This window comes from Hemitrygon akajei, unplaced genomic scaffold, assembly GCF_048418815.1.
Source record: "Hemitrygon akajei unplaced genomic scaffold, sHemAka1.3 Scf000119, whole genome shotgun sequence".
Classification (NCBI taxonomy): domain Eukaryota; kingdom Metazoa; phylum Chordata; class Chondrichthyes; order Myliobatiformes; family Dasyatidae; genus Hemitrygon; species Hemitrygon akajei.
In genome coordinates, this window is record NW_027332005.1 from 1409888 (window position 1) to 1554066 (window position 144179).

At 48.9% G+C, this 144179-nt stretch overlaps 1 protein-coding gene across 7 annotated transcripts; it reads left to right on the plus strand.

Annotated features, from left to right (window-relative positions):
• Positions 1-57393: 57393 nt before the first annotated feature.
• Positions 57394-112754, plus strand: LOC140723576 (NACHT, LRR and PYD domains-containing protein 3-like). Of its 7 annotated transcripts, XM_073038149.1 has the most exons (19): positions 57394-57524; positions 65274-65439; positions 68153-68337; positions 68865-68989; positions 72996-73088; positions 76741-77272; positions 93834-93926; positions 96161-96327; positions 97237-97408; positions 97508-97558; positions 102155-102247; positions 103114-103280; positions 104078-104249; positions 104349-104414; positions 108667-110404; positions 111273-111359; positions 111515-111685; positions 111808-111975; positions 112140-112754. In XM_073038149.1, exons 6-19 carry the CDS (start codon positions 77122-77124, stop codon positions 112225-112227), a joined length of 3384 nt encoding a protein of 1127 aa, XP_072894250.1. In that variant the 5' UTR covers positions 57394-57524; positions 65274-65439; positions 68153-68337; positions 68865-68989; positions 72996-73088; positions 76741-77121; the 3' UTR covers positions 112228-112754. The 7 variants fall into 7 exon arrangements, with proteins under 7 accessions (XP_072894250.1, XP_072894246.1, XP_072894248.1 ...); XM_073038145.1 differs by lacking the exon at positions 68153-68337 and having other exon boundaries at positions 111771-111975; XM_073038147.1 differs by lacking the exon at positions 68153-68337 and having other exon boundaries at positions 68869-68989; positions 111771-111975.
• The last annotated feature ends 31425 nt before the right edge of the window (positions 112755-144179 follow it).

Here is a 144179-nt window from a genome sequence, read left to right on the forward strand (position 1 = left end):
AGGAGACCCCGTTCGGCCGGGTTGAAACGGGACCAAGGACGGAGAGATGTGGTGACTGATGGAGACCCCGTTCGGCCGGGTTGAAACGGGACCAAGGAGGGAGAGATGTGGTGACTAAAGGAGACCCTGTCCGGCCGGGTTGAAACGGGACCAAGGGAGGGAGAGATGTGGTGACTGAAGGAGACCCCGATCGCCTGGGTTGAAACGGGACCAAGGAGGGAGAGATGTGGTGACTAAAGGAGACCCCGTTCGGCCGGATTGAAACGGGACCAAGGAGGGAGAGATGTGGTGACTGAAGGAGTCCCCGTTCGGCCGGGTTGAAACGGGACCAAGGACGGAGAGATGTGGTGACTGAAGGAGACCCCGTTCGGCCGGGTTGAAACGGGACCAAGGACGGAGAGATGTGGTGACTGACGGAGAGCCCGTTCGGCCGGGTTGAAACGGGACCAAGGACGGAGAGATGTGGTGACTGAAGGAGACCCCGTTCGGCCGGGTTGAAACGGGACCAAGGACGGAGAGATGTGGTGACTGAAGGAGACCCCGTTCGGCCGGGTTGAAACGGGACCAAGGACGGAGAGATGTGGTGACTGATGGAGACCCCGTTCGGCCGGGTTGAAACGGGACCAAGGAGGGAGAGATGTGGTGACTGAAGGAGACCCCGTTCGGCCGGGTTGAAACGGGACCAAGGAGGGAGAGATGTGGTGACTGACGGAGAGCCCGTTCGGCCGGGTTGAAACGGGACCAAGGACGGAGAGATGTGGTGACTGAAGGAGACCCCGTTCGGCCGGGTTGAAACGGGACCAAGGACGGAGAGATGTGGTGACTGAAGGAGACCCCGTTCGGCCGGGTTGAAACGGGACCAAGGACGGAGAGATGTGGTGACTGATGGAGACCCCGTTCGGCCGGGTTGAAACGGGACCAAGGAGGGAGAGATGTGGTGACTAAAGGAGACCCTGTCCGGCCGGGTTGAAACGGGACCAAGGGAGGGAGAGATGTGGTGACTGAAGGAGACCCCGATCGCCTGGGTTGAAACGGGACCAAGGAGGGAGAGATGTGGTGACTAAAGGAGACCCCGTTCGGCCGGATTGAAACGGGACCAAGGAGGGAGAGATGTGGTGACTGAAGGAGTCCCCGTTCGGCCGGGTTGAAACGGGACCAAGGACGGAGAGATGTGGTGACTGAAGGAGACCCCGTTCGGCCGGGTTGAAACGGGACCAAGGACGGAGAGATGTGGTGACTGAAGGAGACCCCGTTCGGCCGGGTTGAAACGGGACCAAGGAGGGAGAGATGTGGTGACTAAAGGAGACCCTGTCCGGCCGGGTTGAAACGGGACCAAGGGAGGGAGAGATGTGGTGACTGAAGGAGACCCCGATCGGCTGGGTTGAAACGGGACCAAGGAGGGAGAGATGTGGTGACTAAAGGAGACCCCGTTCGGCCGGATTGAAACGGGACCAAGGAGGGAGAGATGTGGTGACTGAAGGAGACCCCGTTCGGCCGGATTGAAACGGGACCAAGGAGGGAGCGATGTAGTGACTGAAGGAGACCCCGTTCGGCCGGGTTGAAACGGGACCAAGGAGGGAGAGATGTGGTGACTAAAGGAGACCCCGTTCGGCCGGGTTGAAACGGGACCAAGGAGGGAGAGATGTGATGACTGAAGGAGACCCCGTTCGGCCGGGTTAAAACGGGACCAAGGACGGAGAGATGTGGTGACTGATGGAGACCCTGTTCGGCCGGGTTGAAACGGGAACAAGGACGGAGAGATGTGGTGACTGATGGAGACCCCGCTCGGCCGGGTTGAAACGGGACCAAGGAGGGAGAGATGTGGTGACTGAAGGAGACCCCGCTCGGCCGGGTTGAAACGGGACCAAGGAGGGAGAGATGTGGTGACTGAAGGAGACCCCGTTCGGCCGGGTTGAAACGGGACCAAGGACGGAGAGATGTGGTGACTGATGGAGACCCCGTTCGGCCGTGTTGAAACGGGACCAAGGAGGGAGAGATGTGGTGACTAAAGGAGACCCCGTTCGGCCGGGTTGAAACGGGACCAAGGAGGGAGAGATGTGGTGACTGAAGGAGACCCCGTTCGGCCTGATTGAAACGGGACCAAGGAGGGAGCGATGTAGTGACTGAAGGAGACCCCGTTCGGCCGGGTTGAATCGGGACCAAGGAGGGAGAGATGTGGTGACTGAAGGAGACCCCGTTCGGCCGGGTTGAAACGGGACCAAGGAGGGAGAGATGTGGTGACGGAAGGAGACCCCGTTCGGCCGGGTCGAAACGGGACCAAGGAGGGAGAGATGTGGTGACTGAAGGAGACCCCGTTCGGCCGGGTTGAAACGGGACCAAGGAGGGAGAGATGTGGTGACTGAAGGAGACCCCGTTCGGACGGGTTGAAACGGGACCAAGGAGGGAGAGATGTGGTGACTGAAGGAGACCCCGTTCGGCCGGGTTGAAACGGGACCAAGGAGGGAGAGATGTGGTGACTGAAGGAGACCCCGCTCGGCCGGGTTGAACCGGGACCAAGGAGGGAGAGATGTGGTGACTGATGGAGACCCCGTTCGGCCGGGTTGAAACGGGACCAAGGACGGAGAGATGTGGTGACTGAAGGAGACCCCGTTCGGCCGGGTTGAAACGGGACCAAGGACGGAGAGATGTGGTGACTGAAGGAGACGCCGTTCGGCCGGGTTGAAACGGGACCAAGCAGGGAGAGATGTGATGACTGAAGGAGACCCCGTTCGGCCGGGTTGAAACGGGACCAAGGACGGAGAGATGTGGTGACTGAAGGAGACCCCGTTCGGCCGGGTTGAAACGGGACCAAGGACGGAGAGATGTGGTGACTGAAGGAGACCCCGTTCGGCCGGGTTGAAACGGGACCAAGGATGGAGAGATGTGATGACTGAAGGAGAACACGTTCGGCCGGGTTGAAACGGGACCAAGGAGGGAGAGATGTGGTGACTAAAGGAGACCCTGTCCGGCCGGGTTGAAACGGGACCAAGGGAGGGAGAGATGTGGTGACTGAAGGAGACCCCGATCGGCTGGGTTGAAACGGGACCAAGGAGGGAGAGATGTGGCGACTAAAGGAGACCCTGTCCGGCCGGGTTGAAACGGGACCAAGGAGGCAGAGATGTGGTGACTGAAGGAGACCCCGTTCGGCCGGGTTGAAACGGGACCAAGGAGGGAGTGATGTGGTGACTGAAGGAGACCCCGTTCGGCCGGGTTGAAACGGGACCAACGGAGGGAGAGATGTGGTGACTGAAGGAGACCCCGTTCGGCCGGGTTGAAACGGGACCAAGGAGGGAGAGATGTGGTGACTGAAGGAGACCCCGTTCGGCCGGGCTGAAACGGGACCAAGGAGGGAGAGATGTGGTGTCTGAAGGAGACCCCGTTCGGCCGGGTTGAAACGGGACCAAGGAGGGAGAGATGTGGTGACTGAAGGAGACCCCGTTCGGCCGGGTTGAAACCGGACCAAGGAGGGAGAGATGTGGTGACTGAAGGAGACCTCGCTCGGCCGGGTTGAAACGGGACCAATGAGGGAGAGATGTGGTGACTGAAGGAGACCCCGCTCGGCCGGGTTGAAACGGGACTAAGGAGAGAGAGATGTGGTGACTGAAGGAGACTCCGTTCGGCCGGGTTGAAACGGGACCAAGGAGTTAGAGATGTGGTGACTGAAGGAGACTCTGTCCGGCCTGGTTGAAACGGGACCAAGGAGGGAGAGATGTGGTGACTGAAGGAGACCCCGTTCGGCCGGGTTGAAACGGGACCAAGGAGGGAGAGATGTGGTGACTGAAGGAGACCCCGCTCGGCCGGGTTGAAACGGGACCAAGGAGGGAGAGATGTGGTGACTGAAGGAGACCCCGTTCGGCCGGGTTGAAACGGGACCAAGGAGGGAGAGATGTTATGACTGAAGGAGACCCCGTTCGGCCGGGTTGAAACGGGACCAAGGAGGGAGAGATGTGGTGACGGAAGGAGACCCCGCTCGGCCGGTTTGAAACGGGTCCAAGGAGGGAGAGGTGTGGTGATTGAAGGAGACCCCGTTCGGCCGGGTTCAAACGGGACCAAGGAGGGAGAGATGTGGTGACTGAAGGAGACCCCGTTCGGCCGGGTTGAAACGGGACCAAGGAGGGAGAGATGTGGTGACTGAAGGAGACCCCGTTCGGACGGGTTGAAACGGGACCAAGGAGGGAGAGATGTGGTGACTGAAGGAGACCCCGTTCGGCCGGGTTGAAACGGGACCAAGGAGGGAGAGATGTGGTGACTGAAGGAGACCCCGCTCGGCCGGGTTGAACCGGGACCAAGGAGGGAGAGATGTGGTGACTGAAGGAGACCCCGTTCGGCCGGGTTGAAACGGGACCGAGGACGGAGAGATGTGGTGACTGAAGGAGACCCCGTTCGGCCGGGTTGAAACGGGACCAAGGACGGAGAGATGTGGTGACTGAAGGAGACGCCGTTCGGCCGGGTTGAAACGGGACCAAGCAGGGAGAGATGTGATGACTGAAGGAGACCCCGTTCGGCCGGGTTGAAACGGGACCAAGGATGGAGAGATGTGATGACTGAAGGAGAACACGTTCGGCCGGGTTGAAACGGGACCAAGGAGGGAGAGATGTGGTGACTAAAGGAGACCCTGTCCGGCCGGGTTGAAACGGGACCAAGGGAGGGAGAGATGTGGTGACTGAAGGAGACCCCGATCGGCTGGGTTGAAACGGGACCAAGGAGGGAGAGATGTGGCGACTAAAGGAGACCCTGTCCGGCCGGGTTGAAACGGGACCAAGGAGGCAGAGATGTGGTGACTGAAGGAGACCCCGTTCGGCCGGGTTGAAACGGGACCAAGGAGGGAGTGATGTGGTGACTGAAGGAGACCCCGTTCGGCCGGGTTGAAACGGGACCAACGGAGGGAGAGATGTGGTGACTGAAGGAGACCCCGTTCGGCCGGGTTGAAACGGGACCAAGGAGGGAGAGATGTGGTGACTGAAGGAGACCCCGTTCGGCCGGGCTGAAACGGGACCAAGGAGGGAGAGATGTGGTGTCTGAAGGAGACCCCGTTCGGCCGGGTTGAAACGGGACCAAGGAGGGAGAGATGTGGTGATGGAAGGAGACCCCGTTCGGTCGGGTTGAAACCGGACCAAGGAGGGAGAGATGTGGTGACTGAAGGAGACCTCGCTCGGCCGGGTTGAAACGGGACCAATGAGGGAGAGATGTGGTGACTGAAGGAGACCCCGCTCGGCCGGGTTGAAACGGGACTAAGGAGAGAGAGATGTGGTGACTGAAGGAGACTCCGTTCGGCCGGGTTGAAACGGGACCAAGGAGTTAGAGATGTGGTGACTGAAGGAGACCCCGCTCGGCCGGGTTGAAACGGGACCAAGGAGGGAGAGATGTGGTGACTGAAGGAGACCCCGTTCGGCCGGGTTGAAACGGGACCAAGGAGGGAGAGATGTGGTGACTGAAGGAGACCCCGCTCGGCCGGGTTGAAACGGGACCAAGGAGGGAGAGATGTGGTGACTGAAGGAGACCCCGTTCGGCCGGGTTGAAACGGGACCAAGGAGGGAGAGATGTGGTGACTGAAGGAGACCCCGTTCGGCCGGGTTGAAACGGGACCAAGGAGGGAGAGATGTGGTGACGGAAGGAGACCCCGCTCGGCCGGTTTGAAACGGGTCCAAGGAGGGAGAGGTGTGGTGATTGAAGGAGACCCCGTTCGGCCGGGTTGAAACGGGACCAAGGAGGGAGAGATGTGGTGACTGAAGGAGACCCCGTTCGGCCGGGTTGAAACGGGACCAAGGTGGGAGAGATGTGGTGACTGAAGGAGACCCCGCTCGGCCGGGTTGAACCGGGACCAAGGAGGGAGAGATGTGGTGACTGAAGGAGACCCCGTTCGGCCGGGTTGAAACGGGACCGAGGACGGAGAGATGTGGTGACTGAAGGAGACCCCGTTCGGCCGGGTTGAAACGGGACCAAGGACGGAGAGATGTGGTGACTGAAGGAGACGCCGTTCGGCCGGGTTGAAACGGGACCAAGCAGGGAGAGATGTGATGACTGAAGGAGACCCCGTTCGGCCGGGTTGAAACGGGACCAAGGATGGAGAGATGTGATGACTGAAGGAGAACACGTTCGGCCGGGTTGAAACGGGACCAAGGAGGGAGAGATGTGGTGACTAAAGGAGACCCTGTCCGGCCGGGTTGAAACGGGACCAAGGGAGGGAGAGATGTGGTGACTGAAGGAGACCCCGATCGGCTGGGTTGAAACGGGACCAAGGAGGGAGAGATGTGGCGACTAAAGGAGACCCTGTCCGGCCGGGTTGAAACGGGACCAAGGAGGCAGAGATGTTGTGACTGAAGGAGACCCCGTTCTGCCGGGTTGAAACGGGACCAAGGAGGGAGAGATGTGGTGACTGAAGGAGACCCCGTTCGGCCGGGTTGAAACGGGACCAAGGAGGGAGAGATGTGGTGACTGAAGGAGACCCCGTTCGGCCGGGCTGAAACGGGACCAAGGAGGGAGAGATGTGGTGTCTGAAGGAGACCCCGTTCGGCCGGGTTGAAACGGGACCAAGGAGGGAGAGATGTGGTGACTGAAGGAGACCCCGTTCGGCCGGGTTGAAACCGGACCAAGGAGGGAGAGATGTGGTGACTGAAGGAGACCTCGCTCGGCCGGGTTGAAACGGGACCAAGGAGGGAGAGATGTGGTGACTGAAGGAGACCCCGCTCGGCCGGGTTGAAACGGGACCAAGGAGAGAGAGATGTGGTGACTGAAGGAGACTCCGTTCGGCCGGGTTGAAACGGGACCAAGGAGTTAGAGATGTGGTGACTGAAGGAGACTCTGTCCGGCCTGGTTGAAACGGGACCAAGGAGGGAGAGATGTGGTGACTGAAGGAGACCCCGTTCGGCCGGGTTGAAACGGGACCAAGGAGGGAGAGATGTGGTGACTGAAGGAGACCCCGCTCGGCCGGGTTGAAACGGGACCAAGGAGGGAGAGATGTGGTGACTGAAGTAGAACCCGTTCGGCCGGGTTGAAACGGGACCAAGGAGCGAGAGATGTGGTGACTGAAGGAGACCCCGTTCGGCCGGGTTGAAACGGGACCAAGGAGGGAGAGATGTGGTGACGGAAGGAGACCCCGCTCGGCCGGTTTGAAACGGGTCCAAGGAGGGAGAGGTGTGGTGATTGAAGGAGACCCCGTTCGGCCGGGTTGAAACGGGACCAAGGAGGGAGAGATGTGGTGACTGAAGGAGACCCCGTTCGGCCGGGTTGAAACGGGACCAAGGAGGGAGAGATGTGGTGACTGAAGGAGACCCCGTTCGGACGGGTTGAAACGGGACCAAGGAGGGAGAGATGTGGTGACTGAAGGAGACCCCGTTCGGCCGGGTTGAAACGGGACCAAGGAGGGAGAGATGTGGTGACTGAAGGAGACCCCGCTCGGCCGGGTTGAACCGGGACCAAGGAGGGAGAGATGTGGTGACTGAAGGAGACCCCGTTCGGCCGGGTTGAAACGGGACCAAGGACGGAGAGATGTGGTGACTGAAGGAGACCCGGTTCGGCCGGGTTGAAACGGGACCAAGGACGGAGAGATGTGGTGACTGAAGGAGACGCCGTTCGGCCGGGTTGAAACGGGACCAAGCAGGGAGAGATGTGATGACTGAAGGAGACCCCGTTCGGCCGGGTTGAAACGGGACCAAGGACGGAGAGATGTGGTGACTGATGGAGACCCCGTTCGGCCGGGTTGAAACGGGACCAAGGAGGGAGAGATGTGATGACTGAAGGAGACCCCGTTCGGCTGGGTTGAAACGGGACCAAGGAGGGAGAGATGTGGTGACTAAAGGAGACCCTGTCCGGCCGGGTTGAAACGGGACCAAGGAGAGAGAGATGTGGTGACTGAAGGAGACCCCGTTCGGCCGGGTTGAAATGGGACCAAGGAGGGAGAGATGTGGTGACTGAAGGAGACCCCGTTCGGCCGGATTGAAACGGGACCAAGGAGGGAGCGATGTAGTGACTGAAGGAGACCCCGTTCTCCCGGGTTGAAACGGGACCAAGGAGGGAGAGATGTGATGACTGAAGGAGACCCCGTTCGGCCGGGTTGAAACGGGACCAAGGAGGGAGAGATGTGGTGACTGAAGGAGACCCCGTTCGGCCGGGTTGAAACGGGACCAAGGACGGAGAGATGTGGTGACTGAAGGAGACCCCGTTCGGCCGGATTGAAACGGGACCAAGGAGGGAGAGATGTGGTGACTGAAGGAGACCCCGTTCGGCCGGGTGGAAACGGGACCAAGGAGGGAGAGATGTGGTGACTGAAGGAGACCCCGCTCGGCCGGGTTGAAACGGGACCAAGGAGGGAGAGATGTGGTGACTGAAGGAGACCCCGCTCGGCCGGGTTGAAACGGGACCAAGGAGGGAGAGATGTGGTGACTGAAGGAGACCCCGCTCGGCCGGGTTGAAACGGGACCAAGGAGGGAGAGATGTGGTGACTGAAGGAGACCCCGTTCGGCCGGGTTCAAACGGCACCAAGTAGGGTGAGATGTGGTGACTGAAGGAGACCCCGTTCGACCGGATTGAAACGGGACCAAGGAGGGAGAGATGTGGTGACTGAAGGAGTCCCCGCTCGGCCGGGTTGAAACGGGACCAAGGAGGGAGAGATGTGGTGACTGAAGGAGACCCCGTTCGGCCGGGTTGAAACGGGACCAAGTAGGGAGCGATGTGGTGACTGAAGGAGACCCTGTCCGGCCGGGTTGAAACGGGACCAAGGAGGGAGAGATGTGGTGACTGAAGGAGACCCCGTTCGGCCGGGTGGAAACGGGACCAAGGAGGGAGAGATGTGGTGACTGAAGGAGACCCCGTTCGGCCGGGTGGAAACGGGACCAAGGAGGGAGAGATGTGGTGACTGAAGGAGACCCCGCTCGGCCGGGTTGAAACGGGACCAAGGAGGGAGAGATGTGGTGACTGAAGGAGACCCCGCTCAGCCGGGTTGAAACGGGACCAAGGAGGGAGAGATGTGGTGACTGAAGGAGACCCCGCTCGGCCGGGTTGAAACGGGACCAAGGAGGGAGAGATGTGGTGACTGAAGGAGACCCCGTTCGGCCGGGTTCAAACGGCACCAAGTAGGGTGAGATGTGGTGACTGAAGGAGACCCCGTTCGACCGGATTGAAACGGGACCAAGGAGGGAGAGATGTGGTGACTGAAGGAGTCCCCGCTCGGCCGGGTTGAAACGGGACCAAGGAGGGAGAGATGTGGTGACTGAAGGAGACCCCGTTCGGCCGGGTTGAAACGGGACCAAGTAGGGAGCGATGTGGTGACTGAAGGAGACCCTGTCCGGCCGGGTTGAAACGGGACCAAGGAGGGAGAGATGTGGTGACTGAAGGAGACCCCGTTCGGCCGGGTGGAAACGGGACCAAGGAGGGAGAGATGTGGTGACTGAAGGAGACCCCGCTCGGCCGGGTTGAAACGGGACCAAGGAGGGAGAGATGTGGTGACTGAAGGAGACCCCGTTCCGCCGGGTTGAAACGGGACCAAGGAGGGAGAGATGTGGTGACTGAAGGAGACCCCGCTCGGCCGGGTTGAAACGGGACCAAGGAGGGAGAGATGTGGTGACTGAAGGAGACCCCGCTCGGCCGGGTTGAAACGGGACCAAGGAGGGAGAGATGTGGTGACTGAAGGAGTCCCCGCTCGGCCGGGTTGAAACGGGACCAAGGAGCGAGAGATGTGGTGACTGAAGGAGACCCCGTTCGGCCGGGTTGAAACGGGACCAAGGAGGGAGAGATGTGGTGACTGAAGGAGACCCCGTTCGGCCGGGTTGAAACGGGACCAAGGAGGGAGAGATGTGGTGACTGACGGAGAGCCCGTTCGGCCGGGTTGAAACGGGACCAAGGACGGAGAGATGTGGTGACTGAAGGAGACCCCGCTCGGCCGGGTAGAAACGGGACCAAGGACGGAGAGATGTGGTGACTGAAGGAGACCCCGTTCGGCCGGGTTGAAACGGGACCAAGGACGGAGAGATGTGGTGACTGAAGGAGACCCCGTTCGGCCGGGTTGAAACGGGACCAAGGACGGAGAGATGTGGTGACTGAAGGAGAACCCGTTCGGCCGGGTTGAAACGGGACCAAGGAGGGAGAGATGTGGTGACTAAAGGAAACCCTGTCCGGCCGGGTTGAAACGGGACCAAGGGAGGGAGAGATGTGGTGACTGAAGGAGACCCCGATCGGCTGGGTTGAAACGGGACCAAGGAGGGATAGATGCGGTGACTAAAGGAGACCCCGTTCGGCCGGGTTGAAACGGGACCAAGGAGGGAGAGATGTGGTGACTGAAGGAGATCCCGTTCGGCCGGATTGAAACGGGACCAAGGAGGGAGCGATGTAGTGACTGAAGGAGACCCCGTTCGGCCGGGTTGAAACGGGACCAAGGAGGGAGAGATGTGGTGACTAAAGGAGACCCTGTCCGGCCGGGTTGAAACGGGACCAAGGAGGGAGCGATGTGATGACTGAAGGAGACCCCGTTCGGCCGGGTTGAAACGGGACCAAGGAGGGAGAGATGTGGTGACTAAAGGAGACCCTGTCCGGCCGGGTTGAAACGGGACCAAGGAGGGAGAGATGTGGTGACTGAAGGAGACCCCGTTCGTCCGGGTTGAAACGGGACCAAGGAGGGAGAGATGTGGTGACTTAAGGAGACCCCGTTCGGCCGGGTTGAAACGGGACCAACGGAGGGAGAGATGTGGTGACTGAAGGAGACCCCGTTCGGCCGGGTTGAAACGGGTCCAAGGAGGGAGAGATGTGGTGACTGAAGGAGACCCCGTTCGGCCGGGTTGAAACGGGACCAACGGAGGGAGAGATGTGGTGACTGAAGGAGACCCCGATCGGCCGGGTTGAAACGGGACCAAGGAGGGAGAGATGTTGTGACTGAAGGAGTCCCCGCTCGGCCGGGTTGAAACGGGACCAAGGAGGGAGAGATGTGGTGACTGAAGGAGACCCCGTTCGGCCGGGTTGAAACGGGACCAAGGAGGGAGCGATGTGGTGACTGAAGGAGACCCTGTCCGGCCGGGTTGAAACGGGACCAAGGAGGGAGAGATGTGGTGACTGAAGGAGACCCCGTTCGGCCGGGTGGAAACGGGACCAAGGAGGGAGAGATGTGGTGACTGAAGGAGACCCCGTTCCGCCGGGTTGAAACGGGACCAAGGAGGGAGAGATGTGGTGACTGAAGGGGACCGCGCTCGGCCGGGTTGAAACGGGACCAAGGAGGGAGAGATGTTGTGACTGAAGGAGACCCCGTTCCGCCGGGTTGAAACGGGACCAAGGAGGGAGAGATGTGGTGACTGAAGGAGACCCCGCTCGGCCGGGTTGAAACGGGACCAAGGAGGGAGAGATGTGGTGACTGAAGGAGACCCCGCTCGGCCGGGTTGAAACGGGACCAAGGAGGGAGAGATGTGGTGACTGAAGGAGTCCCCGCTCGGCCGGGTTGAAACGGGAACAAGGAGCGAGAGATGTGGTGACTGAAGGAGACCCCGTTCGGCCGGGTTGAAACGGGACCAAGGAGGGAGAGATGTGGTGACTGAAGGAGACCCCGTTCGGCCGGATTGAAACGGGACCAAGGAGGGAGAGATGTGGTGACTGAAGGAGACCCCGTTCGGCCGGGTGGAAACGGGACCAAGGAGGGAGAGATGTGGTGACTGAAGGAGACCCCGCTCGGCCGGGTTGAAACGGGACCAAGGAGGGAGAGATGTGGTGACTGAAGGAGACCCCGCTCGGCCGGGTTGAAACGGGACCAAGGAGGGAGAGATGTGGTGACTGAAGGAGACCCCGCTCGGCCGGGTTGAAACGGGACCAAGGAGGGAGAGATGTGGTGACTGAAGGAGACCCCGTTCGGCCGGGTTCAAACGGCACCAAGTAGGGTGAGATGTGGTGACTGAAGGAGACCCCGTTCGACCGGATTGAAACGGGACCAAGGAGGGAGAGATGTGGTGACTGAAGGAGTCCCCGCTCGGCCGGGTTGAAACGGGACCAAGGATGGAGAGAGATGTGGTGACTGAAGGAGACCCCGTTCGGCCGGGTTGAAACGGGACCAAGTAGGGAGCGATGTGGTGACTGAAGGAGACCCTGTCCGGCCGGGTTGAAACGGGACCAAGGAGGGAGAGATGTGGTGACTGAAGGAGACCCCGTTCGGCCGGGTGGAAACGGGACCAAGGAGGGAGAGATGTGGTGACTGAAGGAGACCCCGTTCGGCCGGGTGGAAACGGGACCAAGGAGGGAGAGATGTGGTGACTGAAGGAGACCCCGCTCGGCCGGGTTGAAACGGGACCAAGGAGGGAGAGATGTGGTGACTGAAGGAGACCCCGCTCGGCCGGGTTGAAACGGGACCAAGGAGGGAGAGATGTGGTGACTGAAGGAGACCCCGCTCGGCCGGGTTGAAACGGGACCAAGGAGGGAGAGATGTGGTGACTGAAGGAGACCCCGTTCGGCCGGGTTCAAACGGCACCAAGTAGGGTGAGATGTGGTGACTGAAGGAGACCCCGTTCGACCGGATTGAAACGGGACCAAGGAGGGAGAGATGTGGTGACTGAAGGAGTCCCCGCTCGGCCGGGTTGAAACGGGACCAAGGAGGGAGAGATGTGGTGACTGAAGGAGACCCCGTTCGGCCGGGTTGAAACGGGACCAAGTAGGGAGCGATGTGGTGACTGAAGGAGACCCTGTCCGGCCGGGTTGAAACGGGACCAAGGAGGGAGAGATGTGGTGACTGAAGGAGACCCCGTTCGGCCGGGTGGAAACGGGACCAAGGAGGGAGAGATGTGGTGACTGAAGGAGACCCCGCTCGGCCGGGTTGAAACGGGACCAAGGAGGGAGAGATGTGGTGACTGAAGGAGACCCCGTTCCGCCGGGTTGAAACGGGACCAAGGAGGGAGAGATGTGGTGACTGAAGGAGACCCCGCTCGGCCGGGTTGAAACGGGACCAAGGAGGGAGAGATGTGGTGACTGAAGGAGACCCCGCTCGGCCGGGTTGAAACGGGACCAAGGAGGGAGAGATGTGGTGACTGAAGGAGTCCCCGCTCGGCCGGGTTGAAACGGACCAAGGAGCGAGAGATGTGGTGACTGAAGGAGACCCCGTTCGGCCGGGTTGAAACGGGACCAAGGAGGGAGAGATGTGGTGACTGAAGGAGACCCCGTTCGGCCGGGTTGAAACGGGACCAAGGAGGGAGAGATGTGGTGACTGACGGAGAGCCCGTTCGGCCGGGTTGAAACGGGACCAAGGACGGAGAGATGTGGTGACTGAAGGAGACCCCGCTCGGCCGGGTAGAAACGGGACCAAGGACGGAGAGATGTGGTGACTGAAGGAGACCCCGTTCGGCCGGGTTGAAACGGGACCAAGGACGGAGAGATGTGGTGACTGAAGGAGACCCCGTTCGGCCGGGTTGAAACGGGACCAAGGACGGAGAGATGTGGTGACTGAAGGAGAACCCGTTCGGCCGGGTTGAAACGGGACCAAGGAGGGAGAGATGTGGTGACTAAAGGAAACCCTGTCCGGCCGGGTTGAAACGGGACCAAGGGAGGGAGAGATGTGGTGACTGAAGGAGACCCCGATCGGCTGGGTTGAAACGGGACCAAGGAGGGATAGATGCGGTGACTAAAGGAGACCCCGTTCGGCCGGGTTGAAACGGGACCAAGGAGGGAGAGATGTGGTGACTGAAGGAGACCCCGTTCGGCCGGATTGAAACGGGACCAAGGAGGGAGCGATGTAGTGACTGAAGGAGACCCCGTTCGGCCGGGTTGAAACGGGACCAAGGAGGGAGAGATGTGGTGACTAAAGGAGACCCTGTCCGGCCGGGTTGAAACGGGACCAAGGAGGGAGCGATGTGATGACTGAAGGAGACCCCGTTCGGCCGGGTTGAAACGGGACCAAGGAGGGAGAGATGTGGTGACTAAAGGAGACCCTGTCCGGCCGGGTTGAAACGGGACCAAGGAGGGAGAGATGTGGTGACTGAAGGAGACCCCGTTCGTCCGGGTTGAAACGGGACCAAGGAGGGAGAGATGTGGTGACTTAAGGAGACCCCGTTCGGCCGGGTTGAAACGGGACCAACGGAGGGAGAGATGTGGTGACTGAAGGAGACCCCGTTCGGCCGGGTTGAAACGGGTCCAAGGAGGGAGAGATGTGGTGACTGAAGGAGACCCCGTTCGGCCGGGTTGAAACGGGACCAACGGAGGGAGAGATGTGGTGACTGAAGGAGACCCCGATCGGCCGGGTTGAAACGGGACCAAGGAGGGAGAGATGTTGTGACTGAAGGAGTCCCCGCTCGGCCGGGTTGAAACGGGACCAAGGAGGGAGAGATGTGGTGACTGAAGGAGACCCCGTTCGGCCGGGTTGAAACGGGACCAAGGAGGGAGCGATGTGGTGACTGAAGGAGACCCTGTCCGGCCGGGTTGAAACGGGACCAAGGAGGGAGAGATGTGGTGACTGAAGGAGACCCCGTTCGGCCGGGTGGAAACGGGACCAAGGAGGGAGAGATGTGGTGACTGAAGGAGACCCCGTTCCGCCGGGTTGAAACGGGACCAAGGAGGGAGAGATGTGGTGACTGAAGGGGACCGCGCTCGGCCGGGTTGAAACGGGACCAAGGAGGGAGAGATGTTGTGACTGAAGGAGACCCCGTTCCGCCGGGTTGAAACGGGACCAAGGAGGGAGAGATGTGGTGACTGAAGGAGACCCCGCTCGGCCGTGTTGAAACGGGACCAAGGAGGGAGAGATGTGGTGACTGAAGGAGACCCCGCTCGGCCGGGTTGAAACGGGACCAAGGAGGGAGAGATGTGGTGACTGAAGGAGTCCCCGCTCGGCCGGGTTGAAACGGGAACAAGGAGCGAGAGATGTGGTGACTGAAGGAGACCCCGTTCGGCCGGGTTGAAACGGGACCAAGGAGGGAGAGATGTGGTGACTGAAGGAGACCCCGTTCGGCCGGGTTGAAACGGGACCAAGGAGGGAGAGATGTGGTGACTGACGGAGAGCCCGTTCGGCCGGGTTGAAACGGGACCAAGGACGGAGAGATGTGGTGACTGAAGGAGACCCCGTTCGGCCGGGTTGAAACGGGACCAAGGACGGAGAGATGTGGTGACTGAAGGAGACCCCGTTCGGCCGGGTTGAAACGGGACCAAGGACGGAGAGATGTGGTGACTGATGGAGACCCCGTTCGGCCGGGTTGAAACGGGACCAAGGAGGGAGAGATGTGGTGACTGAAGGAGACCCTGTCCGGCCGGGTTGAAACGGGACCAAGGGAGGGAGAGATGTGGTCACTGAAGGAGACCCCGATCGCCTGGGTTGAAACGGGACCAAGGAGGGAGAGATGTGGTGACTAAAGGAGACCCCGTTCGGCCGGATTGAAACGGGACCAAGGAGGGAGAGATGTGGTGACTGAAGGAGTCCCCGTTCGGCCGGGTTGAAACGGGACCAAGGACGGAGAGATGTGGTGACTGAAGGAGACCCCGTTCGGCCGGGTTGAAACGGGACCAAGGACGGAGAGATGTGGTGACTGAAGGAGACCCCGTTCGGCCGGGTTGAAACGGGACCAAGGAGGGAGAGATGTGGTGACTAAAGGAGACCCTGTCCGGCCGGGTTGAAACGGGACCAAGGGAGGGAGAGATGTGGTGACTGAAGGAGACCCCGATCGGCTGGGTTGAAACGGGACCAAGGAGGGAGAGATGTGGTGACTAAAGGAGACCCCGTTCGGCCGGATTGAAACGGGACCAAGGAGGGAGAGATGTGGTGACTGAAGGAGACCCCGTTCGGCCGGATTGAAACGGGACCAAGGAGGGAGCGATGTAGTGACTGAAGGAGACCCCGTTCGGCCGGGTTGAAACGGGACCAAGGAGGGAGAGATGTGGTGACTAAAGGAGACCCCGTTCGGCCGGGTTGAAACGGGACCAAGGAGGGAGAGATGTGATGACTGAAGGAGACCCCGTTCGGCCGGGTTGAAACGGGACCAAGGACGGAGAGATGTGGTGACTGATGGAGACCCTGTTCGGCCGGGTTGAAACGGGAACAAGGACGGAGAGATGTGGTGACAGATGGAGACCCCGCTCGGCCGGGTTGAAACGGGACCAAGGAGGGAGAGATGTGGTGACTGAAGGAGACCCCGCTCGGCCGGGTTGAAACGGGACCAAGGAGGGAGAGATGTGGTGACTGAAGGAGACCCCGTTCGGCCGGGTTGAAACGGGACCAAGGACGGAGAGATGTGGTGACTGATGGAGACCCCGTTCGGCCGTGTTGAAACGGGACCAAGGAGGGAGAGATGTGGTGACTAAAGGAGACCCCGTTCGGCCGGGTTGAAACGGGACCAAGGAGGGAGAGATGTGGTGACTGAAGGAGACCCCGTTCGGCCTGATTGAAACGGGACCAAGGAGGGAGCGATGTAGTGACTGAAGGAGACCCCGTTCGGCCGGGTTGAAGCGGGACCAAGGAGGGAGAGATGTGGTGACTAAAGGAGACCCTGTCCGGCCGGGTTGAAACGGGACCAAGGAGGGAGCGATGTGGTGACTGAAGGAGACCCCGTTCGGCCGGGTTGAAACGGGACCAAGGAGGGAGAGATGTGGTGACTAAAGGAGACCCTGTCCGGCCGGGTTGAAACGGGACCAAGGAGGGAGAGATGTGGTGACTGAAGGAGACCCCGTTCGGCCGGGTTGAAACGGGACCAAGGAGGGAGAGATGTGGTGACTGAAGGAGTCCCCGCTCGGCCGGGTTGAAACTGGACCAAGGAGGGAGAGATGTGGTGACTGAAGGAGAGCCCGTTCGGCCGGGTTGAAACGGGACCAAGGAGGGAGCGATGTGGTGACTGAAGGAGACCCTGTCCGGCCGGGTTGAAACGGGACCAAGGAGGGAGAGATGTGGTGACTGAAGGAGACCCCGTTCGGCCGGGTGGAAACGGGACCAAGGAGGGAGAGATGTGGTGACTGAAGGAGACCCCGCTCGGCCGGGTTGAAACGGGACCAAGGAGGGAGAGATGTGGTGACTGAAGGAGACCCCGTTCCGCCGGGTTGAAACGGGACCAAGGAGGGAGAGATGTGGTGACTGAAGGAGACCCCGCTCGGCCGGGTTGAAACGGGACCGAGGAGGGAGAGATGTGGTGACTGAAGGAGACCCCGCTCGGCCGGGTTGAAACGGGACCAAGGAGGGAGAGATGTGGTGACTGAAGGAGTCCCCGCTCGGCCGGGTTGAAACGGGACCAAGGAGCGAGAGATGTGGTGACTGAAGGAGACCCCGTTCGGCCGGGTTGAAAGGGGACCAAGGAGGGAGAGATGTGGTGACTGAAGGAGACCCCGTTCGGCCGGGTTGAAACGGGACCAAGGAGGGAGAGATGTGGTGACTGACGGAGAGCCCGTTCGGCCGGGTTGAAACGGGACCAAGGACGGAGAGATGTGGTGACTGAAGGAGACCCCGCTCGGCCGGGTAGAAACGGGACCAAGGAGGGAGAGATGTGGTGACTGAAGGAGACCCCGTTCGGCCGGGTTGAAACGGGACCAAGGACGGAGAGATGTGGTGACTGAAGGAGACCCCGTTCGGCCGGGTTGAAACGGGACCAAGGACGGAGAGATGTGGTGACTGAAGGAGACCCCGTTCGGCCGGGTTGAAACGGGACCAAGGACGGAGAGATCTGGTGACTGAAGGAGACCCCGTTCGGCCGGGTTGAAACGGGATCAAGGAGGGAGAGATGTGGTGACTAAAGGAGACCCTGTCCGGCCGGGTTGAAACGGGACCAAGGGAGGGAGAGATGTGGTGACTGAAGGAGACCCCGATCGGCTGGGTTGAAACGGGACCAAGGAGGGAGAGATGTGGTGACTAAAGGAGACCCCGTTCGGCCGGGTTGAAACGGGACCAAGGAGGGAGAGATGTGATGACTGAAGGAGACCCCGTTCGGCCGGATTGAAACGGGACCAAGGAGGGAGCGATGTAGTGACTGAAGGAGACCCCGTTCGGCCGGGTTGAAACGGGACCAAGGAGGGAGAGATGTGGTGACTAAAGGAGACCCTGTCCGGCCGGGTTGAAACGGGACCAAGGAGGGAGCGATGTGGTGACTGAAGGAGACCCCGTTCGGCCGGGTTGAAACGGGACCAAGGAGGGAGAGATGTGGTGACTAAAGGAGACCCTGTCCGGCCGGGTTGAAACGGGACCAAGGAGGGAGAGATGTGGTGACTGAAGGAGACCCCGTTCGGCCGGGTTGAAACGGGACCAAGGAGGGAGAGATGTGGTGACTGAAGGAGACCCCGTTCGGCCGGGTTGAAACGGGACCAACGGAGGGAGAGATGTGGTGACTGAAGGAGACCCCGTTCGGCCGGGTTGAAACGGGTCCAAGGAGGGAGAGATGTGGTGACTGAAGGAGACACCGTTCGGCTGGGTTGAAACGGGACCAAGGGGGGAGAGATGTGGTGACTAAAGAAGACCCCGTCCGGCCGGGTTGAAACGGGACCAAGGAGGGAGTGATGTGGTGACTGAAGGAGACCCCGTTCGGCCGGGTTGAAACGGGACCAAGGAGGGAGAGATGTGGTGACTGAAGGAGACCCCGTTCGGCCGGGTTGAAACGGGACCAAGGAGGGAGAGATGTGGTGACTGAAGGAGACCCCGTTCGGCCGGGTTGAAACCGGACCAAGGAGGGAGAGATGTGGTGACTGTAGGAGACCTCGCTCGGCCGGGTTGAAACGGGACCAAGGAGGGAGAGATGTGGTGACTGAAGGAGACCCCGTTCGGACGGGTTGAAACGGGACCAAGGAGGGAGAGATGTGGTGACTGAAGGAGACCCCGCTCGGCCGGGTTGAACCGGGACCAAGGAGGGAGAGATGTGATGACTGAAGGAGACCCCGTTCGGCCGGGTTGAAACGGGACCAAGGACGGAGAGATGTGGTGACTGAAGGAGACCCCGTTCGGCCGGGTTGAAACGGGACCAAGGAGGGAGAGATGTGATGACTGAAGGAGACCCCGTTCGGCCGGGTTGAAACGGGACCAAGGACGGAGAGATGTGGTGACTGATGGAGACCCCGTTCGGCCGGGTTGAAACGGGACCAAGGAGGGAGAGATGTGATGACTGAAGGAAACCCCGTTCGGCCGGGTTGAAACGGGACCAAGGACGGAGAGATGTGGTGACTGATGGAGACCCCGTTCGGCCGGGTTGAAACGGGAACAAGGACGGAGAGATGTGGTGACTGATGGAGACCCCGCTCGGCCGGGTTGAAACGGGACCAAGGAGGGAGAGATGTGGTGACTGAAGGAGACCCCGCTCGGCCGGGTTGAAACGGGACCAAGGAGGGAGAGATGTGGTGACTGAAGGAGACCCCGTTCGGCCGGGTTGAAACGGGACCAAGGAGGGAGAGATGTGGTGACTGAAGGAGACCCCGTTCGGCCGGGTTGAAACGGGACCAAGGAGGGAGAGATGTGGTGACTGAAGGAGACCCCGTTCGGCCGGGTTGAAACGGGACCAAGGAGGGAGAGATGTGATGACTGAAGGAAACCCCGTTCGGCCGGGTTGAAACGGGACCAAGGACGGAGAGATGTGGTGACTGAAGGAGACCCCGCTCGGCCGGGTTGAAACGGGACCAAGGAGGGAGCGACGCCTCGGTTAAAGTGAGCGGCAGAGAAGGAGTGAAGGACACGTTGACTTCAAATGGCCGACGCTTCACTGGAAATGGCCGCTGGGGAGGAACTGGCGGCTTTGGTAGAAGTGAGCACTAGAGAGGGAGGGACGCGCTGATTTAAAATGGGCGGATCCGTGGTTAATGTGGCCGCCAGGGATGGAGTGAGACACTGACTTATAATGGCCACTGACATACACAGAATCTATGGCGAAGGAACATGCGGTGCCCATGGATGCAATCCCGGGATCGGGTATGTTATTGACTATTTTAATATGTGTTTTACATTGCCTTGCGTACTATATATAGTTTTAATTTTAATAATGTTGAATAAACTAATATATATATCTTAGATATCCACACATACGCATATACATGTGGGTTTTTGGGTGCAGGGGAGGGGTATGGGAGGATGAGGAGTGATGGGACGAGGAGTGGACTGATGAGACGGTGTACGTGGCGAAGTCACTGACTCATTAGGGGACGGAAAGGGGAGGGGCGGAACTTCCTGTCACAAACTGGTGCCCGACATGGAGAAGATAAAGACGGGGTGAGGAGGTGTGAAACGACAGGAAGGGAGCGAAAATAATGGGACTGGAAGGGAGGAGTGATGGGACGGGGAGGGAGGGGGAATGATGGGACGGGAAGGAGTGGTTTGACTGGACAGGGTGAGGATGAACAGGATGGGGAGGTTGGGGGGAGTGACTTTTTCTACAGTGGAGGAAGGATGGGTGCTGACAATTCCTTCGCAAATAAAACAAGCTGCAAGAAAGAGAGGTGTGTTCGGGGTAAAGGGGAACAAGGGGTCGGGACGTGGTCAGAGCTGATGGGAGGGAGAGTAGAGTGTCATAACGGAGAGAAAGGGGAGCGACTCACTCAACGACGGAGGGAAGGGAAGGGATTGGGTGGGGGAGCGAAATTTCCCATCAGAAAATGTTCACCACGTAGGATGTGGTGGATGACAGTAGAACGGACAAGGGGACAGAGAGGGGATAGATGTGTCAGGAGTGACCGGGTGAGTAGGGGAGTGATGCTGGGAGAGCGTTTGTCAATGGTGAACATCACAAAATGGCCGCCAGCCAGGGTGAGATGGGCGGTGATAGAGGGGAGAGCGAGGGAACAGAGAGCGGAGTGTTTCAGGAGCGACAGGATGCCAGGGCTGGGACAAGAAGACTCGTAACAAGGGAGCTGGAACAGTGAGGGGTACCCATGGGGAGGAATGTAGTTCCGGTTAGAGCTTGGCGCCGTTACCACCCCCTCCCATCTCCAAAATACCACCTGGATTTTTCTCCCTCCCCTCCTCAGGTCGCTCGGCCCGAATCCGTCAAAGGCAGGAGTGGCGCGGGCTTGCTGGAGAAGATGAAGGCGATCTGTCGGTGCGGGCTGGTTAGCAGGGGGCGGTGCGAGAGGGAGGGATCAGGTTGAGGAGGGGAGGGGAGAAAGAAAAGGTGAGGAGAGGAGACGAGACGAGTAAAACCATCATCGCCTCTGCGTCGTCCATTACCCACTTCCTCAGTCTCTCTCTCTGCCCCTTCTGTCCCATTTGCCCTCTCCGTCTCTTCCCCCACATCTCTCTCCCCCATCCTGTCCTCCAGCCCCTCTCACCACCCTTTATTTCGTTTCTCCCCCTGTCCCCATCTCTCTCTCACTACCCCTCACGCGCTCTTGCTCCTTTCCTCTTTTACACTCTCGGCACCCAGTCTCATGTACCCTTCTCCCCGTCTCTATGTCCCCGGTCTCATCCCAAATCTCCCCCTCATTCCGGCTGCTCTCTCATCTACGATTTCTCTCCCTCTCCACCTTGTCTATTTTCAGGCTTGGTCTCTCCCTCTCTTTCACTGGCCTTTCTCCCCGTCTCACACTCCTGACTCCCCATTCGCTCTCTCTCCACCCTTCCAGATGCTCTCTCTCCGACAGTCTCTTTCATAGGTAAAAGCAAATTTATTATTAAAGTACATCTCTGTCACCGTATTCTGCTCTGAAATTCAGTTTAGAAACAGAAAACCTAGCACAATACAAGCCCTTCGGACGACAAAGTTGGGCCGAACATGACATTTTCTTGCAGACATACACAAGAAACAACATAAAATAATAACCACAATACAATCAATGAAATATAAAAGCTGGGGGTAATTAAGCAGTGTTTTCTTCCTCCAGGGTCCTTCTCCAAACTCTCCTCACCCCTGTATATCTACCTCAGACTCGCAGTCCTTCTCCAAACTCTCTTCACCCCTGTATATCTACCTCAGACTCGCAGTCCCTCTCCAGACTCTCTATCCCGGAGCTCTTTCTCTCCCGTCTCTCTCTCTCTGACGTCTCCCTCTCTTCCCCCATCACCTCAACGGAGACGTTGAGTGTGAGAAGTGTGGTGGAAGTAAATGTCTCTCTCTTTCACTCTCTCTTTTCCCCGCCCCCTTTCTCCCTAATGCCACAGTCCCTTTCTCTCAATCCCAAACCACAGATTCTCCCACGGGAGGAAGTGCGCGAAGAGTGAGAAGGATTGTTATAGAGAAAGATTTAGAAGCAGTGAGAATAAAAAAAAAACACGAGAGGAACAGTCAGACAGACAGACAAATACAGGAAAGAGACAGAAAAAAAAACAGAAAGCAAACCCAAGGGGGTGAGTGAGTAAGTCCGAGAGAAATGAGTAAAACCGAGAGAGTGAGAGACAGAGAGAGAAAGACAAAGAGAAATCAAGAGAGAGAGAGAGAGAGAGAGAGAGAGAGAGAGAGAGAGAGAGAGAGAGAGAGAGAGAGAGAGAGAGAGAGAGAGAGAGAGAGAGAGAGAGAGAGAGAGGGAGAGAGAGAGAGAGAGAGAGAGAGAGATACCGGGGCAGAGAATGAGAGTTAAAAATGTGTGATAGTTAAAGAGAGGGGGGGGGGGGCGAGAGAGATAGCGAATGGAGGGAGAGATACAGAGAGAGATAGTGAGTGTCAGCATCAGTGTCAATCGGAGACGAGATGTGGACAGAACAGCGACGCGTGAAAGGCTCCATTCAGAGCAGCAGAAACTCGCACCGCAGCTCGGGAACAGGAGGAACTGGCGAACGGAGCGAGAATGGGAAACCTCAGACCCTCCCCTTGTGCTGTCTTGGTTACTGTGTTTGGGTCAGAGAGAATGGAACTTCCCAATCCCCTGTCTGAGTGTGTGTAGCTCCCTCACCATCTTCTCTCCCCTGTCCACACGGCTCACCTCCTCCATCTCCCCGTCCTCCTGACACATCAGTATGTCAGTAAATCTCCAGAAAAGCTCAACACTGACCACCATTAGAATAGTCGGAAAGTTCTGAGCAATTGAGAAATGAGTGTGTCCGGACCTCTGGTTTTATCAGCTTGAGCCGAGAAAATCAAAATAATACATGTTGACATGTATAGCAGATATATCGCATAATATCCCGGTCTGAAACAGATCTGAAAAAAGACTTACAAAGGAAAATGTGGACTGAAATGAGGAATTTTAGAAATTTCCATGTACACTCGAACCCATTTACATTAACTCCACCTGGGAAAGAAGAATGAACAGAATAAGACATAAATACTTTACACAACAGTCAGATAAAACTTCTCAGGATATATTTTCATCAACGGAAACATGATTAACCATTCCAACGAACATATACTATTCTGTTAAGAAGTACACGGAACTGAAATTAAATGAAAGCACAAGGATGAAAAATGAAGGAAGTATCAAGACAGTAGAAACTGTTAACCAATGGAAGAGCATAAAACATAGAACATAGAATAGTACAACACATTACAGGCCCTTCGGCCCAGAATGTTGTGCCGACCATCAAACCCTGCCTGCCATATAACCCCCCACCTTAAATTCCTCCATATACCTGTCTAGTAGTCTCTTAAACTTCACTAGTGTATCTGCCTTCTCTACTGACTCAGGCAGTGCATTCCACGCACCAACCACTCTCTAAGTGAAAAACCTTCCTCTAATATCCCCCTTGAACTTCCCTCCCGTTACCTTAAGCTCGAACTCGAGAAACCATGAACTCCAGACCCGGCAACATCATTGTAAATTTCCTCAAAAATGCATCATACAGCGTGACGTCCCATCTCCTGTACTTAACTTTTTGAGACATGAAGACCAATGTACCCAAAGCTTTCTTTACCACCCGATCTACCTGTGACGCCACTTTCAACAGATTATGGACCTGTGTTCCCAGCTCCCTTTGTTCTACCGCACTCCTCAGTGCCCGACCGTTCAACCTCCCCTGGTTAGTTCTACCGAAGAGCAAAACCTCGCATTTGTCTGCGTTAAATTCCTTCAGCCATTTTCAGCTCATTTCTCCAGCTGGTGCGGATCCCGCTGTACGTCATTACAGCCTTCCTTGCGGTCCACTACACCTCCAATCAGGTTGTCATCCGCAGATTTCCAGTAAACCACGTTATCATTCAGATGGTTGATAGAGACGAGAAACAAAAACGTACCCGGCACGGCTCCCTGCGGCACTGTAGGAGTCACAGGCCTCCAGTCAGAGATGCAACAATCTCCCTCCACTCTCTGGCTTCCACTACAAAGCCGATGTCTGATCCCATTTACTGCCTCATCGTGAATGCCGAGCGACTGAACCTTCGTGACCATCCTCCCGTGCGGGAGCTTATCATCTGATTACTGACACGGACACGATCACGGGGCAAACATCATTCACCAAAATGTTGCTTTAAGTGGCAAACTCATAAAAGGTGCCATACATCACTATAAATACAATCCGCGTCCTGTTTTAGAGTCAGAGGTCTAACGAGCGATCCATTATTACGGGTAGAGTAGAGGTGAGAATACGTGTGGAATTCAGAGATAGGTAGGCGAGTAAAAAAAATAATAATAATACCCGATGAATTCCTCCCAAATATTGCCCAGAGCTGCCGAAGTGCCACCGATGAAGATTGGGTCAAATGTGCTTTGTGCCTTCGGTACCGCTTTGAGAAATGAAATGAAGTTTATACTGAAAGACAGACTCGATCACTTGTGAGGGAACGAGATGGGTCAAGCGGCTTCTGTGTCAGTGGGGAACTCGTTTGGGATGAATGACCACCATCCTACTCGTTTCCAGGTTGTTAGAGAGAGAACAGACGTTTCAATCAATAACCTATGAGGGGTGATTGATAAGTACGTGGCCTAAGGTAAAAGGAGTCAATTTTAGAAAACCTAGCACATTTAATTTTCAACATTGTCCCCTCCTACATTAACACACTTAGTCCAGTGGTCGTGGAGCATACAGATCCCTTCTTTGTATAAGTCATCGTCTTGGACCTCCAGAAGTGGTCCACAGCATGGGGTGATTGATAAGTTCGTGGTCTACGGTTGAAGGAGATGAGTTGTTAACTTCCAACTTTCTGCATTTTTACTCAAAGAGTTGACCTGCACGTGCATGTAACGAGAGCTGTATATCTCCTTCTAGCTTAGGCCACGAACTTAATAATCCCTGCTGTGGCCCACCTGCAGATCCAAGACGCTCTGTTACATGCACGTGCAGTTCAACTCTTTGGGTGAAAATGCAGAAAGTTTGAAGGGAATAACTCATCCCCTTCTTCCGTAGGCCACGAACTTATCAATCACCCCTGCTGTGGACCACTTCTACAATGAAGGGATCCGTATGCTCCACCACCGCTGGACTATGTGCGTACGTGTAGGAGGGAACTATGTTGAAAAATAAATATGCTAGGTTTTCTAAAATTGACTCCCTCTACCTTAGGCAACGATCCTATCAATCACCATCGTAAATGGTGTGAACCGTACTTTCGGTGGCACAAGGAAGGAATAATGGGATCATCATGCACGAAACAGCGCCCCCTAACGCCTTCACCAGTGGTTTGGGAATTGTCAACCAGGCCAGTCTGAAAAAATCACTAAGCAATTACCATCAACATATCACTTGCAGTACCAGAGGAAACAACACACTGGACCATTGCTACACCACCGCCAAGAATGCCTACTGTCCTATTCCACGCCCTCACTTCGGGAAGTCTGATCACCTGGCTGTACTTCTACCCCCAAGTATAGGCAGAGACCGAAGACTACAGCAAGAGAAGTGAGGACCAAGAAGGTTTGGACAAGGGAAGCATAGGAGCAACTACAGAACTGCCTTGAATCGGTGGACTGGACTGTATCAGGGATTCATCTTCGAATCTGGATGAGTATGATGTAGTTGTTACGGACTTCAATAAAACTGTGTGGATGAGAGTGTGCCTACAAAGAATTACTGTACAATCCCAAACCAAAGGCCATGGCTGAACCAGTTGGTACGTTGTCTGCTGAAGTCTAGATCTGTGGCATTTACATTTGGCGACCAGTGTCTGTACCAGAAAAACAGGTATGATTTGGGGAGGGTGAAGTGACCATTTCCAACGAGGTTGGAGGCGACATCGGATGTACGACAACTCTGGCAGGGTTTGCAAGGCATTACGTCCTACAAAGCGAAACCCAATGGCATGAATGGCCGCGATGCTTCACTACCAGATGTACCCAACGTCTTCTACGCGCCAATATAACTAGAGCTGTGAAGATCCCTGCTGGACGCGGTGACTCTGTGATCTTCGTCTCAGAGGCCGATGTTAGGCTGTCTTTAAAGTGAGTGAACCCTCACAAGGTGAAAGGTTCGATGGAATTCCTGGTAAGGCTCTGAAAACCTGTCACCTAAATGGTGGGACTTTTCAAGGACATTTTCAACCTCTCACTGCTCCTGGCAGAATTTCCCACTGCTTCAGATAAAGCCACAATTATACCAGTGTCTAAGAAGATTAATGTGAGCTGCCTTAATGACTATCGCCCGGTAGCACTCACATCTACAGTGATGAAATGCTTTGAGAGGGTGTTCATAACTGGAGTGAAGTCCTGCCTCAGCAAACATCTAGACCCACTGCAATTTGCCTATCGCCACAACAGGTCAACGTCAGAAGCATTCGTAATGGCTCTTCATACGGCTTTAGCCACCTGGACAATACAAACACCTGTGCAGGATGCTGTTTAGTGACAATAGCTCAGCATTCACACCATCATTCCGCAATCGTGATTAAGAAGTTACAGAACCTGGCCTTCTGTGCCTCCGTCTGCAATTGGCTCCTCGACTTCCTAACTGGAAGACGAAAATCTATGCGGATTGGTGAAAATATCTCCTCCACGCTGACGATCAACTTTGGTGCACCTCAGGGCTGTGTGCTTAGCCCACTGCTCTACTCTCTGTACACCCATGACTGTGTGGTTAGACATGGCGCATATACCATCTATAAATTTACTGATGATACAACCATTGTTGATCGAATATGAGATGGAGACGAGAGGGCGCACAGGAACGAGATATACCAACTAGTGGAGTGGTGTCTCAGCAACAACCTGGCACTCAACGTCAGTAAGACGAAAGAGCTGATTGTGGACTTCAGGAACGGCAAGACAAAGGATCAGATGCCGATCCTCACAGAGGGATCAGAAGTGGAGAGAGGAGCAGTTTCAAGTTCCTGGGTGTCTGTTTCTCTGAGGACCTAACCTGGTCCCAACACATCGATGCAGCTATAAAGACGGCCAGTCAGCGACTACACTTCATTTTGTAGTTTGAAGAGATTTGGTATGTGAACAAAATAAACTCCAAAACTTCTATAGACGGGAGAGCATTCTGACAGGCTGGGTCACTGTCTGGTATGGAGGGTTGTTGGGGGTGGGGGGAGGGGGGTAGGTGCGGTGCTACTGCACAGGGCCCGAAAGAAGCTGCAGAGGGTCGTAAATTTAGGCAGCTCCATCTTGGATACTAGCCTGTAAAGTTCCCAGGACGTCATCTTGGAGCGGTGTCAGCGTCCGTTATTCAGGACCCCGATCACCCAGGGCATACCCCTTTCTCATTGCTACCATCAGGGGGGAGGTACAGGAGCCTGACGGCACACACTCAGCGATTCAGGAACAGGTTCTTCCCCTCTGCCATCCGATTCCTAATATGGACATTGAACCCGCGCATACTATCTCACATTTTATCATATATTATTTCTGTTTTGCACGATTTTTTAAAATTCACTATTACACCCGATGTATTTACTTTACTTATTTATCTACTTTTTCTATGTTAAGTATTGCATTGACCTGTGCTGCTCAGTTAACAAATATCACGGCACAGCCGGTGATATTAAACGTGATTTTTGATCATGGGAATATCTGTTTGCATCCGGTACTGCAACGCTCCGGGGAGAGCGAAGGGCCTGTCAAAGCACCGATGAACTCACGTTCTTCACTGGAACCAAGAAAGAGGTCGTTTTGTGCCACTGGACACGGACTACTGAGGTCAAAAGAGTGGAGCTGTCCCAATGCCAAAGGTTTTGTAATTCAGAAACTCTCCCCCACATGTTTCATGAACAATTCTACTGTATTATGATGATGTGAAAATTGGCCATGAAACACGTGAAAAGGAACAGAAAGACCGAGGGCTGAGAATAATAATCTCCTCTCTCTCTCTATCTGTCTGTCTCTCTCTCTGTGACTGTCTCTCTCTCACTCTCCCTTCTCTCCCCTCCCTCTCTCTGTCAGTCTCTCTCTCTCTGACAGTCTCTCTCTCACTCTCCCCTCTCTCCTTCTCTCCCTCTGTCAGTCTCTCTCTGTCTCTCTCTCTGACTGTCTCTTTCTGTCTCTCCCCCCTCTCTCCCTCCCTCTGTCAGTCTCTCTCTCTGTGACTGTCTCTCTTTCAGTCTCTCCCCTCCCTCTCTCTGTCAGTCTCTCTCTCTCTCTCTCTCTCTCTCTCTCTCTCTCTCTCTCTCTCTCTCTCTCTCCTCTGTTTGTCTGTCTGTCTGTCTCTCTCTCTCTCTCTCGCTTCTCTCCCTCTCTCGCTCTCACTGTCTCTCTCTCACTCTCCCCTCTCCTTCTCTCCCTCCCTCCTTCAGTCTCTCTCTGTCTCTCTCACTCTCCCCTCTCTCCTTCTCTCCCTCCCTCCTTCAGTCTCTCTCTGTCTCTCTCTCAGTCTCTCCCCTCTCTTCTCTCCCTCTCTCTGTCAGTCTCTCTCTCCTCTCCCGTCCCCTCGCGCTTCTCTCCCTCTCTCGCTCTCACTCTCTCTCTCCTTAAGCCAAATACTCATACCACCCTGCTTTTCAATCACGATATTCAAAAGTAAGCTTTTGAAACATATACCGCTTTTCTTTAAAAGAGCTTAATGATAGAATCTGCACGTTTTATTCTAACATCGAATTTTACTCAGTTTTGTTGCGAAATCTACTGAATATTTTATCAATAAATTATGAACATATAGAACTTCATACATCGATATTATTTGACAACACCTCCCCACACCTGCTGCTCAGCTGCTACGCAAAAAGGGTTAACTGCATGTGTCATTTCATTAAATGCCGATATCGTCATTTCCACGGGGGGGGGGGGGGGTTTAGCGTCACAAGGGAGTTTCCCTCTCCTATTAATAAGCATCTGAATCACTGAGCTCCGGCACTCACAGTAATTCGCCGATCCACACAGCGGGACAGAGAGAGCACGCTGCAGAAGGACGGGTTGCTGGTTCCGGAATGGATCAGAGTCCGGGAACAGCAGCGTGGAGTGTGACAGAAATTCCGAAGAATGCCTTCTGGGCTGCTCAGTTTATCTTTACTAATTATGAATGGATGACCTTAGATCTTCGAATTACGTATGCGTTAATAACAATTCAAATGATTTTCTTTCCCGTCCTCGCTATCATTGCTCTTCCCGGTAAGTCTCTCTCGAAAGCTCAACTATGCAACACTATTAAACTGTTTTCTAATGTTTATCGCCCATTTGAAATCATTGCTGCTGTCGCACACTCCGTATAAGACATTCTGATAGCTTCAAATTCTGCAGCGATGCTGTTCCCTGTGACTCCTGGAACTGCGCAGGTCAGTGATGTAACCGGTAAACTCTGTCCAGCCGTTGCACACATCATGACATGACCGGGACTTTGATATTTTGCCTCTGGAAACGTTGCTTCTTTTCTGTCGCTTCATCTCCCCTCGAGAACATCAGCTGCCGAATCAAGTTGCTTCCAGAACTTGTGTTTAAAATGCAAATTAATTTTCCAAATCCAAATATTTGGAAATATAATCTAAAGCCGGAACATTCTCACAGCCAACCGCCCTCTCGACTAAGCGCCAGCCACAAATCTACACGCTAGCCACAAATTGGACAAATTCTTAACAGAAAATGCTTCCTGATGTGTGTCACTTGAATATTATTTATTTTTCTCCTCCTCGCAGTGAACCTGGTGACGATTTTAATCCTGTCCAGAGGAAAGTGCGGTCTCTCCAGAGTTGTCACTCGCTACCTGGTTGCCATGGCAGCGGCGGATCTTATGGTCGTTGTCCTGGACCTGATATTCAGCAAGATTCCGTACACTTACGTGCCAATGAAACTTTTTTTCTGGGCTGTAGATACACCAGTGTGTAAAATCCACGCCGTCCTGCTTTACGTCGCCACCGATTGTTCGGTCTGGTTCACCGTCACTTTCACCTTTGACCGGTTTGTGGCCATTTGTTGCCAGAAGCTGAAAACAAAATATTGCACCGGGAAAATTGCGGCTGTGATTCTGGGAACAGTGACAGTGATCAGCTGCTTAAGGAACATTTACTGGTATTTTCGGCTCGCAGGGCATTATTCATGGATAATTGCTCCATTTATTTGTATGCAAACCGCGTATTATTTGTCTTCTTCTGTCGTAATGTCAATGGATTTATTTCATTACCTTCTCACCCCTGTAATCCCATTCCTGCTGGTTCTCCTGACGAATGCATTAACCGTCCGGCATGTTTTAGTCACCAGCAGAGGGCGCAGGAGACTCCGGTGTGCTGACAAGGGACAGGGTGCCAGGGACCCGGAGATGGAAAGCCGCAGGAAATCCCTCGTTTTACTGCTGATCATCTCTGGCAATTTCGTCCTGCTGTGGGGACCGTTCACTGTTTATTCTTTGTGGAGCTTATTGTTTCGTATCTCTGCGGTGAAGCCTCCTCCGGATTCTCTGCGAGAACTGGGCTCGATGCTGCAGCTTCTGAGCTGCTGCACAAACACGGCTCTTTACACCGTCACCCAGACCAAGTTTAGGGAGCAACTGAAGGACGCGATAAAACATCCCCTGGCTCTCATTGCTGGAAGGATGTCATGAAGTAATGATGTTTCCCTGCCTGGCTCAACTAATTCACCACTCATTGCAGGCAAACTCTGCACCAAAGGGGACCCGTGTAAATACGTGTTCGTCTCATTCCGCACCCGCTTTACTATCGCGCATGATTCCTCACTCCAGCTCAACTGACGACCCTTTGAATCGTTTTTTTTTCTCCATTCACCAGTGTATATTCCCCTCTCTTCCCGAGTGGAACGACCTACGTTTGTCAGTGTAGATCAGCCCCGCCCTGGTGACCCACAGTTCTGTCCTGCAAGTCCCACCGTCCACCTGGTTCGGATGCACTGCCCCGCTCCAGCGTGAGATTCTGTGTTCCCGAAACCTCTCCTGTTCAGCGGTCCAGTTCCCCCAGTTCGCAGTTCGGGACTGGAGATCGTGTCGCGGGTATCGCTGACCGAGACCAAGGATTCCGGAAACATCTTGCAATCTCAGTGTTAACGGAAGCTTGAAAAGTCGATGCTAGTTTTGTGGAAATGCGAATGTGAGTCCGCAATGTGGGGTGCAATTGCTGTAATTTTTTATAAAGCCTCAGTCTGGTCGAGGGGTAAGGCGGGGACAGACACGTCGCCGGATTCCAATGTGAAAGAAACTCGGGGGGAAATACAGCGCACATATTTTGGGGTTTTACCGATAGGGATCGAGAGACTGAAAACTCTGGAACTGCGCGTTCCTTCAGACTTAGCACAGACCTAATGCCATTGGCGGGTGTTCCAAACTTACCTGACTTCCCCAAACCCATCAAAGTCATTCAGAGTCAGTGGAGCAGCCGGTAAAATGCGCTGAGAAGTGGTCGATGTAATTTCATTCAGGGAACTGCGAGCTGTTGCGTTAGGAGGATTCACACGTTGAATGTCGGGGCAGCGATGAGTGCGGTGGAACAGGGGGATCTGGGAATGAAGATCCATAATCTCTCGAAAGTCGCATCACAGGTCGACAGGGCCGTAAAGAGGGTATTTGGTACATTGACCTTCATAAGTTAAGGTATTGGGTATCGGTGATGAGATGTTATGTTGAAGCTTTATGACGTCGGTGAGGCCGAATTAGGAGTATTGTATGCAGATCTGGTCACCTTTCTGAAGGAACGATATCAATAAGATTGAATGAGTTCAGAGAGATTTTACGAGACTGTTGCGGGGTGTTGAGGACAGAGCTATAAGTATAGCTTGAACAGGTTATCGCTTTATTCCCTGAATCAGAGGAGAAAAGCGAGTGATCTGACCTGTCACTTCAACGTGGAGTAAACAGAGCGATCACGACTGCTGGTGGCGCATCACTGACGCTCTGGTATTGTCTCTGTGTATTCAGACCGGTCACTGACCACACGGACAAGGCTTCTCCCTCAATATCGGCAATCGTGTTAGAAATGTTTCTATCAGGTCCATGAATATCTGCACAGATCATCTCATTGCTCATTCAGAACTTCCCTCACTAAACTAACACTGCCGTTACATTTCCTGTCCCAACTCGGGCACGGCAGTGACGTTCATATTTAAACTCGGCAATAATAATACCCCATAATCATCGACCACGGACTGTGACTGAATATCCGAGCACAATATTACATTTAATTCTAAATACCCTACCCTTATTCTGCATATTAAATTGTGAATTTTCCATCAAGAGCCGAAGTGTACAATCACGGGATGACTCAATCACAGTTGTGCGTTTGCGAAAAGTCAAATGTAGACAAGTTATTAAACGATCTCCAATTAAAACACGAATCCCTATGTTATTCCAATCTCAGGATACGTTAGAAATCACCGGATCGAAGTGAGTTTATCATCAAAGTCCGTATATGTTACCATATCCTATCTCAAGATCTTTTTCTTTTCTGGCTGTTACAGGAGGGTGTGGAAGAAAATTAAACTATTTTCCCCCAACAGCTACACATAAGCAGATAGCCGCTGCCAAACAATTGAGAAGGTGCGTTTTAAAGATTTGTGAATGTGAGTCTGTACGCAGCAGATCTGCAGACGGAGAAGGACGTGAATTAATTCCGATGGGATCGGCACAAACTCTCCACTCGGCATACTGACCGCGTGTCTGTGACGTCCTGGAGAGACATCGCCAGGACTGAAGAGGTCAGCAGACCCGAACACAAACTGAATGGTATGCCAACATGTTAGAGTAATCAAAGCCGTAATTTGGACCTTCAAAAAAGACACTTCAGTTCAATAAACAGAGCAGTCTGTGTTTATATAGACCTTCAGAAGGACACCACTTCAATAAACAGAGCAGTCTGTGATTTTATAGACACCTCAGCGCTGCTGTGGGGAATAATGGGGACACGATTTTTTCTTTCATTCCGCCCCTACTCCACCTAATTAGCTTTATCTATCGCCTTCCATTTTTATCACCTCCAGCTTCATATTCTAGCTCGATCCCCCATCATTTCCAGTGTGATTAGACCATTATATACTGGAGCAGGCGTAGTCCACTCGGCCGAACGTGTCTTCTCTCCCATTCTATCATGGCTCATTTATAACTACTCTTAACCCCATTCTCCCGCCTTCTCCCCGTGACGTGGCATCCAGACTAACCAGGAACCAACCAATCCACGCTTTAGTATACTCAGTGTTTTGGCGTCTCCAGCCGTCGATGGCAATGAATTACACAGGTTCAACACCATCTGGCTGAGCGAATTCCTTCTCATCTCTGCTTTAAATGGTCTTCCTTCTGTACTGACGCTGTGCCCTCTGGTCCTGTTTCCACAGTTAATCCATCGAGTCCTTTGGGTATTCGATAGATTTCCATAAATCCACCCTCCTTGTTCTGAACTCAGGCGAGTACAGGTTCAGAACCTTCAAACTCTCCTCATACGCTCAGCCGTGAATTCCCGGAATCATTCTAGTGAGCCCCCTCTGGACCTTATCCAATACCAGCACTACCTTTCTTAATGAGGTGCCCCAAACCGATCACAATACTCCGTGCCGGCTGACGAACGCGGTGAAACTCTCCTCATACGCTCAGCCGTGAATTCCCGGAATCATTCTACTGAGCCCCCTCTGGACCGTTCCCAATACCAGCACCACCTTTCTTAATGAGGTGTCCCAGACCGATCACAATACTCCGTGCGGTCTGATGAACGCGGAGAAATGTCCGCTGAAACGGTTATCTACATTCGTTAATCATAGAGCGACCAGTTGGTTTCTGCAGTAGAATTAAGTCAAACGACATGTTTCTTCCATAAGCTATCCACTTGCCGATATGTGGAATCACGGTTAACAACTGAGATCTCTGACATGCGCATGCGTTTAGTGGTGATATATTTCACTCGCCTCTGAGAAGTAATTCGCTCAGAGATGAAATGTGCCCGTCATCAGATATGTAATATGTAAGCATCAGTTCAGCTGTTCACCCGGATGGTCGCTCTGTAGAACATGGGAACTCTCGGGGACGGGTCACTCGTGTCCCGCCCGTTCTTTCATTTTTTTTTATTTTCATTCTCTCCGTTCGGTCTCATTCTTCTATCTGATTATGTTCCGGGTGTTTTACTCCGGGCTGGTCCAGTCAGAGTGGATCAGCTCCCTTTTCTCCATCCTCCTCGCTGTTTCTCATTTTCCTATTTAGTGATGATCACGGTGTTTTACTCCGGGCTGGTCCAGTCAGAGTGGATCAGCTCCCTTTTCTCCATCCTCCTCACTGTTTCTCATTTTCCTATTTAGTGATGTTCACGGTGTTTTACTCCGGGCTGGTCCAGTCAGAGTGGATCAGCTCCCTTTTCTCCATCCTCCTCACTGTTTCTCATTTTCCTATTTAGTGACGTTCACGGTGTTTTACTCCGGGCTGGTCCAGTCAGAGTGGATCAGCTCCCTTTTCCCCATCCTCCTCACTGTTTCTCATTTTCCTATTTAGTGATGTTCACGGTGTTTTACTCCGGGCTGGTCCAGTCAGAATGGATCAGCTCCCTTTTCCCCATCCTCCTCGCTGTTTCTCATTCTCCTATTTAGTGACGTTCACGGTGTTTTGCTTCCGATTTCGCTCCCGATCCTCCGGAAAATTCCCCGCTTATGTCTTCACCCTCGCCGGTATACAAATTTAGATTGGTGTGTTGCTGCATGAGGAATCATTATCGGACCTTCACACAGTGTTTTGTTTTCTTTTTCAACACTCTTTCCATCTCCGGACTGCTCCTTCTTTGTTCTTTCATATCTCCGTCATTATGTCTGTTCACATCCCAAGTCTCCGTGACAATATGCTTCCTCACTTCGCCCTCTGTTGTCTTTTTTTCTCTGACCACACGTCCGGTCCACTGCTGAGCAAAGTACATCTCATTGTAGCGTTTCGGAGCATATATTTACACTGATCATAATTGTACGTTGCACTTTAAATAACTTTCAAAGACACCGGGTACAAAAGACGTCTTTAGATCTTTTTCCGTCTCTCTCTCTGCAACTAACTGGACTTTAACTTGAAATCTAATCGTTTTTTGAAAAAAAAAGAAGGAAATATGATGCTGGAAATCCGAATTAAAACAGAAATTGTAGAAAACGCTCAGCTGATAATGTGCGTTCTTTTTAAAATAATAATTGATATTTGAGATCTCTAGTTACTGTTCACCACAAGGAAAAACACCACAGTACCTCGTGTCTGTGGATTCGAACACGGTATCTTCTTCCATTAATCATCTGGTGGGTCTTTCACCCGATCGGAGTTTTACAACACCATTGAAGTAGGAGTTGGGACGACGGGTAACTTCCGAGCGCGAAGCGATTCATACCACCACTTTGTCCATTCTCTGTATCAGTCTATATCCTCCTGCACCCGCCCTCCATAAAACAACACTTGCCGCTCCTCCACCTGTCTACGCATAGTCCGCAGTCTTCGCTACAGGGCCATCAACTTCATCATCGTTAAAAAAGCGGTCCTAATACAGCCTTGTGGAACCCTCCTAGTAACCGGTAGGCAACCCGAAACCCATCCCTTCACTGTTGTCAACCAGCCAATGCTCGACGTATGCTACTGCCTTTCATGTAATCCACTGGGCAGATTGGTGTGCAGAATCTTGTCAAAGACCTTCTGAAAATCGAAGTGCACAACATCCACCGATTCTCATTTGTTCATCCTGCTTGTTACTTCCTCAAATAATTCCAACGGGTTTGCCAGGTTCCCTTAAGGAAAACTATTTTGTCACGTACCTTCGATTATTCTGAAACCGCTTCCTTAACAATCTACTCCAAAATTTTCCTAACCACTGAGGTCTAATTATAGAGCTAACTACCCTACAATTTCCTTTCTGAAGATTCTCTCCCTGCCTGAAGACTGAAGTGTCGTTTGGTATTCTCAGTCCTCTGCAACTATGCCAGAGTATATTAATATTTGAAAGATGATTACTAAAGCACCCACAATGCCGTTAGTCGCCACTTTTAAAACTCTGGGGTGTCTTCCCGTCATTTCAAGGTGATCGATCTACCTTCAGACTGATTATTTTCTCAAGCAGCTTTTCCTTAGTCAAAGCAACCGCCCTCACTTCTGCCCGGACACCCTCGAACTCTCAGCACACTGTCAGTGTCTTCGACAGTAAAGACTGGTGCAAGATACTTGTTCAGTTCGTCCGCCATTCCCTTGAATCCAGTTATTATCTCCACAGCGCTATTTTCCAGCAACGTTTACACTCCCATGTTTTTTTCTATATATATATCCGAAAAAACTGGATGATTGTTGATATTATTGGCGTGATACCCTTCATATTTAATCACTCCATCCCTCTCCTCTTATGACCATCTCCAACGGAATCCCACCACCATGCATATCTTCAATTCACGTCCACCCCCCCCCCCCCCCGCCACTTCCTGTTTTCGGCGGGGATCGCTCCCCACGCGACTCCTTTGTCCATTCATCCCTCCCCACAGATCGCTCTCCTGGAGCTTATGCTTACAAGCGGAGCAAGTACTACACCTGCCCCTACACCTCCTCCCTCAGGGCCTTAAACAGTCCTTCCAGGTGAGGTGGGATGTACCTCACAGAAACTTCGCGCATTGTAACTGTTCATCCATGCTCTTGTGCTAATTATAACAATAAATTCAACTTCAGCTTCGCCCCTTGCATTTTAATTTCGATACTTAAATCATCGCCCATGTACCGACCGAAGCGCCTCTTCAATGATCCCAGTGAAGCTGCCTCACCCACGTTCCCTGGCCTCATTCTTGATGCTCAGCGCCTTCTAAATCTTTGCCCACTCAGCCTGAACCTGCGCCACTCATTTTGGACACACCTACGCAACATTTCAATAGCTTTCATCCCCATTCGTCTACTTTCAAAGGCATAAACACTCAGCCTGGCCAAATTCATAATTTTGACCCTCGAGACCAAGTAACATCCTTATAAAACCTTTCTACACTACGTCCAGTCTAATCATTTTATTCCAACAACAGAGTGAGCAAAACTCTCTTGTTTCAGGTACTGAGGAAGATTGTGAGAAAAAGAGAGGCCTGATGTTGATGGGCCATTGTACGGGTGGAAATGGTCGTGGGTGAGAGCACATCACACACTGGGTTCAACATTACAGTATGGGGTTTGATCCTGCGTATGTATGCCCGCGCTCCCCCAATATCTATTATAGTTCTGTACGCACATCCCAGAGTCCAACATGGACACTCTGCTGATATGGGGGAGTTTGTCCTGTGAACGGTCATTTTCCACAGGGAATGTTGCCATTATATTCCTAGGAACTCAGCTGGTACCTGCAGCTGTCGTGGGGCTTCTTTACACATGGAGATAGTTCCTCAAAATTCAGCTCAATACTTATTCAAAGGATGGCTGCGTAATTCCAGAAGGAGAGATGGGAAGAGATAATATGACGGCCACTTGAAAGGGGCGTGGTTAAAGGAGCTGGTGCAGATCACACACACAGGCTGGTTCTGCTTTGCTTGAATGGGCTGTACTTGCGTGATTACATTAATTCAAATTGATTATAAATTCCTTCCCCAGGACGCAGCCCATTGCCACAGTTGATCCACTTAAGATCTTTCTTCATGCATTTTGAATTTCTTGCTGCCTGTTGTACATTGTACTTTTCACAGGTCATTTCCCAATCAGAATCAGATATATTGTCACTGACATGTCTGTCGTGAAAGTATTTGTTTTGCGGCCGCAGTACTTACCGATGTGGTGTTTATTACAGGAAGTTGTCAGACTGAGAAAGATGGCGTCAGCATGGGAAAGACAGAGAGAACATCTGATGACAAGTCACAAGAACACTGAGCATCATCGAGACACGAGACACTCCAGATACGGAAACCCGGATCAAAAATATCATATTGATGCAAGACGTCAGCGTGTCAGGCAACTACTGTGTGCGGGGGAATGGACGGTGAATATTTTGTGTCCAGCCTCTTCCCCAGGCCTTTGAACAACCAATATAAATGAGACTAAGGTGAAAGAGGGACGATGGTCTGGGGAAGCCGTGAATTCCCTCTTGGATGTTGCTGCTGCCCAGCCCTGTTCACTTTATCATCCTGAATGTAAATCCTCCAACCCTTCCCTCCAAGTCCCTGTGTTCCGAGTTTACCACCCGGGATCCCTCTTTCACTTTAGACAGGAACATAAAACAGGTGCAGCTGTCGGCCATTCAGCCCCTCAAGCCTGTTCAGATAGTCGATACTATCCATGGATCTTTACCATTTCTCAACTTCTTTCCTGTTCCAGGCCCCCATTGTTCTAAATCACCAGTCTTTGAAAATGTATCCCCTTCCTTATTATGTACAGCCATTGATCTAATCTCAGCAAACCTCTAAGGTAGAGAATTCTAGATATTCACTCTTTTCCACGAGAGGAAATTGCGATATACTTCAGTTGTCAATCGGCCCCATTATGTCCGCTTCTTGAAAGCTCTATTGCAAGTGGATACATATCCCTTGGGTGGGTTACGTGGAGATTACACGGAATCCTCTTGATCACAGATATTTAACCCGGATGTTCCAGTTTCCTCCAACATCCCAAATATGTGTGTGATTTCGGTTTGTTTTATGTGTCGCTTTAAATGCAGGTGAGTGGCAGACCGTGTATTAGAACAAGTGGGAATGTAAGGGGGAATATGAAGGGCTGGAGCATATTTAGTTTTAAAATAGACCTTGATGGCTGGCAAGGAGTTAATAGGTTGAAGAGCCTATTTTCGTGCTGTGTGTTTCTCTGCCTCCCTCTCAACATCGACCCGGCTGTGTCCTCTCAGGTACTGTCTGGTTCAAATAGGTCACCCCTCACTCTGTAATCTTTAGCCTTTCGTGATAAGAGCACACCTTTGATCCAGGAATTCGCTGCGGTGATATGTTCTGGAAAGTCACCGCGACTTCTGTATTCTCTCTGAAATAGGGAATTCAGAACGTACACAGTGGTTGAGGTGTATCTGTGTTAATACTCTGCACAGTTGTATTTCTAAACTCCAGCCCTATTGTAATAAATACCAGAATTATTTGCTGCGTGAACAGTTTGATGCGTCGGGTCTCGCCGATGTAGCGGAGGCCGTAGCGGGAGCACCGGATGCAATCGATGACCCCAACAGACTCACAAGTGAATTGTTGCCTCACCTGGAAGGACTGTTTGGGGCCCTGAATGGTGGTAAGAGAGAAGGTGTAGGAACAGGTGTAGCACTTATGCTTGTAGGGATAAGTACCAGGTGGGAGAAGCTACACACACTCAGACAGGGGATTGGGAAGTTCCATTTTGTCTGACCCAAACGCAGTAACCAAGGCAGCACAAGCGGAGGGGTCTGAGGTTTCCCATTCTCGCTCCGTTCGCCAGTTCCTCCTGTTCCCGAGCTGCGGTGCGAGTTTCTGCTGCTCTGAATGGAGCCTTTCACGCGTCGCTGTTCCGTCCACATCTCGTCTCCGATTGACACTGATCCTGACATTCACTGTCTCTCTCTGTATCTCTCCCTCGCTCTCTCTTTAACTATCACTCTCTTCTTTTACTCTTCCTCTCGGTCTCTCTCTCGCTCCCTCCCCCATTCACTTGATTTCGCTGTCTCTCCATCTGTCTTCTCTCTCTTTATCTGAGTCTCTGTCTCTCTCCCTCTCTCTCCTTCACTCGGTTTTACTCATTGCTCTCTCGGACTTACTGTCTCACTCTCTCCCTCGGGTTTGCTTTCTGTTTATTTTTTTCTGTCCCTCTCCAGTTTTTATCTGCCTATCTGACTGTCCCTCTCTCTTTTTGTTCTCACTGCTTCTAAATCTTTCTCAATGAAAAGCCTTCTCTCTCTCCTCGGACTTCCTCCCGTGGGAGAGTCTGGGCTTTGGGTTTGAGAGAAAGGGACTGCGGCATCAGGGAGAAAGAGAGAGACAGAGAGATTTGCCCTCACCACACTTCTCACACTCCACGTAACCTTTGAGGTGATGGGAGGGGGGGGGGGAGAGAGAGGGAGATGGCAGAGAGAGAGATAGGGGAGAGATAAAACTCTGGGGTAGAGAGTCTGGAGAGGGACTGAGAGTCTGAGACAGACAGACGGGGGTGAGGAGAGAGTGGAGAAGGACCCTGGAGGAAGAAAACCCTGTCTAATTACCATCAGCATAAATATTTCATTGATTCTATGATGGTTATTATGTGATGTTGTTTTTGTGTATGCCTGCAAGAAAATGTCATGTTCGGCACTGCCTTGAGGGCCGAAGGGCTTGTATTGTGCGGTGGGTTTTCTATGTTTCTACGTTCTATGTTTCTATACTGAATATCAGAGCTGTATATAGTGACATACATGTACTTACATAATAAATTTGTTTTTAAGTTTGTAAGAGAGTGTTGGAAAGCGGGAATCTGGGAGGGAAAGAATCTGGGAGGGCAGAGAGAGAACGACTAGGGAGGGAGGAGAGTGAGACGAGGAGAAAGGCCAATGAGGGAGAGGGAGAGACCAAGACGAGAGATAGACCAGGAGGAGATGGAGAGAAATCGTAGATGAGAGAGCAGCCGGGGTGAGACCGAGGATATCGAGACAGGCCGAGGTAGCGTGGAGGTAGTGTGACCAGGGTCCTAGAGGGTAAAAGAGGGCAGGAAAGAGACGGGTGAGAGCAAGAGCGCGGGAGAGGTGGAGAGAGAGATGGGCACAGGGGAGAAAGGAAATAAGGGTAGTGAGAGGGGCTAGAGGACAGGGTGGGTGGTGGTAGAGAGGTGGGGGGGAGAAATGGAGAGGGAAAAAGGGACAGAGGGGGAAGAGAGTGGTGTGAGGGATAGGGAGGTTGAGGGAGTGGGTAATGGACGACGCAGAGGCGATGATGGCTTTACTCATCTCGTCTCCTCTCCGCACATTTTCTTTCACCCCTCTCCTCCTCAATCTGATCCTTCCCTCTCACGCCGCCCCCACTAACCAGTCCGCACCGACAGACCTCGCCTCCATCTTCTCCACAGCCCGCGCCCACTCCTGCCTCTGGCGGGCCTCAGTGACGATGCGGTCCCCATTCCACGGGACAGCCTGAATGTCTGAGCGACCTGAGGAGTGGAGGGAAAAATCAAGGCAGTATTTTGGAGATGGGAGTGGTTGGTCACGGTGCCAAGCTCTTCCCGTTGCTACATTCTTCCCCAGAGGCACCCTTCCCTTTAGTGCTCCAGCTCCCTTGTTACAAATCTCCCTCTCCCATCCTCGGCATCCCGTCACTAATGAAACACTCCACTCTGTTCCCTCGCTCTCCCCTCTATCACCGCCCGTCTCATCCAGGCTGGCGGCCATTTTGTGATGTTTACCATTGCTCTCCCAGCAACATAGAATGGGGCACACCCTTTTCCTCACCTTCCACTGACTTTTCTCCCTGTTTATTCAATCTCCACTCCTCATCCCTCCTCTCCTCTCCCTCGGTACCCGCTCTCCAGACTCTCCATTTAACATTCCGCCAACAGCCATTTTGTGACAGTGTGTGACCCTCCCTTGCACTTCCTCCACCATTAAGTGTGTCACTCCCTCACACTCACCATCTTGTCAACCCCTTTCCCATCCCATCACTCGCAAACCGCTTCCCTCCCTCCCCTCTCTTTCCTCTCCCCACCACCTCGATGCTCTGCATCGTATGCTGATTGGCTGCCATTTTAACGATGCCAATTTTCGCCTCTCTTCATCGCCCTCTTTCTCTCTCTGCTACCCAGTGAGTCACTTCCCTACTCACCCCATCACTCCTGACACCCTTTCCCCTTTCTGGCCCCTTGCCCTTTCACCCGGCATTTTCTGATGGGAAATTTCGGCTCCCCATCCAATCCCTTCCCTCCGTCGTTGAGTGAGTCGATCCCCTCTCCGTTGCGACAATCGACTCTCCGTCCATCAGCCGTGACCGCGACACCGACTCCCCGCTCCCCGTTTTCCCCTCGAGCACACCCCTCCCCTTTCTTGCAGCTCGTCTTATTTGCGAAGGAAATGTCACCAGCCACCCTTCCTCCACTATTGAGTAAGTCACTCCCCCACACTTCCCATCCCGTTCCTCCCCACCCTGTCCCAGCAGACCACTCTCTCTCAGTCCCATTACTTCCCTCCCTCCCGTCCCATCGCATCCTCTCCCTTCCCGTCCCATTACTTCCCCTCCCTCTCCGTCTCATCCCTCCCGCTCCCTTCCTGTTGTTGGACTCCTCCTCATCCCGTCTTTATTTTCTCCTTGTCGGCCACCAGTTTGTGACAGGAACTTTCGCCCCTCCCCTTTCCGTCCCCTATTGAGTCAGTGACTTCGCCACGCTCACCGGCTCATCAGTCCACTCCTCGTCCCGTCACTCCTCTTCCTCCCAAAACCCACATGTATATGTGTATGTGTGAATATCTGATATATACATTAGTTTATTTAATGACAAAATTATTGGACTTAAAACATATATACAATGCCGAAGACGATATAAAGCACAAATTAACATACTGTTATTATAATCAATAATACACTCAATCCCGGGATTGTATCCATGGGCACCGCATGTTCCTTCACCATAGATTCTGTGTGTGACAGTGGCCCTTGTAAGTCAGTGTCTCAGTCCATCCATGGCGGCCACATTAACCAAGGATTCGCCCATTTTAAATCAGCGCGTCCCTCCCTCTCTTGTGCTCACTTCTACCAAAGCCGCCACTCCCTCCCCAGCGGCCATTTCCAGTGAAGCGTCGGCCATTTGAAGTCAACGTGTCCTTCACTCCTTCTCTGCCGCTCACTTTAACCGAGGCGTCGCTCCCTCCTTGGTCCCGTTTCAACCCGGCCGAACGGGGTCTCCTTCAGTCACCACATCTCTCCCTCCTTGGTCCCATTTCAACCCGGCCGAACGGGGTCTCCTTCAGTCACAACATCTCTCCCTCCTTGGTCCCGTTTCAACCCGGCCGAACGGGGTCTCCTTCAGTCACCACATCTCTCCCTCCTTGGTCCCGTTTCAACCCGGCCGAACGGGGTCTCCTTCAGTCACAACATCTCTCCCTCCTTGGTCCCGTTTCAACCCGGCCGAACGGGGTCTCCTTCAGTCACCACATCTCTCCCTCCTTGGTCCCGTTTCAACCCGGCCGAACGGGGTCTCCTTCAGTCACAACATCTCTCCCTCCTTGGTCCCGTTTCAACCCGGCCGAACGGGGTCTCCTTCAGTCACAACATCTCTCCCTCCTTGGTCCCGTTTCAACCCGGCCGAACGGGGTCTCCTTCAGTCACCACATCTCTCCCTCCTTGGTCCCGTTTCAACCCGGCCGAGCGGGGTCTCCTTCAGTCACCACATCACTCCCTTTTCCTCAACAAAATTAACGATGGTGACGGCCGTTTTCAATCGGAGTCTCACCCCCTCCCATCCCGGCGCTCACGTTAAACAAGGTATCACAAACACTAAACTGCCCGGACAGCCATTATAAGTAAAGCAGCGACCATTTTATGTCAGAGCGTCACTCTCTCCCATTAGATCATTTTACATCGAGCCATTACCGCCTCTCTCTTCTCAATGTACCACAGTCTCCATTTCGGCCATTTTACCCGGTGCGTCTTTTCCTCCCTGTTGGCTATTTAAAGTTTGTTTTATCACTCTCTCCCTGTCGGCCATTGGAACGAAGGAATCAGGGACTATTTCAAGTCGGGCCGCCACTTCCTTTGACTTGTTACTCCCTTCCTGGCGTCGATTTTCCCTCGGTGCATCCCTCTCTCCCTGGGACTATTTTCAGTGCGTGCGTCACTCTCTCCCGGTGATAATTTTCAGTCAGTGCACAATCCCCACCCTGTCGGTCATTTTAACTCTGCCTGTCACTCCCACTCTCTTGTCAGTGTATCATTCCCTCCCTGCCGGCCATGAGAAACAAGGTGACCACGGCCATCTTAATTCCGCCCATCGCCCCCTCCCTGGCGCCCATTGTCACTCAGCCCATCACTTTCTCCCCGGAGACCATTTTCAGTCAACCTTTCACTCCCTCCCTAGTGACCATTCTAAATCCTTCTGTCGTTCCCTCCCTGGTCACCATTTTCAATCAGGAGCCCCTCGCAGGACAGACACTCTCGACCACCCTCCACTCGATTGCGCAGACTGTTTATCACAAATAATAAATATATCGCAAACAACAGAGACCGACCCGACATCCTCATCTCCGGATCCTGTGCGTCATCACTCCGAGTGTCGGGGAGAGAGGAGGATACAGACACCACGAACGTGTGTGGTAATATTCCCGGTGTCGATACAGAGACCCGACACCGTGCGCGGTAAAACTCTGTGTGGAGACAAAGATCGGGAACCGTGCCTGGCAGAATTCGCAGTTTGGGATATGGAGACCGGGAACCGTGCCCTGTATAACTTCCTGTGTGTTATGTGGACACCGGGAACCGGGCAGAATGAATCTCCCGGCGTGGGGACTCGGAAACCATAAACCTCTCTCACACGCACTCATCCTTCCGTCCGATCGTATCCACCGTTAGTGTTACAAAGCCGCCAACATCTACACGACCCTCGACTTTCAGTGTACCTAATAAACCCATTGGCGTTCCCGTCAAATTTCGTAATCCCCGCTCCGAGTTCTGTCAAATACAGAATTCATGCGTTCCCGCCAATTTCGAGGATTACATTCCCGTTGGAAATCAACTGAAAATTGTCCCATTGGGAGGCAGATGGTGGGAAGGGCCAGATCCCACTGGGAGACCAGACGATAGGAGTGAATGGGAAGCGGTGCAGACGGTGGGGGTAAATGGGAAAGGGTGGGGTCCACTGGGAGTGAATGGGAAGGGGTGGGGTCCATTGAAAGTTTGGACGATGCAAGCGAACTGGTAGGGGAGCGTCCGGTTAGGAATGCGGATGGGTGGAGTGAATGGGAAGGGGTGGTGTCATTGGGAGTGCGGATGCTGTGAATGAATGGGAAAGAATGGCATTTGATCGGGATTGCGGTCCGTGTGCGTGGACGGAAAGGGACGGCGCCCTGTGAGGAGTGCGGACCGCGGGAGAGGAGGGGAATGGGTGGATACCCGCTTTGCAAAATTATCCTCAAATTCGATTTCATCCTGGGCTACTTCTCGACCCTCGAAGTCAAATATGATTGTTAACCGCTCTGGTTATGATTCCCGTCTGTACTCCCCTGCCCGTCTGTGCCCCCTCCCACCCTCTCCTGGTCTGTGCATATTGAATCTCTCTCGGTCTCCACGTATATTCATCTCGTGTGTGTGTGTGTGTGTGGTTCCCTGTGCTACACAATGAGAGTCTCCTCTGTAATCTGTAATCTGTTTCAACTCGAGAACTCGGTTGATATATCTCACACTATAGACCTTTTTTTTCACTCTGTGTCTGACACCAGGAGTGTGTGATGGGACGATGCAGTTGGATCTTCACTCTGTGCTGAATGCGGTATTCCATCCCTCATCCCTTTCATACTTGGGGCGTCAATGAAATCATCTCTGACATTACAGTCGATTTTAACTGTCTGCGGGGGCAGTTAGCCACGATGGGGGTAAGGTGGAGATGAGATCCTGGGCACCCAGACTCTGAGACGCTGCTTACCAGTGTGAGGAGCTGAGACCCATTATTGCAGTTCACCGGGTGCTGGGGGCACTGTTTCTTCTCTAATGAGACTCATGTCCGACACCAAGACAGGAAGTTACAGCGGTTTATTGATATCCTCATGACAAATGTAAATCGACTCACTCACAGTCACACACAATTAACTGACCGGCGACAAGGAGTGACAGTTTCAATAATAAGTCCCGTTTCTCACCGTCACTCGGCATCGGGGAACCGATGATTATAAAATCACACTTCAGGGCCGTGTCCGGGATCGCTGCTGATCCAGGGTCACTGCCAAGGGATTTGTCCATTTAACATCATTATATCGGCCAGGCTGCCGAATGCACCGTCCTCAGCAAAGGGAGCAAAAGGATTCTCTCCCAGGATAATCCCACCCCGGGACACCGGTGTCCCAGACTGAGCCCCGGCCCCCAGGCTCTTCCTGTCCGGGTAATTCCCCGGAGTCTGAAGTGGTGAAGTCTCGAGCCCGCACATCCGGCCGAAGCTGCTCACTGGACAACAGGCGGATATACGTCACTATGGACCGCTTCCGATTTCACCGAGCTCAAGACTGGAACAGGTTCCGTTAAAACTGTTGGGAATTACCCCCGGTGTGCGGCAATTAAGTTAAGGGCGGGAGTTAAAGGGGAGGGCGGCAAATCGGACAAAATGTTGCCATCCCATGGGCGGGGGTGTTCACCCATTCAGATGTTCACACGGCCACTGTCAGTCTGGGTCTGATTCCCCGCAGAGGTCTCAGTTCCTCCTTCCCGGTCTCACTGAACCGATTCTTCCGCAACCTGAAACAGATGGAAGAATAAAGATGAATGCATTCAACAGTGGCTGGATGGGAGATGCCAGAGAGTAGTATGAATAACTGTTTGTCTAGTTGGAGGCCGGTGACTAGTGGTGTGCCTCAGGGATCTGTACTGGTTCCAGTGTTGTTGTCGTGTAAATTAATGATCTGGATGATGGGGTGGTAAATTGGATTAGTAAGTATGCAGATGATACTTTATGCAGATGATGTTGTGGATAATGAAGTAGGTTTTTAAAGCTTGCAGAGAGATTTCGGCCAGTTAGAAGAGTGGGCTGAAAGATGGCGAATGGAGTTTAATGCTGATAAATGTGAGGTGCCATATTTTGGTAGGAATAATCCAAATAGGGCATACATGGTAAATGGTAGGGCATTGAGGAATGCAATAGAACAGAGTGATCTAGGAATAATGGTGCAAAGTTCCCTGAAGGTGGAATCTCATGTGGATAGGTTGGTGAAGAAAACTTTTGGGATGCTGGCCTTTATAAATCAGAGCATTGAGTATAGGAGTTGGGATGTAATGCTAAAATTGTTCAAGGCATTGGTACTGCCGAATTTGGAGTAACCATATAACAATCACAGCACAGAAACAGGCCATTCCAGCCCTCCTAGTCCGTGCCGAACTCTTAATCTCACCTAGTCCCACCTACCCGCACTCAGCCTATAACCCTCCACTCCTTTCCTGTCCATATACCTATCCAATTTTACCTTAAATGACACAACTGAACTGGCCTCTACTACTTCTACAGGAAGCTCATTCCACACAGCTATCAATCTCTGAGTAAAGAAATACCCCCTCGTGTTTCCCTTAAACTTTTGCCCCCTAACTCTCAAATCATGTCCTCTCATTTGAATCTCCCCTACTCTCAATGGAAACAGCCTATTCACGTCAACTCTATTTATCCCTCTCAAAATTTTAAATACCTCGATCAAATCCCCCCTCAACCTTCTACGCTCCAATGAATAGAGACCTAACTTGTTCAACCTTTCTCTGTAACTTAAGTGCTGAAACCCACGTAACATCCTAGTAAATCGTCTCTGCACTCTCTCTAATTTATTGATATCTTTCCTATAATTCGGTGACCAGAACTGTACACAATATTCCAAATTTGTGTATTGTATTGTGTATATTTCTCGTCAACAAATTATAGGAAATTTGTCAGCAAAATAGAGGGAATCAGAAAAGATTTACTAGAATGTTATCTGGGTTTCAGCACCTAAGTTACAGCGAAAGATTGAGCAAGTTAGGTCTTTATTCTTTGGAGCCCAGAAGGTTGAGGGGGGACTTGATAGTGGTATTTAAAATTATGAGGGGGATAGATAGAGTTCACATGAATAGGCTTTTTCCATTGAGAGTAGGGGAGATTCAAACAAGAGGACGTGAGTTGAGAGTTAGGGGGCAAAAATTTAAGGGTAACACAAGGGGCAATTTCTTTACTCAGAGAGTGGTAGGCAGGTTCGGTATTGTCGTTTAAAGTAAAAAAAGATAGGTATATGGACAGGAAAGGAATGGAGGGTTATGAGCTGAGTGCGGGCCAGTGGGACTAGGTAAGTGTAAGCGTTTGGCACGGACTAGAATGACCGTGAATGCCTGCTTCCGTGCTGTAATTGTTATATGGTTAAATGGTTATATGAAATGAACAGATTACACAACATTGTCAGTAACAGGGGACAGGGGTTAATGTTTCAACAACACTAACAGACAAATATCACCAGAAAACCCGCGGATCCGCTGGAATTTTATCACATTGAATATTAACACACTCACTCGATCCACTTCAGCCTCCGGTGGTTCAGTACGAGGCGGCGGAGAGCGGGGACAGATTGGTCTTCCAGTGAGTTTAGTCCCAGGTTCAGCTCCGTCAGTGATGGGTTTGCACTGAGAGCGGAGACGAGATCCTCAGCACCAGAATCTGTGAGACCAACACCCCCCAGCCTGGAGATGAGAGAGAGTGAGTGTGAAGGACTCAGAGAAACAGGAGACGGTAAAAATCCCCAGTGTTTATCAGTAACACCATTACTGATTTCTTTCTGCAGCACGACTGCGCAAGTCGGCCAGTGAGAAGAGCGAGATGAGTTTAAAAGGAAGACAGATTTACAGAGCGAGCATCAGAGGAGCGGGAGACAGAGTAGGAAGGCTTTGGCTCAACGGGCTTCGGCGATAAAGGGTCGAGGCGAGGTAGGTTATCTGTTTACAACACAGACAGAGAGTATGTGTGTGAGGCTGGTTTTCTGTGCTCGGTGTCAGATGTGGGAGATCCTGGAGACTTCCAGCCTCCTGGACGGCAACATCTGCACCAGGTGTGTCGAGCTGCAGCTTCTTAGGGACCGAGTTAGGGAACTGGAGATACAGCTCGATGACCTTTGTCTGGTCAGGGAGAGCGAGGAGGTGATAGAGAGGAGTCACAGGCAGGTGGTCACACTGGGGCAACGGGAGACTGAAGAAATGGGTCACAGTCAGGAGAGGGAAGGGCAAGGGAAGGGATGAAGAGGTCAATACTCCCCAATGCCATTAGGCTTTACAATTCTACTGCCAGGACTTAAGAACTTTTTAAAAGCTATTATTAATGCTTTTTGAGATGGTGATTTAGATGCATATCATATTTTTTTTTACTGAGTTAAGTATTGTATGTAATTAGTTTTGCTACAACAAGTGTATGGGACATTGGAAAAAAAAGTTGAATTTCCCCATGGGGATGAATAAAGTATCTATCTATCTATCTATCTAAGAAGCAGATACTAGAGAGCTCCCCTGTGGTTGTACCCCTTGACAATAAGTACTCCTGTTCGAGTACTACTGGAGGGGGGAACAGCCTATGGGGGTGGGGTGCATCAGTGTCACTGCCTCTGGCACAGAGTCTGGCTATGTGACTCAGAAGAGAAAGGGAGTAGTGATAGGGGACTCTATATTAGGGGGTCAGACAGGCGATTATGTGGACGCAGGAAAGAAACTTGGATGGTAGTTTGCTTCCCAGGTACCAGGGTCCGGGATATTTCAGATCGCATCCAACATATCCTGCAGTGGGAGGGAGAACAGCCAGAGTTTTTGGTACATATTGGTACCAACAACATAGGTTGGAAAAGGGAAGAGGTCCTGAAAACAGACTACAGGGAGTTAGGAAGGAAGTTGAGAACCAGATCCTCAAAGGTAGTAATCTCGGAATTACTGCCTGTGCCACGCGGCAGTGAGAATAGGAATAGAATGAGGTGGAGGATAAATGCATGGCTGAGGGATTGGAGCAGGAGGCAGGGATAAAGATTTCTGGATCACTGGGACCTCTTTTGTGGCGGGTGTTACCTGTACAAAAAGATCGGCTTGCACTTGAATCCCAGGGCGACCAATATCCTGGTGGGGAGGTTTGCTAAAGCTATTGGGGAGAGTTTAAACTAGAATTGCTGTGGGGTGGGAACCAAAATGAAGTGATGAAGGAAAGGAAGATTGGCTCACAAATAGAGAAAATTTGGATACAGTGCGAGAGGGAGGATAGACAGGTGATAGAGAAGGGAGGTGCTCAGTCTGATGGTGTGAGATGTGACTATTTTAATGTAAGGAGTATTATGAACAAAACAGATGAGCTTAGAGAGTGGATCAGCACTTGGAGATATGATGTGGTGGCCATTACAAAGACTAGGATGGCTCAGGGGTAGGAATGTCTATTTTGAGTGCCAGGCTTTAGATGTTTCAGAAAGGACAGGGAGGGAGGCAAAAGAGGTGAGGGTGTGGCACTATTGATCAGAGATAGTGTCATGGCTGCAGTAAAGGAGGAACTCATGGAGGGATTGTCTACGGAGTCTCTGTGGGTGGATGTTAGGAACAGGAAGGGGTGAAAAACTCCCTGGTTGTTTTGTATATGTAGCTTTTGGCCCCAACTCACCAAATAACATACAGTACACCATATGTGATTTAAATGATTACACTATGTACTTAATCATAATCACTCAAAGAGTTGAACTGCACGTGCAAGTACCGAGAGCTGTATAACTTCAGGCCTTCTAATTTAGGCCACGAACTTATCAATCACCCCTCATACAGCTCCGGCAGCAAAAAATTGGCAATGCACCCCTGCTCCAGCCGCAGAGCTCAATGCAACCGGCCCAGATTCACACAATCTCGGGATCAACACCGACTCACCCCCGCTCGAATCGGAGAAACGCCAACAGCAGCTGCAGTGAGCAAACCGCATGCGTTTATGAGGAGGTTCTCCGCAGCACCACCGGTGCCCGGAGGTCTGCACATAGTCGCCGGTGGCCGGAGGTACGCACAGCGCCACCGGTGGCTGGAGGTCCATGCAGCGCCACCAGTCTCTGGAGCTCCATGCAGAGCCACAACTGGCCGAAGGCTGGAGGGACAACGGAGAGGTAAATTACAAACACGACGAAGTCCGCAGATGCTGGAAATTCAGAGCAACACAAACAAAATGCTGGCGGAACTCAGCAGGCCGGGCAGCATCTATCGGAAAGAATCAATCCCAGTTGAACCCTGCTTCAGGATTGAGATGGAATGGGGGAAAAATCTGAATAAAATCGGGGAGGGCGTGAAATGTCTGGCTGGAAAGTGACAGGTGAAACCAGGTAGGTGGGAAAGCTCAAGAGCAGAAGAAAATAGAGTCTAACAGGAGAGGAGTGGAGAATAGGAGAAAGGGATGGAGCAGTGGACCCAGAGAGAAGAGAGAAGCAGGTGAGAGGACGTGAAAAGTCAGAGAGGGAGTGGGAGGGAGGGGTGTGAGGGAAATTTGTTCACAGGAAGGAGAAATCGATACTTATGCTATCAAGTTGGGGAAGGGGGTACCCAGACGGAATATGAGGTGCTGATCCTGGACCCTGAGGGTGGCCTCATCTTGGCACAAGAGGACATGATGGGTTGACATGTCGGAACTGGAATGGGCATCAGAATGAAAATGCTTGGACACTGGGAAGTCCTGCTCGGAGCGGAGAGTTCAACGGTTAATTTATTATCAAATCAGGTATCCATAAACAACTGCAAGTTTTTTTTCTTCTCCTGAGAGCCATGAAAGAAAGAAAAAGCATGAAAGTCATTCACAGAAAAAAATCAAACTCTCACCTCACTCCCCGCATCAAGAAGAACAGCATCCCTATCATCAACCCCAAAAAACACTCCTACCCCGCACAACTGCGGAGGAGCCGGTGTCACCAGTGTAGAGGCGGCCGCACCGGGAGCAGCGGTCACAACGGGCGACCCCGGAAGATTCACAGGTGAAGTGTCACCTCACCTGGAAGGATGTTTGGACAACGGAGAGAGTTCGGCCGTCCTGCCCTTTCACTGTGACACCCCGAACTCCACATCAAATCCGTCCAAACGAATCTGGGTGAACTTTAATGACCAATAAATGTAATTCCTCTCAGCGATCAGTTGTCTGAGTGATTCCCTGACTCTGAGAGGAAGGGGCATCTGTGGTCCACACGGTCAGGGTGTTGAGTTCACCAGGAGACAAAGACTGCGGGGACGAGAGGTTTTCTGTTGACTAATACACTGTGCGTGGACCCCGCTGGAGTTCTGGTGTTGTGACCCGAATCGAGACAAACACCATGCTGCCCACTCCACCAACAACACGGCACAGCCGGACACATAACAGGGGACTTTACATCCGACAACACTGGATTCAGTGAGGAAACCCGTGATTAATGTTGTTGTCCCACTGAAAAGTCCATTAAGGTGCTTTTCAATGCCAGCCTCTCCCACAGGTGACGTCACACAGCTCCCCCCCCCCCGCGCGCCTGACGTCACACATGGGCTCCCCACACCGGGATCTGCCCTCACGTGCGCGGTGTCTTACGTCACCCACGCGCTGCTGTGCTCGAGCTTTATCGGTTGAACGGCTGGTGTATCGCTGAGAGGTAGGAGGAGACCGCTCGGCCCATCGGTTTGATGCCGGTTCCCCTGGGAGGGAGGGAGGGGGGGATTTTATTGAAAGGATGAAGATGGTATGAGAGGGGGCGGACAGGATGATTGTCCAGGTGGGGACAGGAGGGGCTCCTCTGTGGAAATGTCTGAGCCCACGGTGGTGCCGAGCAGAGGGATTCACCATATTGGGGGCAAACACCGGCAGACTGTTGCCCTGCAAGCGGGGCCAATGGTCCGGGCAAAGTGACAATTATTTGTGCTTTGTTGAAATTGTACCTGGAATATGGTGTAAAATCCCGCTCCCCATACTAACACGGGTTATACAGACCAAAGAACAAACTGCCGGAGGAACTCAGTGGGTCGGGCAGCATCTGTGGAGGGAACTGGACCGTCAACATTTCGGGCCGAGACCCTCCCTCTGGACTGAGAGTGGACGGGAAATAGTCAGAGAAAAGAGGTGGGGGGTGGGGATGGGGCAAGAGCTGGGGAGAGAGAGGTGGATCCAGGTGAGCGGGAGGTGGGAAGGTGGTAAAAAACGTTTTTTTAGAGGGGAGGTGTTATGATACCAGCCCCCTCCTTCCTGAGAATCGCCAGATCGCTATTAATTCGGGCCTTGGACTCAGGAAATGAGAGACAATGCAGCGGATTTTGACCATTGTTCTTAGAGACACCTGTGGGGATAGCGACTCTATACTACGTGCCAGCTATCATGGCTACATGGGCGCCCTCGGGCAATGTGGGGTGGGGATTGTATCACCCTACCTTGATTGACATCTACAACTCCGCAAGTCAAGATAAAAAGGGGACTGCAGGAGGCAGTACCCTAGCGACGCACCAGAAGGAGACACCATCGCTCATCGCTCCCGTGATGACGGGAAACTATTCAGAAGCCACGTGTGGTTCGTCTCCCCTAGCCTGGGGAACGAGTGGCTGATAACCCCGAAAAGGACTTCGAACTGACAACGGGGAACCCAAGTTCCCGATTCAACGATTTGAGTCCAAAAGGCTGGCAAGTTTATTTCTCACCAAAAAATTCTTTCTCTCTCCAACACGTGAAACCCAGCGGTCCCGAAAAGGCTAAAAGCCTGCATGAACTCCAGAGACTTTGATATTTCCATCGGACAATATTTTTACCCCTAGACAAATGATAGAGCTACTTCTTATTGTTGATTATTACTATACCCGTGCTTTCGATTGAGTTTTGATGACGTATATTATCTGAATGTTTGTATTAACCTTACTCTTGTGCCCCTTTTTAAATAAAAACGTTTAAAAATAGTAACATCAAACTTCAGCAGACCTCCCTATCTTTGCTGGTAAGTGACCCAGTTATGGGGTTCATAATACTGGAAATAGTGACAGGGGTGGGAGGTGAGTGGTTGGGGCAACACGGGGCTGCAGAAGATGGAAATTAATTCCATAGAGGATTAACAAAGAGGCTTGAGCGTATTTGTTATAGAGTGCGCAATGAAGATTCACCAGACTGATCCCTGGGGTGGTGGGGTCATCATATAAAGAAAGATCAAATGTGCTAACCCTTTCATTTAGAGAATCGAGGACTGAGAAGTGAACACATTGAAATGCACAACATCATTACCGGTTGAACCAGGGATCCCAGTCTCTGAAAAAGGGGGTGGACTGTCCGGGACTGAGATGAGGGAAATGTCTCCACTCCGATGTTGGTGAATTTCTGTAAATCCCCACCACAGAGGGCAGTGAAGACTCAGTGATCATCCTCACATAAAACAGAGGCAGGCAGATGTGTGGAGACCGAAGGGATCGAGGAAATGCGGATCGGGCAGAAACATGGCTGAGATGGGAGAGCAGCCGCCATCTTGTTGATCGTTAGAGGGGCTGAATGGCCTCCTGCTGCAGTTTCTCACTTGATGTTTCATTGTTCCGGTCCAGTGAGGCCGGAGGAATGTGAATAGAAATTAGTGTTTATAAACATAGACTGATTTCCATCAAACCTGCACAATTCTGGTTTGGATCTAAAATGTTTGTCGGACCGGCATGGGGTTCGAACCCGTAACTGTGACCCAGGGAGGTGGAGGGATGGGACGGGGATATACGGAGGGAAAAATTAAACGTGTTCCTGGAGTAAATATGGAATAATATGGGAAATGTGGTGGGGAGGTCGGGCAGCGTGTGAGGGGCAAGGAGTGGAGTCACCGGGTCACGTGGGAGACCCTCCACCCGTCACGTGATCCCGTTTTACCGCGGATCCGCAGCATCTGCAGCACACACAAAATGCCGGTGGAACACAACAGGCCAGGCAGCATCAAAAGGAGAAGTACTGTCGACATTTCGGGCCCAGACCCTTCGTCAGGACTAACTGAAAGGAAGAGATACTAAGAGATTTAAAAGCAGTGGGAGAAGGGGGAAATTGCGAAAAGATAGGAGAAGACCGGAGGGGGTGGGATGAAGCTAAGGGCTGTAAAGGTGATTGGCAACAGGGATACAGAGCTGGAGAAGGGAAAGGATCATTGGACGGGAGGCCTCGGGAGAAAGAAAGGGGGGGGAGCACCAAAGGGAGATGGGGAACAGGCAGAGTGATGGGCAGAGAGATAAAACAAACAACTAAATATGTCAGGGATGGGGTAAGAAGGGGAGGAGGGGCATTAACGGAAGTTAGAGAAGTCAATGTTCATGCCATCAGGTTGGAGGCTACCCAGCCGGTATTTAAGGTGTTGTTCCTCCAACCCGAGTTTGGATTCATCTTGACAGTCGAGGAGGCCATGGACAGACATATCAGAATGGGAATGGGACGTGGAATTAAAATGTGTGGCCACTGGGAGATCCTGCTTTTTCTGGCGGGTCGAGTGTAGGTGTTCAGCGAAATGGTCTCCCAGTCTGCGTCGGGTCTCACCGATATATATAAGGCCACACCGGGAGCACCAGACACAGTATACCACACCAGCCGACTCACAGGTGAAGTGTCGCCTCACCTGGAAGGACTGTCTGGGGCCCTGAATGGTGGTGAGGGAGGATGTTTAAGGGCAGGTGTAGCACTTCAGATTCAGTTTATTGTCATTTAGAAACCACAAATGCAATGCAGTTAAAAATGAGACAACTTTCCCCCAGAATATCACAAAAGCACATGACAAAACAGACTACACCAGAAAATCCACGGAACGTTTGGCAATCCCGAGTCCAGAGTCCGGAGAGGCTGCTGCGTATTAATATCGCGCTACCATCTTAGTGTGTTCCCCAGAAAGGAGCTCCAAATCCACCAGACAAAAACAAGAGAAAATCTAAAGCTACAAGACCTGCACAAAACCACATAGTTCTAACATATAGTTACAACAGTGCAAACAATAGCATAATTGATAAAAAAAAAACAGACTATGGGCACAGTAAAAATAGTCCAAGATGTTAAAGGACTGTAAGTTCAAAAGAAATTACCACAGTTTCCACGAGTCCCCAAGGTCCCGACAGACTCGCCATCCCACGCCTTCGGCAGAAGGGAATACCCCCGCTATGGACTTCCAAGGCGCCGCCCGACTCAGCGTCACAGACGCAGCACACACCGAATGCGACCAGAGTCCGTCGAAAGGACTCCGAGTCTGTCGAGCCTCTGACCATTCGCTCCGGCACAGCTTCTCCGAGCACAATCCTCTGCCGAGCGTATTAAGACGGCCCCGCCAAGGGCCATCGGCGACACGACCCCGAGGACTGGGGGCCTGTTCTTCCCAGCAGAGTCCCGGACCTCACAGCAGCAGCAGCAACGAAGAAGGTCTTCCTGGAATTTCCCGACGTTTCTCCGTGCTTCCACGTCCGTTTTCAATCGATTATCATTGCGCACGGCACCCCACTTTACAAATAACAGATAATCAGCTCCGGAGTGGCCGCTGCAAGCTGCGTCGCGCCGCCATCTTGGATCTTTCCAAGTTGTTCCGCTTGCAAGGCGAAGTGCCAGAACGGAGATCGGTGGGATGGGATGGGATGGGATGGGATGGGATGGGGGGGGGAAATGAATGGACAAGGGAGTCGCGTAGGGAGCGATCCCTGCGGAAAGCAAAAGGGGGGGAGGAGGAAAAGATGTGCTTGGTAGTGGGATCCCGTTGGAGGTGGAGGAAGTTACGAAGGATTATACGTTGGACCTGGAGGCTGGTGAGGACAAGGGGAACCCTATCCCGAGTGGGGTGGCGGGCGGATGGGGTGAAGGCATGGAAGTTGGAAATGGGAGAGATGCGTTTGAGAGCAGAGGTGATGGTGGACGAAGGGAAGCCCGTTTGTTTAAAAAAGGAAGACATCTCCTTCGTCCTGGAATGAAAAGCCTCATCCTGAGTGCAGATGCGACGGAGACGGAGGAACTGTGAGAAGGGGATAGCATTTTTGCAAGAGACAGGGTGGGAAGAGGAATAGTCCAGGTAGTTGTGAGAGTCTGTAGGCTTATAGTAGATATCAGTAGATAGGCCGTCTCCAAAGATGGAGACAAAGTTCAAGACAGGGGAGGGAGGAGTCGGAAATGGACCAGGTAAACTTGAAGGCAGGGTGAAAGTTGGAGGCAAAATTAATGAAGTCAACTAGCTCAGCATGCGTGCAAGAGGCAGCGCCAATGCAGTCGTCGATGTAGCGAAGGAAAAGAAGGGGATGGATACCCGTATAGACTTGGAACATGGGCTGTTCCACAAAGCCAACAAAAAGTCAGGCATAACTGGGACCCATGCGGGTGCCCATGCTACACCCTTGGTTTGGAGTAAGTGGGAGGATCCAAAGGAAAAATGATTGAGAGTAAGAACTAATTCCGCTGGACGGAGGAGAGTGGTGGTAGAGGGGAATTGGTTAGGTCTGGAATCCAAAAAGAAGAGGAGAGCTTTGAGACCGTCCAGGTGGGGGGTGGAGGTATAGAGGGACTGGACATCCATGGTGAAAATAAGGCGGTGGGGGCGAGGGAACTTAAAATCATTGAAAAAGTTCAAAGCGTGAGAAGTGTCACGAACATAGGTGGGAAGGGATTGAACAAGGGAGGATAAAACAGCGTCAAGGTATGCAGAAATGAGTTCGCTGGGGCAGGAGCAATCTGAGACAATGGGTCTACCTGCACAGGCAGGTTTGTGGATCTGCAGCTTCGTTCCGAGGCCCCGCCCACTTACCTGGTGACGGGCTGGCGACATCGCGCATGCTCAGTACGGGACGGGCGGTGTTGTTTTTCGTTCTTTGTTGCAGGGGGCCGGCGGTGGCATCGGGATCGGGAGGGGGTCCTCGCCCTCGCCCGCAGGGGCGGGGAGCCGGGGACGGATTATTCTCTGCGGGGTGACGACAACAATTTCCTTTCGGTGAGTATTGAAACAGGTCCGGAGCAGGGAGGTCCCGAATTCAAACAGGAGAACTGGAGAATAAAAGGTGGGGGTGGGGAGGGAGAGAGAAACGGGGAGGGGATGAACTTTCCCGAACTGGCGGCCTCGCCTCGCTTCCTTCACAGAATCTGCCGGGGTCGGTCCGGGTTGTGAGACTTTCACACCGAACCGTCTGTTGTTCTGGCCCTGTTAGCAGGATGACGTAAACATAATTCCATATTGTTACTGACAGAGATTTTATATAATTTGTGTTCCGTGTGTTATCTGAATGGACTTGTCTGTGATGCTGCCACAAGTCAGTGTTTCTCTGTCCCTGTACCTTCCCGTACTTGTGGACTTGGCAGTAAATTCAACAGGATCTGAGTGAGACTTAATTCGTGATGATTATGTTGCCTGATTTACTGGGGCTGCGGGAAGTATAGAGCGAGTCCATGGGGAGGCTGGTTTCCATGATGTGTTCAGTTCTCTGCTGTTTCTGGAAGCCAACAGAAGAGAGCAGCTGTACGAAGGTGTGAGGTATTCGGATGGGATACGTTTTATGGTGTGTTGATGAAATTTGGTGAGGGGCAAGGGTAGATGCCAAAGTTCTTACTTGACCTAGTGTTGTCATTTTAGAGTCATTTCTACAGTAGTGTGTACTATTAATTCAGTACCTGTGTTTTGCTGGAGGACCATCAGGGATTGTTCTTGATCCCTTCTCCCACCTGATTCTATCTGCTCATTCCCTGCCCATCCTGTTCAGTCTTGTCCAGAGTGTATCCCATCAGCTCGATGATATCTATCAGCAAACTTTCCTCTAACCTTTGTCTTCATTGCGAGGTAGAAGATAGCGGGGTCAAGGGATATGGGGAGAGGACAAGAACGGGGTACTGATTGTGTATGATCAGCCATAATCACAGTCAATGGCGGTGCTGCCTAGAACGGCCGAATGGCCTACTCCTGCACCTACTGTCTATTGTCATTCATGTTTTACCTCACTGTTTTCCAGGAATTGTGTATTTTTTTGGTTAATTGCGGTTACATTGGTACAGCACGTGGCAAGGTAAACACCGCCATGTCAATTTTAGTTCCACTGTTACAAAATATTGCAGTGTTAATCTTTGTCATAATAATCTCAATATATTATGCTATGAGCTCCAGTGTTTCCTTTTCCATTTATTTTTGGTGAGTCACTTCCTCCGTTTCCAGGGTAACAGCCAGCCAAAGCTGCAAGAAGAGTTGCACATTTTATCGCGCTGTGTTCACCGCCTCTCAGGGTAGAGACAGTGGCCTCGGGAGCAAATGGAACAGAATGATAGTGGGAGGAAAGGATGCTGTGAGTACTTACTGTATGGGATGTGTTACACCAGGGCCAGAAGGAACTGAAAACTGACAAATTGGTGGAGTGGGGTGGCATTAACACAAATCTGTTGAACAGCTTGGGGTGCCCCAAACGTTTTGCAACCAGTTAATATCTGTGCTACTAATTTTGCAGGAAATGTAAAGTAAGGAGAAAATACTGGAATTGCTCAGCTGATCGGGCAGGATCTTGGACAGTCCCATTTCTGAAATTGAGTCTTCCACAATTTCTCCTTTCACAGATGTAGCCTGATGTACTGAGTTCCCAGTGTTTTCTATTTCGTGATTTTTCTTTAAAAACACTTTGTTCCCGCTACACTGTGGGAAACATGGCAGCCAATTGTGCAGGGTGAGATCCCTCACAGCAATGATATAGTGATCAAACGTGCTCAGTTTAGCTGCTGGAGACAAGCTGAAGTGTATCCGCATCCTCTCACAATCTGCAGATCGGTGAACCAGCCTGAGCACCGGCCCCGGCAGAGGGTCATTAGTTTCTGGTTCCTCCTTAGTTTGTGAATAGGAAATGGCAGGAACACCACGGCAAATCGCTGATTCCAAAGTGTCCTAGGATAGTCTGTGTGTGGGTTATAATATTGGGATGGAGTCTCTGAGTATATAGAACTGACAGTGTACACGCTTCAGTCCAGATAGATAACTCTACAAACTCCAAAACGTCCAAGAGGAGTCTGTATGTGGGTTATAATACTGGTCTGGTGATTCTGAGGATATGGAACTTGCAGTATACTGGTTGGTAATTCTGCAGCTGGGATCAGAACTTCCTGAGTCTGCAGTGAAGCTGAAGTCTCGGGTGGTTAGACGTTGGTTATGGGGAAATCACCAACTACACCACCCAGAGGGACATCATACCTCTCAAGTATTCTGGAAATGTTTGAAGAGGTAACTATGGGGATAGGTGAAGTTGGGCAGTGATGTTGTTCATCTGAACTTTAGTAAAGTCTGTAACAAGATTCCATATGGCAGCTGATCTGTAAGATTAGGTGACATGGGATTCATGGGGAACTGAAGAGGTAGATTCAGACCGGGCTCGATGACAGGAAGCAGAGGGTGATGGTTGAAGTTGGATCTAGCGAGTGGAGCCCTGTGATGATCGAAATGTGTGTGTCACGTTGAGACCTTTGTAATTCATTATTCATGCCATTAGTTTGGATATGAATGTACGTAGCATGGTTAGCAAGTTTGACACGATATTTGGGAGTCTGCTTTATATTGCGACAGGTTACTTTGAATTTCAAAGGGACCATGGGTCTGTTATGGAGATGGACTGAGGAATGACAAATGGTTTTCCATGTGGGCAAGTAGAAGATGGTGCATTTTGGACAGTCAGACCAGGGTGGGACTGGTATAGTGAATGGGAGGGCATGGAGTGCTGTGGAACGGAGTGACCTGGGAGTACAAATGTACCGTGGACTGAAAGTGGACATGCAGGTATAGAGGCTGGAAATGAAGTCTTTAATCATTCTGGCCTTCACATTTTGGATTGTGGGCAATATATTGTAGTCATGTAAATAGTTGGTACGGCTGCACAGAGTATTATGTATAGTTGTGTTCACGCTATTGTAGGAAAGATATTATCAATCTAGAGATGGTGCAGAAGAGATTGCTGAAGATGCTGCCTGGACTAGAGGGCCCAGTTATAGAGAGAGGTTGGCCAAGCTGGATCTTCATTCCAGAGGAGAATGGAGGTGACATTGTAGGAGTTTATAAAGTCAAGAGGGAGGTTAGATAATGTGGTTGGTTGTGGTATTTTCCCCAGGGTTCAAGATTCAAGATTGTTTAATATCATTCCAGTACACAGGTGTATAGGAGAACAAAATAATTGTTATTCTGGGTCTGAAGCAGGACAGGAAAAAAAAAACCAAAATGATAGAGAGCATAATAATAAAAAAACACATTACATACAGTATGATTGCTTTAAAAAAAAACATTGATTGTATATCCATAAAGTGATGTTAGGCACAGCAGTGTCTGGGCATATGGAGACTGATATTGATTGTCTGCCCATAAAGTGATGTTAGGCACAGGAGTGTCTGGACATATGTTGATTGATAGGGAATGTTAAATTAGTGGTGAGGGTATGGAGGGGTGGTTTGGTGAGAGTGAAGGTGTTGATCAGGTTTATTGTTTAGGGAAATAACTGTTTTGAGGCTGATTATCCTGGGGTGGATGTTATGTAGCCTCTTCCCTGATGGGCTGATGTGAGTGGGACGAACAGTCCCTGACCAGGGTGTGTGGGACCCTTGATGATATTATGGTACTGTTCTAGCAGCTTTATGTGGATACGTGCTTGATGACAGGTAGGCCTTGTTCGGGTGTTTGGATTTGCAACTGTGTGTGAGCAGAGTGTAGAGCAATGGTCTCAGCACAAGGCTGAGGGTCTCACAGGTTGACGATGATGGGAAGGGAGGACCAATTGTGCAACCTGACAGTCTGTCGTCAGTTGGTTAGAAAGACCACCACCCAGTTGCATAGTGGTGTGTTTAGACAGAGGCGTGGGTGTCATAAGGGGACATGAGACTGGACCCAAATGCAGGATGCAGGCTCTGAAGTACTAGGGACAGGACGGGAACAACTAAACGATAGACAAGATGTGGAGACTGTGGCGTGCGTGAGGGATGTGGCGTTCAAAGTGATTCTGGGGTTCAGGCAGGATCTTGGAGTTCTCTGGGTGGGCCGCATAGCTCCTGGGCAGGTCAAGGGGCACAACCCATCAAAGGTGAGGGATAGGAAGGGGCAGTCTTCTGGGCAGGCCACATAACTCCTGGGCAGGGCCCGGACCTCCCAGGCAGAAACACGGGGGCCTGGGGAAGTCATGGGGCACCTGGGTAGATCGCGGGGCACAACCCATCAAAGGTGAGGGATAGGAAGGGGCAGTCTTCTGGGCAGGCCACATAACTCCTGGGCAGGACCCGGACCTCCCAGGCAGAAACCCGGGGGCCTGGGGAAGTCACGGGGCACCTGGGTAGGTCGCGGGGCACAACCCATCAGAGGTGAGGGATAGGAAGGGGCAGAGCCCTCCACCGAGCAATGGCAGTCCGGCCTGGCTTACCCGACGGAGGCAAGGGATAGGAAGGGAGCTTGGTTCAGGGTGACTTCCAGACTCACTCGCAGAACTCGTCTATAATGGTGCATACTCCAAGCCAGGGTGAACAGGACAACCCCCAACTCTACTCAGTCCCAGAGCCCCTTAAATATACCGCCAGCCGATGGGCATCAGGTGCACCTCCTTGAGCCCAAACAAGCCAAGATGATCCAAAGGTGTGACTAATTGGGCTCAAGGGTGAAACGAGGGATGGTTACAAGATCCGGAGTCCGCGAACCAGATCAAGAACTGGAATGCGGGCTCTGGACCGGACCATAACTGGGAATTTGTTCAAGGTTTGTGGGACAACAGTGTTGAATGCTGAAACGAAATCCAGAAACAACATTTTGACCTAATTGTCTCTTTGTTAGGCATGTCAGGCCAAGGGGAGTGACAGATGCAACGTCATCTGCCACTTAGCGATTCAGTCGGTAAGCATACTGGTGCGTGTCCAGTGAAGCAGGATTGGAATTTTTGATCTGTGCCATTATCAGCCGTTCAAAGCACTTAATGCTAATTGGCAACAGCTCCACTGGGCAGTAGGTGCTTTGTTCTGAATGTGTAGAGTTCTGTGGTACAGGGATGATGGTGGATGATTCAAAGCACGTGGGAACAGCAGCCTGGATGAGTGAAGTGTTGACAATGGCTGTGAAGACAACAACGCGCATATGTACACTCTTTCTGCGAGCTCAGCCTGGATGCTTTCTGGCCAGAGTCCTCATTAACTTTGCTGTTACAGACAATGGATGCTCAGCTCTGAGGAAAGTACCTTTCCTGGCTGGCTTGTGTTGCATGCTTCGAAGCGTTGTTTGGAGTGCCAGGGAGGGGAGTGTCATTGGTACAGTCAAGCCCTGTGTAGTCTGTAAACCCTTGATGCCTGGCCACATCCACCAGTGTGCGTTTCCTAGGGTTGGGGAGTCCAAACCGAAAAGCACAGATACAATAGAGCAGCGAGATCGGAGAGACCTGAGAGGTAATCTCAATACACAGAGGCAGGGAGTATCTGGAATGAGCTGTTCAGGTTTTGCATAGTTGGTTATCTACCTCGGGTTCAGTCTCCTCACCGTGTTTGGAAATTCCCACTCACTGTCGCCTGTCTGTGAGCAGCTGGAAATTAAAGAAAGACTCAAGATGCTGGAGACCTGAAATCAACTCAGAAAATGTTGAAAGCCATTTTGACACAGGGTGTTGGACCTGAAAAATCATCTTTCCACAGGTGATATTTATCTGTTGAGTGTTCATTTCATTTGCAGCTTTTTGGTACATAGGCTTGGAAGGAGTTCAGTCTCTTGGGAAGCAAAGTTGTGTGGAACTGGGAAATCTGGTTGAAAACTATCAGATGGAATCTCTGTTACACCAGCCTATATGAAATGTGGGAAAGATGTGCAAGACTCTCGGTGTGGGCTGTGACCTTGTGAGGTTGGATCCTGGGACACCACTCACTTTTTCTAACCAGATAAAAATGAATGCAGTGACAAAGTTACCTGGGTTTATGAGGTTATCAGTTAGAATTTCTGTTCTGTGCTCAGGTGTTTGGTTCTGAAGTTTTTTTGGAAGCAAAGCAGAGAATGACTTCCCATTCCATCCCTCATAGGGTGAGGCTGTGATTAAATATTCTATTTTGTGTTTGCGCCATAGAAATAGACCGGGGTTTCAGAATTCAATTCACATTTGGAAATTTCCAATCATTGTCACCTGTCTATCTGCCAGTGGGAGTCAAAGAGAAACTCAAGATGCTGAAGATAGAACAGAATATGGAACAGTACATCTCGGGAACAGGCCCTTCGGCCACAATGGTGTGCCAAACCAGCTGAAAAGTAAACCAAACACCCCCCCCAACAAAAAACTAATCCGTCCTTCTTACACAGTGTCCATATCCTCTCAATATTCCTCACACCCTTGTGCCTATCTAAACGTGTCTTCAAAGACTCCGATGTATTGTCTTCCACCACCATAACAGGCAGTTCATTCCAGGCATTCACCACTCCCTCCCTGAGTAAAACAATTTACCCTCACATTTCCTTTGCAACTATTCCCTCACAGCTTCATTGCATGTCCTCTGGTATTGGACATTTCTAACCAGTGAAAAGATACTCCCTGTCTACTCTATCTATGTCTTTCATAACCTTATAAACCTCTATTAAATCTTCCCTCAGTCCCCACCGCGCCAAGGAAAACAACCTAAGATCTCCAGTAAAATCTGGATAATATTTGAATCCATTCTGACGTAAGGTTAGGAAACCGTATCATTAACTTTTTTCCTCTCCCCACGGTAGTTCCTTATCTGATGAGCATTTGTAGTGATTCCAGTTTCTCTTGATTACATTCACCCTGGAACATGTTAAATTTCCTTTGAACAGAGCAGTGCACTAGCGCTTGTTTTGTGATAGAAGAGCAGTAAAGAAATCAGAGCTTTTCCCTGTAAATTATCCTGGTACCAGTTGTCCTTTTAATCCTCGACATGTTTTCACTACAATTGTTGATGACAACGTTCACAAAATAAGCTGAGGAATGATGCGCTTTATGCATGTGGAGCATTTGATGGCCCTGGGCCTATGTTCAGTGGAGTTCAGAGGGATGGTGGTTGGGGGTGGGGGTGATTATTTACACCAACCGAATAACAAGAAGCCTGGATACATTGGGAATGGAGAGGGTGTCTGGATTAGACGGAGTGTCTGGGATCTGAGAGTGCTGCCTCAGAATAAAGAAGCATCACTTTAAAACTGAATTGTGAGTAATTACTTTATGTAATGTTCGTTGATCTATAGAATTTGAAGCCACAGAGGGTGGTGGAGGCTGTCGTTGGGTATATTCATGTTCTGGATTGCTAAATGTGTTGAGTGTTATAGCAGGGAAGCAGGAATACCGTGTTAGAAAAAGATCTTCCATGATTGATTATGGAGCAGACTAAAATGACCGAATCACCGAATTCTACTCCTATATATTATGATTTGTATCTTATACCATGACTGAGCCCCGTTCCCATCACAAACAAGATAAAATCGTCAGATGCTGGAAATCCAAGAAACACACACAAAATGCTGGAGTAACTGAGAAACCCAGGCAGCATCTATGGAAGAGAGTCGAGTCGACATACAGATGCTGCCTGACCTGATGAGTTCCTCCAGCATTTTGTGTGTGTTCTTTTGTATCCCATGTCAGGTTTTGTAAAGTGTAAGGGGCAGTTACAGATTACTTCTCTTGGATCATTATAGATTTAAATGTCAATGAGTTAAAATCTTTGTTCTCCTTTCCATTGTTAACCTGCTTCATTATCTCTCTGGTTAAAGTTAGAACTGTGTTTAGAGATTTATTGGAAGAAAAGCCCACGACTGGAAGTGAATCACAGCTGAAGTCAAGGGAACAACAAGTGAACCAGCCCGAGGATTGAGAGCATCAACTGGAGAGAACCCTTCTGACTCAGAGTTTCCAGTGATTCAGTCACAAGTAAGTCTGGTAAGTCTCATTTACTCAAACACTGGTCCTTTAGACATTACATACCTGTACCCAGGAAAATAGGAAAAAGCTGGAGTGAAACTGAATAAACCTAGAAGTGCCAGTTATGTCGGTTGCAATCATTCCAGATCTGCTAATGTGCTGTCAGCATCAGCTCTGTCAAGCTACGCACTTTCCTCATATTAACACGTACAAACAATTCAATTCAAATGTGCCACTCCTGATGTTTCCTTGCTTGTCTGTGTTAGGTCATAATAATCTCAAAACGCGTTGAGAATTTCTTCCCTTTATAAGTCGCCACAACTGTTTCCTGCTGTAGTGATAGCAGAAATGTGGAATTACCATGAACTACAGCAACATGTCATTGACCCCTCTGTCTATTACAAGCTGCAATGATATACTTGCCCTCGAGTGTATCGTCGTGCAAGCCTCTGCCAAGAGCAAACCCTCTCGAAGCCAAATGTCCCGGCACCACATTTCATTCAGTCCGAACTAGCAAATGCCAAACAAAAATTTACATTTATGTAGCCTGGCAACATCAAGTACTTTTCTGCCTATAAATTGTCAGAACCTATGAATCTGTGATTAAGCAGAAATAGGTTTTGCAATGTTCCCATTTGACCCTGTACCAAAGGCATGGGATATACCTGTGCTTGAGATGAACGAATGTCCTTGCAGCCAGGACTGCTGGAGCTGCTGGAATCGGTTTGCACTCAGTGATTTCAGGATGGGAAGCAGCGTGTTGGGTCACATGATGAAGCAGTTGATATTAAGGTAGATGCAATGTTCAGAGAGAGCGTGGAAGTATTGGCTGTGGACAGGGCATCATTTAGTGAAAAGCCGCAACAGTTTACCCACCCTCTACTCCCCCTCACTCCCCTTATCACCCTCCCATTTTTTGGCCGGTGTTAATCATGGGAGTTACAAACTCTTTCTACTCACTGACCAGTGAAAGTAAAGCCTTTGATTCCATTCAAAGCCCAGTTTCTTTATAAAGAGTGTGGTTGAAGTGCTGTTGAGGTGAACATAAGGGAATGCGTAATGAAAGTTTAAATCAGATCAGTATCAGGTTTGGAGGGCCGAGTGGCCCACTTATGCATTTGGTGCGTTGATCAGAAAAGTTCTGAAAGTTTAATTAGTGTAAACCAATATAACTTCTGCATATTAATTATATTGTTAAACTAGAAAGAAACACTACATTGATTAACTATATGCATCGAGATTTGTGCATTAATGTTGTACCCCAGCCGGTTGCAGATCGACCATGACTCAATCGGTAATCTGGCCAGCGTGGTACGGGACCGAGGGACACGTTCCCCGTTACCGACTCTACAGTCTCCCCATCTACCACGCGCACCAGCTCACCACCCCGCTTACTGCCCACGCGCGCCCTCTCGTGGAGCTTTGTCACCATCGCGCTCCGGGGCTGATGTTGAGATGATTTAAGCATGCTGTGCATGCCCCATATCTCTCGTGAAGTGACATGAGATTTACTTGTCTCTCATTGGTGGGAGCAAATGCCAGTTTAGCATACCAACCAATGGGAATATGGGTTTCATCATTAAGGTGTTCCCTCCATAGACCCCACCACGTGTTTCCTAACCTGACTCCCGGGAAAGATCCAACAAGCTCGTTTTTTTCATGACACTCTTCCTCGCCAAGGAGTTGGCGGAGCTGCAGGGGTGATGGATTGAAGTGGGAGAACTAGCGAGGATGAAGAATGCTTCAGTATACAGTATTTGTAGCCAACACCGGTAAAGTGTTGCCCTGCAAGTGCGGTGTGGGGAGGGGAGTGATTTTGAGAGCAAGTCACGGTCTTACTATATGACACAATGGGCTGGAGGGACCCAGCGGCTGCCTTTTGTTTGAGGTGTCTGGGTTTAACGAACAGAGTAAACAGACCCACCTCGGGCCAGCAGGCTGTCCCACTGGGTGTTGTGGGGACAGACACTTGGAGTATGGTTGCTCTGACTGAATTAGCGATTTATCTGAGGGACAAAATGCGACATTTACAAGTGTGTTATTGACAGAAAACTTCTATATTCCTCACATTCCTTCTTCATCTTTCCTGCCTATCCCCTCCCTGTTTCCCCTCCCCGCCCCTTGATCTTTCACATTACTGTTTTTTTCAGCTGGCCGCCTACCAGCCTTCTTCCCACTCTCCCTCCACCTTCTTTAGAGGGCGCCTAAACCCTCCCTCTTCAGTCCTGACGTAGGATCTCGGCCCGAAACATTGACTGTTCATTTCCACGGATGCTGCCCGACCTGCTGAGTTCCTCCAGCGTGTCGTGCGAGCAGCCATCATCATGTTGATGGTTAGAGGGGCTGAATGGCCTCCTCCTGCTGGTTCTCACTTGATGTTTCAGTGATCCTGCCCACTGAGGCCCCAGAGGAATGTGAATAGTAATTAGCATTTATAAATATAGAAGTGATTTGAATGAAGCCTGCACAGTACCTGTTTTGGTCTGAATTGTGTGTTGGACCAGAATGAGAATTGAACACATAACTCTGAGACCGGGGGATGGAGTGGGTGGAACGATGGGAATGGGGAAGATACACAGGGAATTTTAAAAATGTAGTTGGTGTAAATATGAAATAGTGTGGGAAATACAGTCAGGCAGCAGGTGACGGGCAAGGAGTAGAGTCACCGGTTCAGGTGGGAGACCCTCCACACATCACGTGATCTCATTAGTCACTCCCATTTCAAACGTAGATCTGCAGCGTCTGCGGAGTTTTGCTTCCGAGACTGCACGCTCGCTTTGATGACTATCACTTTGCAAATACTCCAGTCCCCGGATGAGAGGTGGTTTTCTTTCCATTCAGTGTTGAAGCGGATTGTCGGCGGGGAGCCGGGGGACGGGTAGCTGTCTACGCGGCAAGTACGCCAAGTTCCCAGGGGTGAGTATTGAGGCCAGTCTGGAGGGGAAAACGAGAACGATGATTTCCCATCGGTGAGGTATCCCGAGGGGGCAGACCTGATGTCGGGCAGTGGGTCCCGTTAATACCCCAAATTGAGGTCTCGTTCTGCTTCCTGGATACCTCCTGCTGGGGTTGGTCCGGATTGTCAAAATATTACACTGAATCACCTCGGATGAGCCGTTGATCTGGCTGTAGGAGGGGTTGAGGTGGTGATGCTGGGACTAAATCCATCCATTGAGTTTGCACCTGCAGAACCTGTTTCCAGCCACCTCAGTGATACATATCTCTGATTACACCACCCTGTGTGAGATGTGCGAGGCTCTCGCTGTGGGCTGTCACCCTATGAGGTTGGATCCTGTGATACCACAAATATTTTGTAAAGTGTGAGGGATAGTTACAGATTTCTTCACTTGGGTCATTATATATGCATTCAGGATTTAATTTTCAGGTTAATGCTATGGTCTCGTTTGTATTAGTAACATACTTCATTACCTGTCTGGTTAAAGTTAGACCTGCAGTGAGAGATTTATTGGTGAAAAGCCCACAACTGAAGACAAGGGAACAGCAACAAGTGAACCAGTCCGAGGACTGAGAGCATCGACTGGCGAGAACCCTTCTGATTCGGAGTTTGGTGAGTCTCATTTACTCTAACACTGGTCCTTTAGACTTCACAAGGAAGGTAGGAAATAGCTGGAGAGGGACTGAGTAAGACTATCAATACCAGTTATGCCTCTGTCAGACCCAATGGTAATCACTCCAGATTTTCTAATTGCTGTCAGCATCCCAGCTCTGTGAAGCCACGCACATTTCCTCATATTGTTTGCCCATTTCAAACTCTTATCAGTTCTGATCTTTCCTTGCTTGTCTGTGTTATGTTATAATAATCTCAAACTACGTTGAGAATTTCATCCCTTTATAAGTCGCTGCAACTGTTTCCTGCTGTAGGGATTGCAGAAATGTGGAATTTCCATGAACTACAGCAACATGTCATTGACTCCACTGTCTATTGCAAGCTGCAATGATACACCTGCCCTTGAGTATATCATCGTGCAAGCCTCTGCTCAGAGCAAACCCTCTTGAAGCCAAATGTCCCAGCACCACATTTCATTCAGTCCGAACTAGCAAATGCCAACCAATAATTTACATTTACGTAGCCTGTCGTCATCAAGTACTTTTCTACGATAAAGTTGTCAGAACCTACGAATCTGTGAATAAGCAGAAATAGGTTTTGCAATGAAGTTATGTTCCCATTTGACCCTGTACCAAAGGCACGGGTTATATCTGTACTTGAGATGAACAGATGTTCTTGCCGCTAGGACTGCTGGAGCTGCCAGAGTCTGTTTACTCTCGGTCATTGCGGGATGGGAACCAGAGTGTTTGGTCAGATGATAGAAGAGTATATATAAAGGTAGATGTGATGTTCAGAGAGACTGTGGAAGGATCGGTTGTGGACAGGGTGTCATGTAGTCAGTTGGAAATGTGTTTAATTTAATACAATATGTATTAAGAATAAGAGTAACATAGAACATGGTTCAGTACATGGATGGTACATGTTATCACCATTACACAGACTTGACTTACAAGGGCAGGTTTGTTGTTTGATGCTCCAGGTTTTAGTTGTTTCAGAATACATATGGAGGGAGGTGAAAGGGGGACAATTAAAATTACTAATCAGGGATAATATCACAGTGACAGAGGACATCATGGAGGGACCATCGACAGTCGGTGGGTGAAAGTCGGAAACAGGAAGGAGGCTATCATTCCGGGAGTATTATATCCGACTCCCCCAAAGCCACTAGGTTAATAAGGAGCAGGCAACTTGGTAGTGTTTGGAAAGGTGCCAATGCAACAAGGTTGTTATCATAAACAAAAAGTACACTGCAGATGCTGTGGTCAAACAGCACGTACAACAAGCTGGAGGAACTCAGAGGGTAGGGCAACATCCGTGGAAATGAGCAGTCTACGTTTCTGGCTGAGACCCTTCATAAGGACTGAAGAGGGAGGGGGCAGGGGCCCTATAAAGATGATAGGGGGAGAGGGTGGGAAGGAGAAGGCTGGTAGGTGCCAGGTGAAATAACCAATAAGAGGAAAGTTCAAGGGGTGGGGTAGGGGAATCAGCGAGGGGATAGGCAGGAAAGGTGAAGAAGGAATCTAAGGGGAAAGCACTGTGTGATAGAAGAAAGCAAAATAAGAGGAGAGGTGATAGGAAGCTGGAAGAGGAGGCAGAGTGAAACTGGAATGGAGAAGGGAGAGGGAGGGAATTACCGGAAGCTGGAGAATTCAATGTTCATGCCAAGGGGCTGGAGACTACCCAGACAATATATGAGGTGTTGCTCCTCCAACCTGAGTTTGGCCTCATCATAGCAGTAGAGGAGGACATTTCTGAATGATAGTGTGAAGCAGAGTTGAAGTGGGAGGCAACCGGGAGATCCTGTCTGTTGTGGCAGACAGAGCGAAGGTGCTTGATGAAGCGGTCCCCCAATCTGCGTCGGGTCTCGCCAATGTACAGGAGCCGCACCGGGAGCACCGGATGCAATAGGTAACCCCAACAGATTCAAAACTGAAGTGTTGCCTCACCTAGAAGGACTGTTTGGGGCCCTGAATGGTGGTAAGAGAGGAAGTGTCGGGGCAGGTGTAGCACTTACGCTGGCAGGGAAAAGTGCCCGGTGGGAGATCTGTGGGGAGGGATGTGTGGACCAGGCAGTCATGGAAGGAACGAGCCCTGCAAAAAGCAGAGAGCGGAAGAGAGGGAAAGATGTCCTTAGTGGTGGGGTCCTGTTGAAGGTGGCGGAAGTTGTGGAGGATAATATGCTGGATCCAGAGGCTGGTGGGTTGGTAGGTGAGGACAAGGGGAACACGGTCCCTGTTGCGGTGACAGGAGAATGGGGTGAGTGCTGAAGTGCGGGAAATGGAGGAGATGTGGGTGAGGGCATCATTGATGATGGCATGATACTTAAAGAAAGAGGACGTTTGAGATGTCCTGGAACGGAAAGCCTCATCCTGGGAGCAGATGCGGCGGTGACAGAGGAACTGGGAACAGGGAATAGCATTTTTACATTTGGCAGGGTAGGAAGAGGTATAATCAAGGTAGTTATGGGAGTCAGTGGGTTTACAGAAGATGTCAGTAGGCAGTCTATCTCCAGAGATGGAGACCGAGAGATTGAGAAAGGGGAGAGAAGTGTCCGAAATGGACCAAGTGAATTTGAGGGCTGGGAGAAAGTTAGAGGCAAAGTCAATGAAATTACCGAGCTCAGCATGGGTGCAGGAAGCAGCACCAATGTAGTCATCAATGTAGTGAAGGAAAAGTTGGGGAGCAGTACCAGAATAGATTTGGAGCATTTATATACCCTACTAAGGCACCCTTTTCGCCACGAGAACTATTATTATCTGATTCTGTTCTCCCTGCCCTCACCCCATTCACACACTGTTTTCTGCACTTCCCAGTTAACGTCCTCTGTGTTTCTCAAAATCAAAACCCTACTTTGTTTTGCTCTTTTTAGTGTCAGCTATATGTTATGCAAAACTTTATCTATGTTCTTCAATACAGAGGCCTCGATAGATCTCTTTTTACTATTCCGAAAGCATTATATTTGAGACTGGCCAGATAGTGATTAGGGAGATACGGCTGTAAGATGCCCGGGGCTGGGTGCTCATTATTACAGATCACTTGAATGCTGTGAAAGACCAGCAGCTCAAATCAAAGATGCGACATCGACGTTAAGTGAGGGTTCCGAGTGTTTCAAATTTTGATATACGGCAGAAATAATGCAAAGTGGGCGCGATTGTAAATCAATGTCAGCGGGGAAATCATGCTACGAAAAGAATGAACACCAGAGAGTCTGTAAGAGATGGTTGAGATTAGGAACAGTTCTCTAACCGGGTGTTACAAATGCAAAGCAAGCGTGCGAAGAGCTGTTCAGGAAACATGAGTTCCCTTTTACCAGAACTTGCCGTTTCAAATTAATGAATGTTGTTTTCCCTTTGAGATTGTGCTCATTGTGGGTGTTTCTGAGCTGATCTCCTCAAAGTCCTGTAGAAGCAAAGACTTTGCTTCTGTTCAAAGACTCGATACATATCAAACGGTAGGAGGTGCCCGGCTACAGAAAGCAGCATGTGGCATTGCGGAATGAAAGCCATGATTTCACTGCAAGCTCAGTGGGCTAGTAGCCAATTTACTCCTGCTATGTTTACAAGAAAAGCTCTGACCACAGAGTGATTGTAAATCAATTTAAGGAGGTCGGACCGAGGCTCGCGGGTATCCATCTGGAGCCTCAATAGTTTTCTTTACTATTCAGAAAGCGTCATGTTTGAATCCGGCCAAATAGCGCTTGCAGATGACCGGGACTGGGTGCTTATTATTACAAATTGCACGATGCTGTGAAGGAACGGAAGCTCCAAGGGCAGGAGGCAGCGCAGATGTTTAGTAAGGAATCCGAATATTTTTCAATCTTGATACAGATGTAGCAGTACTGCAGAATGGGTGTGATTTGAAAATCAGACTATCGATTGTAAACATAAGAGAGCCTGGAAATCCAGAGTAACACATGCTATTTGCTGGAATAATCCAGAAGTTCAGACACCATCTATGGAAAGGAATTTCTCGACCCAAAACATCGACTGTTTGTATTTCTCCACAGATGCTGCCTGACCTGCTAATTTCCTCCGGGATTTTGTTGTTGTTACGGGAACAGTGTCGAGAATCCAAGCTAAGATCTCTCAATTGGTCAAACGTAAGTTGCATTTGAAGGTGTGCATTTCATATTGAGAGACAAGCAATTGCCAAAGCTTTCACAACTTATTGAGCCTGGCACATTGCTTCTTAATGTGTATGTTACTAACCTACGGGGAAAAGGTTTGTTTGCGTTTGCTTTTCCCTTTGAAATACTGTGAATGCTCTATGCTGCTGGATCAGGCTCCTTCAAGTGCTGCTGAGTCAGCGGGCCTCCAGCGATCTGCAGACCCGTCACGGCATGAGCTAGATCTGAAATGACAGCACAATTGTGAAACAGGACCGGCTGGGATGCTGTGCGCAGGTTTCGGAGTGTCCGGACATGGGGTTTAATACTAGAGTAATGAGGGATTAGACACCGTGTTACTTGGCACCTGTAGAGTGTGTAATGTGTGTCTTGGCTCAATGAGCTGTTTCACCATCTGTAAGTCTATCTGTATCTACCTCTTCCTCAATAATGCCTTATCCCCGCTCCTCCTGTCACATTATCATTCCCAACCACTGCCCCTGCAGGGAGGCAGGACTAGGATCATTCAGTCCCTCTCTATATGCGAGGGAGCAGAATGACTCAATCCGTGCCTGGGTGCAAACCCCCGTGTATGCCAGGCGCATGCTCCGTTCACAGGGGGAGGCCACCGAGCTGGGTTTATCTCTCATTCCCATCGACGCCGGGCTTCCTCAGGCATTAGGAAAGGCGGTAGGATCATCAGCTTAGTTAGATACTTCCAGTCCATGGACACAAAAGGGAAAGAGGCCATTATCAAGCCCCACACCTGATATCCGCCGCCATTCCTCTCAGTATGGGAATTGTCGCACTGGGGCACTGGCCAGCAGTCGGTGGTCGAGGAATTTCCAGGAGGGAAGGCGTGATATGGGATGTGGTTCGATGAGTTCATCCTTGTTCACGTCGCAGTTACTCTCAGAAGTTGCAGTGCTGGTCCCGTCCTTCTATCACAACATTAGGCTCTGGGTAGTTTGTTAACAGCTTAAGTTAAATGCAAATACATTTGAGAAAAAAAAAGACCACCAAACAGCAATTTTACTTTCACTGCTCTGGGGGGAAATAATCATGACAGGTATGAAAGGAGGGAACTTCTATTGTCTGAGTCCATGACCTGATATCCCCGAGGCTGCGGCAGCACCGTCCGCACTACAAATGTAATCTCAGGTTACTGGGAGCGCGGGATTTAGGGGAACAAATTAGTAGACGTCACAGAATATTGCAAGAAACTTAATTTGTTGTAGTTTGATTTTAAACTTCCACATATAGTCTGGCTCTCTCATACTGTAAATTGAGTAGAGGCACTGATGTATTTGACAAATGTCTTCAGGAAAGTTTCCTTAATGAGTAAGTTGAAGATCCAACGAGAGAGCGTGTGATACTTACTGTCCGAGTAGGGAATGAGACAGGTCACATGTAACAGAAGTCTGTGTAGGGAAACTATTTGTAGCTGGTGATCACAATGTCATCAGATTCAAAGGAAGTATGGACAACGCTAGCTCTGGTCCATGGGTTGAGATTCTAAATTGGAGAAAGATCAATTTTGATGGTATCATAAAGTATCTGTATTGTGTGGATAGGGACAGGTTGTATTCTGGCAAATGCGTACTTGTATGTGGAGACATTGAAATATAAAATTTATAGACTTCACGGCATTTATAAGCCTATCAGAATAAAGGGTTAAATATACCTGTTTTTGAGAACCTTGGTTTTCAGGAGATATTGAGGCAAAAAAAAGGCAAAGAAAATACGGGGTGCATAATAGGTATACGCTGAACAGAATTAAATGAGGTACTTATGGAGTCACGGAAATGCAAGATAAAACTGGAGAAAGAAACCAGGAAGGCAACAGGATTGCAGTGGACAAAACTGATTGTCTGGATGGTAATGTCTGTATGGAGGATAGAGGAATTCTCAATTGGAATTTTCCAGTCAGGAAAAGGACACAATATTTGTAGATGTGAGGCAAGGGAGAAGTGAGGGCATGGATGTTATACAGATTGTAGATAAGTAAGTGTTTGGCATATTGGGCAAATTAGAGTGTATAAATCTCCAGCGACTGACAAGTTGATCCCTCAGAACCCGATGGAGGCGAGTGTGAAAATTGCAGGGACGTAGCCAATATGCCTAAATTATGTTCAGCCACAGGAGATTGGAGGTTAGCTAATGCTGATCCGCTGTTTAAAAAGGGCCCCAGAATTAAACCAGGAAATAATTGATCAGTGCGCCCAACATTAGTTGTGGGAAGACATTGGAAGGACTGGTTATAGGAGTATTTAAATAAACAGGACTGATAAAACAAAATGACTTTGTGTGTTCAGGGCAATCTTATTGAGTTTTTTGCAGAAGTTATGAGGAACGTTACCTCATAAGTTGATGAAGGCAAGGCACTGGATATTTTCAACGTGGACTTTAGCAAGGCATTTGACAAGATCATTTGACATAGGATGTTAACCAATAAATTTCATTCTCTTGGCATTCAAGGTAAAGTAGTAAATGGGAGTAGACATTAGCATACAGGAGGAAGGCGGATAGTGGTAGCAGATGGTTGCCTCTCTGACTGGAGTCCTGTGACTGGTGGAATTCCGCAGGGATCGGTGCTGATATCCATTGTTGTTTGTAATCTATATCAATGATCTCGATGATGATTAGATTAACCCGATCAGCAAATGTGCGGATGACACCGAGGTTTATGGTGTATTGGACAGCAAGGAAGACTATCAGAGCATGCAGTGGGATCTGTGCCAGTTGTAAAAATGGGCTGATAATGGCAGATGGAGTTTAATGCAGGCCTGCCAGCTGTTACACTTTGGTAGGATCAACCGGAGTCGGTGTTGCACTGTGAACAGTCGGGCACTGAGGTGTGCGGTATAACAAAGGCATCTGGGAATACAGGTTCACAATTCATTGAAAGTGGCGGCACACCTAGATAAGGTAGTAAACAAATCATTGGCACATTGGCCTTCATAAATTAAAGTATTCAGTACAGGAGACTGCATGATATAAGATGGTTATAAGGCCTAATTTGGAGCATGTTTGTAGTTTACGTCACCTACCCACAGGAAAGATGTAAATAAGGTTGACAGAGTATAATGAAAATTTGCAAGGATGTTGCTGCGATTGGAGAGCCTGAGTTATAAGGGAAGATTGAATAGGTTATGACTTTGTTCCTTGGAATGCAGAAGATTTGGGGGAGATTTGATGGAGGTCTACAAAATCATGAGGGGTATAGATAGGGTGGAGAGATGGTGATAGTGAAGGTTAGGTCAGGGGATAAAGTGGAGTGAGGGTCCCATTTTTAATCAGGAAACAACACCCCCCTCCCCCCATGCTCATTTCAGTCAGTGCATCATTCCCTCCCTGTCGACCATTTTAACGACAGGGAGGGAATGTGACAATTTTCAGTGAGTGCGTCACTCCCACCCTCGGTAAAAATTCTGGCCATTTGGAATAAATGGCTTTTAAGAGAAACAAATTCCAGAAGTATTTCTTGTAGGGTGTGGATCAACATCTGCGGCTTGTGAAATGAATTCTGCTGTTAGCCATTGGCGAGGGGGTTTCTTGTGACAATAGATGTTTGCATGGAAATGCAATCATCTTTCCCAGTTGAGCGTGAATATATAGCTGAACGTGCTTGGTTTAATTTTACCAGAAAGGTGTCTCCCTGTACCTGGACAGATGAGGGACGTTTGAATTGAAACTGTACCTACGCCGGGCAGTCCTGTTTACACAGAGGGCGGAGCTCAGACATTCCCAGAACCCGGACTGGATCAAATTCGCAGACTGGTACTTGCTGAGTTAAACAGAGAAACTCCGCTCCATTGGTTGCGGTGAAAGAAAAAGGAGAGATCCACATGGAAATCCGGACAGAAAGGTTAACGCAGCCTGTTTGTTTTCCACTTTGGGGTTGCTACATTGATCCCACTCCCGCCTCCTCCCGCTGTCAGACCCGTCCTGAGCCCGTGAGAGTTAGTGTGACCCGGACCGCGGCAGTCCCACTCTACCCCGGCTCACCCGGCCCTGTCCATCTGTAATGAGCGACGGACACATCACAGCCGAGTGGCCTCGGGAGCAGCAGCTCAGACTCAACTCTCCGTACACGGTGAGCACACCAGTGCAGGACCATTGTCAGTCACAGGGACTTCCCGGGAGCACACTGAACGCCGTCCAGTTAAACATCAGAGGTAAGTGTTGTCTATGATTCTGCACAACGATTCAGCGTTCACAGCGAGGCTCACCTTTGGTCGAGATTGGGAGTGAATTTAGTGGGAGAAGGGAGTCCTGACATGTTCATGTTAACGAGTCAATTACTGTCCAAATGGATTAAGAGAAACGATGCCGTTTCTGTCAGTTACAAATACTCTTCAGGGTGGTTTCTACTGAGTGCCAGCAGAAGAAATCTTCTTAAACAGATGTTGTTAGGACAGCAGACAAAGTCAGGAATCGCAGGGTAACCATGATGCGACTAATGTTCTGAGCTGCGTATGTTTCAATGTACCAAGTATTAAAGGAAAGTCAGATGTGCTCAGGCATGAATCAACACGTGGAATTATGACATTTTAGCCATTTGTGAGACTTGGTTGCAGGAGGAGCAGGGCTGGCTGCTCTGTATTTCCGTTGTTTTAAATGCGTATGTGCATGTGGAATTAAATGGGGGAGTACTCCAAGAAAATGTCCTGGCAGTGCTCAGTCAGGAAAGCCTGGAGATCTCCTCTGCTGAGGCTTTATGGGCAGAACTGAGGAATAAGAATGATACGACCGCATTAATGGGGCTGTATTACAGATCACCAACAGTCTGTGGGATTTAGTGGAGCAGATTTGCTGAGAGATTGCAGACTGTTGTAGAAACATAATTTGTGATGGTAGGTGATTTTAACTTTTCTCATATGGACGGGGACGGCCATACTGCAAAATGACTCGATGTAATAGATGGACCCTATACAGATTAGAGAGGAGGAGTTATTTGCTGCCTCAAAGCACATTAGGGACAATGACTTGACAAGGTCTTCCCTTCGATGGTGTGGAGGCAAGTGCAGAAATTGCAGGGCCAGAGCAGAGATATTTAAATCATCCGTAGCGAAACGTGAGGTAGCGGAAGATTGGAAGATAGCTAATATTGTTCCACTGCTTCAAAAAACCTCCAAAAATAAACCAGCAAATGAGAGGCCGGGAATTCTGATGTAAGTAGTGGGAAAGTTATTGAAAGCTATTCTAAGGGACCAGATATATGACTATTTGGATAGACTTTGACTGATCCAGGATGGTCAAAATGGCGTTGTGCCTGGTAGGTCGTGTCTCAGCATTCTTATAAAAGACTGTGTGGATTTTAGCAAGGCATTTGCCAAGGTTCCACTTGGGAGCTTAGTCAAAAAGTTTCAGTTGCTCAACATTCAAATAACAAACTGCCAGAGGAACTCAATGGGTCGGGAAGCATCTGTGGAGGGAAATGGAACATCAACATTTCGGGCCGAGACCCTCCCTCTGGACTGAGAGTGGACGGGCAATAGACAGAGAAAAGTGGTGAGGGGTGTGGATGGGGCAAGGGCTGGGGAGTAAGAGGTGGATCCAGGTGAGGGGGAGGTGGGAAGGTGGAAATAGTGACAGGGGTGGGAGGTGAGTGGTTGGGGCAACACGGGGCTGCAGAAGATAGAAATTAATTCCATAGAGGATGAACAAAGAGGTTAGAGAGTATTTGTTATAGAGAGTGCAATGAAGATTCACCGGACTGATCCCTGGAGTGGTGGGGTCATCATATGAACAGGCACACAATGCTGGAGGAACTCTACAGGCCAGGCAGCATCTATGGAAAATAGTACAGTGGACATTCGAGAGCCAGTAATGTTCTTTACATTGTGCCTTTGGTTCTACTGCTCTTTCCTGTAGAAGAAGGGATTAAATGCAATATTAACCTTTCTTCACGCTTGAATGACAGTGTTTTGTGGAACCAGTTTGGATTTGATTTCAACAGAAAGGCCGCTCCCTGCTCTGAGGAATGTGACGGACAGGCAGCTGCTTGCACGCAGACCCTGAGCACCGAGTCTCATAGAGCAACAAGCCGCACCTTCCAAATCAGTCAATCATCTGCCCTCCTCCCCTTTCCAGTCCAATCCTGATGATGGGACTCGGTTCACAACATCGACTGCTTACACCCATCAGTAAATGCTGGCTAACCTGCTGAGTTCTCCCAGCACTCTGTGTGTTGCCATGGTTACGTGTGATATGTGTGGGGTTGTGGGCGGGATTATTTGTAAGAAACGGTACACAGTATTCACACTGTCAGAAAACTCTCACACTCTTGGGGAATTGACTTAAGGATAATTCAGTTTCAGATATTTATTTCGGATCTTTATTTCCAAACAACAAGTTGTCTCTGAATTGTATCAGCATTCAAGGAGATATTTGTTTATTTTGAGCCACTTCTGGCAGCTTTGCTTTTTCTGTTCCTAGTGTTAGAATTTTTTGAGGTTGTGACTAAACCCATTTCCGAAGGTAAAGCAGTAGATGTGGTGTATGTGGATTTCAGCGAGGCATTTGATAAGGTACCGCATGCAGGGCTTATTGAGAAAGTAAGGAGGCATGGGATCCAAGGGGACATTGCTTTGTGGATCCAGAGCTGGCTTGCCCAGTGAAGGCAAAGAGTGGTTGTAGCCGGGTCATATTCTGCATGGTGACCAGTGGTGTGCCTCAGGGATCTGATCTGGGACCCTTACACTTTGTAGTTTTTATAATTGACCTGGATGAGGAAGTGGAGGAATGAGTTAGTAAGTTTGCTGATGACACAAATGCTGGCGGTGTTGTGAGTAGTGTGGAGGTCTGTCAGAGGTTACAGCGGGACATTGATTGGATGCAGAACTGGGCTGAGAAGTGGCAGATGGAGTTCAATCTAGATAAGCGTGAAATAGTTCATTTTGGTAGGTCTAATATGATGGCAGAATATAGTATTAATGGTATGATTTTTGGCCCTGTGGAGGATCAGAGGGATCTTGGGGTCCGAGTCCATAGGACGCTCAAAGCTGCTGCGCAGGTTGACTCCATGGTTAAGAAGGCAATCGGTGTGTATTGGCCTTCATCAATTGTGGAAATGAATTTAGGAGCCAAGAAGTAATGTTGCAGCAATATATGACCCCGTGCTCAGTTCTGGTCGCCTCACTACAGGAAGGATGTGGAAACCATAGAAAGGGTGCAGAGGAGATTTACAAGGATGTTGCCTGGATTGAAGAACATGCCTTATCAAAACAGGTTGAGTGAACTTGGCCTTTTCTCCTTGGAGCGACGGAGGATGAGAGTTGACCATATAGAGATGTATACAATGGTGAGAGGCATTGATCGTGCGGATAGTCAGAGGCTTTTTCTCAGGGCTGAAATGGCTGCCACAAGAGGGCACATGTTTAAGGTGCTTGGGAGTCAGTAAGAAGAGATGTCAGGGGTAACTTTTTTTACACAGAGACTGGTGAGTGGTGTAATGGGCTGCCGGCAACGATGGTGGAAGCGGATACGATAGGCTCTTTTAAGAGACTGTTGGATAGGTACATGGAGCTTAGAAAAATCGAGGGCTATGGGTAACCCTAGTAATTTCTAAGATAGGTTTACGTTCGGCACAACGTTGTTTACCGAAGGGTCTGTATTGTGCTGCAGGTTTTCTATGTTCCTTGTTTTTCTATGTTAACTGTTTGCACGATTGACATTTTCCACAGGCTTAGTAAAGATTAAGAACAGTTCTAGAACAATGGCCACCTGCTTCAAAGCGAAGGTGCGGGATCTGTACAGCAAACACCTGTTCCGTTTTCAGAATTTCTAATTTCAGACAGATACATCTATTGGTTCATGTGTTGATTGAGGGTGTTTTGAACTCTTCTCCTCAATGGCCAGTGGAAGCAAAGCCTTTGATTCTGTTGAAGGCCGAGATTCTTGATAAACAGTAGTTTACAGGGATGGACATGGGGGAATATGGAATGAAATTTCAGATCAGATCAGATCAGCCGTGATTTCATTACCTGCAGCATCAGTTTTGAGGGATGTGTGGTCCATTTATGTGTATAGTATTGTTATATTGACTGGAAAAGCTCTGACAATTTAAATAATGTAACCTGGTATAATGACTGCATTCGAAGAGAGATATAATTTCTTTTATATGGTGAGCTGAAAACAAGCATTAAATAGATGAACGATTTACATCCAACTTTGTGCTTTAAGTATATGCCCCAGAGTCAGGGGATGGAATTTATGAGTAACTCGGTGAGCTGGGCATCACGGTGTTAAACCGAAAGGCGAGCTCCCGATTCCATATTAATCCTGCTGCAGACTCCGTGTGTCTTTCCACGACACCAACACAGACCCCTCGGCAACTTTAGAGGTTAGGGGACCTCGGGTGGCCACAAGTGGCCGAAGATCCCCGTGGACCCACCATTTGTCGGCGGTCGGATGGACAATGGAGAGGGTTCAGCTGTCCGGCCCTTTCTGTGCGACACTCCCGATCTCCACATCAACTCCATCCATCTGACTCTGGGCAAATTTTAACAATTAACAAATATAATTCCTCTCAGTGACAAGCTCTCTGTGTGATCCCCTGGCTTTTGGAGGAAAGGTTACCTATGGTCAACACTGTCAGGGTGTTGAGTTTACCAGGAGACAAAGACTGCAGGGACGAGATGTTTTCTGTTGACTAATACACTGTTTGGACCCCGCTGGCAATTCTGGTTTACATTTGTAAAACAGATGTGTTTTTTTTTCAAAATACTGAACAGCGAATCTCTGCGTTGATTAATCTACTCGAAACCAGATCAGCCTCGATAGTTCTCCCAAATCAGTCGAGATTTTGTGACCAAACTCGAGACAAATAGCGTGCTACACACTCCAACAACGGCACAGCCGAGCAAATCCCAGGATTGATTTCGTTGTCGCTCTGAAACCAGAATAAATGGCCGTTCGGGTGTTTTAAAATACAAGTGCCTCCCACACCAGGACCTACCGACACGTGTGCGGTACTTTAAGTCGCACTAATAGAAACATAGAAAGCCTAGAGCACAATACAGGCCCTTCGGCCCACAAAGCTGTGCCGAACGTGTCCTTACCTTAGAGCTACCTAGGTTTGCACATAGCTCTCTATTTTTCTGAGCTCCATGTACCTATCCAAGAGTCTCTTAAACAACCCTATCGTATCCGCCTTCACCAATGTCACCGGTAGCCCATTCCACGCAATCACCATTCTATGCGTAAAAAACTTACCCGTGACATCTTCTCTGTACCGACTTCCAAGCACCTTAAAACTATGCCCTCTCGTTGTAGCCATTTGAGTGCTGGGGAAAAGCCTCTGACTATCCACAAGATCAATGCCTCTCATTATCTTATACAGCTCTATCAGTTCACCTCTCATCCTCCGTCGCTCCAAGGAGAACAGGCCGAGTTCACTCAACAACGCTGCCCGGCTGGCATTGAGATGTGTTAACGGCTGAGGTACCAATCACGTCAGCCCACACCCACCGGCGCTGTCAACAGAGCATATACAAGCTACGTTATTCTCATTGATGCGAAGAGATGTCAATTACTGGTTACACCCAGTAGTGGAGGCGGACCAGTCGAGAGGGTGGTACCACCACAGAATGGTCTCCCACTCCCATTCCAAACTCCCCGTCAAAGTGGAACAAACCTCAAAGTAAATGCCCCCTTTTTTGTTTATCTCCATTTCCTTCCGAGGGAAGTTGGGGGTGTTTGTGAACCACCTTCTGCAGCAGGTGTCTGATGTATGGCTGAGAGGCAGGAGGAGACCGCTTGTCCATCGGTTTGATGCCGGCTCCCCGGGGTGCGAGAGATCCCGCCTGAAGAAGTGGGGGGGGATTTTATTGAAAGGATAAAGATGGTGTTAGAGGTGTCGGAGAGGATGGTTTCCCCAGTGGGGATAGGAGGGACTCATCTGTGGAAATGTCCGAGCCCATGGTGGTGGTGAGTAGAGGGGTTAACCATATTGGTGCACAAACACCGGCGGGCTGCTGACCTGTAAATTGGCCACGTCACAAAAATCTGTATATTGTTGACAACATAAAAAAGATATTTTATATGTTACTGACAGAGGTTTTGTATAATTTATGTTCGTGTATCATCTGGATGTACTTGCCTGCGATGCTGCTAGAAGTCAGTGTTCCTCTATACCTGCACTTTCCTGTATTCCTGAATACGGGGCTTCAAAAATGGTGCAAGGGGGAGGGATTCAAATTTCTGGGGCATTAGAACCAGTTCTGAGAGAGGTGGGACCGGTGTAAACAGGACGGTCTGCACCTGGACTGGACTAGGACCTATGTCCTTTGGGGAGCGTTTGCTACTGTTGTTCAGGAGGATTTAAACTAATGTGACAGGGGGATGGGAACAAGTGCAGAGAGACAGAGGGGTGTAAAATGAGGGTAGAAGTAAAAAGTAGTAACTTGAAAAATAAAAGTGGCAGGCAGGAAAATCCAGGGCAAAAATCAAAAAGGACAACTTCTCAACATAATTGTATAAGGGCTAAGTGTTGTAAAAACAAGCCTGAAGGCTTTGTGTGTCAATGCAAGGAGCATTCGTAACAAGGTGGATGAATTGAATGTGCAGATAGTTATTAATGAATATGATATAGTTGGGATGACAGAGACATGGCTCCAGGGTGACCAATGATGGGAACTCAACATCCAGGGATATTCAATATTCAGGAGGGATAGACAGGAAAGAAAAGGAGGTGGGGAAGTGTTGCTGGTTAGAGAGGAGATTAATGCAATAGAAAGGAAGGACATTAGCCTGGAGGATGTGGAATCGATATGGGTCGAACTGCATAACACTGCAGAAAATGCTGTTGGGAGTTGTGTACAGGCCACCTAACAGTAGTAGTGAGGTTGAGGATGGCATTAAATGGGAAATTAGAAGTGCATGCAATAAAGGAACACCAGTTATAATGGGTGACTTCAATCCACATATAGATTGGGTGAACCAAATTGGTAAGGGTGCTGAGGAAGAGGATTTCTTAGAATGTGTGAGGGATGGTTTTCTGAACCAACATGTCGAGGAGCCAACTAGAGAGCAGGTCATTCTAGACTGGGTATTGAGTAACGAAGAAGGATTAGTTAGCAATCTTGTCGTGCGAGGCCCCTTCGTTAAGAGTGACCATAATATGGTGGAATTCTTCATTAAGATGGAGAGTAACATAGTTAATTCAGAAACAAAGGTTCTGTACTTAAAGAAGGGTTACTTTGAAGGTATGAGACGTGAATTAGCAAAGATAGACTGGCAAATGATACTTTACGGTGGATATGCAATGGCAAGCATTTAAAGATCGCATTTTGTAGATGAACTACAACAATTTTTCATCTCAGTTTTGCAAAAGAATTAACCAGGGAAGGTAGTGCACATGTGGCAGACAAGGGAAATTAGGGATAGTATCAATTCCAAAGAAGAAACATACAAATTAGCCAGAAAAAGCGGCATACCTGAGGACTGGGAATAATTCAGAGTCCAGCAGAGGAGGACAAAGGGCTTAATTAGGAAAGTGAAAAAGTTTATGAGAGAAACCTAGCAGGAAACATAAAAATTGACTGTAAAAGCTCTAATAGATATATGAAAAGAAAAATATTGGTTAAGACAAATGTAGGTCCCTTAAAGTCAGATACAGGTGAATTGATCATGGGGAACAAGGACATGGCAGACCAATTGAATAACTACTTTGGTTCTGTCTTCACTAAGGAGGACATAAATAATCTTCCAGAAATAGTAGGGGACCGAGGGTCTAGTGAGATGGAGGAACTGAGGGAAAAACTTGTTAGTAGGGAACTGGTGTTAGGTAAATTGAAGGGATGAAAGGCAGATAAATCCCCAGGGCCAGATGGTTTGCTTCCCAGAGTGCATAAGGAAGTAGCCCAAGAAATAGTGGATGTATTAGTGATAATTTTTCAAAACTCTTTAGATTCTGGATTAGTTCCTGAGGACTGGAGGGTGGCTAATGTAACCCCACTTTTTAAAGAAGGAGGGAGAGAGAAACCGGGGAATTATCGACTGGTTAGCCTGACAACGGTGGTGGGGAAAATGCTAGAGTCAGTTATCAAAGATGTGATAACAGCACATTTGGAAAGCAGTGAAATCATCGGACAAAGTCAGCATGGATTTGTAAAAGGAAAATCATGTCTGACGAATCTTATAGAATTTTTTGAGGATGTAACTACTAGAGTGGATGGGGAGAACCAGTGGATGTGGTATATTTGGATTTTCAAAAGGCTTATGACAAGGTCCCACACAGGAGATTAGTATGCAAACTTAAAGCACACGGTATTGGGGGTATGGTATTGATGTGGATAGAGAATTGGTTTGCAGACAGGAAGCAAAGAGTGGGAATAAATGGGACCTTTTCAGAATGGCAGGCAGTGATTAGTGGGGTACCGCAAGGCTCAGTGCTGGAACCTCAGTTGTTTACAATACATATTAATGATCTAGACGAGGGAATTAAAAGCAGCATCTCCAAGTTTGCGGATGACACGAAGCTGGGCGGCAGTGTTAGCTGTGAGGATGATGCAGGGTGACTTGGATAGGTTACGTGAGTGGGCAAATTCATGGTCGATGCAATTTAATGTGGATAAATGTGAGGTTATCCACTTTGGTGGCCAAAACAGGGAAACAGATTATTATCTGAATGGTGGCCGATTAGGAAAAGGGGAGGTACAACGAGACCTGAGTGTCATTGTACACCAGTCACTGAAAGTGGGCATGCAGGTACAGCAGGCGGTGAAAAAGGCCAATAGTTTGTTGGCATTCATAGCAAGAGGATTTGAGTACAGGAGCAGGGAGGTTCTACTGCAGTTGTACAAGGCCTTGGTGAGAATACACCTGGAGTATTGTGTGCAGTTTTGGTCCCCTAATCTGAGGAGATATTCTTGCCATAGAGGGAGTACAAAGATGGTTCACCAGATTGATTCCTGGGATGGCAGGACTTTCATATGAAGAAAGACTGGATCGACTTGGCTTATTCTAGCTGAAATTTAGAAGATTGAGGGGAGATCTTATTGAAACGTATAAAATTCTAAAGGGATTGGACAGGCTAGATGCAGGAAGATTGTTCCCGATGTTGGGAACGTCTAGAACGAGGTGTCACAGTTTACGGTTAAAGGGGAAGGAAGCCTTTTAGGACCAAGATGAGGAAAAACTTCTTCACACAGAGAGAGGTGAATCTATTGAATTCTCTGCCACAGAGAACAGTTTGAGGCCAGTTCATTGGCTACATTTAAGAGGGAGTTAGATATGGCCCTTGTGGCTAAAGGGATCAGGGGGTATGGAGAGAAAGCAGGTACAGGGTTCTGAGTTTGATGATCAGCCATGATCATACTGAATAGTGGTGCAGGCTCGAAGGGCCGAAGGGCCTACTCCTGCACCTATTTTCTATGTTTCTATTGTACACTTGACAATAAATTCAACAGGACCTGAGAAAACTCAGGGAGATTTGATTAGTGATGATCATATTGGAACCTCAGTAGGTGGAATGTAAAGAGACAGTACGCTGTTAAATGTAAGACCCTTAACAGTGTCGATGAGCACAGGGATCTTGGAGTCCAAGTTCATCGCTCCCTGAAAGTAGCTACACAGGTTGACAGGGTGGTTAAGAAGGCAAATGGCATCTTTGCCTTTATCAGTCAAGATATTGCATTCAAAATTCATAAAACTCGATTAGACCACATCTGGAGTGTTTTAGACAGATCTGATCGCCCCCATTCTCTGAAGGATGTCGGGGCTTTGGAGAGGGCGCAGAAGAGGTTTACCAGGATACTGCCTGGATTAGAGAGCAGGAGCTATAACGAGAGGCTGGGCAAATTTGGGTTGTTTTCTCCGGAGCGGCTCAGGCTAGGGAGGGACTGGATGGACGTTTATAAGATTATGCGAAGCATATATGGAGTAGACAGACAAGATCTTTTACAATGGTAGCAATGTCTAACACCAGAGGCCATACATTCAAGGAGTAAAGGGGTAGTTTGAAAGGAGATGTCAAGGGCAAGTGTTTCTTACAGAGAGAGTGGTGGGTCACTAGAATGTGCTGCCTGGGGTGGTGGTAAAGGCAGATACATTGGGGACTTCTCAGGGACGTTTCGATAGGCACACGGATGTGAGGAAAATAGAAGTATTGTGGAAATTTTGTAGGCAGAAGGGATTTGATTGGTTAACATTTCGGTAAAAAAATTTAATTGGTTGAGTACAATATTGTGGGCCGAAGGGCCTGTTCCTGTGCTGTACGGTTCTATTTTCTGTGTCTGTTCTCGAGAGATTTCAGCGTAACTGAGGCAAAAGGAGTGAGTGGGAACAACAGGTCAGCTGGTCCAATGTGGGAAATGTGACATCACCCACTTCTGTAGGAGAAACAGAAACACTAAATAGTTTAAATGGTGAGGGACTAAGGTGCAGTGGGTGGGGAAGGAAGTCAAAACTACATTGAATTTATCGTAAAAGTTATTGGATATCAGAGTGAAATGACTTTAACAATTATTTGGGCTTTGTTGAGATTGTACCTGGAATATGGTGTAAAATCCCTCTCCCCATAACCAAAGAACAAACTGCCGGAGGAACTCAGTGGGTCGGGCAGCATCTGTGGATGTAAATTTTTCGGGCTGAGACCGTCCCTCTGGACTGAGAGTGGACGGGAAATAGTCAGAGAAAAGAGCTGAGGGGTGGGTATGGGGCAAGAGCTGGGGAGTGAGAGGTGGATCCAGGTGAGGGGGAGGTGGGAAGGTGGAAATAGTGACAGGGGTGGGAGGTGAGTGGTTGGGGCAATACGGGGCTGCAGAAGATGGAAATTAATTCCATAGAGGATTAACAAAGAGGTTAGAGAGTCTTTGTTATAGAGAGTGCAAAGAGGATTCACCTGACTGATCCCTGGAATGGTGGGATCATCATATGAAGAAAGATCAAAAGTGATAACCCTTTCATTTAGACTTAGAGAATCGAAGACGGAGAGGTGGACACATTGAAATGCACAACATCCTTACTGGTTGAACCAGGGATCCCAGTCTCTGAAAAAAGGGGCGGACTGTCCGGGACTGAGTTGAGGGGGAATGTCTCCACTCCGAGGGTGGTGAATGTCTGTAAAACTCACGTAAAACAGAGATCGGCAGATGTGTGGAGACCGAAGGGATCGAGGAAATGAGGATCGTGGAGAAACATGTGGCTGAGATGGAAGAGCAGCCGCCATCTTGTTGATAGTTAGAGGGGCTGAATGGCCTCCTCCTCCTGTTTCACACTTGATGTTTCAGTGTTCCTGTTCAGTGAGGCCGGAGGAATGTGAATAGAAATTAGTGTTTGTACACATAGAAGTGATTTAAATGAAATCTGCATATTTCCTGTTTGGGTCTGAATTGTGTGCCGGGATGTGAATCGAACCGGTAACTCTGTGAGCCGGTGATGGAGTGAAGGGATCGGGGAAGATACAGAGGGAATTTTTTTTAATTAAAATGTAACTGGTGTAAATATGAAATAATTTGGAAAATGCAGCGGTGGGTAGGTAGTGTTTGTGGGGTGAGAAGCAAACTTACCAGTTCAGGTGCGTGACCCGTGGTGATCCCATCTCCCGCTCCTGTTTTATCGCATATCTGGATCCTGATACCACAGTTTTTGACCCAGGTAAAACGGAGCCGAGGATCGGGCCACCAAGTTTTCTTAAGGTGTTGAACGGGTGTTTTTCTTCTGGGCTCAGATATTTGTTTCTGAAGTTCCTTTGGAAGCAAAGACTGCTTTTCTGAGGACAGGATAAGCTCCTGTTCCAAATGCTGAGATTAAATGGGCTGTTCTGTGTTTAGAACAGTAGAAATAGACACGGTCCAGTGTTCAAACCGTATGTGGAAATTTCCCCCCACTGTCACCTGTCTGTCAGGCAGCGGAAATCAAACAGAAACTCAAGTTAACACACACAAAATGCTGGAGGAACTCAACAGGCTAGACAGAATCTACGAAGAACAGTAAACAGTCAACATTTTAGAGGCTGGGACGGCCTGCTAAGATCTTGCACTAGTTTGTGTGCGTTACATTTAGATTTGAGAAAGTCGGGACGCTGGAGATCCGCACTACAAGCGGAAAATGTTTGAAGCCATTCTACCGAAAGTTTGGGAACCTGAATTGTTACTTAGTTCCTCTCCCCACAGCTGTTCCTTACCTGCTGACCGTTTCAAATAATTGCAGATTACTTTTTTAATTACATTCACTCTGGAATGATTTAAATCTCCTGATAATTGTACGTAGGTGCTCTTTTTGTAATGTTTCGAGAACAATAAAATCATCACTGTTTTTGTTTCCCGTAAATTCTCCTGGTACCGATTTGCCTGAAAATGTGTTCAGTACAGGTGTTGCTAACAATGTTCACAAGAATGATGACAGGAATGACAGTCTTTAACTATGAGGAGCGTTTGATGGATCTGGGCCTGTGCTCAGTGGAGTTCAGAGCGACGGGACAGGGTGCGATCCTACTTAAACCTCTGAATGTTGAATAGCCTGAATTGAGTGGACGTGGAGAGGATATTTCCATTGGTCAGAGAGTCTGAAATCCAAGGTTGCACCTTCAGAATAAAGAAACTTCCCTTTAAAACTGAGATGAGAGGAATTTCTTCGGCTAATGGTTAATCTGTGGAAATTGTTGCCACATGGGGTGTTGGAGGCTGTTATTGTGATACAGTTGAGACTGTTATGTTCTTGACTGTAAGGAGATTGAGGGTTTAAGGAAGAACGTAGGAGAATAAGGTTGGATCAGTCTGGATGGACCAAATAGCCTTATTATACTGGTTTTACTGTGAACAGAAGGTTATCACCTCCAGATGTTGCGGTGTGAGGGACGATTATATATTTGTTCTCTGAGATCATTCTACTTGCAAGCGGTGTTCAAATTTCAATGAGGTTTGCTTTTAAAAACAGTAAGATCTGGTGGTTTTCGAAGTTATTTTAGGAGTCCAGGAACGTCTTGAAAACTTGTCCCTACTCGATCGTACATTGAAAGTTTAAAAATAGAAATGGGCACAGCATCGTGTCCTAATAGTGTTCTAAAATCTCCTATTAATGTTTACTATTAATAGTGTTATTAATTCACTAATTAATTAGGCTCCAGGCATGGTACAGCGAGGCAAGGTGAGGCACCAGGAGGAAAGTGAAGGGAAGGGATAGGGGCAGGGGGTTTGGGCAGGAATAACCCAGCCACCAGAGGCTGAATCCTGAAGCTGTTTACAAAGCCAGCCCAAACAAGGGGATGCTGGGGGAAACAGGAAAACCTAGAATAAGGAACTTGGACGGGATGGTGAACCGGAATGCCGATTCCATGGACCGGACCATGACAATGTCATGATCTGGCATATTAATGCGTGGCTGAGAAACTGGTGTAGGGGGCAGGGTTTAGGGTTCCTGATTCATTGGGGGCTCTTTTGGGGAAGGGACCACCTGTACAAAAAGGACGGATTACACCTGAAGTCAAATTATCTGAGTAGGCAGGGTTAATAGTGCTGTTAGGCAGGGTTTAACAGAGGGTGGGAACTGGAGTGATTGGGCTGAGGAAGGGGAGAACAGAAATAAATCGAAGATAACCTGCATTAGAGATGATAGAAATGACAGGCAGGAGCTGAGGCTTAATCACAGCCAGTGGCATGAGTTACAGGCAATAGAGTCATGGTGCAATTAAAACAGAAGCAACAAATGCTGGACTGAGAGTGTTGTACTTGAATGCACGCAGCATAAGGAATAAAATGGACGATCTTGAAATTCAGCTGCAGATTGGCAACTATGACGTAGTGTCCATCTCTGAATCTTGGCTAAAGAATGGCTTCCATTGGGAACTGAATGTCCAAGGATACACTGTGTATCGGAGAGATAGATTGGTAGGCAGATATGGGAGTGATATGGCCCTGTCTAGAAGAACTAATATTAAATCATTAGAAAGGGATGACATACCACTGGAAGGTGTAGAGTCGATATGGGTTGAGTTAAATGGAAAGTGTATAAGGACCCTAATGGCAGCTTTATACAGGCCTCCAAACAGCAGCCGCGATGTGGATTACAATTTACAGCAGGAGATAGAAAAGGCCTGTCAGAAGGGCAATATCATGATAATCGTTGGGGATTTTAACATGAAAGTGAGTTAGGTAAACCAGGTTAGTACTGGACCTCAAGAGAATGAAATGGTAGAATGTCAAAGGGATGTTTTTTTTTAAGAACAGCTTGTTGTTGAGCTCAGTCGGGAATCGTCTGTGCTGGATTGGCTGTTGTGCAATGATCCAGAAGTGATAAGGGAGCTTAAGGTTAAGGAACACTTAGGGAACAGTAATCACAATATGATCGAGTTCACATTGAAATTTGAGTGTGCAGGCTGATCGGCAGAAAACAAAGAGTGGGAAAGAAGGGATCCTATTCTGGCTGGCTGCCGGTTACCAGTGGAGATCCTCAGGAGTCGATGTTGGGACCACTGCTTTTTACGATGTATGTCGATATGGACTATGGGATTAATGGATTACTGGCTAAATTTGCCGATGAAACTAATGTAGGTGGAGGAGCTGGTAGTGTTGAGGAATAAGAGAGTCTGTAGATAGACTTAGATAGTTTAGGGGAATAGGCAAAGAAGTGGCAAATGAAATACAATGTTGGAAAGTGTATGGTCAGGCACTTTGGTGGAAGCAATCAATGGGCAGACTGTTATTTAGATGGGGAGAGAATTCAAAATGCAGAGATGCAAAGTGACTTGGAGTCCTTGTGCAGGACACCCCAAAAGGTTAACCTCCAGGGTGAGTCCGTGGTGAAGCAGGCGAATACAATGTTAGCATTCATTTTTAGAGGTATAGAATATGAGAGCAGGGATGTGATGTTGGGGCTCCATAAGATACTCGTGAGACACACTTGGAATATTGTGTGCAGTTTTGGGCTCCTTAATTTAGAAGTGATACACTGACATTGGAGAGGGTTCAGAGAAGGTTCTCCAGAATGATTCCAGTAATTAAAGGGTTACCGTCTATTGAACGCCTGGCTGCTCTTGGGCTGTGTTCCCTGGAGTTCAGAAGAATGAGGGAGGGAATCTCATAGAAAAAATCCAAATGTCAAAAGGCCTGAGAAGATTAGGTATGGCAAAGTTATTTCCCATGGCAAGGGATTCTAGGACAAGAGGGCACAACTTCAGGATTGAAGGACATCCATTTAGAACAGAGATGCGAAGAACTTACTTTAGTCAAAGGGTGGTAAATCTATTGAATTTGTTGCCACGAACGGCTGTGGAGGTTAAGTCATTAGGTGTATTTAACGCAGAGATATACAGGTTCTTGATTAACCAGCACATCAAAGGGTATGGGGTGAAAGCAGGGGAGTGGGGATGACTAGAAGAATTAGATCAGTCTATGATTGAATGGCATAGCAAACTGGATGGGCCGAATGACCTACCTCTGCTCCTATATCTTATGGTCCTATATTTCAAATAATCGTCAGATTGAGAAACATTTGTTGAGAGTGTAGCCAAACAAATTTGTCATTGTTCGCGACCCCCAAGGATTTGTTATGGTTGTATGATGTGTCCTCAACTCCAATAGCGATTGCAAAAGTTGGTGATTGTAAAGGTTGGTGTATTCGATCCTTTATTAGAAATCAGTTAACATGCAATCTTGCAGTGATGGAACTCAAGTCCACCCGAGTGTAAATTCAGTGTATTGGAGTGGATAATAATCAAAGGTATGACATCCGTCAGTTCCCAGCTGTGAACAAAGCACAGATATTTAACTGATTCCCTTCACTTTTACCCCGCCCTACCCCACCTCACCCCACCCCACAGCATAAGAAAATCATAAATACGCTACACAGAATACAATGCAGACAGAGAGCAGATACATGGCTGATACAGATAGGCTCAGCTTTGATTACACGGTCTTCGACCCGAAGTATCAACGTACCGTCTGCCTTGTTCAATAATTCCAGCATTTTGTTTTAGTTATTGTCAATCTGTTTTTGCCAGCTTGCTGTTTTTGATGTATGGTGGGTCTACATTGTGTTTAACAAGGTGCCATGTAACTATCTGATAATAGCCAGATGAATGCGAAAATAAATCTTGACCGGAGATTAGGTGCTAACAATGATCTTAAAATCCTGCCAGAAAAAATGTGGTTTCTGGACAAGATGCCAGAAAAGACTATAGACTGCATTGTTCAGGATTCATTGTTCATTGAACAAGACTGCATTGTTCAGGATGTAGAGTATTTCTATGTAGACTCACTCCACATATATTGCCATAGGTGTCAATGCCAGCCGATGTTAAACTGAAAGGAGACGGTGAGAATCAGGTGTGACTGAGAAATCTGTATAATCCAGTGACGAGAGGAATAGATGTCCCATTGGTCAGCAGAAATGCTTCACCTAACACTGCTGGAACAGCTATCCATTACTCACCAGAGCGCCACCAATGGTAGGAGGACCAAAGCAGAGCGTGTTGTCTGATCAATCTGCCTCGCCATTCCATTGACAAATCACTCACAGTCCAGGACACAAGATTGGTTCTATAAAGGGAGTTGCCTGTAATACAGCGAGTAGATACTCCGGGGAATCCCTGAAAGGTGAACAATCCAGGGATAGAGGGGAAATGGGTATTCTGTGATTGTGGGTGGATGGGCGCAGGTCGATTAGGTCGTATCAAGTCTTGTGGATAGGCCCAAGATGTTTGGAAGTGTGTTGTTCTGCTTAACAACAAAACAGTGTTCTCCTTTATACTTCAATTAATGCCTGATGCTCTACTGTTAATTCTGTTTGATACATCGCAGCAAAATCTCACGACAACTGTCCTCAACATGGCTGAACGGGCGGGTAGTGGAAGAGTTCCAATGATGTCAATATCCGGAAAGGTCACGGGTATGTCGGCAATTGCCTTGACTCTGTATCTGGGTTTAATGCAGTGTCTGCACTTCACAAAATATTTGTGAAATCAGCAGAGAGATGAGAGAGTTAACATCCCTAAGGGAACAGTCACACGTGGAAGGAGTAAAATCCCCTCTCCATCTCTCCCCACCGCTCCCTTCCCCCTCTCCTATACATCTCTGCCCAACCCTCCGTTCCACCTCTCCTGTCCAGCACTCCCCACCCCTACCTTCACTCCTCTCCAACTAATCCCACCCCTCCCTTCACCCTCTCCTCTCCCTCACTCTCCACACCTCCCTACCCCCTCTCTTCCCCATCTCTCCACACCCGTCCCTTCCCCCTCTCCTCCCCATCTCTGCCCACCCCTCCGTTACGTCTCTCCTCCGTCTCTCCCCACACCTCCCATCCTCCTCTTCTCTCTCCCCACCCCTCCCTTCCCCCTCGCCTCTGCATCATTCCCCACCCCTCCCTCCCCCTCACCTCTCCCTCCCAATCCCTCCGTTCCTCCCCACCCCCTTCCCTCTCTCCTCTCTGTCACTCCCCACCCCTTCCTTCCCCCTCGCCTCTGCGTCTTTCCCCACCCCTCCCTCTCCCTCCCCATCCCTCCGTTCCTCCCCACCCCTCCCCTCTCTCCTCTCTGTCACTCCCCACCCCTCCCATCCTGCTCTACTCTCCCTCTCCCCACCAATCATTTCCCCCCACCACTCCGTCTCTACCCAGCGCTCCCTTTCCCCTCTGCTCTGTCTCTCCCCACCGCTCCGTTACACTCCTCTCTGTCTCTCCACATCCCTCCCTTCGCCCTCTCCTCTCACTCTCTCCGCACCCATCCCTTCCCCCTCCATCTCGCCACATCCCTCCCTTCCTCTCTCCCTTCCCCCTCTCATCTCCGTCTCCACACACCCCACTCTTCCGTCTCTCCAGTCCTCTCGCCCCATCCCTCCCTTCTCCCTCTCGTCAACGTCTCTCCCCATGCCCTTCCCCCTCTCCTCTCACTCTCCACGACCCTCACTTACCCCTCTCCTCTCCCTCTCTCCCCACCGCTCCTTTCTGCCTCTCCTTTCGGTCCCCACCCTTCCCTTCCCCCTCCTCTCCATCTCTGACCTTTCCTCGCTTCCCCTTCTCCGCTCCGTCTCTACCTTCCCCCCTTCTCTTCCTCTCTCCCCTCCTCTCTGTTTCTCCCCACCCCTCCCTTCCCCCTCCTCTCTGTTTCTCCCCACCCTCCCTTCCCCCACTCCTCTCCGTCTCTCCCGACCCCTCCCTTCTCCCTCTCCTCTCAGACACTCCCCACCCTTCCCTTCCCTCTCCTCTCTCTCTCCACCCCTCCCCCCTCCTCTCCCTTTTGCCTCACCACTCCCTTCCCCCTCATCTCTCTATCTGCCCACCCCTCCCTTCCCCCTCTCCTCCACGTCACTCCCCACACCTTCCTTCCCCCTCTCCTCTCCCTCTACCCACCCCTCCCTTCCCCCTCTCCTCTCCCTCTACCCACCCCTCCCTTCCCACTCTCCTCTCCCTCTCCCCACTATTCCTTTCCCCCTCTCCTCTCAGTCTCTCCACAACCCTCACTTAGCCCTCTCCTCTCCCTCTCTCCCCACCACTCCTTCTCCCCCTCCTCTCCATCTCTCAACTCCCCTCCCTTCCCCTACCCTCTCCATCTCTCCCTATCCCTCCCTTTCCCCTCTTCTCTCCCTCTCTCCCACCTCTCCCTTCCCCCTCTCCTCTCTGTTTCTCCCCACCTCTCCCTTCCCCCTCTCCTCTCCATTTCTCCCCTCCCCTCCCTTCCCCTTCTCCTCTCCATCTCTCCCCACCCCTCCCTTCCCCCTCTCCTCTCCGTCTCTCCCCACCCCTCCCTTCCCCCTCTCCTCTCCGTCTCTCCCCACCCCTCCCTTCCCCCTCTCCTCTCCGTCTCTCCCAACCCCTCCCTTCCCCCTCTCCTCTCCGTCACATCCCTCCTTCCCTTCCCCTATCCTGTCCGTCTTCCGCACCTTCCCTTCCCCCTCCCTCTCCCTACCAGCTTTCTATCCCACCTCCAGCTCACCACCCGCCCCGCCTCAGCACCAGATCTCTGACCGCTCCCTATTTGACTCTCGTCTCCAGACCTCTCTACACCTACCGTACTTATTTTACACTGTGTTTGGTGACCTGCCACACCATCTTTAGGTTCCAGAAAGAAAGTTACTGCCCAATATTGGGTCAGCAATTTCTTTAATGCTCCTCATTCTCCATCACAGGTCCGGGCTCAGCAATCACCGAGCTCCTGGAAAGCTGGGACGATTCCCAGCTCCTGCAGTTGACAGATATCTACCAGGACAGGCTGGAGCAGGCGATGGAAGGAGGGGTGCACGGAGTGAGCCTGGCGTTAATGGCCGAGAATCAGTTCAGCGGAGAGGAACATCGGGTGAGTGTGAGGGAGAATGAGTTTGAATTTTCACACATCACAGCACTGATGGGTGTTGAATTCTAAGTCATCGGATATTAAATAACATAAAAGAACAACTGGGAAATAAATACGGTACCTGCAATCACAAACATGTGAATCTGAACCAGTGATAGAAAGGGGTGAAAAGACCCCGCGGACTGGTGTGTGGCTGCTCAATGTTCAGAGTGAGTTGAGCAGGTAACAGTTGTGTGGGCTTACAGTATTAAATGGAAATATGACAGGAGGTTTCGGTTTGGGATGAACGTGCAGCGTGACGGCAGGATGTCAGTGAGAACCAGGACATCATTTGTGGGTGCCACAGGAGCTCCAGTGTGTTCTGTTCTGTGTGGCGATGATTGTGTTACAATCTGTAACTGCAAACAGTGTGAATCGGGGAATACTGCCATGTTGTAATGTGTAATCACTGAATAAACCTCCACTGGAAAAGGCATCAGGTGTCAGCTGGTAATCCGCTGTCATGCTGGACACTGGCGGACTGAGGAGATGAATCACATCATCTTTTCTGCAACTTCTCTGAGACTGCTCACTCTGTTATAAAAACCCTCCTGACTTATTTCTTCATCTGTGATCGTTATTTTCTGATTTCTGTTTTACACCGTCAAATCGGGTGAGGAATTATTTATGGATTTGGAGCCACGTCAATGAAGCGGTCACAGACCAACCAGGATCTCATTGACTGGTGGACCAGGTTCACGGTGAATGTCCCTCCGTGTGCTCTGCACTCAGAATGTACAGTCCATGTCCAGACAGGATCAGCACCCGTCCGGGTGACTGCTCAGTGTGATCCCGTTACAGAGCACATCATTTACTTCTCATTCTCTGTGTGAATCTGTCAGTCCCCAATATGTTCACTGTTACTCTTCACAGAAAATCTCTGATCTCGCTGATAAGGGAGAGTGGGCGGACAGTTCTAAACTCCTCCTGAGCCTGGTGATGGAGAAAGGCTCCCGCGCCCGGAGGGTGATGTGGGAAACCTTTGTGAAAATGCGGATTGGTGTCCCAAAGTTTGACAAAATACTGAAAGAAATACAGGAACATGGTGAGAGAGTATCAGAGATTAATTTAATTTTGTATTCAGACATTACATACTTATAATTTGAGGAATTGAAACGTGTGAAATTATTTTAAATCTGAACAGGTTGTGTTCCGGTCCGTCAATGCATACCGGAGATTCCCAGTGAGCTGAAAGGTAAGTGAAGAAACCTCTGTTTTCAACGAAGGTTGATATTATGTAGGGCCATGTCGTTGTTGAGCCAAGGGGACTTGATCAGGTAAATGTTCCACCGTGACACAGAGTACAGTGAGACACAGGGAAAATATTTTGTTGGAGGGAGAGATTTCACAGGACAGCATGAGGAACAACGCAGAGAGATGGGGGCTTTGCTGAAAGAGTTCACTCCTCTCCGGGTCCCGCAACTACAGATCCCTCCACCCAAGTCAGAATGGAGAAGAGGGCAATCTGAGGACCGAAATTATGGGAAATGTCTTATTCTGAAAGGTGAAATTTTTTCCCTACAACCACCCAACCCCCGGTACAGGCCTCATCTTAATTCCCTCAGATCCTACAGGAAATCATTTTTAGAACCGGGAGTCCATTGAAGTTCTCATCACAGAATAACAATGATAATGAGAAAAGCAGGTAGCACCCCAACTCGTCTGTTCAACCCCAAAGCAGCATATGAAATCAACTATAGACACATCTGCACTTCCTTACTGCAAACACTGCCAAAGTTATCCAGTTTAATATCCCACTCAGTAATACTGGGAATCCCATCAGGAGACAGTGTTACTGAGGGTGTGATGGGGACAAAATCTTCAGCTCAGTCCACAGAAGCTGAAATTGATGTGACGTGTGATGGACACTGTGGAAGGGTGAGAGATGGGAATTAGGACAGAGAAACCGAGAGTTGTGGGATTGTGGCAAGAAAGGTGAAAGGACTGAAAATATCTATAAATAATATTGCAATCAATTAAATTGTGACCATCTGGATAAGAAACTCACTATTGTACATCTGTAAGCACACTGTGTCTGTAAAAATGGAGCCCGAGGCAGTGCATGGACAAAAGAGATTGCAAGGCTTCGTAATCACAGACTGAGTTGGATTACACAACTGCACATTTAACAGAGGAGACAGCGTGGTGAAGACAGATATCGTAAAAATTATTAATCTTACAGTAGCCCATGTTTTATCTGATTTTTCAAAGCCCTTGAACAGAAATATAAAGAATCCAGACCACAACCCTTATTCAGCCTCTCTCATTTCCAAGAACAAATTCCAAAGATGTTAATATTCAAACGGCACCAAAGGAAGTTGTCAAACTGCTCACGTTTCTGTCACCTGTGTTAATGCTTTTCCCATCTACATTCAGACAATAAAACCCCTCCGTTCCCCTGCACTAAGGATTTGGTAATTTTCTACAATTTCCTGGCAAACTTATTCTTCACTGTTCTTCATGCTGTTTGCTGAGGGAACAGTCACAGCAGTAAAGTTCCCACATCTATTTCTGAATACAGAACAGACCTCTCCCTGATTATTGAAGAAAATTATTTCTCCCACTGTCACATTCGCTAAAGTAAACATTTCAACAATCAATGTTTTCGTACGCTCCCTGTTTCACCGGAGTACATTGTCTGGAGAGCCTACACACTTCCTGACAGGTCCTGACAAATTGTGAGACACCTCACAGACCTGGCAGGTTCCTAACACACAGTGAGACCCTCCACACTCCTGATAGCTTCCTGACGCACTGTAAGACCCCACACACCCTTGACAGGGTCCTTACACACAGTGAGACCCCACACACCACTGACAGGGTCCTGACACACTGTGAGACCCCACACACCCCTGACAGGGTCCAGACAAACTGCGCGACCCCACACACCCCTGACAGGGTCCCGACACACTGTGAGAATGCACACACCCCTGGCAGTGTCCTGACACACTGTGAGACTCCACTCACCATTGACAGGGTCCTGACACACTGTGAGACCCCACAAACCTGTAACAGGGTCCTGACACACTGTCAGACCCCACACACCCGTGACAGTGTCCAGACACACGGTGAGAACCCACACACCCCTGACAAGGTCCTGACACACTGCGAGACCACAATACCCCCCCCACCCCGGAAGGTTCCTGAAACACTGTGAGAAACAACACACCCCTGACGGGGTCCTGACACGCTGTGAGACCCCACACACTGCTGGCAGGGTCCTGACACACTGTGAGAACCCACACACCCCTGGCAGGGTCCTGACACACTGTGAGACCCCACACACTGCTGGCAGGGTCCTGACACACTGTGAGACCCCACACACACCTAACAGGGTCCTGACACACTGTGAGACCCCACACACACCTGACAGGGTCCTGACACACTGTGAGACTCCACACACACCTAACAGGGTCCTGACACACTGTGAGACCGCACACACCCCTGACAGGTTCCTGACACACTGTGAGACCCCACACACCCCTGACAGGGTCCTGACACACTGTGAGACCCCACACTCACCTGACAGGGTCCTAACACACTGTGAGACACCACACACCCCTGACAGGGTCCTGACACACTGTGAGACTCCACACGCCCCTGACAGGGTCCTGACACACTGTGAGACCCCACACACCCCTGACAGGTTCCTAACACACTGTGAGACCCCACACACCCCTGGCAGGGTCCTGACACACTGTGAGACCGCACACACCCCTGACAGGTTCCTGACCCACTGTGAGACCCCACACACCCCTGACAGGGTCCTGACACACTGTGAGACCCCACACATCCCTGACAGGGTCCTGACACACTGTGAGACCCCACACACACCTGACAGGGTCCTGACACACTGTGAGACTCCACACACCCCTGACAGGGTCCTGACACACTGTGAGACACCACACACACCTGACAGGGTCCTGACACACTGTGAAAACACAAACCGCCACCCCCCCCCCCCGCCGGAAGGGTGCTGGCACATTGTGAGACCCCACTCAAACCTGGCGGGATCTTGATGCGCTGTGAGACCCGACACTTCCCTGACAGGGTCCTTACCTGCCATGAGACACCGCACTCCCATCTTAGGGTGCCGACACACTGTGAGAACCCACACACCCCTGTCTGGGACCTGACACACTGTGAGACTCCACACACCCCTGACAGGGTCCTGACACACTGTGAGAACCCACACACCCCTGACAGGGTCCTGACACACTGTGAGACCCCACACACCCCTGACAGGGACCTGACACACTGTAAGACTCCACATACCTTTGGCAGGGTCCTGACACACTGTGAGAACCCACACACATGGCTGACGGTGTCCTAACACACTGTGAGACCCCACACACCCATGACGGCGTCCCGACATGCTGTGAGACGCCACTCAACCCTGGCAGGATATTGATCCGCTGTGAGAACCCACACACCCCTGACAGCTTACTGACACACTGTCAGACTCCACATAACCCTGGTAGGGTCCCGACGCACGGTGAGACCCCACACACCCCTGACTGGGACCTGACACACTGTGAGACTCCACATACCCCTGACAGGGTCCCAACACACTGTGAGACTCCACATACCCCTAGTAGGGTCCTGACACACTGTGAGACCCCACACTCCTCTGGCAGGATCCTGACAAACTGTGAGGCACCATTCACCCCTGACAGTGTCCAGACACTCTGTGAGACCCCACACACCCCTGACAGGGACCTGACACACTGAGAGAGCCCACACACACATGACCGGGTCCTGACACACTACGGGACCCCACACACCCCTGACAGGGTCCTGACACACTGCGAGACCCCACACACCCCTGGCAGTGTCCTGACACACTATGAGACCCCACAGATCCTTGACAGGGTCCAGACACACTGTGAGACCTCACGCACCCCTGGTAGTGTTCTGACACACTGTGAGACCCCACACACCCCTGACAGGGTCCTGACATACTGTGAGACCCCACAGACCCTTGACAGGGTCCCAACACACTGTGAGAACCCACACACACCCCTGACAGGGTCCTGACACACTGCGAGACCCCACACACCCCTGGCAGTGTCCTGACACACTATGAGACCCCACAGACCCTTGACAGGGTCCAGACACACTGTGAGACCTCACACACCCCTGGTAGTGTTCTGACACACTGTGAGACCCTACACACGCCTGACAGGGTCCTGACACACTGTGAGAACCCACATAACCCTGGCAGAGTCTTGACACACTGTCAGACCACACACCTGACAGGGTGTCATATAACTAACTATCTGATAATAGCCAGGTGATATGCTTAAAGAAATCTTAACCGAGTTTTAGTGCTAATAATGATCTTAAAGTCCTGCTGGAAAAATGATAGTGGTTCAGGACAAGATATTATGATACTGTGGGTGAGACTGCATTGTTCAGGATGTCAGATTGTTTCTCTATAGAGTCAAATCATATATTGCCATAGGTGTCAATGCCAGGCAATGTTAAACTGTGGTAGGATGACCACATTCGCCATTCCATTGACACATCCCTCCAGGGCACAAGATTTTTACCTAATAGGGATTTGCCTGCAATATAGTGAGTAGATACCCCAGAGAATCCCAGCACGGTGCACAATCCATGGGGAGATCGATCTGTGGGTGGATGGATGCGGGTGGATCTGGCTGTGTCAAGCCTTTAGTGGATAGGTCCAAGATATTTGGAAATGTTTGCCTCAGTTGAAAAACAAAACAGTGTTCTGCTTTACACCTCAATTAATATCTGACCCTACTGTTAACTTTGTTTGTTACAGAGCATCAAAATCTGAGCACAACTGTCCTCAAAATGGCTCAAGGAGTGGGCAGGAGAGAAGTTCCAGTGATGTTAAGATCAGGAAAGGACATGGGTATGTTAGCAAATTATTTTAATTTTTAAATATTTCCTTGACACTGTGTCTGAGTTTATTCCAATATCAGCAATTCACAAAATATTTGTAAAAACTGAGCAGAGAGATGAGACTGAGAGTTAGCAGTCACACGTGGAAGGAGCACAATTATTGTCTGCTTTTTGCTCTTCAAACAGACAGTGATGCACAATAAAACAGTGAGGTGTTCCAGAGCACAAGACATTCTGCAGATGCTGAAAGCTTTGAGCAACACAAAGACACACAAAATATTGGCGGAACTCAGCATCCATGGAGAGAAATAAACAGTTAATGTTTCAGATCAGGACCACAAAATATAGAAAATAATGTGGCAATATCTAGAATTTCTGTCCCCTCATTTCCAGTCTGATGAAGCACCCTAAATGTTGGCTGTTTATTCTCCTCGATAGATGCTGCCTGACCTGCTGAGTACCTCCAGCATTTTGTGAGATATGCCAGAGATTTGCTGAGGAAGGGGTTGACCAGGCAGGCAGACATAACCCAGAGCAAAGCGGTGGTGATGGGCAGTACCAGGAGAGTGATGGTGATGGGTTACTATATTCTCAGGAATAAGCAGAGTCCTTTCCAAACAGAGAGGTATATTCCTGGGGACTAGAAAGGGCAGCTTTCAACAGATGGAGCCAAGCCCCACCACAACCCTGCTCGATCTGAACCCCCACCCAGCCTGCGCTCATTTCACCAACCCCGCTTATTCCTCCCTCGCACCCTTTATATATATCTTGGACTGTGTTTGGTGACCTGGTTTACCATCTTACGGTTCCAGAGAGAAAGTTGCCTCCGAATATGGGGTCAGTAATTTCTTTAATTTTCTCCATTGTGCTTCACAGGTCCGAGTTCAGTGATCACCGAGCTCCTGGCGAGCTGCAACGATTCCCAGCTGCTGCAGCTGATGCACTTCTACCGGGACAGGCTGGAGCAGGCGATGGAAGGAGGGGTGCACGGAGTGAGCCTGGCATTAACGGCCGAGAATCAGTTCAGCGGAGAGGAACATCGGGTGAGTGGGATGGAGAATGAGTTTGAATTTTCACACATCACAGGACTGATGGGTGTCGGAACTCCGACTCATTGGATATTAACTTAGATAAAAGAACATCTGGGAAATAAATACTGTACATGCAATCTCAAAGATGTGAATCTGAACCAGTGATGGAAAGGGTGAAAAGACCCCGCGGACTGGTGGGGGGCTGCTCAATGTTCAGAGTGAGTTGAGCAAGTGACATTAAATGGAAATATGACAGGAGGTTTCGGTTTGGGAAGACCGTGCAGTGTGACAGCAGGATGTCAGTGAGAACCGGGGCATCATCTGTGGGTGCCACAGGAGCTCGAGTGTGTTCTGTTCTGAGTGGAAATTGCAAACGGTGTGAAGCTGGTAATCCTCTGTCACGTTGGACACTGGCGGACTGAGGAGATGAATCACATCACCTTTTCTGCAACTTCTCCGAGACTGCTCACTCTGTTATAAAAACCCTCCTGACTTCTTTCTTCATCTGTTATGGTTATTTTCTGATTTCTGTTCTACGCTGTTAAATCCGGTGAGGAATTATTTATGGATTTGGAGCCACGTCAATGACCGGTCACAGACCAGCCAGGATCTCACTGACTGGTGGACCAGGTTCACGTTGAATGTCCCTCCGTGTGCTCTGCACTCAGAATGTACAGTCCATGTCTAGACAGGTTCAGCACCCGTCCGGGTGACTGCTCAGTGTGATCCCGTTACAGAGCACATCATTTACTTCTCATTCTCTGTGTGAATCTGTCAGTCCCCAATATGTTCACTGTTACTCTTCACAGAAAATCTCTGATCTCGCTGATAAGGGAGAGCGGGCGGACAGTTCTAAACTCCTCCTGAGCCTGGTGATGGAGAAAGGCTCCCGCGCCCGGAGGGTGATGTGGGAAACCTTTGTGAAAATGCGGATAGGAGTCCCAAATTTGGACAAAATACTTAAGGAAATACAGATGTATGGTGAGATAATATCAGAGGTTAATTCAAATTTGAGTTGCAAAACATTACACTTCACAATTTTCCATAAATTATCCCCTTAATGTGTTTAAATTCAAACAGGTTCTGATCCATCCCATCGATCAAATCCCACTCAAGGTTTACTCAAGATTCTCAGTGAGTTGAAAGGTGAGTGAACATGCGTTGAAAATTGAAGAGTATAACAGGAATAGGCCATTAGGCAAATAATATTGTACTGAAACAGCTAACAAGTAAATCAAACATACCCAAACTCTAATCTCCCCTTCTGACACCATCTCCATATGCCTCCATCTTCCTTAATCCATGTACCTAACCAAACGTCTCTTAAAAGCTTAAAAAAATTTACGTCTACCACCTTACCAGGCAGTGCTTTCCAGACAGCAATGACACTTCCCCCTTCACTCTACACCCTCTCACCTTCAATAGCATTTGAGACATTCAGAAACCGATTCTCTCTGTTCACTCTATTTATGCCTCTCTTAATGTTGCAAACCTGTGTCAGAGCTCCCCTCAGCCTCCGATGATCCAGAGAAAACAATCTAATTTTATCCAGCCTCTCATGATAGCACATGCCCTTTAAACCAGGCAGCATCCTGGTAAACCTCTTCTGCTCCCTCTTTAAAGCCTCAACATTCCTCCGGTAGTGAGGTGATCAGAACGGTACGCAATGGCCCAGATGAGACTGAAGCAGAGTTCATCAAGTTGAAACTTGACCTCTGTTTCCACCAACGTTTGTAATTTGCGTCGGACGGTTCAGTTGTTGAGCCACGAGGATCTGACCAGGTAAATACTGGCACTGTGACAGAGACCACAGTGACATACAGGGAAACGTGTTTGCTAGAGGGAGAGTTTTCAAAGGACATTTTGAGAAAAGAGGCAGAGAGCTGGCGAGTTTGAGGAAAGTGCTCACACCGCTCTGGGGCCTGAAACTACAGATCCCCACCAGAGTCTGAGTGGAGAAGGGGGGGATCTGGAGAATGACAAAAAAAAAGGATATTTCTTCATATCAAAAAGTCAAATCTTTCTCTTGCCAGCGACTATCCGCTCCAGGATAGCCTCATCCTTAACCATTTTCTAAACGACTTCAGCTTCTTTAGGTTATTTTTGTTTTTCGAGTTGCTCGTCCATTGAAGTTCTATTCACAGAATAGTAATAATAACGTCACTTTAATCAGAAAAGCAGCATATGAACCCTGCTCTCTTCACATCTGCACTCCCTTAGTGCAAACATTGATAAAGATATCCAGTTTAATTTCCAACTCAATAATCCTGGGAATTCTAGCAGTGAGACAGTATTACTGAGGGTGAGATCGGAGACAAATTCCTCAGCGCAGTTCACAGAAGCTGAAGTTGATGTGTGCTGGACTCTGTGGAAGGTGAAGAGATGGGAATTAGGACAGGGAAACCGAGGGTTGTGGGATCGCTGCAAGGAATGTGGAAAGGACTGAAAATATCTATAAATAATATTGCAATTAGTTAAATTGTGACCGTCTGGATGAGAAGCTCACTACATCCATAAGCCCATCATGCCCGTGAAAATGGAGCCCAGGGCAGTGCATGGGCTGAAGAGATTGTAAGACATCATCACCGCAGACTGAGTTGGATCACACAGCTGTGCATTTAACAGAGGAGAGAGCGTAGGAAAGACAAATATCACAAAACTTGTTGATATTGCATCAGACCATGTTTTATCTGATTATTCGAAGCTCGTAACAGAAATATAGGGAATCTCAGCCAGAACCCTGGTTCAGTCTCTCTCACTTACAGGAATAAATCCCAAAGATGATAATTTAAATTTGGTACCAGAGATAGACCAATCAGGAAGTTTACAAACTACTCACGTCTCTGTCACCTCTGTTAATGCAGCTCCAGTCCACATCCGGTCAATAAAACCCCTCAGTGTCCCTGAACACGGGTTTAGTAAAGCGCTACAAGCTTGTTCATCATTGTCCTTCATCCGGTTTACAGAGGGAACAGACACGACAGTGTCATTCCCACACCCATTTCTGAATAGGAAACAGATACACTCCCTGATTATTGAACAACATCATTTCTACCAGTGTCACATTCTCTAAATTAAATATGTGCAAGATCAATGTTTTCCAACGTTGCCTATCACAGCTGAATAGATTGAATAGAGACCCCACACGTACCTGACAGTGTCCTGCCGCACTGTGAGACCCCACACACTCCTGGCAGGGTCCTGACGCACTGTGGGACCCCAGACACACCTGGCAGGATCTTGACACACTAAGAGCCCACACACTCCCAGCAGAGTCCTGACACACTGTGAGACCCCACACACTCCCAGCAGGGTCCTGACACACTGTGAGACCCCACACACACCTGACAGGGTCCTGACACAGTGTGAGACCACACACACCCCTGACAGGGTCCTGACACACAGTGAGACCCCACACACTCCTGGCAGGGTCCTGACACACTGTGAGACCCCACACATCCCTGATTGGGTCCTGACAAACTAAGAGAAGCCACATACCCCTGGCAGGTTTCAGATACATTGTGAGATCCAGATCTTATCAGGGAGCATAATGTAAAGGGAACCTTAGGAGACAGTTAGTGACTGGGTAAAAGCCAAGGAATAAGATAAAAAAAAGTTGTTTTATTTTCTCTTTCTTCCATGGCCTTCTGTCTCTTTAACCAATCAACTTCAACCCTTTGCTTCAACCCTCCCCCTCCAAGTTTCACCCATCGTCTGGCAATTCTCTCTCCCCTCTCCTCCCCCCACCCCCCCCCCCCCCCCCCGCCACACCTTTCAATTCTACTCCCCAGCATTTTGTTTCCAGACCTACCAAAGTGTTTAAGCCCGGAACGTCAACTATACTTTTTTTCCATAGATGCTGTCTGGCCTTACAAGTTCCTCCAGCATTTTGTGTGTGTTGCTGCATTTTCAGCATCTACAGATTCTCTCTTGATTGCAAAATTATAGACCAGTTTGCCCAACCTCAGTGGTTGGGGAAGTGTGAGAGTATTATTAAGATTGAGGTTCTGAGGTATTTACAGTCTAATTATAAAATAAGTCAAAGTCAACATAGTTTCTATGAAGGGAAATCTTGCCTGATAGATCTGCTAGAGTTCATTGAGGAAATTCCAAACAGAGTGGACAAAGGAGATGCAGTGGATGTCATTTAGGTTTTCATAAGGCGTATTATAAGTTACCTCATGAGTCTACTTAAGAAGATAAAATCTGATGGCGTTACAGGAAATATACTGGCATGGACAGTAGGTTGACATAGGACACTCAAGGCTGCTGCGGAGTTTGACTCTGTGGTTAGGAAGGCATACGGCACATTGGCCTTCATCAACTGTGGGATTGAGTTCAAGAGGTGAGAGGTAATGTTGTAGTTATATAGGACCCTGGTCAGACACCACTTGGAGTACTGTGCTCAGTTCTGGTCACCTCACTACAGGAAGGATATGGAAACTATAGAAAGGGTGCAGTGGAGATTTACAAGGATGTTGCCTGTATTGGGTGCATGCCCTATGAGAATAGGTTGAGTGAAACTGGCCTTTTCTCCTTGGAGCGAGGAAGGATGAGAGGTGACCTGATAGAGGTGTATAAAGTGATGAGAGGCATTGATCATGTGGATAGTCAGAGGCTTTTTCCCAGGGCTGAAATGGCTAGCACGAGAGGACATAGTTTTATGTTGCTTGGAAGCAGGTACAGAGGAGATGTCAGGGGTAAGTTGTTTTTTACTCAGAGAGTGGTGAGTGCGTGGAATGGGCGGCTGGCGGCGGTGGTGGATGAGGATACAATAGGATTGTTTACGGCTCCTCTGGATGGCTACATGGAGCTTAGAAAAATAGAGGACTATGGGTAAACCCAGGTAAACTCTAAGGTAAGTACATGTTCGGCACAGCTTTGTGGGCCGAAGGACTTGTATTGTGCTGTCGGTTTTCCAAGTTTCTAATCTTCTACCACACCACAGATCCACAAATGTATTTCTCTTTATTTTGAATCCGTGATGGTGAGAGGGGAGGGGGAGCTGTGATTCCCGTGACCTATTCCGTTGACAGAATGCCCACTATAATTTTATCTATCTCCAAAGACCACATCAACACCGGGGTTTAAAAGTTTTTCCACAGAACAATGATAGAAGTGGCAGTAGTGGGAGTTTGTCTAGTCGGGGCTCAGTAAACTACCAGGGAAAACAAAACTCAACTGAACAACTTTATGTGTAAATGTGATGATCTGATGATTATCTGGCCCATGCCTCTCCATCCACTTTGGGGTCTGTTAATCAAACTTAATTTAGTGTAAGAAAATCCAGTGATGAGTTCAAATAATGCAAAACCTTTGAGCTAATCCTTGGCTACTTAAATACTGAGTTCTGAGTTGAAGCATCTAACAGTTTGTCCACTGTCTGTTCCCATGGAAGATGTTCAACAGAAACACAAGGAGACTCTGCGGGCACAAACTGAAAAACTGAGAGCGAATACGATCCTGATGAGGGAGAAAGTGAAGGTTTTCCAGCTGGCAGATCGATACGCTGAGCTCACGGTCATTTCTACTCTTCGAGATCGGACACTGGTGGAACATGAGCTGCTGGCAAGAGGCAGAGACCACGAGGAGTGGAGAGAGAAACATCTCTGCGGAAAGCTGGAAAAAATCCGGACTGATCAGTTGTTCCAGAGCAGCTTTTCCCGGAGGAAAACCAAATCTGGTAGTTCGGCAGCAGTGGCCGGAGTCCCGGGGATCGGGAAAACAACAATGGTACAAAAGATTGTTTATGACTGGGCCATGGGGAAAATATACCAACAATTCCAGTTTGTCTTCAGTTTCAAATTCCGGGATTTAAACTCTATTAACTGCAGAAAAAACCTGAGGCAACTAATTCAGGATCAGTATCCTTACTTTGGGAATATCCTGAGAGATGTCTGGAAGAACCCAGAGCGATTGCTGTTTATATTTGATGGTCTGGATGAATTCGAGCACAGAATTGATTTTGCTGACAGTCGGAGAGATACAGAACCCAAGCACCAGTGCCCAGATCCCGAGTGGTGTTGTGAGGTGTCGGACATTTTGTACAGTTTAATCCAGGGCAAGCTGCTCCCAGGGTGTTCAGTGCTGGTGACCACCCGTCCCACTGCATTACATTTATTGGATAAAGCCAAGATCAGCGTCTGGGCTGAAATCCTGGGATTTGTTGGTGAGGAACGGAAGGAATATTTCATCAGGTATTTTGAAGATCCATCGGTGGCAGCAGCTGTTTTCAAACACGTGAAGGAGAACGAGATCCTGTACACCATGAGCTATAACCCCTCCTACTGCTGGATCCTCGCTCTGGCACTGGGCCCCTTCTTCACACAAAGAGTCAGGGACCCGCAGCGAGTTCCCAAGACCATCACCCAACTGTACTCCTACTATATTTACAACATCCTGAAAAACCACGTTCGTGAGATTGAGAACCCCCGTGATGTGTTACTCAGGGTTGGTCAGATGGCCTTCAGAGGAGTGTCCGAGAAGAAGATTGTGTTTACATATGGAGATTTGATCAGCTACAATCTTAAGCCTTCCCAGTTCCTGTCCGGGTTCCTGATGGAGCTTTTGGAGAGAGAGGATTCTGCCCGGTGTGTGGTGTACACATTCCCACACCTCACCATCCAAGAGTTTGTAGCAGCAGTCGCACAATTCCTGACCCTACATCCCAAGGATATCCTGAAATTCCTCACTGAAGCTCACAACATGACAGATGGGCGATTTGAGGTATTTCTCCGTTTTGTTGCTGGTCTCTCCTCCCCAATGACAGCTCGAGGCCTGGAAGAGTTTCTGGGTCCATTTCCTCATCAAACAACGTGCCGGGTGATTGACTGGGTGAAGGAGGAGGTTAAACACCAGAGTGGAAACACAAGGATTGCATCTGGTAAAAGGAGCCTCCTGAACACACTGCACTACCTGTTTGAGTCTCAGAATCGTGGACTGACTCAAGGTACACTGGGATCTGTGAAAAAACTCTCATTCAGTGGAATGACACTGACCCCGATCGACTGCGCGGTCCTGTCTCATGTCATCGGACTCTGTGATACAATAAAACACCTCGACCTGCAGGGCTGTCACATTCAGTGTGAAGGAATCCAACGGCTGGGACCTGGGCTCCACAAGTGCCAGGAGTTGAGGTAACTTGATTTATCTCTCACTCTGAACTGTGAAACTGTCCCATTGTGTTGTTTCAATGTAAAACAATTTGGGTTAAACAGTCGTAAATCAGATTGTGAAAAATAGTGACAAATGCCCAGGGGATCGGTCAGTAATTCTCCAAAGACGGGGGGGTTCTGTGGTTCCTTGTGAAGAGATGTTGGAGACTTCATCAGATCATTTGGGCATCTCCTCCCAATTGTTGTCCTCAATTCAGAAAGACCCATCCCGTAAAATCTCTTTCTGCATCCTCTAATCTTTTATTAGATTATCTCATCCCTTTGGTATCCTCCTGAGGGATCTGTATTCCCCATCCCCTTTCCCCCTGTGGGATCTCTTCCCCATTCCCATTTTTCCCTTCGGGATCTTCTTTTCCCCATATCCCTTACTCCTGCGGAATCTCTCATCCTCATCCTCATTCCTCCTATGGGATGTTTCCTATTTCCTCTCTTTCTCCTACAGGTTTTCTCTTCCTACCTCTTTTCCTCAGTTGGGGTCTCTTCCACCAACTCCCATCGACACTTTCCCTTTCACAAATTTTCCTCACTGTGGGACTTTCTATCATCCTTCACCCCTGCCCCTCCCAACGCTCTCACATCAGGAACATTTTTCTAGCCATCGGGGAATGAGACAGAATATGTTGAGTTTACAGGGTCACACCGACAGACTACACTACTGATATTCGGTGAATACCCTGGAGCTGGGCAGTGAGGGACATTGAGAGTGATGGGAACTCCGATCAGTGATTTGCTGAAGGGGTGAATGTTTCCTGAAATATCCGAGTGAGAGAAATTCCCCCAGACCCACGGTTTGAATCACTTTGTTCATCAATTTGATGATTGTGTTTAGCCTTGGGCAGAATAAACTGGGAGATTCAGGAGTGAAACTGGTGTCTGCGGCTCTGAGGAACCCGGAGTGTAAAATACAGAAACTGTGGTAAGTACCAGACTGTGGGAGATTGTGTTTACAGTCACTGGGTGTCTGACACTGAACATTAATGTGATCAGTCATTGTGTTACTGATAAACACTGGGGATTTGTACCATCTCCTGTCTCTCTGTGTCCTTCATCCTCACTCTCTCTCATCTCCAGGCTCTGGGATGTCAGTCTCACATATTCTGGTGCTGCGGATCTCGCCTCCGCTCTCAGTACAAACCCATCACTGATGGTGCTGGGCCTGGGTTATAATAAACTGGGAGATTCAGGAGTGAAGCTGGTGTCTGTGGCTCTGACAAACCCCAAGTGTGGAATAGAGAAACTGGGGTAAGTACCAGACTGTGGGTGATTGTGTTTACAGTCACTGGGTGTCTAACACTGAACATTAATGTGATCAGTAATTGTGTTACAGTCTCCTGTCTCTCTGTGTCCTTCATCCTCACCTCCAGACTGAGGGATATCGGTCTCACAGATTCTGGTGCCGAGGATCTTGCCTCTGCTCTCAGTACCAACCCATCACTGACAGAGCTGGAGCTGGGATTCAACTCGCTCACGGACCGATCTGTCCCCGCTCTCCGCCGTCTCATACTGGCCCTCCCGAGTCTGAAGCTGATCGAGTGAGTATTTGTGTTAATGTTCAATGTAATAAAATATCAGCGGATCCGCGGGTTTTCTGGTGATATTTGTCTGTGAGTGTTGTTGAAACGTTAACCCCAGTCCACTGTTACTGACACTGTTGTGTATTCTGTTTATTTTATCTTTATTCTTCCATCTGTTTTAGCTTGTGGAGGAATCAGTTCAGTCAGACCGGGGGGAAGGAACTGAGATCTCTGCAGGAACCCAGACCCGGACTGACAGTTGATCTGTGAACATCTGAATGGTGAACTAGCTCCAATCTCACACTCTGTGACGTCCAAAGTGACGCAATTCCGCATCCTATCCAGCTGCGCCTGTCCGGATTCAACAGCTGCTCCAAATGGCGTGCCGGGCAATTACACAGAGAGGAAAAGCCCGGGGGGCCGGGTTAGATCTGGGAAACCAGTGTCCCTGGGAGAGAATCATTTTACTCACTTTGAGAACATCCTGGCCAATATAATGATGTTAATGATGTTAAATTGACAAATCCCTCGGCAGTGACCCTGGATCTGCAGCGATCCCAGACACGACCCTGAAGTGTGATTTTATAATCATCGGTTCCCCAATGCAGAGTGACGGTGAGAAACGGGACTGATTATTCAAACTGTCACTCGTTGTCGCCGGTCAGTTAATTGTGTGTGACTGTGAGTGAATCAGGAGCAGCTTATTTATTCCTGCACGTCAGCAGCTCACACATTGTTTAATTTAGCTTTGAACATTTGTCAAGATGAAGTCAATAAAATCTCTGACGTACAAAGAAGCTGGATGAACTCAGTATCCGTTGAAAGGAGCAGTCAACGTTTCGGGCCGAAACCCTCCATCAGGACTAAAGAAGGAGGGGTCACGGGCCCTATAAAGAAGGTGGGGGGAGGGTGGAATGTGCCAGGTTAAAAACCAATGAGAGGAAAGATCAAGGGCTGGGGGAGGGGAAGCAAGGAGGGGATAGGCAGAAGAGGTGAAGGAGGAATCTAAGGGGAAAACACTATGGGTAGTAGAAGAAGGCAGAATCATGAGGGAGGTGATAGGCAGCTAGAGGAGGAGACAGAGTGAAGGTGGGATGGTGGAAGGGATAAGGAGGGTATTACCGGAAGTTAGAGAATTCGATGTTCATACCAAGGGGCTGGAGACTACCCAGACGGTAGATGAGGTGCTGTTCCTCCAACCGAAGTTTGACCTCATCATGACTAAAACCTGCTTTTAATTGAATTACATTGACACCGCGTTCGCTGTGAAGCAGATCGTCAGAAACAGCCCGTACACATTGGAAAAAAACCTGAAGTTAGAGCTATAGCGAGCTTTTCGGAACTGGCATCGAAAGACTATGCATGCCGGCAAAGATCAGTCATTACTGAAATGAACACCAACGTAGGCGTGTGACGCCTTTTGACACACTGCTCGTGCACTCTTCTTCTGTTCAGCCTGCCTCTCCCTTCCATTCGTAATCACTGATGGAAGCGGGGAGCTGATATATATCGGAGAGCGCACAGAATATGTGAATGATGTCAAATGGATTGAAAAATAAAGGTCAGCAGATATTTCTGAAATGAAAGACAAACTTAGCTAATAAATGTTGTGTGAGGGAGAACAGGGGTAACAAATTGCTAAACCAGTTGCTTGGTATTTAGACAATAAAGATCAGTTCTGGACGTGCCTGATGGAGTTGAATCCAAGCAAGTGCGGGGGCTGCACTTGGAGTTCTACTGTAAGTGAAGGTATGCGATCAATGACAGACGGTTAACAGAATTGCCCACTATTGCTTTACAGAGTAATCTGTCCACCGAAATACAGAGCTCACCGACAGTGTGTACGCAAGCTGGCCGGATGTTATAAGCGCATGTGGCATGTTTGCTATCAGTGGGAAGGTGAGTGAGTGGAATAGTCAGGAATTCATATAAACCTTCGGTAGGATTTCAGTTACAGTTTTGTATTCAATGACAGTTACTTGGAGGATAGGACATAGACCATTACAGCACATCACAGGCGCAATGGCCGGCGACGTTGTACCGACCTTTGAATCTACCCTAAGTTAAATCGAACCATCCGCTACAACACAGCCTGCTATTTATATCACCAATGTGCCTAAATAAAAGTTGTGAATGCCCCCAGTGTATCCGCCTCTATGGGAGCGGTCCATGCACCCCACATTCTCTGTACAGCGACCGTGCCTCTAACAAACCCGTACAGACCATAAGACATGGGAGCAGAATCAAGTCATTCAACCCATTGCGTGAACTCTGCCATTCCATCATGGCTCATCCTAGATCCCACTCAACCCCATTCGCCTGACTCCTCCCCATATCCGTTGATGCTCGAACCGATCAGCAATGTTCCGGTCCAACTAAATGAAATTCCTCCACTCTAACGACCACTTAGTCAACTGTCATATCGTCTGATAACTTTCAATCCCGCCCCCACTACCCCAACCAAGCCATTTTTAAAAGTCGCAAGCAACAGTGGTTTCAGAACAGATTCCCCTGAAGACACCAATGGTCATAGAACTCCAAGCGGAATACTCGCCAAATACTACCATCCTCTGTCTTCTCTGCAAAAGCTAATTCTGTATTCACACAGCCACATTTTCAGCTCGTATTCCACCAGAATTTATGGATGACTCTACAATGGAGAACCCTATCAAACGCCTTACTAATGTCCACCTGCAATGTTCTACCTTCATCAATGTGTGAGCCCTAGTTTGTCCTGTTACTTTGTGTGATATCACTCTGGAGGAACATTGTATCATTTCATAATGCATGCACGCATTTCTAAATGACAATAAAAGAGGACTGAGTATCCTCATAATCTAAAAAAAAGAATTAAAAAATTTGCTTCGTCACATCGTCACAGAATTCGTCAGGTTCGTGATTCATGACTTGATCCTTAGAAGGCCATGTTGACAATCCTTAATCAGACCATGTTTCTCCAAATACTAGTAAATCCTGTCTGTCCAATAATTCAGCCACCGCTGAAGTAAGACTCTGGTCTGTGATTCTCAGTGCTATCTTCTCCCCATTTCCTGAACAGAGGAATCACATTTGTCAGCCTGCAGTCGTCTGGTTCTACCCCTATGGGAAATGAGTATGCGGCAGCTTTTGAAAGAGTGCTTTACCAGGATACTGTCTGAATTACAGGCTGTGACCAGGAAAACAAGGAATCGACCTGCAGATCCAGTGGTTCAGGAATTGCTGTCACTTTCGGAGACGGGATTGCGGAATGTGAAAGTAAAGTAAAGCCACAGAGGAACAACCGATCTTCTGAAATGTAGACATGGAGGGAAGTCGGTATAATGCACCGAATTTCCTTTCGACCAGCTCGCTCCGTGCTTTTCCGCATGGAGAATGGCTCAGTGATTGAATCGGGCGCCTGAGTTCGGGCATCACGTGATGAAACTAGTGTGATTGGTGTCTGGAGGGCGGACAATTCCACCCTCGCAACTAATCGGGTAAAACAGAAATCTCTGGACCCCTTGTGAGGAATACTGTATGAAATATGGTGCTCCCGTTACTGCGATACAGTGAAGACATTCCCTCTCAAACCTATATCTGATTGACTATTTAATATAATGAAAACACTGCCCCCTTGGTCTGGACATTGAGGTATTATGTTCGTGTCCAAGTGGTTCCAATGCAACCCCTCTATTTGCCCCTTGTTTCATGTATCTGTCGTCGTTACAGCGGAAGTGGTTAAATTAACTGTACTCGTGGCACGGTTTATGCCGTTTACAATCCAGTTTATTGTCTGTCCAATTTACTCGTCCAGTGATTTGCAATTTTCACCTCGAATGCAAATTATGTTAACTTGTACATGCGAAACTCAGGGAGATTTGCCCATAACTTACACTTATTGTTGCAAAATATTTCCCCGCACTCTGGAAAATTGGCTGAAATTTCTAGTTGTGGAAAACACTCCCACATACTCCAGTTATCACTTTCGAAATGATTTATTTTCTAAATGGGCCATCCGAATTGAGCGCAGCTCTACTCTCGCCAGTGGCCGGGTGAGAACCATCCGCCATGTGGGAATCTGATCCAGGTTCTCAGCGGCACGGGGATGAATGAGGAACATTCAGATGCGTTGGCACTTCAACACAACACATTCCTGTTTCCGGTTCCGTGATGCGTTATTATTGTCGTAGCCAAGCCAGACTCAAATGCTCCATAGCCGCAGGCGCTTTATCGGCCCGCGGTGCTGGAGTCCAAGATGCTAAAACCATTTTCCGCATTGCTCTGTCTGAGCGCTGTTTCTTTGCCGGGATGTATTGCTGATTCGCCTTTGATCTTGTTTCCAGCTGTTTGCATCTGGATCTGATGATCCCGGTCTGTGGGACAGTGATTATAAACTTGTAAATTTGCTGATATTTCTTTACCACTCCGGAAGCTGAAATAGCCTGGACTGGTAAAGTGTGACAGCTTCTGTGTTATTTTGAAGTGCACCACCGTTGTGAGGTATTGCGTTATTACAGGGCATTTTGTCCTTCGTATAAAATCCATCACTATTAGGAGCAGAATACGTGATACATTTCTGTTTATTTTTGTGCTGAATTTTATTCCTGCTGAGATTATGAGTAGAGATGATTGTCTTCGTTTCACATTTTCTCCGAAAACACGAACTGCGGTGAACTATTGCTGAATCATTTACTCGTCCGTGCGTATCCATCCATTTCAAATTTTCAAATTACGCACACACATTAATATTTTAAACACGGCTAATTCAGCCGATGCTCAAAATCCAGGGCAACACACACACACACACACACACACAATTGCGGGATGAACGCAGCAGGGCGGGAAGCATATATGGAACTGAATAAGCTCTTGATGTATCGGGTAGAAATCTTTCTTCATGTCTGGAGAGGAAGGGGGAAGACGCCAGAATAAAATGGCGTTAGTGGGGAAAGGTGAGAGATGAAACCAGGTGAACGACGAAGGGCTGGAGCGGAAGGAATCTAATAAGAGAGGACAGTAGAGTACAGGAAAACCGGAGGTATTTAGGGACGCCGTGTGAGGTGATAGGCGGGTGAGAATAGGCATGAACCAGCGTGCTGAATAGAAGAAGCGGGGAGGGGGAGGGATCTTTATTTCGACATTCATGACACCAGGTTAGAGGTTACCTGGACGGAAAGTAAGTTGTCGCTCCTCCCTCTTGAGGTCAGACTCACCGTAGCACAAGAGGAAGCAATGGACCGAAGATGTCGAATTGGGAATCAGAATTAAAATGTTTGGACACCAGAAAGCTCCGCTATTCACGGATGGAGCGGTGCTGATCAACGGAACGAGCCCATTATGTCCCGGGTCTCTCCAATGTAGAGGAGTGCCCGCCAGGAGCACCAGACACAATGGACGACCATAGTGGATTCTCAGGTGAAGTGTTGCCTTACCTGGCAGACTGTTTGGGCCCGAACTGATGGTGAGGGAGGAGATGAATGTGCGGGTGTAGTACTTTGGGCGCTTGCAGGGATATGCACCGTGAGGGAGATAGGTGCGGAGGGCTGAATGAAACAGCGGGGAGCGGAGAGATGGCGACTGGAGGTAGTAGTATCTTTGTCGGTAGCATCGCTTTAAAAGTGGGATCACTCCATCCACGCTCACCAAGTCTTCCATCAGTTTATCGGCGATGGAGTTCCTCTTGCTCTAACCTATCACCCCACGACGTTCTGCACCCAACAAATCCCAATTTGCAGCTTCCACCTTCTCCGAAGAAATCGTACAAACAAATTTACCTTTACCACCCCATCACCGTCCCGAAACCACACTCCGCTTTCCACAGGGATCGCTTCCTCCGTTATTCCGTTTCTCTTCCGTCCCTCTCCATTGATCTCCCTCCCGGCGCTTATCCCTGCAAGTGGCCGCAGCGTTACACCTGCCCGTCCACCTCCAACCTCACCACCAGTCCTTTCCCCAAACAGCCCTTCCAGGTGAGGCAACAATTTACCTACGAATCCACTGGGGTAGTCTGTGTGTCCAACGTTCCCGAAACGGCTTTCTCTACCTTGGCGAGACCCATCGTTGATTGGGAACCATTTCCTCGAGCAGCACAGCTCCATCCGCCAAAAACAGATCTTCGCCCAGGCCAAACATATTCATTCCGATTCCTATTCCTGTTCCGCAGTTTCCTTTTCTTCCCTGATGAGACCTCCGTCAGGGTGGAGGAGCAACAACCTCCAGGGGCATGTAGAAGTTTGGGCAGCCCTGGTCAAAATCTCTGTTACTGTCAATAGCTAAGCGAGGAAAGGATGACTTGATTTCCAAAAAAAAACCATAAAGTTAAAGATGGCACATTTCTTTAATATTTTAAGCAAGATTACTGTTTTATTTCCATTCTTAGAGATTAAAACTATATTTTTTTAAAAAACGAAAAGAGCCCGAATCAAAGGTTTGGGCACCCTGCATGGTCACTACTTAGTAATACCCCTTTGGCAAGTATCACAGCTTGTAAACGCTTTCTGTAGCCAGCTAAGAGTCTTTCTTTATTTCCAGCATCTGCAGATTCACTCGTGTGTTACCTAAGAGTCTTTCAATTCTTGTTTTGGGAATTTCGCCCATTTTTCCTTGCAAAAGGCTCCTAGTTCTGTAAAATTCTTGGGCCGTCTTGCATATATTGCTCTTTTGAGGTATATCCACAGATTTTCCATGATATTGAGGTCGGGGGACTGTGAGGGCCATGGCAAAACATTCAGTTTGCTCCTCTTGACCTTGTCCATTGTGGATTTCGAAGTGTGATTGGGATCATTATCCTGCTTTCCATCCTATTTTCATCTTCAGCTTTTTTGCAGACGGTGTGATGTTTGCCTCAATAATTTGCTGGTGTTATTTTCATGAAAGCCTGCACCCTTCTTTTTTCTCCAAAGATACCTTTGCTCATTTCGGCCAATAAGTTCCATTTTAACGTCATTAGTCAACAGGAAGCATCTGGCTTGTTTAGATACTCCTTTGCAAACTTCTGTCGCTGACTTCTATGGTGAGGACGCAGGAAAGATTTTCCTCTGATGACTCTTCCATGAAGGTCATATTTGTGCAGGTATCGCTGCACAGTAGAACAGTGCACCACCACGCCAGAATCTGCTAGATCTTCCTGAAGGTCTTTTGCAGTCAAACGGAGGTTTTGATTTGCCTTTCTAGCAATCCTACAAGCAGTTCTCTCGGAAAGTTTTCTTCGTCTTCCAGACCTCAACTTGACCTCCGCCGTTCGTCTAACTGCCATTTCTTAATTACATTACTAACCGATGAAACGGCTACCTGGAAAGGCTTTGCTATTTCAGGTGAGACAACAATTTACCTACGAATCCACTGGGGTAGTCGACACTGGTGGGCTTCCCCTACTTTGTGGGCATCATTTATTTTAATTTTCAGAGTGCTAGCCAGCTGCTTATAGGAGCCTATGGCTGCTAATTGTTGGGACAAGGTTTGAGGAGTCAGGGTGTTTACAAGGCTTTGAAATTTGCATCGCCTGGCCATTCCTAACGATGACTGTGAACAAGCCATTGCCCTCACAAGCAAATTAAGGTCTGAGACCTTGCTAAACGTTATCTGACAGCTCAAATCTCTTTGGGTGCCCAAATTTTTGCATGGCGCTCCTTTCCTTTTTTCACTCAAAAATTGTACAAAACAAAAAAAATATACTAATCTTGTTTAAACTGTTGAAAAACATGTTTCTTCTTTAACTTTAAGACTTTTGGAGATCATTTCATCTTCTACTCACTTGATTAATCACAGTAACAGAAATTTTGACCAGGGTTGCCCAAGCTTTTGCATGCCACTGTATATGTGTTTTGGATAGACTCCATCCATATGGCATGAATATCGATTCTCCTTCCGGTAGAAGGAATGATCACCCTTCCCCTTTTGTTCTATTCCGCAGTCTGGCCTTTTAACTCTTCTCACCTGCCCATCATCTCCTCCTCCGTCCGCTCCAGCTTCTCTTTCTCCTATTGGCCACTCTCCAGTCCAATCCAATTCCTTCCTCTCCAACCCTTCAGTTTTCCTGTCCAGCAGACTTGACCTATCACCTTCCAGCTATCCTTCTCCTCCTCCGTTACCTTTTTATTCTGGCGTTTCACCACTTCATTTCTTGTCCTGGAGGAGTCTGTCGGCCCGAACACTTCGGCTGTTTATTCATTCCCGTAGACGCTGCCTGAACTGCCGAGTTCCCCTCGCAGTTTGTTTGTGTCACTTTTAGTGTTTGTGTAGTGAGATATCGTGACAGAGGGTGCGAGGCAAATGTTTTATTTCAATGTTTTTGAGCTATTGATGCCTCACTGCATTTCAGTAATGAAGGTGAAGTAGAAGGCGAGTGTGGAGAGACGGAGACTTGGGGGTAGAAAGAATGGAGATGGAAGAATCTGGGAGTGAGGTAAGAGAGAGCAATGTGGAGAGAGAGAGAGAGAGAGAGAGAGAGAGAGAGAGAGAGAGAGAGAGAGAGAGAGAGAGAGAGAGAGAGAGAGAGAGGGGGGGGGACTGGAGGGGATAGTGGAGAACAGAGACAGGAGAGGGGGACTATGTGTGGCGAGAGAGGCAGGGTGATGAGAGAGATTTCGAATGGCTGATGAGATCGGAGCCTGTGGGAGACCGAGATATACGGAGAGACACTGGGGCGAGAAAGAGACCGGGCCTGGGCAGAGAAACGTGAGAGAGTGTGCGGACGTGGTATGTCTTGGATGAGGGTGTGCGGGGAAGAGTGAGTCAAAACCGAGAAAAATGCACCGTGAGGGTCCAGTGGGCTTTCCGTCACGCACAGCATTCTGGGACTGTAGCGCCGCCATTGTAAAGTGCCGCCGAATCATCCAACCCGTCTCGGTGAACTCCTTCCCTTGACCCGACTCCTTCCAACCCGCATCGGCGTTCTCCCTCCCTCGTAATCTTCTTCGCCACCTCCCTCTCTCTGGTCTCCAACCTCCCTCCTTGTGGGCGACATTTCCGAATATACCATTTACAGTGCTATATGTTGTTTTATCTTCGTCGTTAGGTTAGCATCCCTAGTCTTGTCCAGCTTGGTCCAATCCTTGATGTTATCCAGCCACGTTGTTCTTTGCCTTCCTCTTCCTTTCTTTCACTCCACCTTTCCTTATAGCAAGTCCGACAAGATGTTATCGCTCCGCGTAACGCGTGCACAATAAGCAACTTATAACTTCATGATCTTCTCCAGCAATATCCGTGGTCTATCAACTTCGGACAAAGCGTTTTCATTTGAAATTTTCTCTACCAGCTGATCCTCAACATTCTGTCGATAGCAGCACATTTCGAAAGCATTAATTCGTTTCATGTCATCCTTCTTCAGGGTCCATGTTTCTGATCCTTACCTTAGCACTGACCATACTTAACACTCGAGGAAGCGGATTCACATGTAATTATACCATCATGAATGGGTCTTTAGTGTTTGTTTTGCTTCCCACCATCGATTTTGTTTTCTTACGGTTGATTTTTAGTTCGCATTCAAGGCCTTTCTCATTCACTTTATACAGCATAATTTGCAGTTCTGTCAGCTGACAACGCGGTGTCGTCCGTATACCTGATGTTTCCCACCTTCCGGCCTTCGATTGGAATACCTGTCTCCTGATGGTCTCATTCCCGAAATATCCATTCTCCATAGAGGTTGATCAAACCAGGCGAGCCAGCGCAACCTTCGGACATTATGCTTATCGTCCTGTGTTTGTTACCTTTTATCGTCCATGGCATTCTTTGGTAGGACGATAAGTACCGAATTGAGAAAGTCCTTCGGAAGATTTCCTGTCATATAACTGTTGTTTAGTATCGCTGAAAGGTTCATTTTTCCCTTCGGGCCATGTGATTTCAGAAATTGAGTGAAAATCTTATCTTCACCGGCCGCCTTTCTGACGTTTAGACTCCAAATCGCACTTTCCATCTCTGACATCAATTGTTTTTCTGCTGATTAGTCATTTGATTTGATTGTGGTAAATCCTCAATCCTGCTATCTTCAAATAATTCCGAGATGTACTCAACTCATCTGTCCGTGATCTCTTCTTTATCATGGCATGGATTACCACTACCGTCTTCGATACACCCAGCTGATGGCACAGTCCTCCTTCATTTCCTCATATCCTTTACCTGTTGGTGAAGGCCTCTATAATCATGACTTCGTTCATTCTGCTCAATTTCATCGCACTGTTCATTCATCCAATTCTCTTTCGCTTCCTGCATTTTCTTTCAATCAAGCGGTGCTGGGCTTTGTATCGTTCATTATCCCGGTGTTTTACCTGATGTTGCTTTAGTCTGTGAAATTGCAGACTTCTGCGTTTAACGTTAAGAATATCCACTCCAGCAGGATCCCGACAAAACGGGGTGGAACGATGGAGTAAATGAGAGTCGCAGAGGCAATTTCGAGTTCGCCACTCGGATCCGGATCCTAGTTCCACCCAAGATGTTCTCCAATTAGTAAATAAACCAATAGATATAGATATGACTTGAAGAGACGAATGTACCGGAACTTCGTTTAGCTTCTGCCTGCGAGTGACAGGTTTTCCTTTGCAGGACCAGGTACGTAGATTGAAGGCGGAGGGGAAGTAGTGACAGTAAAGCTGATCAGAAATGCGGGGGGAGAGAGTTCCCTGTAAGGATGAGGATCAAAACCAGGTAAGTAGATTGAAGGAAGATCGTAAGTAATGGTTGTAAAGTTGATGAGGGAAATGCGGGGTGAGTTTTCTCTGTGAAGGTAAAGAAGAAAACGAGAACGAAGCACCCGAAGAAGGTTGAACGAGTAAAGGAATCCCTGGGAGATCCGCTGGTGTTTCCCTGCTGATGGGGTCTGGTTGGAAAGAGGATATCATAGATATGTATTCCTTTTACCAGTGGCTTGTTGGTTGGACAAAAGGATGGTGGCCCTCTGGGGGTCTATTTAGTTAAAGACAATCAAACATTTTAAACAGGAAGCTGCTAGCAGAGACGGAGATCCTACGTTGGATTATAATTATATAATATGGTGTTATTATTTATGCATTTTAATTTGTTTATTGGTGCCTGGCTCATCGGAGGATGTTGTCCTTGCTTTGATAAGTGTTTGTGTGTTGTGTGCGCTGCTGTGCTTTACACCCTGGGTCGGAGAAACGTTGTCTCTTTTGTCGGTGTGCGTGTGTGTAGTTAAATGACAGTAAACTTGACGAGTTGAATAAGTGCTGGAAGTAGCAAAGGACACCATCCTACGAAACAGCAAAAATAATAGACCGACTGTCCAAACAAAAGAAAGGGGAGGCGTCTATCCTCACCTAGACAGCCTGAGCCCAGGCCCGGATCACGTCTGGACAAAGTTTTCATGTCAAAAGAAGCTATACGACAAAATCAAACACCCGACCCCGCCTGATAACGCTCAGGCGACCGAAGCGGAGGGACAGGAGGGGACAAACGGCAAGACAAAGTACTATGCAAGAAAAGATGAGCCCATTTTTAGGGTCGCTTCTGAACCGTCGAGGGGTCTCAAAAAAAAAAGGACACGTCAATAATTCGCGTACCGGAACAGGAAACGGGGAGAAATAAAAATAAGCGAATTCAGAACTCGATCCTGTTACATAACATCCAAAAAAGAAATTTACGAATGGCACCACCTCGATAACTGGGCTATAGACCCCGTCTGAAGTTCGGGCTATGGGACAAATTTGTGAAATGTATAACTCCTTGCCTGGAAATGTTGAGATGTTCTGAAAAGTGGTGTGCGGAACCCACTTGGCCTGAAGTACAAAGCGCGTTTGAATTCCCCAGAGGAATAGAGGGGGAAACGATAATGATGGATATTCCGTTACCATGGGGACGTGGTTAAAGGGGACCATGTTCGTCTGCCCGTGTGGGACAATCCGTCAGCATAGTGATTTTGGAGAGGGAACGAGGTGCAGGCAAATATCAGGAGACAATATATCTGACTTCATTTCCCGTTTCCCTGACACATGATAGAATAGACTTGCAGAGCAACTCTGCGCTGCCGTACACAGAATTGGAAATACACCTGGACTAAGATGTCAACCAACGACAGCTTATCCTGACAGGCCGACCTCTGATGCATTTCCATCGCACCGCCCGATACACTGAAACATCTCAGCCGAGCGATCACCAGAAGCTCCTTTCCATGACTAACAGAGCAGAAACTCTTTCTGTAACTGAACACATCTATTATGGTCCAAAGGACAAAGTGACAGAAGAGTTTTTGAGTGAATATCTGAATGAGCGATTTAAACTGCCAAACGTAATCCCTCATGTCACCACAGCCATCAAACCCCCTGCAACTCCTGAACTACTCGGACCCGCGCTTCAGACTTTACAGGAGTTAAACCGCACACAGTGCCTAATACTAACGCTACTCGACAACTTCATTCCGCTCAGGCTGGTTGTGTAACGTTTCCTTCTTCATCATTAAAACAAAGATTGTTTGCTGTTTGCTCCCCCCGCTTTGCCTGAGTATGTCGTAGTCTTGTTGCTTTCGCAGGCACCTCCCTCTCGGTGGGCGATAAACAAACATCACGAGGGACTTGTACATTCCGCCCCACCACACGAAGACCTATGCAATTCTACCCTCTATACGGCTACATGATTTGTCGCTGGAGGCAATGGAAGGCATGAATCCTGTCATAAAGCACTTTTCGATCAGGAAGGGCTTGTACCAGTCTGCAGTCCTTGTAAATCCCTTATGTTACCAGTTCCGAAACCAGGTCGTTATAATGAGTGACTTATTTTTTGCAATGCTAAAGGGCGATTAGCAAGACAGCATGTCAGGGATTTACTAATAGCAATTTAACCGAACGACAAGGCGCCGCTGACAACCCATTGTATAGTGCTCTGCACAATTACCAGCAGTTGTAAGAGGCATGCCTGGGTGTCTAACATCTGTCGCCGACACTACAATTAAAAAACATAAAACACAGAAACCTACAGCCCATTACAGGCCATTCGGCCAGCAATGTTGTGCCCACTATGTGACCTGATCTAGGAACTGCTTGTATTTCCCTAGGGTATAAACCTCTACTTTTCAAAGTTCCATGTACCTATCTAAGAGGCTTTTAAAGACCCTATTGTATTAGCTTCCATCACCACCTCCGGCAGTGTTTTCCACGCACCCAACACTCTCTGTGTGAAAACTGGACTCTGACATTCCCCCGGTACCTATTTCCAAGCACATTAAAAGTATACCCCGCGTATTAGCCATTTTGTCTCGGGGAAAAAAAGCCTCGGGTTATCCACATGATCAATGCCGCTCATCATCTTATACATATAATTATGGTAGAAACGTCCGATCCTATTAAATGGGATCTCCCTGATGAAGTGTGTCGGCCCGGAACATTGACTGTTTACTCTTTTGCATAGATTCTGCCCGGCTTGCTGAGCTCCTTAGGATTGTGTGGGTATTACTTTGATTTCCAGCGTCTGCAGATGTTCTCCAGTTTGCGATTAGACTTGGACAACAGTCAACAACATTGGAAACTGCGCTGCCTTCACGAGGCAAAATTAACCCCGGGTCATTACCAACTCCGGAATGCGAAGCTCTTGTCATTTAATCTTGCCAAGCATTTATGTTCTAGTCTTTAAGCTACTCAATCTGATTGGGAGTTAAATTGGACAAGGCTAGAATGACGTCGCTTGGGATTCATGCTGCTTTGGTGTTCACGGTGGCCGGAGATGGGACACAATCCTTACGTATCACTGGAAACATTATTTATGATAAAACATTGAGTTAGTATTAACTGGTGCGAGGTGCATAAATCTATTCAGCGCTCGAAAAGATGTCTGTCGTGTCGACTGTTACTTCCGGCAGCACCGGGCGAGGAGAATCACCGGTGTTGTATAACACTGATCGGTGGCAGGACAGACATCAGTGAGACGGAAGTGGAAATGCGAAAGAGTCAGTATCGTTCCAAAGAAAGCGGTACAACATCTTTCAAAGTAATTTTAATTCGTATTTCCAGTATCATTCATTTATTTTTCATACATCGATACAACTTCCAGGTAGAGCTTAGTTAATTGGAGAGAGAAAAAAAATAAACAAATAACTTTTTTCCCGTAGCTCTGGAAGTTGATTAAATTTCAGCGTACATTGATGATCAATATAAATATATGTTCCTGCAATGAGATTCCCTCTGCTCAGTACGCGACCGGACGGAAAGTGTGGTCAGACAGAAACTGAGAACAGAGGGAAAGAAAGAGACTGTGACGGGGCCTCGGGATCTGAACAGAGATAAAGCCGGAGAGATGCGGGGACAACGAGGGAGCTGGTCGGAGATGGAGATGGGGTTGACAAAGAAGGAAAATAACGCACACACACTCTGTTCCAGTCCGATCATGTTTCCCTCACGGTGAAACTCACTAGTCCACGATGATATTAGATTTTGTTCAGATCGGGACCGGACGTGTGGACGGAGAGAAACAGCGAACAGAGGAAACAGATTTTCACGGGACCTCAGGATGTGAACGGAGATAAAGAGGCAGATATGAAAGGACAAAGCGGAGCAGTCCGGAGATGGAAAAGGAGTTGAAAAAGTAAAGAAACACACACACACACACACACACACACACATACACACACACACACACACACACACACACACACACACACACACACACACACACACACACACACACACACACACACACACACACACACACACACACACCTCCGCTATGTTTCAGTCTGATCACGTTCCCCTCACCGGCGTGGGGGAAGGAGTGAGCGAGGACAACGTGAGGGATATTGGGAGTAAAACTCCGTGAGCGTCACTGAAAATGATGAATCAGAAACAACGGAGAGAATGGAGAAAAGGGAGAGGATTCTTCCTAACTGGACCAACACAGAGTAAAACGCTGTCAGATGTAATGGAGTTTATTACAATAAAACAGGAGGGACCTGACTATATAGACTCTCCATCGGGGTGAATTACAGCTGAGGTGACCGCTACACATTCCATATTCGATGAAGGACACATTTCACCTGTACGGGGTAAACAGCGAGTGAAATATATCATCACAAAAATATGCGTATTTCAGAACGCTCCGTTGTTACCCGTGGTTCTACATATCGGCAAGTGGATAGATTATGGAGGAAACATGGTGTTTGAGTGAAATCTCCCTCAGAAAGAAACAAGTCGCTCTAGGATTTAACGAATTTGGTTAACAGTTCCAGCGGGTATTTCACCGCGTTCTTCAGCTCCTCTCTGAACTTGCTCTGAGTCACGGCGTAAATACATGTGTTGGTGCAGGAGCTGAGGATCTGCAGCATCGTCGCCGTGGAGTCTGCGATATAAATCGGATCCGTGGCCGAGTAACGAGGGATGTTTGCAATCCGTATGTAAATATCAAATACTACCCGTGTTAACCACAGAAATATAAAACTACCGGTTATACTGAATAGTAAAACGACCGATTTCCTTCGGTTCTCCATCTCCGGGTCCTTGTCATTCTTTCCGATACTGCGGCCCCGGAAACCCATCCGGACTTTATTGGCGGAAAAAAATCCGTCTAACTGTCAGAGCATTGAACAATAAAATCAGAACAAACGGGAGACAAGGCAGGAAAATACGATGAATCATCTCAAATGCGGCCCACGAGGGAGACGTATAGAAACTCTCTTTGGTCACACAACCATAGAAAACGCCATTACTTATTAACCAAGGATCCAAAGTAAAGTAGAAAGTGACACTTTCTAAGCAGCCCAGAACACTCACTGTCCCGATAACCACAGCCGCCGTCCCTTCGGTGCAATATTTTGTTTTCAGCTTTTCACAACAAATGGCCACAAATCTGTCACAGGTGAACGCGACTGTCAGCCAGACAGAGACCCCGGTGCTTGCTATGAGTAGGCAACGAACAACCCTGCAAACGGGAGTTCGATGGAGGAAGGAAGACCTAAAGTATATGAGAACAGTCCACTTCAGCAGAGGGTCAGAGATAACGACCAGGAGATCGGCCGCTGCCATTTCCAGCAGGTAGCGAGTGATGCATTTGGAGAGACCGCACTTTCCCCGGGACAGGATAACAATCGCCACCAGGTTCACTGCAAGAGGGAAGGAAAGAAGCAGAGAAATTTCTGACTTGTCAGGCAATACAGCAAAATTTTAATAGTATTAGACTTGATCTTGTATTTTTTCCCCCCTGCTACAAATGGTGGAATCCGGACATATGAAGCCACTGAGAGTGTGCAATATCGGCATGACGGAGAACTTTCCGCCAGTTCTGTAAATGGGTTAAATTGACAGCTGTCTTAATGCCCCCTTGTCCGCAGTAAATATCACTGGCTCTGACCGGCAGAGGAATGAAATGAAATCCACATCTGCAGAGTCCCATTCGCGTCGTTCCGTCACTCAGTCACGCAATTCACAGTCGATTCATACGGACAGAACAGAAGGTTGGCTCGTTCCCACGGATGCTGTGTAGCCCGGTGTCCTCCTGTGCAGACATTTCCATTCACAATTATTCCATGATATCGAGGCAGCGGTGAGGATTTCAGTCAAAGGCAGCATCTCGGCTCCAATATGGAGCGCTGTCTGCTACGAAAGCAATGGGATTAATATTGTCAGCGCCTTCCGCCCATGACTGAAATGCGGGGACTGGGCAGGTGGCTGTGGAAACAAGTAGCGAGAGAAATACTTCGGAACATCGAAATTAACTCTCAGATTCCGCCGGTTGCAGGTTTGACAGCGGCTTACCGGGAATCCCAACGGCTGAAATAACAGGGTAGTAAATGTCTTCAATCCGCCAGATTAATGGATATTCCATTTGAGTGACGCAGTGAACGCGATTGCTCTGAATTCCACAGCTCGGCAAGACACTCTGGGCTGACGTACTGCAACAGGCTCTGATTTATACAGGGGATCGATCTCCAGTGACAAGGTCCCACCTTTGAGCGTTGTTATTGAACAAACAAATTACATCACCGGCGGTGTCTCAGGTGCAAATACTATTGGCATGGAGCAGGAACACGTCAGTATCACTGGCATTACCTCAGTCAGATCCCTCTGTAATTCGATCAAAATGTGCAATGAGACCAGTAAATGAGCAGTGAGCGGCTTCATTTGCAACATTCCACAGTTGAAATAACAGCGGTCACGCCGGCTCACATTTTCCAACCTGAAACTTTAATTATGATTCTCTTTCCACAAGCATCCCGGAATCGATGTTTCCAGCATTTTCGGCAATTTTCACTGTCACTGTCAGGCCAGGTGGTTCATCTACAAATAGATCCCGTTTCCCTTCGGTGTGCTCTGGATCCAGGCACACATGAAAACCCTCCCAGTCTCCGCCTGCAGACGTTAATTTTATTCCAACACAGCAGCCCCACTTTGTCCGCACAGACACCAAACCCACCCCACCCCGTCCCACCATGTGCCATCAGATATAAAACATACCCGCTGTGTACAGAGACACCCTGTCCGGTTCCCCATCAGACACCAAACCCACCCCACCCCGTCCCAGCATGTGGCATCAGATATAAAACATACCCGCTGTGTACAGAGACACCCTGTCCAGTTCCCCATCAGACACCAAACCCACCCCACCCCATCCCACCATGTGGCATCAGATATAAAACATACCCGCTGTGTACAGAGACACACTGTCCAGTTCCCCATCAGACACCAAACCCACCCCACCCCATCCCACTGTGTGCCATCAGATATAAAACATATCCGCTGTGTACAGAGACACCCTGTCCAGTTCCCCATCAGACACCAATCCCACCCCACCCCGTCCCACTGTGTGCCATCAGATATAAAACATACCCGCTGTGTACAGAGACACCCTGTCCAGTTCCCCATCAGACACCAAACCCACCCCACCCCATCCGACCATGTGTAATCAGATATAAAACATACCCGCTGTGTACAGAGACACCCTGTCCAGTTCCCCATCAGACACCAATCCCACCCCACCCCATCCCACTGTGTGGCATCAGATATAAAACATACCCGCTGTGTACAGAGACACCCTGTCCAGTTCCCCATCAGACACCAATCCCACCCCACCCCATCCCACTGTGTGGCATCAGATATAAAACATATCCGCTGTGTACAGAGGCACCCTGTCCAGTTCCCCATCAGACACCAAACCCACCCCACCCCATCCCACCATGTGTCATCAGATATAAAACATACCCGGTGTGTACAGAGACACCCTGTCCAGTTCTCCATCAGACACCAAACCCACCCCACACCGTCCCACCATGTGTAATCAGATACAAAACATACCCCCTGTGTACAGAGACACCCTGTCCAGTTCCCCATCAGACACCAAACCCACCCCACCCCATCCCACCATGTGCCATCAGATATAAAACATACCCGCTGTGTACAGAGACACCCTGTACAGTTCCCCATCAGACACCAAACCCACCCCACCCCATCCCACCATGTGTCATCAGATATAAAACATACCCGGTGTGTACAGAGACACCCTGTCCAGTTCTCCATCAGACACCAAACCCACCCCACCCCATCCCACCATGTGTCATCAGATATAAAACATACCCGCTGTGTACAGAGACACCCTGTCCAGTTCCCCATCAGACACCAAACCAACCCCACCCCATCCCACCATGTGTCATCAGATATAAAACATTCCCGCTGTGTACAGAGACACCCTGTCCAGTTCCCCATCAGACACCAAACCCACCCCACCCCATCCGACCATGTGTAATCAGATATAAAACATACCCGCTGTGTACAGATACACCCTGTCCAGTTCTCCATCAGACACCAAACCCACCCCACCCCATCCCACCATGTGGCATCAGATATAAAACATACCCGCTGGGCACAGAGACACCCTGTTCAGTTTCACATCAGACACCAAACCCACCTCACCCCATCCCACTGTGTGTCATCAGATATAAAACATACCCGCTGTGTACAGAGACACCCTGTCCAGTTCCCCATCAGACACCAAACCCACCCCACCCCATCCCACCATGTGTCATCAGATATAAAACATACCCGCTGTGTACAAAGACACCCTGTCCAGTTCCCCATCAGACACCAAACCCACCCTACCCCATCCCACCATGTGTCATCAGATATAAAACATACCCGCTGTGTACAGAGACACCCTGTCCAGTTCCCCATCAGACTCCAAACCCACCCCACCCCATCCCACCATGTGTCATCAGATATAAAACATACCCGCTGTTTACAAAGACACCCTGTCCAGTTCCCCATCAGACACCAAACCCACCCCACCCCATCCCACCATGTCATCAGATATAAAACATACCCACTGTGTACAGAGACACCCTGTCCGGTTCCCCATCAGACACCAAACCCACCCCAACCCGTCCCACGATGTAGGATCAGATATAAAACATACCCGCTGTGTACAGAGACACCCTGTCCAGTTCCCCATCAGACACCAAACCCTACCCACCCCGTCCCACTATGTGCCATCAGATATAAAACATACCCGCAGTGTGCAGAGACACTCTGTCCAGTTCTCCATCTAACCTGGGGGACATCGATGTTCTCGTCATTGTGATCAGCGTCTCCATGATTATGATTATTTCCGTTATCTTGAAGTCCAAATCTGTCCATGTACACCCGCCCCCATCTCTTAAACTGTCTTCTCGGTTGAATCTACCTGAGGAACAGTTAGAAGCTGAAATACTGTGGCGTTCAATTAGCTGTTGGAATATAATGGGCGGATAAGACCATTCACTGCCCTGTGGGTTACGAGCGCAAACATCAACACGTTTGTCTCTGGTGTAAATACCGGTATCATTGAACAGAATATTCTCTGCCGAGTATAGATTCCACTCGGTACACAGAGGTCTTCATCTGCTGCTTTAACATAAATAATAAACTTGTCCTTGTCATTCCCTCGTAGGTGCCCTTGTAGAAATAAATGCAGGACCGCCAGTTAAGGTCACATCATCAGGTAAGGTCATATTCGAAATTATTATAAACACACACACACACACACACACACACACACACACACACACACACACACACACACACACACACACACACACACACACACACACACACACACACACACACACACACACACACACACACACACACACACACACACACACACATTAAATTTTTTGCCTATTTCCCTGTCCGGTCCATTCTCTTCCCTCACTGAACCCGTTAGACAGGGTATTTTCCGACATGTCGTATCATCGATAAAGGGACGGAAGAAACAGAAGAGATATTTAAACAGCCGCAGTACTATTTTGAAGAAACTAGAGGAAAGAAGAGAATAGTGTGTTAGGAGAATATATCGTAATTGCTATGCCTACCGGAGAGCAAAGTATTTTTTATAGACCAAGACCAAGGAGATGGTGGTGGACTTTAGGAGATCTAGGCCCCATATGGAGCCAGTGATCATTAATGGAGAACGTGTGGAGCAGGTTAAGACCAACAAGTATCTGGGAGTACAGTTAGACGAGAAGCTTGACTGGACTGCCAACACAGATGCCTTGTGCAGGAAGGCACAGAGTCGACTGTACTTCCTTAGAAGGTTGGCGTCATTCAATGTCTGTAGTGAGATGCTGAAGATGTTCTATAGGTCAGTTGTGGAGAGCGCCCTCTTCTTTGTGGTGGCGTGTTGGGGAGGAATCATTAAGAAGAGGGACGCCTCACGTCTTAATAAGCTGGTAAGGAAGGCGGGCTCTGTCATGGGCAAAGTACTGGAGAGTTTAACATCGGTAGCTGAGCGAAGGGCGCTGAGTAGGCTACGGTCAATTATGGATAACTCTGAACATCCTCTACATAGCACCATCCAGAGACAGAGAAGCAGTTTCAGTGACAGGTTACTATCGATGCAATGCTCCTCAGACAGGATGAAGAGGTCAATACTCCCCAATGCCATTAGGCTTTACAATTCTACCGCCAGGACTTAAGAACTTTTTAAAAGCTATTATTAATGCTTTTTGAGACGGTGATTTAGATGCATATCATATTTTTTTTTACTGAGTTAAGTATTGTATGTAATTAGTTTTGCTACAACAAGTGTATGGGACATTGGGAAAAAAAAGTTGAATTTCCCCATGGGGATGAATAAAGTATCTATCTATCTATCTATCTATCTATCTATCTATCTATCTATCTATCTATCTATCTATCTATCTATCTATCTATCTATCTATCTATCTATCTATCTATCTATCTATCTATCTATCTATGCAGTAGGCTGCAAGCTGAAAATGAAGACAGAGTTTATATGCATTTCACATGAAATAAAGAACTAGTGAGAAAGAACGACAGAAGTGTAGAGACATGCAACCAACGGGAGACATTCAGTCGGATAATATGAGAGTGTTGGTTTAAATCTCTGCTTGATTGTCGCCGGTGTAGTGTTGAAGGGTGGTTCATTTTATACCAAACTGTCTCCGCTGCATTTTGTAGATATCAGACCCTGGTACAGATTGAGAGTGTGGGTTTCATTCTGTATCTGTCAGTCTCTGTTACAGTGTGAGATTGTGGGTTTCATTCTGCATCCGTCAATCTCTGCTACAGTGTGAGAGTGTGGGTTTCATTCTGTATCTGTCAGTCTCTGCTACAGTGGGAGAGTGTGGGTTTCATTCTGTATCTGTCAGTCTCTGCTACAGTATGAGAGTGTGGGTTTCATTCTGTATCTGACAGTCTCTGCTACAGTGTGAGATTGTGGGTTTCATTCTGCATCTGTCAGTGTCTGCTGCAGTGTGAGATTTTGGGGCTCAGTCTTTATCTGTCTGTCTCTTCTCGAGCATTGCATATCAGCTCTCTACCTGTGAGCCTCTGATTCAGTGTGAGCGGGTGTATTATCCTCCTTTTTTCCACTGTTCCTCAAATCTAGTAAATATACCTAAAATAGATTCTGTATTCCCTGAGCTATTTTTGGAAGAAGAATCTCTTGCAGTTGGTTTATGTTAAAATTGTGAGAGAGACAGCGCTTTAATTAATGATGACTATTGTATGAAGCAGTACATCCTGTATAATAGAGTCTATATGACCGTTCGGCCCGGCATCATTCTACACGCGATTCTTTGCTAAACCACAGGGAGCCAAACGAACAGCACCTGGTCTGTAAATTTCAATGGTTTGGCAGGACAATCTTTGAAATGTTGAATGTAGATAAGGAAAATAAATATTTTAATTAATTTAATTAGGTGCATAACTAAATTCATAAATTGCTTGAAATAAAGTCCACCCAGAGGGAGCGAGTTTCATGTTCGAGCAGCATTTCTCTCACAGTTCTAAACTGCGCCCTTCACCGTGTCTTCCGCACTCTTATATTTGCCGGTTCTGTCACATATTCCTCAATGTTCACCGGACCGTGAATTAACTAGAGTTATTTCCCACTCACAAATAATATACTATTCATTTCGATCTTCTTATTACGGCCTCAGACTGCTCTGCAATATTCCATGCATTTTTCATTGATAAAATTGTGTCAGCCTTGTTCCGTGCAGCACTGAAAGCGTTTATGAGTGGGGATGCGAGGGAAGCTCAAGTTTCACATTTGGATTCATCCAAAGCTGCACACTGCAGCACGTGGTTGATGGAAGAATCCTGAGAATTTGGCGTCACTGATTACGTCACTGCACAGCCGGGAATGTCCCCCCCCCCGTCAGGGACATGATGCGCGGAAGAGTTGCTCCTGTGTTGCAGGATACAGTGTCCTATATTACAACCATCAGTGCAGAAGAACGAGATGAATGGGAGTTGAATGGACAGAAGATGATGAACAGACTGATATCACAATGTGAACACATCACCTGGACATGTTGGGATCATGGAACAGCAGAGGACAGGAACAAGCCCTGTGACTCACTACTCCTGCGCAGAACACGATACCGAATGAGACTAAACTCTGTTGACTGTACATGACCCATGTCCATTCATTCACTGCGTGTGCATGTGTTACGCCAACAACGTCGTAAATAACAACGTATTACCGACTGCCACACTTGACAGATTTTCCAGGTACCCAGCATTATTTGTGAAAAAATCACAAACTTGTCCCGCGCTTCTCTTCTAAGCTACTCTCCTCTCGCGTTTAATACAGACCATCGCCCACTTGTTCTACCTTGCTCTGGAAGAACTTAAGACACTTTGGATACGCAGGGGTTAACCTAATCGCTTATGAATGCTCTTAAAATTTAGCTGAGCTCTGAGTTGCAAGTCTTAGAATCCAGTCCTTGCTAAAGTGTAAACAAGAATGCTATGGCGCCACATTGACGTCATGCTCTTGTTTGTTGAAAATTAGTCCGAAGTTCAAAGTCACGTTGTTTGTTACAATCTAGTACTAAGTTCACAGTCAAGCAATGTTATTCTTCAGTGTTTTTAGTCACCTACGCTGTGTGTATATAATGAATCGGGTCTGCAAGATAAGCAGAGCCCCTGAGCACCGCTTTTAGGTGGAAGGAGGCTCTCCATGATATCATGCAATAAAGTCCTTCAGTCTGAAACAATTCTCTGAATCGGCCTGAATTAATCTGACTGCTGCACCTGAAATTTATCCGGAACGCTTGGCCACAACAATTCACCTTCTAGGCCTCTCATAACTCCATCAGGTTCTGCCAGATCTCCCCCCGCCCCAGCCTCTGTGTCCAGCAAGGCCAGGTCGAGGGGCCATTCAACAGTCCTCTCGTTGACGGGCCGGAAGTGGAAGGAGTGAGCAGTTTCAATTTCATTGGTGTTAACCTCTTTGAGGATCCATCCCGGGCCCAATATAGTGATGCAGTCTCAAAGAGAGCACGACTGCGGCGATAGTTCATTTAGAGTTTGATAGGAATCGGTCTGTCATGGAGGGCTCTCGCACATTTCGACAGATGTACCGTGGAGAGCATTCTGACTGAAAGCATCACCGTCCGCCATGGAGGGGCCGCTGCACAGGATCAGTTCAGTCTGCTGAAAATGTTTTCTCGCAAGGCTGCATCATAGGCGCCAGCCTCCCAAGCACCCAAGACATCTTCAAAAGGCGATGCCTCAAAATGCTGTATCCATCAGTAAAGAGTTCACCCCACTCCTCTCGCTCGCCCAGAGGGCACAGGGACCCGACCACACACACTCAGGAGCAGCTTCTTCCATCCGCAATCAGATTTGAGAATGGAGATCGATCCGCTGATGAAATCTTCTTCTGTATTTTTCTCTTTCGTTCTGCACCATATATTTAATTTATTTCTGTACAGACAGTAGTTTTTGGGGCTTCCTCTCCCCCAACATGAACGCTGCCTCACCCGCATCTCTTCCATTTCACACACATCTGCCCTTACACCATCCTCCCGCCGCCCCATCATGGATAGAGTTCCTCTTGTCATCACTTACCGCGCCACAATGCACATTCTGCACATAATTACACATATCTTCCACCACCTCCAACGGGATCCCACCACCGAGCACATCTTCCCATCCTCATACAACTCCCGACCATTTCTGCTTTCTGCAGGGATGACTCCCTGTGTGACTCCCTTGTCCTTCCCCACTGATCTTCCTCCTGGCACTTATCATTGCAACTGGAACAAGCGCAACATCTGCCCTTACACCCCCCTCCCTCAGGGCCCCAAACAGTCCTTCCAGGTGTGGCGACTCCTCAACTGCGAGTCTGTTGGGGTCATCTACTGTATCCGGTCGTTGAGAGCTCCTATATATCAGTGAGACCCAACGTAGATCGGAAGGCCCCTCCCCCTCGTCGTGCACCTGCCACGAAAAGTGGTGGCCTCCCATTTCAATTCTACTTCCCGTTCCCATTCTGACATGCCAGTCCGCGGCCCCCTCTACTGCCAAGGCGCCGCACACAGGTTCGAGTACTGACACCTTGTATTCCGTCAGGGTAGCTTCCAATATTATGGCATGAACATCGATTTATCTAATGGCTGGTCATTGCCCACACTCACCCCCACAACTTTTAACCTTTAACCTTTAACATAAGAGTTTAACATCGGTGGCTGAGCGAAGTGCGCTGAGTAGGCTACGGTCAATTATGGAAAACCCTGAACATCCTCTACATAGCACCATCCAGAGACAGAGAAGCAGTTTCAGCGACAGGTTACTATCGATGCAATGCTCCTCAGACAGGATGAAGAGGTCAATACTCCCCAATGCTATTAGGCTTTACAATTCAACTGCCAGGACTTAAGAACTTTTTTAAGCTATTATTAATGCTTTTTGAGTTAGTTCTTACTGAGTTAAGTATTGTATGTAATTAGTTTTTGCTACAACAAGTGTATGGGACATTGGAAAAAAGGTTGAATTTCCCCATGGGGATGAATAAAGTATCTATCTATCTATCTATCTATCTATCTATCTATCTATCTATCTATCTATCTATCTATCTATCTATCTATCTATCTATCCATCTATCTATCTATCTATCTATCTATCTATCTATCTATCTATCTATCTATCTATCTATTTATCTATCTCTTCACCATTCCGCATTCATGTCTCCCTTTCACAACTTCTTACCTGATTATCCCCACAACTTATATATAAATAACAATACCTCATTTCCTGGAATAATGGAAAGGCTGAACTGCTGGGAACAACAACGTTTTCAGGAAGTTCAATTTATTCATGTGCTTGTAGAGCAGGTGTGGATTTATTTTCGGAATGTCAAAATTATTTGACCCCTTCGACCGAGCGGTAGAGACTTCTAAAATGTTTCAAAACAAAATTTGCGGGGGAGATCAAAAGAACTTCCAACTGCTCTCCGAATCGGGTCTGGGTCACTCCGTAGATAAATGTATTCGTGCAGCTGCTGAAATTCTGAATCACTGAACCCCAAAACTGTGCCTGAAAAAGCCGGATTGACACTTCCAGGTCTGTGTAGAGGCATCGCATGAGAATGAAGACCAGAGTGGTTGTCGCCCAACAGAGAAGGAAACTCGCCGACCGGCTGAAGAGCAGAATGATGGATTGTCTCCGACTCTGCATCTCCGGATCTGAGATGTTTCAGTGTATCGGGCGGTGCAATGGAAATGCATCAGGCGCTGGCAGGTCAGAATCAGCTGTCGTAGATAGTGAATCGTCGTTGGGCAGTTTAACAGTGTCTGTACTATGTGAACGGTAGCGCAGAGTTGTTTTGCAACTCTACTCCATCATGTATCAGGGAAACGGGAAATAAAGTCAGTGAGATTGTCTCCTGATTTTTGCCTGCACTTGGTTCGCTCTCCAAAATCACTCTGCTGACGGACTGCCACATATCGGCAGCCGAGCACGGTCACCTTTAACCACGTCCCCATGGTGACGTTATATCCGTCATTGTCGTTTCTCCCTCGATCCCTCTGGGGAATCCAAACGCGCTTTGTGTTGCAGGCCAAGTGAGTTCTACACACTTTTCAGAACGTCCACCGACAAGGGGTTGCAAATGTCACAGATTTGTCCCCTAGCCCGAACTCCAGAAACAGTCCACAGCCCGATTACCGCGGAGGTGCCAATCATAATTTTTTTTTTGGGTATTGTGTAACTGGACCGACTTCTGATTACACGACTTTTTCTTTCTCCCCGTTTCCTGTTCTAATACGCAAATTATAGTCGTCCCATTTTTCAGTCCCCTCGACCTGTGCAGAAGCGACCCGAAAAAAAAGGTTCACCTTTCCTTCGATAGATCTTTGTCTTGCCGTTTGTTTCCCTCCTGCTCCTCTGCTTCGGTTGCCTGAGTGTAATAAGGCAGGGTCGGGGTGTTTGATTCTGTCGTATAGCTTCTGCTAACAATAAATCTTTGTCCAGACCTGAATCCGGCCTGGGCTCAGGCTCTCTAGGTGAGGATAGAAGAATTGAGACGCCTCCCCTTTCTTTTGTTTGGACTTCGTTTGGTCAGTCAGTCTATTTTTATCTGTCACGAATGTTGATGTCGTTTTTGTACCTCCAGCACTTATCCAATCCTTTCTTCCCGGCCGTGGCCCAGGTTCAGGAAGGCTCAAACAGGAGCGAACTGGAAGTTGCCTTTATGACCCTCAGATACTCCATCGTTCCACCTCCTTTTGTAGGAATCCTCCTCAACTACGCCAAGGGAAGAAATTGTTTTTAATATAAAGTTCAATACCAGACGTCAATTGGCGAATCTTTTATTTGATTATGATATCATGGAGAGTCCACTTGTGTGGAACTCTGAGATACAAGCAAAAGGTTTGTCTTTATGTCTAGTAGCAAAGAGCGTGCCAGACCTTCCCAGAACAATGGAGATAGTTCATAATGTTGTTTTCCTGATCTGTGGCTCATCCGATTGCATACACTTCATTTGTACAGGCGTGTTATCCTTCTGAGGAGTTGTAGTGCCCAGCACAATATTCCGGTGGAAAACACAGAAGTCCACAATGTCACTGAGCTACAGAGACATTCAGCCCTGTAACATACATATTCGGAAATTTCATCCACAGGGAAGGAAGTTGGAGGTCAGAGAAAAGATCGAGAGAGAGGGATATTTGGTGGAGAGCGATGGCCAGGATTATGAGAGAGATTTCGGATGGGTAGAGAGATCTGAGTGGGGGAGGGGCCGAGGATAGGATTGAGGAGACACCGGTGGATGGAGGAGAGAGATAGGAACGGTATCGAGACGGTGAGTTGGGAAAGAGACACTGTGAAGAGAGGGCACTCAGTGTGCGGCGAGATGGGAAATAGAGCCTGGGGAAGAGGTAGACGGGGTGTACCGAAAGAGACTGGTCCGAGAATGAGACAGGCAGAGAAACGGGGCAGAGAAAGTCTCCGTAGCCGGGGTGCCTGGGAAGAGGGTGTGTGGGGAAGTGTGTCAAAATCCAGGAAAAAAAATGTACAGTGAGGAGCTAGAGGGCTTTCCTTCACGCATTGCATTTTGGGATTGCTGCTCCACCATTATAAAGTGCTGCCGAAACTTATAATCCTTCCCGTCTCGGTGACTCTTTCCATCGACCCCTCTCCTTCCAACTCGCATCCACAATCTCCCTCCCTCCAAGCCTTCTTCACCACCATCACTCTCCCTCAATGCCTGACCTCCAACCTCCCTGCACGTGGTTGAAATTTCCGAATATAAGTTTTACAGGGCTGTATGTTGCTGTAGCTCAGTGATATTGTGGACTTTACATGTGAATATCGTGCTTGGCACTGCTACTCCTTACAACGATAACAGAGCTACACAAGTGCGATGAGTGTAATCGGATGGGCCACAAATCGCGAGAAGAACATTATGAACTAATTCTACTGTTCTGGGAAGGTCTGGCGCGCTTTTTGCTACTAGATATAAAGACAAGCTTTCCAATTGTACCTCAAATTTCCACAGACGCGGACTCTCCACGACATGAAAGATTCGCCAGTTGAATTCTGGGATTGAATTTCATTTTAAAATAACTTTTGGCAAATTGGCGTAGTCGAGCAGGATTCCGACATAACGGTCGAACGATAGATAAACTGAGGGCAGCAAAGGCAAGAACGAGTTCGCCATGACCCTGGCCCATGACCGTGCAGAAAGCAGGGGATCGGCGAGACTAGGTAGGAAAGACCGCAGCATTATGTGAAGTGTTGTGTGAAATAAGGAAGTCCGGATCTGGGGCCTAGACCCACCTAAGATTTTCTCCGATTAGTAAATAAAAGTAGTAAATATAAATAAGACGTCAAGAGGCGAACGGAACGAAATTTCATTCGCGCTTGTGCTTGAGACTGACTGTCCTTCTTTTGCAGGAGCAGGTAAGTGGATTTAAGTAGGATGGAATATAGTAAGAGTAAAGTTGATCAGGAATGCGGGGAGAGAGTTCCCTGTAGAGACAAAGATGAAAACCAGGTAAGTAGATTGATGGAAGATAGTAAGTAATGATAGTAAAGTTTATGAGTGAAATACGGGGAGAGTTTTCTCTGTAAAGGTAAAGAAGAAACCGAGAAAGAAACACCATAAGTTTGAACTAGTAAAGAAATCCCTGGGAGATCTGCTGACGCCGCCAACTTCCTCTGCTGATAAGGTCTCGTTGGAAAGTGGATATAGTAGATATGTGACACACAAAAAATGCTGGTGGAACACAGCAGGCCAGCCAACATCTATAGGGAGAAGCATGTCGACGTTTCGGACCGAGACCCTTCGTCAGACTAACTGAAAGGAAAGCTAGTAAGAGATTTGAAAGTAGGGGAGGGGGAAATACGAAATGACAGGAGAAGACGGGGGAGGGTTGAAGCTATGAGCTGGAAAGGTGATTAGCAAAAGCAGCTTCTGCAGCTCCTATCATTTCGCATCTTCCCCTCCCCCTCCTAATTTCAAATCTCTTACTATCTTTCCTTTCAGATGGTCCTGACGAAGGGTCTCGGCCCGAAACGTCGACAGTACTTCTCCCTATAGATGCTGCCTGGCCTGCTGTGTTCCAAAAGTATTTTGTGCGTGTTGCTTGAATTTCCAGCATCTGCAGATTTCCTCGTGTTTGTATTGTAGGTATGTGATTCCTTTTACAAGTAGCGTGTGCGATTGGACACAAGGGCGGTGGCAGTATCGGGGCCTTTTGAGATAAAGAAAATTAAATATTTTAAACAAGAAACTGGTAGCGGAGACGGAGACCCTACGCGGGATTATGATTATATAATAACGTGTTTTGATTTATGCAACTTTGTTTATTTGTGCGTGGCTCATCGGAGGATGCTGCCCTTTCTTTCATAAATGGTTGTGTGTTGTGTGTGTTGTTTGTGCTGCTGTTCTTTACAACCCGGTTCGGAGAAACATTGTGGTGTTTGTCGGTGAGCATGTGTGTTGTTAACTGACAGTAAAGTCGACTTGAGTTGAATAAGTGCTGGAGGTAGCTGAGCGACACCAACCTACGAAACAACAACAACAACAACAACAACAACAACAACAACAACAACAACAACAACAAAAATAGACTGACTGTTCAGACCACGTCCAAACAAAAGAAAGGTGAGGAATCTCAAAGTCTCTATCCTCACCTCGACAGCCTGTGCCCAGGCCGGAATCAGGTCTGGACAAAGTTTTCATGTCAGCAGAAGCTACACGACAGAATCAAACACCCCGACCCCGCCTGATAACTCTTAGGCAACCGAAGCAGAGGGGCAGGGGAGGGACAAACGGCAAGACAAAGAACTATGCAAGGAAAGATGAGCCCATTTTTAGGGCCGCTTCTGAACCGTCGATGGGTCTTAAAAAATGGACATGACTAATTTGCGTATTGGAACAGGAAACGGGGAGAAATAAAAAAGAAGCGAATTCAGAACTCGATCCTGTTACATCATGTCTAAAAGATTATGTTTGGCACCACCGCAGTAACTGGGCTGTAGACCCTGTATGAAGTTCGGTCTATGTGACAAAATTGTGAAATTTATAACTCCTTGCCTGGAAATGTTCAGATGTTATGAAAGTTGATGTGTGGAACCCACTTGCCCTGAAGTTCAAAGAACGTTTGAATTCCCCAGAGAAATAGAGGGAGAAACGATAATGATGGATATTCCGTTACCAGGGAGAAGTGGTTAAAGGGAACCGTGTTCGACGGCCCGTGTGGGGCAGTCCGTCAGCAGAGTGATTTTGGTTCCCTACCAGGTGCAGGCAAAAATCAGGAGACAATATAACTGACGCCATTTCCCGTTTCCCTGACACATGATAGACTTGCAGATCAACTCTGCGCTGCCGTACACAGAATTGGAAATACACCTGGACTAAGATGTTAACCAACGACAGCTTATCCTGACAGGCCGAACTCTGATGCATTTACATCGCACCGTCCGATACACTGAAACATCTCAGCCGAGCGATCACCAGAAGCTCCTTTCCATGACTAACAGAGCAGAATCTCTTTCTGTAACTGAACACATCTATTATTGTCCAAAGGACAAAGTGGAAGAAGGGTTTTCGAGAGAATATCAGAATGAGCGATTTAAACTGCCAAACGTAACCCCTCATGTCACCACAGCCATCAAACCCCCTGCAACTCCTGAACTACTCGGACCCGCGCTTCAGACTTTACAGGAGTTAAACCGCACACAGTGTATAAGTCTGCCTAATACTAACGCTACTCGACAACTTCATTCCACTCAGGCTGGTTGTATAATATTTCCTTCTTCACCGTTAAAACAAAGTTTGAACTGTTTGCTCCTCCTGCTTTGCCTGAGCATGTCGTGCACGTGTTGCTTTCGCAGATTTACCTCCCTCCCTGTGGGCGATAAACAAAAATCACGAGAGACTTGTACTTTCCGCCCCACCATACGAAGACCAGTGCTATTCTACCCTCTAAACGGCAATACGATTTGCCAGTCGAGGCAATGGAAGGCAGGAAACCTGTCATAAAAGCGCTTTTCGATCAGGAAGGGCTTGTACCAACCAGCAGTCCCTGTAATTCTCTTGTTTTACCAGTTCCGAAAACAGGTCGTGATATTGAGGGACCTTTTTGTAATACTTAAGGGCGATCAGCAAGATAGCATGCCAAGGGTTTACTGATGGCAATTTATCACAACGACACGGTGCCGCAGACAACCCAGTGCATAGTGCTCTGCTCAACTGCCAGCAGTTGTAAGAGGCATGCCTGGGTGTCTAACATCTGTCTCCGACACTACAATTACAAAAACATAGAACATAGAGACCTACAGCCCATTACAGGCCCTTCGGCCCACAATGTTGTGCCCACCATGAAACCCACTCTAGAAACTGCCTTGGATTTCCCTGGTGCATAGACCTCTACTTCTCAAAGTTCCATGTACCTGTCCGAGAGGCTCTTAAAGACCCTATTGTATTTGCTTCCATCACCGCCGCCGGCAGTGTATTCCACGCACCCAACACTCTCTGTGTGAAAGCTGGACTCTGACATTCCCTCGGTACCTATTTCCAAGCACCTTAAAAGTATACCCCGCGTATTAGCCATTTTGTCCCGGGGAAAAAAGGCACGGGTTATCCACATGATCAATACCGCTCATCATCTTATACATATAATTATGGTAGAAACGTCCGATCCTATTAAATGGGATCTCCCTGATGAAGTGTGTCGGCCCGAAACATTGACTGTTTACTCTTTTGCATAGATTCTGCCCGGCTTGCTGAGCTCCTTAGGATTGTGTGGGTATTACTTTGATTTCCAGCGTCTGCAGATGTTCTCCAGTTTGCGATTAGACTTGGACAACAGTCAACAACATTAGAACCTGCGCTGCCTTCACGAGGCAAAATTAACCCCAGGTCATTACCAACTCCGGAATGCGATGGTCTTGTCATTTAATCTTGCCAAGCATTTATGTCGTAGTCTTTAAGCCACTCAATCTGACTGGGAGTTAAATTGGACAAGACTAGAATGACGTCGCTTGGGATTCACGCCGCTTTGGTGTTCACGGTGGCCGGAG

Excerpts from the sequence above, each read along its gene's own strand:
- LOC140723576 (XM_073038145.1), top strand. The coding sequence starts at position 77,122 with ATGAGCGACGGACACATCACAGCCGAGTGGCCTCGGGAGCAGCAGCTC. Across the intron at positions 96,328-97,236 it reads TCAGCGGAGAGGAACATCGG|AAAATCTCTGATCTCGCTGA; the intron begins GTGAGTGTGAGG and ends TACTCTTCACAG. Across the intron at positions 104,250-104,348 it reads TAAGGAAATACAGATGTATG|GTTCTGATCCATCCCATCGA; the intron begins GTGAGATAATAT and ends AAATTCAAACAG.